Source organism: Micrasema longulum, unplaced genomic scaffold, assembly GCF_059751315.1.
Source record: "Micrasema longulum isolate JH-2025_06_02 unplaced genomic scaffold, ASM5975131v1 h1tg000013l, whole genome shotgun sequence".
In the NCBI taxonomy this organism is placed as follows: domain Eukaryota; kingdom Metazoa; phylum Arthropoda; class Insecta; order Trichoptera; family Brachycentridae; genus Micrasema; species Micrasema longulum.
In genome coordinates, this window is record NW_028277221.1 from 396,124 (window position 1) to 533,312 (window position 137,189).

Below are 137,189 nucleotides of genomic sequence, written 5' to 3' on the forward strand. Positions count from 1 at the left end.
GTATTTACACACGGCCTCTTAAATAAACAGAGCCAATATATTCATTTATCTGTCACTTTGGAGACAAAAGTCGAGCACGTCGAGTCGTTTTAAATTGTATTTTTAAAAAAATATATACGCCGGTATGACATTAAATACATAGCGTCGTCGGCGTCCGGCTAGCTTGTGTTTTGGTCCTGAAGAAAATGATGATTGGGTATCTTATAAATCAGATGTCTTACAATAAACGAAACCCATACTAAAATATACTTCTAGAAGTATGCATAATATTACAATATTTTTTATAGCCCTGTTTACTAGAAAATTCATATAAAGATATACATTAAGTAAATCGTATTACACAATAATTATTAATCACTAACTTACACATCATGTTAAATATATTTTAAAAAATATATAAGTATATACATATGTATCACACGTAATGTAGCATACCCATTATTCATAACCTAAAAACTCGAACCGCGTATTGTCACTAGACTCGTAGAGAAAATTGTATGTAATCAACATTAAATTTCATAGGCTTAACCATAAAAATCAAACTGTGTATTGTCACTAGACTCGTAGAGAAAATCGTATTTAATTAATATTAAATTAATAAAGCGTAGTAAATTTTTTAAACTTACACGGCCGTTTGGATGCACAATTTAAAATATTAATTCATCTTGAAAAGGTTCATGACTTTGTGTATTTGGGCTCAAACATCAGTAACACCGGTTGGTTGTGACAAAGAAATTAAAAGTACGAACGTTTATCTTGTCCAAACGCTGGTTTTCTCATTATTCCTATACGGAGTAGAAACGTGGACATTGGGAGAGTCAGAGAGAAAAAAGATCGACGCCTTCGGAATGTGCTGTTGGAAAAGGATACTCAGAATTCCATGGACGGCGATGCGTACAAATGTGTCCACATTGAATAAATTAAATATTGGGATTCGCTGTTACAGGCAAATCCTAAAATATTTTTAAAACATAGCCAGGAGAGAACCACACAGCCTCAAAAAGCCTGTTGCGATGGGGGGAAGAAGATCCGGAGGTCACTCACCTACCCGATGGAGCGACTTGATTAAATCTTCGCTGGGGTCTACAGTGGCGGAAGCTCTTCGCTCTGCTTAAAACAGGATAACCTGGAGGCAGACCCCAACAATAATGACCTAGTACAGCTGTCATCCTGTCATAAGAGAAAGGACGAGAGGGAGAGATGCACAATGAGTTTTTCTGGGTCATTATGCTATGTGTCGTTCACACTCTTTTCACAACGTCCGTCGTCAGAATGTTATGAATAGAGAGATGCACAATGAGTTTTTCTGGGTCATTATGCTATGTGTCGTTCACACTCTTTTCACAACGTCCGTCGTCAGAATGTTATGAATAGAACTGCTAAAATTTAAAACAGTTTTCGGCACATCTTCAAAAATCAAAAATCTTCTGAAATCATTTAGGAAACCGGAGCCTCTCAGAGCTGACTGTATTGGCAAGTGGAGTTGTAAAAAGCTGCCCTAAGGTGTAGATACACCGGGTAGACTGCCAGAAAACATCCAACGATATTACTTGAAGGCATCGAAGGATGCAGGCTGGGCTCCCGGAAAAATCTTTGGCCGGACACCACATAGAAACGGTGCATAAGTTTTCTTCCAAAAAATCTTAGGGAGACTAAAGAATAATAAACTCTTTTAGTAAAGGAGCTATCGAAATTTACGAACATCCCGACATTGTAAACAGGATGATTAAAATCATACTACGGTACTGTGTTATAAAGAAATCACATGAAAGCGTTAGCTGTAAAACAAATTAGATTTTAAAATAACAAGCTGCACATAGCAACGATTGCGACAAGATACAAATCCCAAACCCACAACGTTACATATCCATACAAATAACATAAATCCTGATGATGGACGCTGTAATTCGTTCCGAATCGTCGGAAAATAGTGTTTGGGTTATTATGTCTAATGACACAAATGTCAGAAAAACGCATCGTGCATTAGATAAGCTTCCAAGGTTCTAAGTACATAGGTACAGTAATTAATTCTCCTTTAAGTAAATAAAATACTACCTACTTCAAATTGAACTAAGTAACGAACTAATTTAATAATTGATTGTGTATGTAGATGTCAATACAATATAAGCGCATTATTATTATTGTGGTAATATTTTCTTTTTTTTTTTAAATATGCGTTTGGTATTTACCGCCGCGCTTTTCTTATAAAACTTTCAAATGAATCATTTTTCTGCCTATTGAAAAACCAAAATAATATAATAGGAAAATATCACTTTTTTTACATTTTTCAAGTAATAAAGGTTTATGAAATACTGTCCAGTAAAAACATTTTTTTTTGCTAATTATTGGTAGCATAAAAGTAGGTGCGAAGGTTTTCACGGTAACTGTTATCAATATGTTTCTTTTTTGGGTGATACCGTGTGTGTTGGATTTGTTCCGTCGTTTCGGCTACCATAGCAGGAGCCATCTTCAGGTACACATACGGTATCGCCCAAAAAAGAAACATATTGAGCATAAAAGTATTTTTAAATTTGTAATTTTGAATTCCCGTAAAAACGGTCAATCTTTTGGCCACGCCCCTAACACGTCACGATTCATCTTTATTTGTTCCTGACCATGCAAATTTGTTTAGAACATTGTCACGAATCTTGACGTCACAACTACCTAAGCCAAACATGTCGCGGTTTGCTTGCGACGTATTTTAATTATTTATTTTTTTAAATTTATGTATGAAAACATTTCTCCACAATATCCATATTGATTTTAAAAATATAATGAATTATTCTTAATCCATTTCATATTTTTTTATCGGTATTCGTAGTATGTGATATTTCCCTATAGTAAATATTTACCAAAACTCTGCACATGTCAATATTTTGCCCATTTGTCAGTAGTTCATTGAGTCTTGTTTTATAATTTTACTCCACTGGCAATTTACACGTCTTTTTTACTCGATTTAAAAACAAAATAATATACTTATTTAGGTATGAAAATAATCGTGTTTATGTTAAGTATTCGAGTTGTTGCGGAGCAAAAATACTTCTCTCTTGAAATACCATAGTGTTGATATTTGGCCAGACCTTTTAACAAATCAGTTGAAGTTATTTAAAAAACGCAAAAAAAAAACATAACCGTGACTATAGAGCGATAGTAGCGAGACGATACAAACAATTCAGCCGGAACAGGACGTCGGAGTATGTTACCAAGAATAACTGTTAATAAGTAAGGTAAAAGGCATCACTTACTTGCTCTGCTTGCTCATTCACAGAATCGAAGTAATGTCAGCTTGTCTTATAACTTGCTGTTTTTTTATTAGTGCAAAATGGCCGTAGAGAATTATTACGAAATACCCACAAATTATAAAATTGATTGGTGCGGCGACGTGGGATCTGAATGTAATTATTGTAAGCAGACCTAACAACAGTTTGAACGTATTTAACTATTTATCTCGGATTATTTGTAGCAATCTTTTTATTTCCAGCGGTGGAATCGGCATAACTTTGAATAAACATTTATCCCAAAAATATTTTAGATTTACTAGTACTTTTTTATGTATAAAACTTATATTAAAGCTTACATTAACAGTATATTAACTAATCACATACAACTATTAATATTATTTTCCAGTCACACGTTCTCATATTTTCAATACCGCAGAACCGTAGATTATTCGAGAGATTCAATGACGCTTGAACTATTAGCTTTAGCGTTATAATAATTATATAAATATATTTTTATTTGATTTATTTTTCATGCTTTTTACAATAAATATTACAAATACAAAATAATCTATCACATAAACTAAAATATCCCACAAAGGCCTTGCTTGTGCGTGTATCAGTGACCTTTCACCATTTCACCATTACTTAAAAGGACGACATCTCTCGTTATTTGTGAATATGCCTGGGCATTGTCTACGAAGTCTTTCTTCTCCGATTTATACTGATAACCGTGGGGGGATCCATTCGCGGTTTCAGTATTGTTATTAGTTATCTTCTTTTCTTTGTTGTACGCACTTTTGTAGAAGCCACTGAAGAGGTACAGGAACACCGTTGCGTTTCCGATGAAGAAATATGATATGGCAGGGGAATGGCCGCAGTCAGATACCACGAGGAGGGAGAGGTATGCAATCATCATACAAAACTGGATCTAAAAAAATACAATAAACTTAACATATTGGTGTTTATTTAACAGAGTAAATAATAATTTTGTCACTGAATTATCTGCATACCGGATCCGACACACTAAAGTTCCGAAAATATTCAGGATATGAATTTATAGAAATCAACGTTAATTTGTCTTCTAAAGCAAATAAACAAATAAATCTTGCAACAAAGTAAAAGAATATTTTTTTTGTTACAAAACTTTCTCAAAATTAATCTAGGTCTCGGTATAAGTACAACATAGAAACAAAGGTCATCGTGAATGGATTTTTTGTGAAATACTTCATAAGCAGACGTATGTATTCTTACAGCAACTATTTAAACGTATTATAATAAAAAGAAAATACACAGTAAATGTATTGTCTTTAATTCAAACGAACAATATGAATTTTCGCAATTTTACGTAAATATTTATAAAATTTAAATGAATAAAATAATACGAGAAAAGGAGAGATTTTTTTGTTCGTTTTTGATAATAACTCACCAGTTGAATGACGGTCATGTACTTCTTCCACCAAAGATATTTCTGGTAAGCTGGTCCCATGGCCGATATCATGTAGTAGGTGTACATGAACACGTGAACCACCGAGTTCAGCAGCCCGACCATGGCTCCCTGCTCGCCCGGAGCGAACTTAAGGAAACACCAGGAAAAGATGACGGTCACGGAGTGATGGTACACGTGAAGAAACGTGATCTGGCGGTTTCTTTTCCTCAGAACGAAGAAGACGGTATCCAGCAACTCGGTCACCTTAGCGAAGAAGTACCACCAGGATCCTTGGAGAAGCTAAAAAGAAGAACGTATTTACTACCTATATTTTTCCCTCGCCGGCCAGTTACAATTACTCACTGATTTTGAACTCTTACTAATGACCCTAAAACCAAGACTGAAAGTAACCAATAGTGTGAATTCAAAGAAAGAATTACTGTATATTTAAAAATATCCCAGAAAAAAAAACTTTTTCAAATGGTTACCAGTTCTGAAATTTGAAAAACGCAAGTATTTGGACCATTAAGGATGGAAAAAAATTATGTCCCCGTGGCGAAGTTAGTTAGACGGCCAACTGTAAACTGGAATCACGGATTCGATTCCCGCCAGTAGCAAGAAAAAAATCCAAGAAAGATTTTTTTCTCAATTGGTCTGGGTGTTGTGGTATATTTTTCGTTACCTCCTTCCATATTCCATCTATCCCACCTGCTGACAAGCCTCAAAATAGGTTAAGCGGGATATTCCATTTTAAAAAAATTAAAAATATATCGTTTATCGCGAAACATATATTTTAGATACACATTCAGTGATTTTTGCAGAATATGAATAATATTTCAATAGAGATACAGTGGTATTCGATGATTTGTTCAGATGGAACTACATTTAAAAGTAAAAGCGCATTAGTATTTAGATAATATGAATCGTATCAAAGAATTACTTTTTCATAGGAATTTCATACTAACTAAAGGTTTACCTCTGACACTTTTAATATTTGCCAGAGCTCCTCCTAAAACACGGCTTCTTACAGCACGGTTGTGTATGTAACACATGTCTGTAAATATATGAAATAAAACAGGGGATGTTGTCAGCTGAAGCAGAAAATGACCGCAAATCATCAGAAAATTAAATTATAAACATATTTAAACTTGCAAATCGATTAGAGCCTATCAAAATCACCAATTTCCGAAAGATGGCAGACACCGCAAATGATAAAAAGATACAGAGTTAAGATGATTATCATTCAACCAAAAATCGATAATGTTCATTTGTGTCGAGCAGCGTTAATATCATTAAATCAACATTAAAGTTGAAAACTTTACTTGTTGCTGTTATCGTTTTACTGTTAGACACATACATATGATTTTTTGTAAATGACATTTTCAAAAAACACTGTTTTATCATTTTTTTAACATAACCCTCCTTTCTGTACTGGCTCTGGTCTCATTTAACACGGTTTCATATAACCCGTCATTTTATAGGAGCCTATCTACCGTGTTTGTTGTAGGAGGGTTACCTGTATTTATAGAAACCTATCTACCGTGTTGTAGGAGGGTTATTTGTATTTTTTATGATTGCCTTGACCTAATAAGTAAGTAAATACAATGCAATTAAAACAATACTAACAAACGCACATGCATCACAAAACTAGGGAATTATAATATTTCTAAACACTTTATTGTATTTCAAAGCTAATAGGATTTAGTACGATGACCTATTAATTAATTTACTATTAAAGTCAGTTTAAATCCATCAAGAAAATATTTGAATGATAACATTGTCTAGATAATACAGTTACAATTTGTCGTTTTATCAATATTCATTCAAAACCCATACTTCACGAAAATGCCGCAGTAGAGTTTAGCTCTTTTATTTTTCGACACCATTTTGAGTTTTTCCAAGTTTTGGTAGACAAGATCTGGATTCTACCCCCTAGGGTGTTATTACGATAAATATATTACAACAGAAAGGAAAAATTCCAGGAATTAACAGGGTTTATTACCTGTCATTGGTTGGTTTGAGTGGCCACTTTATTAATTGCGTAATATTATATGGATGCTCAAACATAGACAGAATGGTGAATATTACATTAAATAACTAGATAAAGCAGCCGATGACAGGTCATAAGCCCTGTAAATGACTAGACTTCTATACACCCTTCTGTAAAATGTTTCTTATGTCTGTTGTGACATATTTGTATTTTATTTTTGTTTTCTTTTTGGGCAAATTAAAAAAAAGACTCGTGATTAAAATAATTTATTAAAATACTCACGTGATTTTTCATTCTTGGATTTATATTCGTTTTCTGGAAACATGCCGAACTAAATAATGTATTAAAAGGAAGCTCCACACGCAAACACTAAAAAAAACAATTAATTAGAACTTAATGTTTTAAGATTAAGATTTAAATTGGTTGTAATTTTTTTTAAATAAAGGGATTGACAGATTATTTTAAAATAATTAAATGCTTTTGTAATTAATGTTGTTAACATTAGAATATTTACCATCCAAACCAATAAAACAGAAGACACCACTTGGATTCCATTATAAAAAATCATTGTTTTCCTAAGTTCTAAAGGCGCCCTATTTTTCATGATTGCCGGGCCTATTTTAAGCACAAAAGCCAAATATACAAAAACAATCGCTAATATTGTTGCCGGATCATCCATTAACAGCCATTTATCTACTTCTGCATCTGAAAAGAAGAAAAAAAATATCAGTGGAATATTTATTTGTTCTACTAATTAAAATGTATATTAACATGCTTGTATATTATATCAATTTTAAACTGCCAATGTATTTCATAAATGTGACAGTAATGTTTATATATTCTGAGATATAAGACATCTATTCATTTATTCCTTCAAGTTTTTCATTATATTAATTTAATTTAATTTATTCGCAAACAATTAAATAAAACGTTTTTACAATGTTTCAAAACCTTGACTGATGTCGATTTATTATTTTTAATGCCTTCACACAAATATTGCGCAGACGACATCAAAGTCTAATCTTTACATCGAATTTTTTAATACATTTTTTTAATCAATTTGTTTTTAAATCGTATCGTAAACAAACAAAGTCAATGTTTTACATTCCGACGAGTTACTGAATCTCAATTAGGGACCAACGTTTTTCAGTTTATATTTCGAACAAAAAACAATGAAAGTTTAACATTTTTTAATAAATAAATATGTCACTACAAAATATAAACCAAACAATTTGAACAGTTTCTTTCAAAAAAAGAGATGAAAATTAAGGAAGTGGCAAATCTAGGACTAAGGGAGATAAGATCGTTGACGTCACATACTACGCAGACGATGCAACCATATTGGCAGAATCAGAAGATGTATCACAATGCATGTTACACAAGTTTATCTGGCATCACAATAATTTAACACGAACATTTATTTCAGTTAGTAAAACAAAAAGTTTAACAATATCTAAGCACGCTAAGACATATGCAAACTGGTGATAGACGATAGTACATTGGAATAGGTCATGTCTTTTTAATATTTACGTGTTAAAATCTCAAGCCATGGCGACCAATACTCCAAAGTGAGGAAACAAACGAGTAAAGCCTTGGCAGCATCTGGATGTCTGAAAAATATCGTATGGCATAATCAACACACGCGGAATCGAAAGCAAGATTCGGATATACAAAACGTGCAACAAACCAATTATGGTATATGCAGTACAGACAAGGGTGGATACGGTAAGAATAAAAACAAACTAAAAAACTGTACTAGGAAGAATCGCAGGGAAAACTCTAAGGGACCGAATGCGGTGTCGAGAAATTAGGCGGACTCCGATACCCGGGGCAAAGTACGTTGGAGCAGAACAAGAAGAAGATTCTGGAGAGACTACGTCAACAGAATGGACAGCTTCAGAATTTCCCTACACAGTAGCCCACGAAATCCCAGTTAGTCGTCGTCTCCCCGGAAGACCAACAAGGATATGGAAGGACAGCTGGAACTACAATTTATTAACCTATTTATTTATTTATTTATTTATTTAGTTCTATGTATTTACATAGTCTAATATATATTTACAACACAATATTTACATCTATACTTATTCTAACATTATTTATCACTATTATACACTTAAAATCCTAATTTATAATATTCACTGTTTCATATGTACATTTTCATTAATTATATTCACTATTTACACTATTTACTACCTAATATTTTTCACATATATACTTTTTACATTTAATTTTAAATATATTTACATAAATTTCATTTTTTATGCTTTCTGGCATTTCTTCAAACAGTTTTATTCCCTTGTACATAAGGCAGTTCTGGGACATTGCTTTTGATTTTTTTTCCAGTCTTATATTTTTAGATCCTCTTGTTGCATAGTTATGAAAGAACTCATTATTTTTTAGTTTATCTTGAAAATATCTCGGAACTATTCCTTTAATAATTTTGTTTATTTCATTGGCAACATTGAATTTGATTCTTTGATCAATGGTCATGATATCTAGAAGTTGAATCATTTTCTTAACATTTGTTCGTCTTCCACATCTTAATATTATCCTCATCGCTTTGTTTTGTATTATTTGGAGTCTTTTTAGATCTCCTTCATTACTTAAATATAAAATACTGGAGCAATAATCAATGTGGGGAACGATAATACTTTTAAATATCAGCAGAGAGGTTTTAATGTCTAATTTATTCCTTATCCTTCCTAACAGGGATACCTTCTTTGCGATTTTCTTACTCGTATAGTCTGCATTTTTTGAAAAAGATAATTTAGAGTCAATCCAAACTCCTAGATATTTTATGCTTTCAACATTCTCAAGAACTTCTCCATCTAATTCAACACTGTGATCACTGTTAAAACAGCGTTTCTTACCCATTATCATACATTTTGTTTTTCCTACATTTAGTTTTAGCTTATTTGCTTTAAGCCATTTGGAGACTGTTTTTAATTCTGCATTTATTTTCCTTATTGCTGAATCATATTCGTTATCAGCTACATAAATTAAGGTATCATCTGCAAAAAGTCGAACTTGGCAGTCAGACAATGTTAAAGTCATATCATTTATGTACAAAATAAACAATAGTGGTCCCAGAACAGATCCTTGTGGAACTCCCAAATCATTTTTTTGTTGATCTGACGTTTCATTATTAACCTTTGTCATTTGCATGCGATTGTTGAGGTAATTTTCAAACCATTTTATTTCCGTGTTTTTAATACCAATATTTTTTAATTTTTTAATGATTATATTTCGGTCAATAGTTTCGAACGCTCTTTTAAAATCTAAAAACACTGCAACTACATATTTATTTTTATCGATGTTCTCTTTCCAGTCATCTATAACAATATTAAGGGCCATTTCACATGAATTTTTAAACCTAAATCCCGATTGTTGATCACATAAAATATTATTTACATCTAAAAATTTTGTAAGCTGCATCTTTACTACTTTTTCCAGAACTTGTTCATATTTTGGTAGAGTATTTATAGGTCTAAAATCATCACATTTTTTTTGGTTGTTTTATTTTTGGTATGGGAACTACTGTAGATATCTTCCACTTCTCCGGAAAAACTCCTGTTTTAAGTGATTCATTAATTATTTCTACAAAAGTTTTTCCAATTACAGCAAAAGCATCACACATCAAATTTATGGTTATTCCATCGGGACTTGCCTTGGATGTCATAGATTTTAGAATAGCGAGTAATTTTTGTTCACATATTTCTTCAAAAGCAAAGTCATTATATAAATGCACATTATTATTTTGTTCTGCTTCTTCCACCGGAATACTCTCATTTATTTCAATTATGCTTTTTATATAGTAGGTGTTAAAACGATTTGCCAAGCTTCTGTCGTCTCCCAAGTCCTTTGGAAATTCTATATTTTCATCAATATTGGTAATTGGTTCACTTTTGATCATACCTTTAATATTTTTCCACAATCCTTTTGAGTTATTTTTGCTTTTTTCGATTTTACAAACATAATAATTATTTTTGTTTTCTTTTAGTGCTTTGACATATTTGTTTCTACTTTTTTTATAGTTTTCCCAGTCTATGTGGCTTCCCGTGAGCTTTGTTAATTTATAGTACTTATCTCTTTCCATTCGCATTATTTTTAAGTCTTTAGAGTACCATTTGTTGTACGGTTTGTTTATTATTTTCATTTCTGGTATAACTGTATTGACAGTTTTTTCAATGAACTGTATCATTTTATCAACTTTTTCTTCGAATGAAAGTTCGCTCAAGTTTGACCATTGATTTTCTTCTAATTTTTTCAGAAAAGATACTTTATCATAACATTTGAAGTTTTTTATGTATTTACATCCATGAATATTATCTTGTTTAAAGCCTTCTAATCCTATTTCAATTGTATTGTGGTCCGTGATCTTATAATCGTCAACTATTTTTACATTCAGATTAAAATCATTACTTATAACATAGTCAATTAAAGTTGAGGATGTCTCTGTAACTCTTGTATCATTTGTTACTAGTTGTTTCATACCGTTTTGTCGTATTATTTTCAGTACCTTTTTGGTATAGGTATCATTACTTTGATTTAGATTTATGTTGAAGTCACCTGCAATCACATTAATATTTTTTTCTATCAGCACATTTTGGCACCATTCATCAAAATATTCTAGGAATTTTTTAGCACTTGAATTTGGTGATCTGTAAATTACACAGTAATATCCCTTTCTCGGTCCTTTTCTAATCTTTATTCCTAATATCCAGTACTCTCTCTCATACGATTCATTAGTCACTTCATCAAATATGATTCCTTGTTTGATAATTATTATTACCCCCCCTGTATGTCTGCTATTTGAGTCACACCTTACTGTAGTATACCCTTTATAATTTATTTCAAAATCTTGTATGTCTTCCGTAACATGGGTTTCACTTAACATTAACATCAGCGGTTTAGATTTTTCCAGTAATATTTGTACTTCTTCGTGGTGCGAAATAAGACTTTCTATGTTCATGTATAGTATTATTTCACTTTGGTATTTTTTTATAAAAAAGAATATTTATTTTTTTCGTTTTCAATCTTTTTCTTATAAACTGCGCAGTCGTAACTCCATGCTGCATGGTTTGTGTCTATATTAAGTTTTAGTAAATTTTTTGCCGTAGTGCAATTGATGCATTTTTCATTTCCTGCGGGTTCTTTACACTCCCTACTTTTGTGGTCACCCATACATTTCGGGCACGTCGGATGCTCATGATTGCATTCACTTTCCTTATGATTGAATCTGTAGCATTTAAAACACCTTCTTACTTCAACAGCATCGTATACTCGACACCTTTCCCACCCGATGTTTACTTTTTTATTTTCAATAAATCTTTTGTGTGTCGCTCCATCCACCTCAAGATATACGGTAAAATTATCGAATTCTTTTTTCGGTGAAGAATATATGTTAACGACATTTATTAATTTAGGTTTATATTCCTCCATGAAGTCATTTTGGTTTAATATATTATGTAATATTTCATCCTCAGAATATTTTTGAGATATATTTATTATTTTTAATCTTGGTAATCTTTCTTTTGGTATTTTAAATTTATATTTATCTCCTATTTGAGTTTGAATAGTTTCTATTTTTTTATTGTTTTTACATTCCAGAATGACTTTTCCGTTCCGAGCATTTTTTATTCCCGTAATGCCAGTTATTACTGGGTCAATCTTTTTTTTTATTTCTTCAATGGTTTTTTTTGTTGTTTGCTGTTCTTTTGGCTCGATTATTATAATTTCCGCCTTGTGCGTTATCTTTTCTTTGCTTTGAATATTTATTGATTTGAAAACATTGTTTTCCCCACTTATTTCGGCCATTTTAGCCGCCATTATGCTTATAACTCCTAGTATTTCAGTGCTTTTAGGAATTAATTTATTGATTTGGTCCTTAGTCAACTTTGTTGATGCATCTGTTATACACTCTTGTAGTGCTTTAACAGCATTTTTGGCATCTGCAATATACAATTCCATATTTACTGCCCTCTATTGGTAGGAACCCGAACAGAATGTGCACTGTGTGTAATGGTTTATATTTTCACTGTTTTGCCCTCTGTTGCTATTTACCGAAACTACTTTGTAATTTGCAACAATATGTAAATCATTATAACTCAAATCAAAAATATTTCTAATATTAGGGTTTACGACCTTTTCCACTCGTTTTTCAGTCTTCCCTACACCGTCACGGTAAATCTTAAAGTTATTTTACTATAAACTTCCTTCTTTATTTTTATTTCACTTCTTTTAACGTTAGAATTTAAATAGATCTTACACTGACATATTATCACCTGTCACTTTGATCACAATCCAATACTACCTGTTGAAACTTTTGCGTTTATACGCACCATTATTGGCCATCTACTAAACGTGTTCGGAAATTCCACATGGCCCTAATCTGGGTTTTCTTTTATTGTGTTTGGTTATAGGCATATTGACTTTTATTAAAAAAAAAAAACACTAATTTAACTTTTTTTTTTGAAAATGGTTTTATTTTGTTCATTTTATTATTACACAGTTTCCCTGTAATAATAATTTTAATAATATTTCGTAGCTCGTTCGTTCCATCTTTGTGATATTTACTTAATTTTAAAAATTAAATTATACAATATTTGAAACATTTAAGTTTGTAAGTGAAAATTCTTGATGGAAGTTCATTGTAATTTATTATATAAATAAAACACGAGTGATACTTTAATCCACAAATTTGGAATATCCAGTGACCGGTTTCATCGCTTTCGTGACATCTTCGAGACTGGTATCTTTATTAAAGAGTTAAATGTATTTATACAAAACAGAGGTAAGGATAGATAATTCAAAGTTATATGTAAATCAATTAAATAAAGTTATTTTTATCTTAAGGATAATTATCAAAAAATTTTCTTTGGGTTAACTAATGAGTTGATATAATGCTATTTTAATGAGTTTAAGTATTTGATTTTATTTTTAGCGTCCCATCCTTCGTGAGTGTGGTTTTGTAAATAATGATTTCTGAACAACAAAGGGTAAAAAGTCAAAAAATTAGTACAATTATATTACAATGGGTAAAGTAATGGAGAATGCACATGTGTTATCTGTTCATTAAGTAATTCTACGTCGGGTTTATTTTTTAATCTATTAATTTCGAGAATTTCTAATTTGTCAAGTTTATGGCCTTTAGGTGCAATATGAATTATTTTTACATTATTTTTTTCTCCTTTGAAATGACTTGAAATAGCATTATATCAACTCATTAGTCAACCCAAAGATTTTTTTTTATAATAATCCTTAAGATAAAAATAACTTTGTTTAATTTACTTACATATAACTTTGAATTATTTATCCTTACCTCTGTTTTGTATAAATACATTTAACTCTTTAATAAAGATACCAGTCTCGAAGATGTCGCGAAAGCGATGAAACCGGTCACTGGATATTCCAAATTTGTGTATTTAAGTATCACTCGTGTTTTATTCCTATAATAAATTACAATATTTGAGTTTGTCCAAATGTTCGCAGACAAAAGACTGGATTTCACTCCCATATTCCCTTATTTAAGGTATTCTCCATCCCTGTTGTAATTTGTTAATTAAATTATACCTCTTTGTTCTCATCTGATTTCCTCATCAGAAACCCGTCATACAACGATTTACCGCACATTCGTCTCATCTAAATCGCATTCACTCTGCTTTTATTTTTCCAGTTTTATTCTAGTAAGAGTAACTTACTTAGTGTTTTGATAAAAGTTCTGTTGTGCACTGCCATTTTAGCTTCGGAAATTTAATAAACAAATATTAATTTATTTAGAGATTCGTCAACACTGATGGAGAAACTCTTTTAAAAAGAAAGTCTATTGACAACAAAGAAATAGGCATACTAAAAATATTGTATTTATTAAAAGTAAAATATTTATCGTAAAATAAATATTTTTCAGTTTTAAGGCTACCTTCTTTTTAACATTGCTACTTTTAAGTTCTTATTAATGTTTCTGTTTACCTATCTTAAAACCTCGCATATTTCCTGGACTTTGGATAGTAGAAAACGTGACGTAAATTAATGAATCTGATTTTAAAAAAACGAACTAATAATTTATTTAAAAAAATAGTGAAATCGTTTTTTCCAATACATATTTACATACGTACAAAATAAGTCCAGAGTTCGCTTGAAATAAGAGTTGGTGAAATAAAAATAATCAAATATTTTAATGCCATTTTTATAGGTTTTTATTATAAATGCAACGACTTCTATACCACTTTGTCACTTATCTGTCAATTCGACTTTTATAGCCATCTTTTCGCATCGCATATTTCTTTGTGGCATAGCCCCATAGGCTATAAAATATAATTACCCAACGTATTGTTATCATTATTAAAGTATCAACGTGTTTATATATTTGTCATTAATATGAAAATTTCCACAAGCTAATAAGTGTGTTTAATATTCTTTGTTTATCTATTTATATAAAATTGAATCTCGCAAAAACTAGAAAATGGCTTGACAGATTCACGTGTGATTTCGTGAATCAAAAAAGTTTGTATTTTAACGTTTACAAACAAAAATGATTCTTATTGGATACTAAATTAACTAATTTCCTTACAATTTCTTCATTTTTTCATATTAATTAATTTTTACTGGAATCCTAGCAATGCTTAAATAATTTTAACAGACATTTGATACATTTTTGAAAAACGAATTCTTACATTAAATGTACCACTGTTGGTAGGTAGAGCAGAGTTTGACATTTGCAAGAATAATTATATATTTTAAAAGGATGCAGAAATAGAGGAAGACCGAGAAAGACATGGCATGACCAAATCCAACAAATACTTGAAGATGGACATGTCAAATGTCGGAATAATCGGTGCGCGTGCACGAGAAGATGTATGAATGTAGAGGAAGCGAGATCTGTATGCAAAGATAGAGTGTTGTGGCGTTCTATCATCTCTGCCTACCCTTACGGGGAAACGGCGTGATGGTTTGTTGTTGTTGTTGTTGAAAATGAATTATTTACAGTTTTGGAATATTAACAAGAACCTAGGTATCTACTTAAATTCAATATTTGAAAATGAATTATTTTAACTTTTGGAATTCAATCATAAACAAGTACCTAGGTACCTTAGTCTTATTCTTGGTTGGGGTCAGTGCTATGCTAGCTCCTGACGTCACTGCAATCTGTAAAGGTCTATTGTGACGAGCCCCCGTGAATAGTTCTCGCCCTCCAAGCTCAGGTCAATAAAAATCCTGGCTACTGTGTGGAAGGCGAGAGTTTACATTTTGCTAAATCTCTTCGTCCTGGCCCAAATCCGTAAAGTATCTGGCTTTAAGTCAGGGAGAGAGCTCTTTAACATCCTCAGGTTTAACCAGTAGTCCCCCGAGGATTAGGCTCCTTTTATGATGTAAAAAATCACATTCAATGTGTTTAGGTGTTTCCCCATCTGCACTGCAGAACCTACATCGAGAAGTTTCAGAAAGGTTCATTCTAGCAAGGTGTTTGTTCAACCTGCAGTGCCCAGTAAGGGCTGTAGTAATATGATACAATATACTATAATTTTTCAATCAGTTATTTAAGCTAATTCGTATGAATATTTCAATGACGTATAATAAATAGACATGTTACTCCTACACTAGCCAGATACTAGCTTCATCTAAAATATAGAAAATATTGTGTTGCCATCGAAGATTTGAAAAAAAGGACTAGTATATCACGATACGCAATATGGAATCATTCATCTAAGAAAAAAATACATATCTACATATTTTTTTAGTTCACATTATTTTAGTGTATCTCGTTACTATAGATACGACACTAGTTGATAACTGTAAATTTTTTGAAAAATGTACGCAAAATTACACCTAACAAATCATTTACTTATTCCATTATTTAATGTATTGTAATTTATGAACATATCTATTTTATTTTCCACCGTTCCAGTGCAATCAAAATATTTCTCAGTATTTTGACTTGGCATCGCCTCTGATCATGATGATAGTCCGTTAAGAGGATATGCGGATGCAGAGCAGTTTGATGTATAGGTATTTGAACATGGTTTTTCTGTCAATTTCTCGCAGATGCTTCCTTTTACTGTGCGAAAAAGACTGATTGAGATCTCCTATTTCCGTTTTCCGCACCCCAAAATTGAACCGATTTTGTCGCTTTTCTAAAGAAAAAGTATCATAATGATATTTTCTGTATTTTGTATTTTGCGTTTTTTAAAAATGTTTATCAAATTTGTGTACCGTATATCCGAAGACGGCAGATAAAACTAAATGCTTTTAAATGTTTTTGGATGGTCCTAGCTACCATAAGAAACAATTTATCAACAACAAAAAACGACAGGGACACGCCAATGATAAATATCTATAGTGTAAAAAAATCTCTAGTGCTATAATCCAAGGAGAAAATACGGGAGTACGTTGGTAATAAGAAAAGACGGACCGCGTTTCGCCTTAAAGAATGAAGGCACGGATGGCAAATTTATTACCCACGAATTTCAATGCCATTTACTCCAAGCTAGAACGAATTTAAATGCCAATTACTTCGAGCTAGTACGAATTTAACTGTCATTTGCTTCGAGCTAGTACGAATTTAAATTCCAATTACTTCGAGCTAGTGATGATATTTGCTTCGAGCTGGTACGAATTTATATGCCATTTACTTCAAGCTAGTAACGTGTATATTTTGTTATGCGCCATTGTTATGTTTAAATTTAAACCAATAATAATGTTTTTAATTGAATCGGCATTCACTTCGTAACACTTCATTATAAATTATTATGAAAATAACACTTTGTTATCAGTGTTACACAATTTTATTATTTTACAATTTTTTACGGGTTTTATATCACCCGTCGATGGGAGGAGTGCTCTCCCGAAACTATAGTTGTGTTCTTGTAAAATAATAAAATTGTGTAACACTGATAACAAAGTTTTATTTTCATAATAATTTATAATAAATAATAATGTATTCTCAATTAATCGTTTTTTATTAAAATGTATTCCTAACTTCATGTTATAATCTGACGTTGGTAATACCATCTGAAATCAAATTTCGATATCATATGTTAATGAGTACAAATAAATTACTTACGTTTTCCTACTCGCCAGTCTCTGTTAAGATCCCTAATTGAATATATTATGGACGCCATTTTGAATCTTCGGTTCACTGTAAAAAAAAGAAAAAACATTGAATTATTTCATTAAGTATTGGCGTATTTTGTGAAAGCCTAAGCATTATAATATTATCGTATTTTGTTAAAGCCGATTGGCATTATCCGCCTTCAGTCCGCCTCGTGGTGTAATAGTCAGCGCGTTTGACTACCATGCAAGGGGTCTCGGGTTCGATTCGCGACATGGTTGACATGAAATACTTATTTGAAACGATGTTTTTACACTAGAATATTTAATAGTCCCTGGACTGGCACCTGAAGCGTAAGACTGATCAACCGTACTTTCTAGTAACAAATAACCGATATACGCAGAATTTAGTGTAACAATGCAGAATATTCACCGTCACTTGCGGATAACGATTTGACGATGATGATGATCATAACTTAGGTCCAGTAAAATATAAAAAATAAACTCTTATGCAAAGCGCGCAGAGAAAAAATAAGCACAAATAAATGTTTTCTGTGTTCTTAATCATTCTTATTGCTGAATAATTTCATTGTTTTAATTTATCATCTCCACAATGACGCGTAAAAATACATTTCTTCTACAATAGAACGTGCCGTTTTTTTCACAATAAAATTTAAATGAACAAAGTATGAACAATAGATCTTACACTAGGGTAAAGTAGGCAATGATTGCCCGCTCGGAAATTTCGGTTTTTAATGGCTGTAGGTTTGACCATACTCATCCAATAACAATAGAATAGTTAAATATGAAATCTATATCTATTTACCTCTTATGTTTTGTTTATTTGTATTATTTGTCAAAAGTTCACTGGAATATACATATACAATATGGAATCCGCAATATAAAACTACATAGATAGAAAATACGACACATTCGAGACAAGTTTGTGAAATACCTTTACTTCAAATACAGCAAAAATAACACGTGTCACCTACATTCGACTTAAAAAAATGACGTCTCACTAGACTCCGACGTCTTACTAGACTCCGCGACATATTTTAAAAATAATATTCCCCACTTTCGTTACATTTTTTGTGATACTCTCTCTCTCTCACACACACGCACACCCTCACACATCTTCCCATTCTCTTTTTTTTTTCACACTCACACCCTGTTTTGACACACCTAGAAGCAAATTTAGGCTGTAATTGAAGTAGAACTAATATGACATTTTGTACCTAAGAATTATTATTTCTAATTTTTGTTGTGTTGTATTCTGTTGCCTTTATAAAATTTACAAATTAAAATAAATGAAATGTATTTTTTTTCCGTTCATTTGACCTTTTTTTTTACATTAAAAAAATTTCTTAAAATCACAGTGATTGCTCACTTCTTTATAGTGATGGTCCAACATACATATCTGTGAAAAACAATTATCAAACAACTATGTAATGCACAAAACTTTTTTGTTTACTATCTAAACTAAAAAGAACATGACCATGTTTTTAAAAAGATTTTATATAATGACAGTCTTTTATTGTTTTGACACATTTCATAAACGGACGCTGATTTGCCTTCTTTCACCATCTTTTATGTCATCAAATTGAATTAAATCATCGGAATATGTTTTTTAAAAACACACACCAAAATAATTCTATGTCCATGTTTTCTGGGATGTGCTTCCTTGAAAATTCGCATGGAAATTCTTCTTCCATAATATGTGCTGAAATTCGGTACATCTTTTTTTTCATTCCTCTTCCTTCCTATTTTTTATTATAATAAATAACTGTAAAGTTAGTGCTTCAAATATTCATTTAACACTAAAGAAATGTATTTATCTGTTAAAAATTAATCGAAGTACCTCCTGTTACTATTTATCTACCAGTAAAAACATGCCGATATCACAAATAAAACCACAGTTAAGAAACAAAAAATATATTAAAAAATGTAAAACGATAACGAATTTCGTAAGAAATACCTGATAAATTGAAAGAAAGATGTCGAGCTTTACAAAATCTTTTTTAATATTCCAGCAACTTCACGTTTTTTGTCAGTAAAACAGTTTTTAGTTTGTGTTGCAATAATAGAGACATCCTTAATATTTTAGTGAATTGTATATATGCGTTTTGGAAAAAAGAACAATCAAAGTGATAGCGGGCAAACACTACAAGGTGGGCAATCATTACCCATTTTACCCTACAACAGTTTTCAATATATTTTTTACCAGCAGAAAGCAGTCGGCTGTCGTCGACTTTTGAATGCCAAAAATACGGGCCTCATATGATCGGCCTTCCGGGCCTCGTTTCATCTTTCCTGAGGGAATGAGATGTTTTTTCAGCATAAAAAGTAGCGTGGAACACTTGTAAGCTTTTCGGCTATAGCTATGCAAAAAATCACATCGATCGATGGCTCCATTGCATTGTGACGTGAAAGAAACACAAATACACTGACAAACCCGTAAAGTAATGCGGATTACAATTGTGAAATAAAAAATGCAAAACCTCACTCCAGCAGGGCGATTACAATGGTAAGATAAAGAAGGCGTACTAGCATCATATAAAAGTCTCCAGAGCGATTATGAAGCATATTGCACAGCTCCAAATGAGCGCATGCGGTGTAACTTCCTCGAGTGTTTTTTATCATAACTCAGTGTCAAATTAAATTTTAGTAATTTCTCTTTAGTATGTCAAACGGATTTCTTTGACCTTCTGCGATTAAGTGTTCGCTTGAACATGATTTTTGTTACTTCCAGTGCGCAGATATGTGTACCCTGGGGTACGGGTGCCCTCGATATGATGTATCGATATACTAACGCCAAAACTCGATGATGCAGGGCAGATAGTGTCTTTGTAATCGCTCTGGAGAATTCATCTTAAACTATACCGCTATATCGTTATTATCTCGTCTACTTTCTTAATATATATGTTATGGATAAATTCCGCAACAGAATCCCTTGTTCTTCTTATCTTATCCTAATCCTAATCTTTGCTTATCCTTTACATTCCTCCTAACGCCTTGACAACCTATTTTTTACTGCGTTAGGAGACTGACTCATACATTACTATAATTTATAGTTTTATTCCACTTTTATTTATAATTTTTTATAAATTTTTACCAGTGACCGGGTTTCGTCATGACCGACATCGTCAGACTGGTGTGACTAGTATGAATAATAAAGTATTAAAAAGTATTAAATATAAAAGTATTTTTATTATTATAATTAAAATGCAGTTCCACCAAGAAATGTCAGTAGAAAAACTCAATAAATTACTGTAATTACGTGAATTGTTTATAAATATATATCGCCCTTGAGGTGATTTTGAAATTTAAATAAATATAAATAATGTTGTTTTTCCAAATAAATAAATAATTAATCAAGATAAAAGGTTTTTTTCCGTATCTTCCAAATGTAATCGCCCCCAGAAATATTCGATAGATAACAATGTATTTTGTTAAATCCTTCTTGCTTTTCTCAAGATTATCATATACTTAAAAGTGTAGTATGTTTGCTTAAAATTTGATTTGACCTAATTGTATTACACTTAATTTTTTTGTTTGTTTTGCTAACATAAAAAATTGTATTATTTACTATAATATGCACCGATTTTGAAACGGACCAATATTTTTTTTGTAGAATTCTACATTATTCAACATTTGTGTTTTTAGTCTTCTGTCAATTTTGTATTTTGTGACATAAGTATTGCTTTTTATACTTTAATAATCAAAACAAATATATTGCGTGTTAACATAAATTGTGTCAATTTTTTTCCAAATTAAGAGAAAATAACAAAAAAAAAAACAACAAATTACTCAATAATGTATTCTCCTTCATCGTCCTACGTCAAATTAGTCAATAATAAATGGCATCTTCACCGTACACTGCGAAAATATCGCGAGCATTTTTATTGGTATTAAAAGTGCTTTATCATACCAAAGCCCCGATTACAATGGGAAGTTAACAGAGTTATCTTTTACTGTCTATAAAGAAAAAGCGATATTTGTATATGAAAATGAATATATTTGCGTTAACATTTAAAGAAACTTCGTCGATAACCCATAATCGAACATGTTTATTTTATTTTATTCAGAAAACTTACAGTCGTACATAATAAGTATTATGAGCAACAATTTTTTAACATAAGACCAATTAAGTTTTCATAAATTATGCAAAAGATATAAACATTAAATGTGACAAAAAATAAATAAATAAATAAATAAGAATTTCAAGTAAGAAAAGAATAATTGTTAACATTTGCGTTTTCCATGTGGGTAATAAATAAAAATACCGAATGCGCACTCCGAGCCATCCACGCACACACACATGAACACGCGTATAAAACATACACAAACATATACATCACATGCGGCACATATACATAGCATAAACCACTCAAGATGCACATTCAGCAACTATCCCAAATAATCGACCGCATGAAATTTTTTTCTGTATAAATGCAACGTGCAGTCAATACCGAGTCCATTATAATTTCTTCAGGAACGTCTAATGAATGAATTCGAGGTTTAATTGTTTTTACAAGTTGGTACATAAAAATGGGAATTTAATCTGATATAGCGAAGAGTACAACGGAATCCAATATTTTGTAAAATATACGGAGAATCAACCATATTATTTAGAATTTTGAAGAGAAAAATTAAATCACATGTAAGGCGCCTTTTTTGTAGATGGAAAAATTGTATGCATATTCTGCTTTTCATTCAGAAAACTTAATTTTACTTTGTAGAGAAAATTGAAGATAAAAGTCAACTTCCCATTGTAATCGGGGCCGGAATTGAAATGTTCCAACTCCAATATCATTCTAGCTTTGTTCCTCAGAATCTGCTAGTCTTGAGATTTAATAGATATTTATTTATTTATTTTGTTCATTGACGCCTAAGGGTCATTTGCAAAAAAGAATAAAATACATGCTAACATGCTTAAAAATAAAATACAAAAAATATGTGAAATTAGTTAGAAAAGTTATAAATGTAATAATGTGATTTGATTTGATTTGAAATGTTATTAGGTATGTTGCAAGAGGTTTCGGGTTCGATTACCGACATGTTTGATATAAAATACTTATTTAAAAGGGTGTTTTCACTCCAGAATAATTCATATTCCCTGGACTGGTACCTGAAGCGGAAGACTGATCATTTTATCTTCATGTAACAAAAAAATGATCAAGATACGCTGCGATTGGTGAACCAATGCAGTGCTCTGTGCACCATTAGGTGCGGAAAGGAAAAAAATATGAAAATGATGTTGTATTATTGTAATTGACGAAATCGCAAGTTATATTACAACAGAGATGGAAACGGAAATATGGAAGTCTATGCATTTATTAACAGGGCTTATGACCTGTCATTGGCATCCGGCCTTTGTCTACAACCATTTGGACAGACTTAAAATATTATCCACAAATTATGTCGAATAGGCTAAAAGTACTGAAACATTACTATACAAAGTGTATGAAAAAAAATTGTCTTGTCTACACCGCCAATTAAAGCAGCCAAGCAGTAAAAAGTGTCTGTGTTCCTCCACTCAGTTGAGCTATATCTAAAAGATAGTCCAATTTATGTTGCCACTTATCTTCTTTTCTTTGTAGTCCTTCTAAACGTTCGGTTGTGTTTTCCTTAACTTCTGCCACTCTAAAAATAAACTGTAAAGTTTTTTGACTTTGACCTTTTTTTAATTTTAGACCTCGGAATATGATACAACGTACTTTTAAGTCGGAGAAAAAAGTATCTTCGTAGGGTAATATACTGATCAGTACCTTAGTGTTTGTTTGAAAAACAACACAAATCCAGGGCCTTGATAATGATAGAAGATATAAACGTCATACCTTCACCTTGACGGTATAGTTGAAGATAAATTCTCTCTGGCAATTACGAAGATACACTACCTACCTTCAAGTTTTGGGTAGGAACATCGATATGAATCAATGGGAAGCGTACGTCACGGTACACATATCTAGGCACTAAAATGACATAGCTTCAGTATGACGTTATAGTTGAAAATAAAATTCTCCCAACCGACTACGAAGATACACTACCGATTCCCCTACCATCAAGTTTTGATGCGAGTACATCGGTTTGTACCAACGGGTATAGAACCCTTCGATACGTTTATCTACGCATTAAAAGTGACAAAAATGATGTTCCACCGAGAAATTTTTCTTTTAATTACGATTTGTTTGAACTTTTTATCGTTCTAAGGTTGGCATTTTTTTTCTTAAAAGCTAATTAAAAATATGAGAGAGAAATGAGTAAATGATGACATAACTGTCAGTTTTGAAAGCGAGCGGCTTGATAAAAAAAATAATGTTACTAGATTCTGACCTATTAACATATAAGAGTATCTAGGCGTATAAAAGTTGTCACTATAAAAAAATAAAAAGTTATTATATTTTTTCCATCTGTTTTACTATCTCTCTGAGTATGCGTATCGAGAGTCAGCCTTATAATCGCTCAGTAGATAAATACAAACGACCGTTCAGTATACCGTCTTGGTAATTATCAAAAGTCATATAAAAATCATGATCAAACGAACTGTTTTTGCTTGAATTGGAATTTATTGAAGTTCATATTAGCTTTGAAGTGGGCACTGTTTATCATAGAAGCGTATTTAAAATATAAATGAGAACTATTTTAAATATTAATAAAGTAAGTAACGCGGACTAATTTTTGCGGTCATTCGTTGGTTCGATTCGATCATATGATGTCGAGATGCCAAGTAGGTAGAACATACCGAGGTAGATACAGATAGTACAGAAGTTAAGTATACCGTCTCGATATGTTCAGATGAAGATAGCGTTCATAATTGAGACCCTGGCTGTTTCTCAAATAAACTGCATTTTCAACCAGCTATAACTTTAGAATATAGGAAAAGTGGTGTTTGTGGCATTTGGAACTAAGATTGCAGATAAGTGAGGTTTATCAAATAATTTAATCAATTTCACTCGGAGATGATTTTTTATTTGACGTAAGCACGATTCTCCGGGGGTATGACATTGAAAGCCATTAGTGCAGTGACGTACAACGATGCATCCAAAACTGATTGTTTTTAAATTCAAGTCTGACAAGCATTTTAATAGATCTGTATAACTAATTACGAAAAGTATTCATTAAACATACTCGTCAATGTGATCAGACCCGTCTAATAGTACAAGGAATCATGTCAAACAGGATATACATTCAACATTTGGTAACGAAAACTAAACACTCAAACTAATAAATTAATTTATTTTATCACGTACTTTAAAAAACTTAAATTAGTGACGTTGGTGCCACTACTTTACTTCAACACCAAATCGATAAAATTTACATATCGAATATTAAATTATCATATTTCTCGTCATTAATTTAATGGTAATCATTCATCGGGAAAAATATGAATTATGAAATAATAATTATTAAAATTTTGGTGTTTTCAGTGTTGAAGTTTGTAATTTTTTATTTTTACTAATTATGTATTTCAATATATTAGTCTGACTACAAAAAATTACGTAAACAAATTTAATCGGAGTTTAATTTCCTTAAAAGTGAGTGTAAAAGTATATGTTTATCTATTTACTTATGCATAGCAAAGTTAGACACGTTTCATAAAATAATAACGTATCCCAAACCATAGACGCCAAAAGCCATGTGTTGAATTGGAATACAACAAAATGGTAGCGCTCATATTATTTAAATATACGAAAATAAAATTATAACATTTATGATTATGATAAAATTATAAATAAACTTATTAATGAAATTTCTTCGTTTAGTTTTACTTTTTATTATTTTGACCAACGAGCGCTTTCGCTCAAGTAGGCATCTTTAAGACTGGTGAATTGTTTACAACATTTACAGTATTTTGCCATGTGTTCTTTTTCCACCTTTTAAATAATAAAAGGTTAATCCCAATTTCGGTCCAAAAACTCCCAAATATGAACTGTTTAGCAAACTAGTTGTAAATATTTATGTTTCAGTCCCCTGTTAAAATACTTATTTGATCTTACCTACAAAATATGTTAAGAATAGTATAAAAACTGTAAATGTTGTAAACAATTCACCAGTCTTGAAGATGCCTACTTAGACGAAAGCGCTCGTTGGATCAAGAAGTTTCATTGATAAGTTTATTTATAATTTTATCATAATCATTAACTATGGAGTTTTATCAAGAAATATCAACAAAAAAGAACAACATTATAACATTTATACCAATTTTATATCACCATCCGGACAATACCCAGCACCACATATGCACCATTTTATTATGAATAGTAGATAAAATCACGCAATGTCCTGTAACAGTCTCTTGCAATGGTCTCTTTTCTTACACGAAATCCAATATTTAATATTTCTTCTAAAGATAACTTTTGTTTTGGGGAACTTAATATGTTCATCGTGAATATTGAACACTCTCGGGGCCACAAAAGATAAATATATTTTGGCAAAAGCCGTACGTGTTTTTGGTATTAAGTCATTCAAATTATAGGAAAACCTTGAACGAGCATTTTACTGAATCTCTTCTTATAACCGCATAACCAAAAATGAGACAATGACTCTTTTATGAAAATGTGTCTAATGTCCAGTACTTTTATGAATCGAAACAAAGTCTCAGGTGGCCAAGTTGGCAACTTCCCTCTTTCAAGCAAGAAGGAAAGCGCCCAGTATTCTCCGCTCTTATTGATTTATAATATGAGCTAGTGGTATTATAATAAACGATTTCAATTGTTTAATGATTTGGGTAGTTATTCTATCTTTTCTCATACAACTGGTGTATTTTATAGAAGAGATATCTATCTAATATTTTAATATTACTCAAAAAACGACTGAATTTCACCCCCTCGAAAATTATTAAAATATGCATATTGCAACAAAGATGGAGACCATTCTGGAGATGGAAATATAAATGTCTAGGCGTTGACAGGATACTTTGCCATTTGCCGGCTAAAGTGGCAACTTGACACACTGAGCAACATTTTACTTTCTGCTTTTGTTTGAACATCAATATTTCTTAAAAACAATGGTCTCTATTCTTTATGTAATGTGTTCATTTAAATACTTATTACTAGACTGATCTGGAATCAAGATAACACCATGTAAATATTATTAGGATCTTAATTTATGGAATAGAATTCACGTCTCAAGAGGATGCGTGGTCTGATTTTTCTTCACAAAACCTTATTCCCGTATTTTTTCTGAATTCTCCGAAATGTTCCATTTTCAATTCAGTGCAATTTGTTATTTCAGAAAAAACTATCTCTTGTGCAATAATTAATTAACCTTAAGTGATATTCTTTGCACAATTCATCAAAATAAGAAGATTACAATGGTTGGGCCATGTGCACAGAATGAATGATAACCGTACCCCAAAAAATATTTTTTATACCACTTCGGAAGCCAGACGAAGCAGAGGTAGACCAAAATTAAGGTGGCTGGATAATGTGGAAAGTGACATTAGCGATCTGGAGAAGAGCCGCGTGGGGTGCAGGGTCGAATGGACACAAATTCTGGAGGAGGCCAGGGCCCACAACCGGCTGTAGCGCCACTGATGATGATGAACGATATTCTGAACAATTTTTTTTATCGATGTCATAAACGTGTTTGGTGTGTATAATTTGATTCATTTGTTTTTCTCGCTTGTATTTTTTCGTTCTTAAACCAAACATACTTATAGTTTTTATCTTTATATACTAACTTTGTTTTCCATAAAAGTTTGTTGTCATATTTAGTTTTATCTTCATTCATGAAAAGTTTGATGTCATCTGCACTAATCTCTTTTAAGATTTGTAGATTGGTTTTGGAGTTCATAATCTTATTTTGCTTTTCTTAATTTTCGGTTTGGGGGTAATTAAACTGTCTTCTGAATCTCGCTGTATTCTAAAAGAGTTGATAACTATTTTAGGGGCTTCTAGAGTAGTTCCATTGTTTAATATTTTAATCCTCCATATTTCAACTGTTTTTTTTTAAGCGCATATCGTTCAGTCTCTGCGAGTTGAATTTCCTCTTCTATTTTGTAAAACGTGTCTTATTAAAGTTCATTGAACTTTTTGTCAATGTCTTTAGAGTCTATGGTTTCTAGTAAATGAATCAAATCAGTTTATGCAAAAACTGTGTAACAATAATTTTCGGCCTCGTGGTGTAATGGTCAGCTTGTTTGCCTACCATGCGAGAAGTCTCGTGTTTGACTCTCGACATGGTTGATATGAAATATTTATTTTAAAGGGTGTTTTCATACCGCAATACTTCATAGTACATGGACCGGTACCTGAAGCGTAAGACGAATTATCTTACCTTAATGTAACAACAATGATCAAGATACGCTGCGATTGGTGTATTAATGCAGTTACATATGCACCATTAGGTGCGAAAAGGAAATGATGAATAATTATGATAATATCAAATTCTATATTAATTTTTCAGTTTTTCACTCATAATCACTACAATTTTTAAAACAAACTATTTTGGCTTGGAGAGTACTCTTTTGTGAGTAACACGGTATGCCGCTTTGCAATGTTATCAGCTTTTGACACTACTTTATCAATTCTGACAGCTACCGCTTTTGAAAACACATCTGAATATCGTTTTGCAATATTAGTCGGTTGGCTCTGAATACAGATCCAGACGAATGGAATGAAATGATTACGATGATGATGACTTTAGGTCGGTCAGTAATCGAATAATAAGCAAAAAGTTGGTGCAAATAACTTTTTTCTGCAACTTCGATAAAACATATTTGATGATTAATGTTTATCTTGAAAAGTCCTTGTTGGAAGAAAAAACTTTTTTCACGATTTTTCAGGAAATTTAATTTTTTAGACTTTTCTTAATTTTATTGAAAAATCTACAAGGACGTAATTATACAGCAAAAACTGATTTTCAAGCACCATTTTTTCAAAATCGTGGTATGGGCGGTGGGCCTTCAAGGTCACACAATTAGAGTTTTATTGAGAGCCCTATGTCCAAGGATCCTGATTTAGATAAATTCTCACCGATTATGTAATAGTTTCCCAATTATTTTATAAAATCAAACCAGAAAATTTTTGGAGCAGACATTGATTTACCCTTTTTAAATTCATATTTGTGTGCCAATATTTTTTTACTTTATTTTTTTAGTTAGTTCTCATAACGGTTAGTATAGAAACTAATATTCACACTTACTTAAATTAAACACATATTTATATAATCTTACAGTAAACAAGATATATTTTTATATTATCTTACAGTAAGCGTCTTGTCCGTGCGCGATGGTGGGGTTAATCATCGACCCGCAGATACAGCCTGTCTATCTATCTCGGTGACAATGTCTCGGAACAATGTTTTGTCCGAAAAAATACTGTTTACACGTGGATAATGGTCGAGTCCTGGACAAAACAATAAAACATTCTCCAAGTGTTAACGGTCTTTAAAAATAAACAATGAGGGTACATTTTTTCTTGCATCTCAACTTTTATACCATATAACGGTGGCGCTTTATAAGGTATGCATAATTATTTGTATTTTTGTTGTTTTTTTTTATTGCAACGTGTCAGGAGTCACAAAAACAGTGTTGAATCACAGCGCATAATAGGATAATAGGCCCAGGCTTGAGAAAAAAATATTTTATTTTTCGTGTTCTCACCCAGGATCGAACCCGGATTCGTGCGTGAGTAGTATAGGATAATAGGCCCAGGCTTGAGAAAAAAATATTTTATTTTTCGTGTTCTCACCCAGGATCGAACCCGGATTCGTGCTTGAGTAGTACGTCTTAGCGATTACACCACGGAGGCCGCCTGTCGCGTATATTCTTTGAAATGATCGGATTTAATGTTTTGATTTATGTAAAGTTTTTCTTGGTCTTTCTTATTTTGCATTTTTTTCACTCCCATCATCCATTCGTTCCATACACCCAAAGCATTTTAGCGACTAATTAAAAAATATTTTTCATCACCTGTACCAGATTTCTATTTTAATTCGGATTTTACTATTCGTAACCTTGCTATAAGTCTATTTCTGTTCCTCGAATATCGATCGACAGTTCAGACATCTCAAAATTATTATTACAAGTTGAGTTAACTTATTAATGACGAAAGAAATATTTGAACATGTAGTCATTTAAAATCTAATACATTTTAATATTTGTACCTAAATTTTTATTTTATTAACGGTTTAGCGAGTAATAGTGCAAAATCAGGAGTAAAAATTTAAATTTTTATTAGACTATTTATTTTTTTATACAATAATTTTTTACTTTTTTTAAAAGGAATAACCCGCTAAGCCTCTATTTTGAGGCTTGTCAGCAGGTGAGATAGAGGGAATATAGTAGGAAGTAATTAAAAATACACCACAACACCTTGACCAATTGAGAAAAAATATTTCTTTGATTTTTTTCTGGCAACTGGCGGGAATCGAACCCGCGACGCCAGTTTCACAGTTGGCCGTCTAACTAACTGCGCCACGGCGCCTGTCTATTCCTTTTCAAAAAACTGTTTGTGGCATTACAACTGAGTCATTGGAGTCAACCGGTTGTTTGGTTATCAATCATTAGTAAAAGTCGAAAATCAGAATAAAAAATAACAATATTTTTTATATAAAACAGGGACTAGGGTAAGTGCTCCTTAAATCAGCCACCCCAACCAAGAAACTAAGTGGCTGACCACTGAGAAACTGTCTAAGTAAAAATATTTTTAATTTAAAACCAGTATAATATGTTTCTGTAACCAATTAATGGTTTCATAAATTATCCATGAAATTTGACTTCAAATAAAACTATTTCTTAAGTGGCAGACTACTAGAACTTTCATCCTATTTATTAGAAAAAAACTTTTTTTTATATTACTAACAAACAAACGTCTGGACATTAGGAAAGTTTTTTTTAATGGGTAAGCAATATCATGATTTAAATGTTTTTTTTTTTGCTATTCTAATTATTTTAATAGATTGAGTTTTTCTATTTCCATTTCATTTTAGAATTGCATTTTTATTATAAAAATAAAAACACGTTCACAGTTTTATTCCACTTTGAGAGATATTTTTACCAGTGGAACAAAACTATGTACGTATTTACTAAAGAGAATTGTTTTAGTCGTATTTCGATATTATTTTAGCAGCAAATCAGATAAGGATTCTCACAAATCCCCTCGCAACAAAACAATGTCACCCCTTCGTTACGTCAAAAAGTAAGTATTTAATAAAATTTACCTAGACATTTAAAGTGAAACTCTAGTAATCTTTGGGGTTGTTCGTGTTACGAACTGGAAAATAAATAATATTGCATTACTAAATACTCATCAATCAGCCGTATCGCGTGTTAACATATCGCTTCCTAAAATATTTCATGCAAATAATATTTTTATACACAGTAAAAATAACAAATTCTATTTTACTCTAAGTAATCGTAGAAATAATTTTAATCTTGTAAACTATAACGTGTTTTAATGATAGTACATATTTTCGCCTATTTTCGGTACATTTATTTGCAGAAACGAGAGCTCTTTATGGATTCTGTGTGATATGAGAGCTTTACAATTTTTAAACAAAAAACATAACAAATAAATTCAAAACTCCTACGTAGAAGTTATGCAGGTAAAAAAAGATTAAAAATTCAGTTAAATTAGGTTTTGCCGTAAAATAGCATAATCCTCGTTTATGAAGGTGTTATTTCATTTAAATAAATATATAGTTATGTTTAATAAATCGATAGTCATATTTCGATGCTTTATTAGTAGTTGATGTTTTCGAACAAAGAATATAAAATAACGCATATCCATATGCACATATTATAATTTTACAAGTCAAGATAAAAAAATCACTGCACAAATTCATGATTGGATTTAACTTGATGTGTATTGAGTTAATTAGATTCAGAAATTCTCTAGACTATTCTCGAACTACTGGATAGATGTAATTCAACTTGGTTTTATTCGTTGAACAACTTTGTTGTGGAATATACAAGTCTAGGCATTTAAAGGGCTTTTGACATGTCATTGGCTGGTTTAAGTGGCCACTTTACCCACTGTGTAACATTTACCATTTTTCCTATGTTTAAGCATCCTTTTTTTAAAATTCTTCCATTCGTTGATTTTAATGAAGTTAAAGAGCTAAAACCTTTACTTTTATTCTCCATTCCTGTTGTAATTTTAATGACCCCCGAGGGGGTGAAATCCAGTCTATTTATTGCCTACAAACATTTAATTAAACTCAAATATTGTAACTTGACTGTGCATAACAGCTTTCAACTATTTTTCTTTTTTTTTCTGCCACACGAAACATCAAAAAGATTTCAATCATATGTATATCACAACTCTTGATAAATTATTTATAGTTCACACGGTACACTATTTATAAAATAAATTCCATTAAACAAATTTATAAAGAAGAAAAATGAATAAGTCATTCAGATACCAAAATAATATTAAAATCCCTAAATTCCACACAAATCATTGTCGAAATAGCTTTGTCTTCAAAAGTACCAAAAATTACAATAATCTCACTAATGAACTAACAACTATTAAAACTAATGTATCAATAAATAAATTCAAAGTAAATTTAAATAAATTTTTGAAACCGTGTTGAAACTGCATTCTATTTTAATTAGTATTATTATTTTCTGTTTTTTATATCCTATGAGATTTTTTTCTCATGTACTCGTTTATTCAAAATTATATCAATTCTAATAAATAAATAACGATAACTGTGTAAGTCACTCTCCAAGAACAAGAGTTAGTCTCTTTTTTTGGAGAGGTACAGTTGGACGAGTAACATTTACTAGATGTATAAAAGTAGATTTTTATTAGAATAAAACAACATGTACCATTTATAAAAATATATTGATTGAAATAAATAAAAAAAGAATAATCCCCATGGCAAACTTTTCTTAAAAATCCTAAAAATTAAAACTTTATATTATGAAAAAAAAATATTATCGCAATTTGAAAACGAAGAAAATCCTTTGAGTCCGACTAGCATCCCTTTTCCAAAAGAGAAAATAAACAAAATTCATACAATTATTAGTTCAAACGATGTTCCAAATGTTTAGAAAAATCCAACGCCACGAAGAGGAAAAAAGGGGGCGAGCGTTGTTCCGTCATGCCGCATCAATATTGTCACGCAAAACGCATTGTAAAGTAAAAAGGAATAATTGCTTATGCCGCTTTACAATGAGTTCAAATTTGTATGACGCGCCTTTTTGCACTGCTTCATATTTACTTAGCGCATACAAAAAAAACACTTGCGGACCAAGACCCAGGGTTGTTGCTAGTTACAAATCACTTTTTTATTAAGATATTAATTTTTGAATAATGTAAATTATTTGGGATTTTTATATTTTTTTACAATTAATGAAATTCAAATGTTTGGTTTAGGAAATAATTCATTCTGTATAAATAGCTTTTTAAATGGGTATACTTACCTTTTATTTAATAAAAAATATTTATTGACCAATGATAAATGAAAATGTTTTTTAAAATTATTTTACGGTTCATACTAATAACATAATTGCATCGTATGAAAAATACAATAAAACACAGAAACATCAAAATGTTTGAAAGTTGGCATATTTGGTTTTTGACGTTTTAATATCTCGTTGCCCTAGTTTTTGTATGTTCAATAGACTGACCATTTTGCAAATTTTACAAGAGACATTTTTTTTGTTTTTAAAGTAAAATAATCAAAAATCAGTAAATGGAGATTGGCACTAAAAAAACGCTGAAAATACTATTTAGTAACGGAAAAAATAATAATTCTTTAGCTACATGGACGCGTAATAAGAAAATAATCAGATTGGCATTTATAACTCAATTTTGCTAAAAATGGCCTATTGAACATACAAGAATAAACGAACATCGATCTGTCTCCACCAGTAGGTATAAGGAAATCAGCCATTGCGAAAATAAATTTTCGTGGAACCAAATAATTTTGTACAATGCATGAAGGGAGTGACATAAAATTTAAAGCTATATTATGGAATAAAATTGTATTGTTTATTTCAGTAAAATTAATGGTTTCTCTTTCTCTAACCGCATATAAAAATTAGGTTTGTTTCGCGGGTAAAGACAGATTACACGTTTAGGTTAGCGTACCTATCAGTAGTTTGTGGCGGATTGTTGAGATATTATTTTCAACCGAAAAAGATTTTTGTATTTTGACTATCGATATCTGGGTCGTGGTCGGATATTAACTTAATACGATGCTCAATAATGCCACAGCTGCGCTGATGTTTTATTTCGCTCCCGACAATTTCTAGAATGTTAAATGGAATATACCAGCAAAAGAAAAATAAAATGAAGCATCCATTATTTTTATTCACGAAATACTAAAAATTTCTTTTCAAAAATTTAATTTAATTTAAAATTTATACATACATAATTTGAAATCAGATCTTGAAGTGTATTAACCCTGTTTTAGAACGCCGTACACGCAAAAAAATGACTTTGTAAAATGTCACGTTAACGGATTGAAATTAATTGTTAATTTTATTTTAAAACTAAATAAAGACTCATTCACTGGAAAAAATGTTATTCCGACAGCTTTCTAAATATTTGTGAATGAATTTTTGCATTAAGGCTGAAGTCTAGTAAATCGCACAAAAAACGGGGAAATCATACAATTTTGCCATTTTTGAAAAATCTGGGAATAAAAAAACATGCATTAGATAAAAACAATATATTTTTTAAGGTATTTCCGTCAAAAATATACTTCTAGGTTTTATAAAATGAAAATTAATTAATTTGTTGTATAAATAATTACTTGTATATTGCTGTAATAAATATGTAAAATAATTTTTGACCGGCAGATTACGCCATTGTTAATTTATACCAAACTTTGGTACTTCAATTCTCATATAAAGACTAAGTATTGAACCAAATTTCCTTTAAATGATTGAAAGAAAATAGATTAAGCACTAAAAAAGCGGCAGCAAAATCTTATTTTTTTGTTTTCGAAAAGAAGTACAAACATTTTAAATGATATTTTTTTTTGCTACGTAAAGTTATACCTTTGGTAATACTTTAAACAATTTTAAATTATTGAAATAGTTTAGTTTAAACCTTTTTATATAAAACTGTATTTTTTTAAGAAGATAATTTTAGTTGTAAATATTAATTTTTGAACAATATTTGATTTCATTTATTTATTCATGCAAATATGTACGTACGAAAAATAATTAATAACGTATCCCTATGTCTATGAGGCGATGAGCCTAATCTTATTTAGATTTTTATAATTTTCATACCGACCCTTCGACAACGGACGTGGATTTTGTGCTTTGCATTTTAATGCGTTTTTTAAAACAAAATTTTGATCGTAACAGATTCGGTTAATGTTTTTTATTACACAATTCAATCAAAAATCAATATCATGTTGTTTTTTCAATGAACAGTTTATTCGAGAACGTTAAATAAATTTAAAATGTCATTTTATGACATATTTAAATAACCATTATCAACGTCATTTTATTCGTACACAAAAACTAACAAATTGCATATATATCTAGTACCTACCGGTACTCACTACAAAAAATGTACTTAACAGCCATTAATTGATTATGACAAAGAAACAATCGGCAATCAGCAATCAGCATCTAACATCACTGCTTCACGGTTATATCCGTTTGACGTTTCGCATAATAAGTTATAAGTTATTAGCGTTATAAAATAAATCAAGAAAATTAATAAACAACGAATAATTAGCTCTTTTTATCGTTTAAGTCCACTTGGAAGATTGTGTGTTGGTAAGTACATTTTACATTTTGTATTTTTATAAACGGAATATTCGTCAAATTAATATTAAAATCTCTTTAATTATTTATTGCGAACCAGAGGCAAATATGAATTATTTTTACGGTAATACAATAATTCGTACTGACTAGAATTGATTTAAAAACGTGTCGGTACTGAGCACCTATGTTTTGTTTTCATAATACTATTTGATACTTCCCATAATGTCATTGTTCCATTTTGAGGTGATTAATTTGTAAGTAATGAATATTTTATTATTTTGGCAAATATTCGCATCCAGTAAGTCATTTGATTATAGAAATACAGTTTCATTTATATAAATCTATTGTTTTTATTTAAGACTATTTACAAAAACAAGATTGCTTACAACTTAAATGGAGGTGAGAGACATTGATGCCAAAATAGAATGATAAATATAAAATCTTTGGACGAAAATTGCGTTCGCATGTGCCTTCACCCTTTACGACTTTTCCACAGGATATGGAGTTCAACTGGTCGATTCTAACTCTGCCTCTGATATTTTATCGTGGCAACTGTGGAAACAATTGACAACATTCGGCTAATAGGCCAACTTTAATATTAAGTTCCTCCAGTATAGAGACATTCGTTCTTTTGGCTGCCTTACATATTCTTAGTTCTTTTTTTTAGAATGTGTTTTTCATAATATTAACAACAATTCAAATATAATTTCTATATTTCTACACAAATGTATTGAACCTATTTGTACATTTAACATACATTTTTTCAAATAAATAAAATGATGAGAATCGACTTGTTTTAACTTACAATTCAAGCGGTCTCAGGTTTAATTCCCGGTTTTTACACTGTCACCATCGTTGGTTTAGTTGGCACGAATGGACATCCAAAAAACAAAATAACACTAAAACTCCATTGTTAGTAATTTATCATATTTATGTTTTCTCAATACATAAGGCGGGATGTCAAAAATAATTCATTTAAAATCAATTTTTTTGAAAAATTGACTTATCTATTGTATTGTTCACTAAGTACAAATGTTCAAATATTGAACCAGTCTTTTGTCACTCCTTTGTTAATTGTCTTTTGTCACATTACAATTTATACTGACTGATCACCTTACCTGCATGTAACAAAAATGATCAAGATACGCTGCGATTGGTCAACCAATGCAGTGCCCTATGCACCATAAGGTGTGGAAAGGGAATAATGACGATGATGATAATGATGATGATAATTTATGCAAGATTGGTCTTTCAAACACGTTTAATTATTATTAAGTCTAGCTCCTTATTAACAATTGGATTATTTGATTTGCTTTTCATTTTGGTTATATAGTAGGATTTTGGATTAGTAGTAGTGATTCGCAATTTATTTTTCCGAATAATGACTTGCAAACGAAAATCCAATATTACAAATGAATATTTTAATTATGAGTTATTGTTTAATTACTCGAGGTTAGGGATGTGCCAATTTAAGCTGTTAGTGTGGAACGAAAGCACAATGGCTCGCACAAAAGCAATAGAGGCCCTAAACCGAACTCTACAGGATATACGTAGCAGCACTGGTGGATTTTTTAAATCTGGCGCGTTCGCAATTCTTACACAAACGCATTGTGTAGTATTTGTAAATAAGCTAATGATATGACATCGCACGGCATACGCATTATCCACGGCTTTATCCCACTGAGTTCCTCCGGGGTATGCTTGGTTACAGCAGTTTGAAGACTAGAAGACATGTGTATTTAACAACGCACTTCTTTCGATTGTTACGCGGTATTATTGACAACCCTGAAATTATGCAGAGCATTAGCTTTTATGTTCCGGATATGACCTTAGACAGTGTCAGCATAGACTGTTTCACATTCCAATATACAGGACCAACCTGCCAATGGTTATGCCTGTTGGAAGGGCTATCTTTATGTTGAACAATATCACTTTGGACATTGACATTTTTCACGTCTCTGGGAGAGTTTTTCGTTACAAGATTCTCTTACTTTTTCAACATATTATTATTGGGATAAAATGTATACTAATGTGTTTTATATATTCCTAATTTTACCTAATTATTTTAATTATTTCTATATTCATGAATTAAGACATTCCATTTTGTAATGTAAATATAAATGAATAAATAAATAAAATTGAAAATTGAAAATGAAAAAAATATTTGTCTCTCTCGCGCTCAGACGCGCTTATGAGCGTGAGATAGACAACTATTGCTTTGCTAGCTGCTAATGATATGGTAATAAAACATACACAGAATGCATCTTCGGTCGTCTGAATTTCGCTGCGATAGTTAATAGTAAAAATATAATAGTATGTATTCGATATATATGTATTAAGTAAAACAACACTGGTTATATATGTATTAAATATAAATCACTGGTTTTTAAATATATGTTTTCAGTTAGGTTATCAAATCATGTATTGGTCGATTATCTAGTGCTGGCGCATTCGCAAAACTTACAAAAAAAACATTTTGTATGTACAGAATATTGATTTTTAAATTCTTGAATTAGAGTGAAAAAAATTCTTGAATCACTTAAGAAAATGTCATGTATTTATTTATTTTAAAACAATCATATTTTGTGTTCATTATAATAATAATTAATGCAGTGTAATTAAAATAGACAGTACAAATTTTGACAGAGAAAATGTGCATACAATCTTATTGATAAACAATTAAAATGACACATTTGGTTAAAATTGAATAAAACCTTTTTATTAATCAACATCCTGTAGATTTTAAATAGGTTTGTGTAAGTTTTGCGAACGCGCCAGCTTTAGTTAAATAACCAGTACGAATATTATGGGAGGGATAGTTGTGTTACTGGCAGCTGATTTTCGACCAACTTTACCAGTGATTCAAAAAGGCACACCTACTGATAAAATTAAAGCCTGTCTCAAGTCGTCAAGTCTATGGGTAAATGTAAGGAAATTCAGCTTTTGAACAAATATGATAGTGCACCTTTACAATGATGTAGATAGAAGCCATTATGCTGATAGTCGATTTAAAATAGGAGATGGACGGTTGGAAGAAGACGCCGAGGACAATGTGTCATTAAAAGAGGATTTTACTTAATATTTAAATAGAATAACGTTGCCACGTCGCCATAGACTTACGAATCGTCATTTTTTTGTTTGTTTCATAAGTAAAATATCGTATAATAAAAATGCGTTTTTCCGTAGGACTTTTTCAGTGTACAATACAAAATTTAAAGACATAGACTACACAAACATCACTCTGTCAGATTTAAAATTTACACTAAAAATGCATTATGTAACTTAGTAGACATTATAGAAATAAATATTTTCATCTCCCATCCCCTCCTTATCCTCTCTTCATGCATCCTTGTCATAATCCCGCCCAATTTACAATAACTTACCGTTCTTTAAAAAAAACATTTTCTTTTATTATTAAAAAATAATATTTTTATATGTATAAACTTATTTGTATTTATATAATGTGTAATATATTTTCTTTACTAACTTTGTATACTTTGTGGAAATCTGTTATTGGTTCTGAGTTTATACGCTATATCTGTTTGTTTAAATATGTGTGTAGAACTGTTGGTTCCCTAAATAAAATAAAATATTAAATGATAATAATAATAATAATAATAGCGATAGTTGGACGATTGACAATTGATCAGGCTACTCCTTATTTAAAAAAAGCATATTGTTTCAACGGGAAAATTCTTATTTTTCCTCTCCCCGATGGGGGTTGGAAATCATCGCAGCAATTCTTACTTTGTGAGCAGCTGCTCTGAACAAGGACTGAGTGCTGCACTGGAACCAGTCACGCAAGTTCTTTAGCCAGGAGATGCGCCTTCTACCTGCTCTGCGTCTTCCTTCAATACTTCCCTGAAGGTGACTTGTAAAATGTTATATTTTTCCCCTAATTAATTAATTTTCTCCCTTATACCATGCGAGCGAAGCCGCTAGGAGGTAAAAACTAGCATAAAATACAGGTTGGCCAGAGAAGGGACGTCCAAAGGAAAAATGTAGATGCCTCATATTGATGGGTATCTGAATCATCCCCATGTATGTTTCGCGATTCTGCGTAGTTATGATTTTTCAAATTGGTTTTTGAAAATTTTCGACCGGATCCGTTTTTATTTTTTTTTTTCAAATTTTTAGATCTTTTTTGTATCTCACATCTTTAAAATTTAATTTTCAACCATAAAATAATCAGCTTCGTAACATTAATAGAAACTACAAAAGTTTTGACATAAAATTAAGAATTTAAGTTCGAGTCAGTCAGACTTGAATTTTCAACTTAAAATTAAAAGTCTAAAAAGAAAATTCCTATGTTCTTACGCTCTCTGCTACTCTAGACTCTAAGCTTTTGTAATAATACAAAAAACTAATACTTAATACGCTATTACTTGCCGAAATCAGCTTTCAAAGATACTGAGTTGGAAAAGGTGATTCGAATACCTACCCCTCAATATGAGGCACCTTTATTTTACCTTTGGACGTCACTTCACCGCCCACCTGTTTATTATAAAAGGCAATTAATTTTATATTTTACGTTTAGGAAGAAACAAGGTTCATAAACTGCTCAACTGCGTGAACTCTGGAATTCATTTTAGATATTTGTAAATATTGTGATACAAACCAATTAAAAAATGTTTTGAGTATGTCCAAATGTTTGTAGACAGGCTGGTCTCTCTAGGAAGTTATTAAGACCTTAAGATTTAAGAAGAAATATTACTGCAGTAGGGATATAAAACATTTTTGAGAACGGAACACGGTCTGTCGTTGGCTGATTTAAGTGGTTACTTTACACACTGTGTAACATTCACAATTCTACCTATGATTAAACATTGACATTTTTTTAACTTTTCCATCTGTTGACTTTTGTGTTGTTCATTTCCGTAAAAGGGAAGAGGGTTTATCTACTAACACACTAACGAGCAGGGCTGGGAGGCGTGTGTCGGTCAGGGGTCGGGCTGGGCTGCTCCTTGGCCGCCGTGGTGTGTTGTTAAGGTCGTTGTCCTCGTGTGCAGGATTGGGTTTTCATACCGCGTGCTTAATAAGTTGGTAGTTCTTGACTAGGGTGAAGCCAGGTTTTAAATAGGTTGATGCTAGGTTTTTGTCTTGAACTGAGTAATTTTGGAAGCATAGTGAATTTATGGTGAAAATAATATGAATTATTTTATTTTGGGCTTGAGAGGTTCGTATTTTTTTTTGTTGGTAGATGTCTGAATCAGACGGAAGAGTTACGTAAATGTGGATGTATAAACATTGGCAGAATTGTGAATGCTACACAACGTGTAAAATGGCGGCCTCCGTGGTGTAATGGCTAAGTCGCTCGACTCACACACGGAAGGTTCCGGGTTCGATTCCCGGTGAGAAAAAAAAATATAGAAATGTGATTTCTCTCAAGCCCAGGGTAATTCACCACAGTAATTGGACCTCATAGCCTATTGTGTTGCAAAAAAGTCCAAAAAAGTGGCTTCACCAACCAACAAAAGCCCTGAAAAATGCCTATACAACCATATTCCCTTCTCTAAAATGTTTTTTGTCTCTGTTGTAATAATACGAGTATGTTTATCCGAAAAAAAATACTTCAACGTAGAATAAAAAGGGGGAAAGATCACCCTTGTGGATTAATACCGAGTCGGGACTAGTAAACAGCCAAGGTGAAATAATAGAGCGAGATCGCGTGTATCAGACTGCAAAGGGTCAAATAATTTACTTGTAAACTAGTTTCGTGGTAACTTTGACTTGATTATTCCAGACTATAAAAATCAATAATTTCTCTGCATTGTAATCGGTTTGTTCACACATAACCTGTGTACATAATATTATCTGTAATTTTTTTATTGTTAGTTCTGCTGAGTTTTGTATTGTCATTGTATCGATTATTTCAGTCTTTGATTTACCTTAAGGTCAGATGGGGAACAGAACAAAAAAAAGTTTTATTTTATTTTAGAAAATTCTGTATTTCTTCAAAACAATAGTTTATTCTTAAGCTTGACGCTACTAAAGAGCAATAAAAGAAAACGAATTTTTACATTATATTACAAGTGATTTTCCAAAGTCACTTAATAGTTGGACTGTATCCCACATCTAAGGGCCCTCAGAGACTATTAAAATCGTTTACTTTCAATTTATAGAAGATAGATTAGAATAAACGGCAAACTTATTTGATTTATTAAACGGCTTACGAACCAATGGCTTAGTTAGGAAATACATGTGCTTACCATATGTTTGACTCTATAAAAAAAGAAACGAAATAATATTTTTTAATCACTTCAAACTAACGAAAACAGTATTTTGCAGTTACTACAAAAATCACGAATACCGATATTAAATTAGCTCGTTATTAAGATAGCGGATATTTTATTCTTATTGGTTGTAGAAAAAACGGTATTGCAATCAAGAAAAATAAATAAAATACTTATTCACTTATTTGTTTATAAATTTGTATAAACCACTTAATTTTTTTAATTATTAATTACACTTCGACCGGTTTCGAGGTTACTACCTCATCGTCAGGAATTTAACTAACTTATAATTACACGCGTTGCTATTTATATAATAAAATATTGTATGAAAGAGACAGAAAATAGAAACGTGTGTAGAAATTTTGCATGTCAATAAAAATAGTTTTCGTTTAGATAATTTAGAACGATTAGAAATTAGTAAAGCCATTAATCAAAAACTTCAAATAATAAATAATCAATTAAATTTAACTTCGAGTCCTCTTTTAAAACTATTCCCGTTATGATTTATTTTATCTTCTTTCTCTCTCTTTCTTTAAATTTTCTGTCTCTTTCATACAATATTTTATTATGTAAATAGCAACGCGTGTAATTATAAGTTAGTTAAATTCCTGACGATGAGGTAGTAACCTCGAAACCGGTCGAAGTGTAATAATTTTTTTTATTTAATAAGTGGTTTATACAAATTTACAAACAAATAAGTGTAAAATGTCATACCACAAAGTAAAAAATGTTTTTGATAACAATAATAAAATACTTATTCATTTAATAAACGCCTAGAAAGCTCTTTCAATTTTTGGTAAAGAAGTACATAAATTATTATGGTAATTGGCACAAAATAAAATCAGAATTATTTCACTAATATGTTTATTGTAAAAAAGGAAATAAGTAAGTATGAAAAGAAATCAAAAAGAGGAGAATTGAAGTCATGGCCATTCAGTGGAAAGGACAGCTAGCTAATTTAATAGCAGCAGAAGTGGTGTGAGCTCAGCATAATTATTAGCTGTTCTGTGGATGCTCACTAGGGCAGGGGAGAATGGTGGGTAAAGTGCGTCCTATTGTACTCTCACTGGAACACGTGCTGGAGTCCGGTGGTCCTCGTGGGTGTACACGAAAATTTATCAGGGACAGCAGTTTTGGGCAATATATCATGGTGCATATCACTTTGTGCAGACCTCACTCTGTCTGCAATTGTCCTTCTGGTGGAGAGCAATGGTAACCTCAACTCAGAAATCAAAGTTTGATAGCAAATCTCATTTACTATTATTGTTATAGTATTACAATGTTCCCTACCCGACCCTACGCTATTCATCATTCCCATGTACGAGCGTGTACCTTCAATTAATTCTCCGCATATATTTTTGTTTTGAATCTTGAAAGAGAACACACCAAAAAAATATTTTTTGTGCTCTAATAATAATATTGTACTAGCGTTTAATTCATAACTCACAATTACAATGCCTACGACGAATAAAATCAATTTTCTATCTTTGTTTTTTTATTCGTGAGTACTTGGGTACCCGATTGAGCTTTGCTTGCGCAGTTGGATCGATGAGGCCTAACTGCTTGTTAGTTTACCTCGGGGAAGGAGAGTGAAGGAGCTTATCGCATTCCAAATACCGATACAATTTTTATCATTTTACGTGGAGTAGTAACTTTCTCATTAAACGAATGAAAACTTATAATTTGTAAACTTTTGCAATAAATACATTTTTTGACAGATATTTTTTTTAATATTATTATTTTTTAACATAATATACAAATATAACTGAAACATTGTTATATATCCCCAGAATCCTGAACTTCTAGAGTTATTACTTATTTTTTTTCTCAAATATACTTTTTAATACCTTTTTCTTTTCTTGGTTCCTCTTTCTCTTTCCTTCCAAACTCATTATCTGATCCCACATACCTCATCATTTTAATACATACATATAACATAATGTGAAGATATATATTAACGTCAATATGTGCAAGCCTTATCTCCCAATTAAAAAACAGCGGTTATTCTTAATTATAATTTTATCACATGTTTGTATCTTTTGATTTATATTTATGGTTTTTTAGTATAAAATTTTTACCAATTTCTTTTTTGACCAGTCTGTTTTTTGGTTGGCTGGAAGATATTGATTTTAGAAATAAGTCCTCCAAAGTACTTACTCTTTGTACTTGAGGTTTTAAATAAATATAAATAACATTTGAGTACAAAGCCACATCTTATACTGATAACCAGCAGAGCTATTCTGGACGCTCTCTACACCTAAAGCTATGGTCTCTTAAGAGAGCGGTGCCATCTAGCGGCCGTCATGTGGCAGCGGATGACGTGATTAAAACGTTGTCTGTACAAACCAATGGCGCTGGTTTCCTAGAGAGCGTTGATTGTGATCAAAACATCAAACATCGGCGCCGCCATTCGCAGGACGGCCGTTATAGCGGTGCCCACAACCTTCAAACAGTTTTTCTCGTGTAGCGGTGAACATTGTTGCCCATCAAAGCTGTCAAAATGAGTGCAAACGTAATGTGGACTAGTGAAATTGAAGAAATGTTCATTAGCTTTGTAAAAAATCATGAAGTTTTATAAAATTTGAACAGTAAAGACTATAAAAAAGCTTAGTTTAAACAAAATTTGTGCAGAAATATCGGGACAACAATTATTGAAATACCTATATTCACGTTCTATAATTTAAATAACAAATAAATTATATTAATAATAAAAAAATATTTGTTTGCTACAAGACATAGTAAAGTATTATAGCGGCCTCTGTGGTGTGGTGGTAAAGATCCTAGACTCACACATGAAAAGTTCCGGGTTCGATTCCCGGTGACAACACAAAAATCAAAAACGTGATTTTTCTAAAGCCTGGGTGTTATGTGCAATAATCACCAATGTAGTTGGGCCTCTTGACATGTTAAGGTGTAAAAAAAATATGCAAATATAAATAATACTGTATTTACTGTATTTACCAACACACGTATTGTGCGTGTATTTAATGTATTTCTGTGGATATCTGTCATTGGTTTTATTCTCTGTATATTTTATTTGTTGTATTTTTGTTACACGTATTACTGTTGATATCCCTAATAAATAAAATAAAATAAAATTTCTATTTCAAAAGATTTCTTATAATAATTTTATTTCTACGTAATTGATTTCTAACAGAGCAAATTTTTGACAAATGGAATTTAATTTACTAACCATTCTGCTTATTCCCTCAAAGACAAAAATTTCGCAAGTATCGGTCACTGTATTATAAGGTACTCCCGAGAATCTCCCATTTCTTTCGCTTTCCCAGGAAACCATAGTTTTAAAAAGCATTCAGAATCGCTCTGGAGAAACAGTTTATGTACATTTATGATCAATATAAAACAATGTCTTACAGTTATCAATATGTTTCTTTTTATGGTGATACCGTGCGTGTCTTTTACAGTTAACTCGAATGCACGCATTCAATACAGTTTTTTGAAATCGGAATATCAGCCCTTCAGCCCTACGGGAAATTGAATAAAAAAATGTTTTCTGACGCGCGGTAAAAATTAGAGCATTCAATTATACGGCAAAGTTTCTTGATAATGTACCAAAAAAAAAATTAATTTAAACTGACTCGGTCAGTTCTAATGCAGAGATTAGTCCGCAGAGATTAGTCCGCATTAGAACTGACCGAGAAAAAGCAGAATAGAACTTGAGACGTCACACGCGGAGTAATTTCAGAAATACAAAACTTTATAAAATCATAGCGCTGATAATACGATAGATAAAAATGTTTTGTTTTTGGTTTAGTATAAAATTTCAAAACCCCTGAACTTCCTCATTAGTTTAAAAAGCACCTATCTCCATTCTGGGTAAAACTCGAATTTCTAATTTGGTCTAGTAAATATGATATTCGAATGAAAAACAGTTACATGGTAAAATATTGATAAACCGGTGACGACGTTACGAGACCTTTTAAGTGTGTGGTCGATTTTAACGATAACGATATATTTTGATTACCAGTCTAGATTGATTAGTCACGAGTTTCTCGGTCATATTTGCAGTTATCGACAGTGTAAATTAAAGTGATTACACCACAAGAAACCATAATGATATTATGAATGCCCGTCCGTCCTGTGCAGAGTTGTTGGTTGTTAACATTTGACACTGTGTACTACGCCAAATGCATCATATATTGATAAACTTTCAACGTAGGGTGATCAGTCTTGCGCTTCAGTAGCAGTGACGGGAACAATGAAATAGTTTTAACAACACCTCTCCTAACGCCTTGAGAACGTAATTATTATTTTGTAACTCGTGCATATTTTTTTGTTCAATAGTATTTTTACAAAAGGTGTTGCGTAGTTGATAAATACTACAATCGGACTACTACATTACTATCATTATGTAATTGTTGTTTTTCCAAATAAGTTGAATGAAATAAAACATTTCTTTCTATATATTTGAAGCACTAACTTTGTGGTTACTCGTTAAAATAAAATAAATAAAAAACTCTGTTTTTAACCACGAAGACAAAGTCCATAAATATAATAAATCTGGCATTCGCCAATTTATTTGATTCAATCTACATTAGAAAAATTAAAAGAAACTTTAATATTCAAGTAAAAGAACACGTTATGTGAATAAATAATAATAATTTATCTGATTTCGCAAACCATCTGATATAAAATAATCATAATTTCAATAAAGACACTGGGTTCAAAGTACTACATGTTGAAAATAAAATATTAAAATGAAACAACTTACAAATCTTAGAAATTAAAAAAGCGATTCATAATAAGAAAAAAATAATGCATAACTAAATAAACAATATTTCTTTTAGTCCACTCCAATTGTAAGTTGTCTAGCTTCGAAAATATTAATCTCAAATTACCACCGTTTTGGGAAAAAAAGACTTGATTTATTGGCTCTACGTGTAGAATTTTGTAAACATAATAAAAAGGAAAGAATTCATTAGTTACGTAAACCTTGACGAAGAAGCTTGTTTGCTTTGAAACCGTTCGGTGTAAAAAAATAATTAGTGGTTAAAAACAAAGTTGTTCTATTTATTTTATTTAATGAAATAAAACATCATTAAAATTGATATTTCACGTCCACCCTGACAGCCTGGAATCGTACCTAGGACTTTAAGAATGGTAGACAAACGCGCCAACCGCTTCAAGGCGGAATTATCTCCACTCGATTTCCTTCTTCGGAATTCTTATCCGAGACAAGCCACCGAGGTGTAAATACTCGTATATGGTTATGGTTCTTTTTCTCACACATGACTGTTTTCTTCATTCGCTTGGATACGGAACAATAATCACATAGCAATCGTGAACATAAACGGAATAGATTAACCGTTCCGTACATTATTAGCAAGCTAAGTGGTTCTTATCTACCTGAAAAGGTTGCCAAAAATATACACAGCTGTGTGAATAGTTGATGTACCAATTAAGTACTGATAACTTGGACACTGAAAGACTTTTTGTTTAGCTGACTGATATTTTAATATTTATTTATATATATTATTTTATTTTATTTTATTAACATAAACGGCAAATCTGCCTTTTACAAAAATCTATAATACTAACATATTTAGCTTAATATAAATATATATATTTTTTAAAACATAAATTTCCTTATACCGAAGATTTATAAAAAAATTAAACCTAAAAATTTCGCTCAATAGGCATTTTTAAGGACATATTTATACATAAAAAATGATTGTAAAGAAAAGTAGAAAGACACAATGGGATATGATAGACTTTGTGGGAGTGGAAGCGGGAGTGAGGTATTTATAATTGAATTTAACTCAGTGATCGTTTGAAAGAATACAACTTCTTATCAAAGAAATCAAGACTGGTATGTTTGTTGGCAGACCTAATAATTCTGGGCATAGAGGAATGAAAACAATAGTTAGTTCTATGGTTATCGGTATGAAAGAGTATGTTTTGTCTGAGGTTTCTAGTTGGAATATTTAATTTGACATATTAACCCTACAATGCCCTTATCTCACTAAGTTTTTCTAGAGTATGCTCGGTTACAGCAGTTTGAACGTTTGAAGACTAGAAGGAATGTGTATTTAACTACGCACTTCTTTTGATTGTTGCGCGATATTATTAACAACCCTGAAATTATGCGGAGGATTAGCTTTTCTGTTCCGGATTCAGTACAGCGTCAGCATAGACTGTTTCACATTCTAATATACAGGAACAACCTGCCAATGGTTATGCCTGTTAGAAGGGCTATCTCTATGTTGAACAGTATTACTTTGGACATTGACATTTTTCACGTCTGTGGGGGAGTTTTCGTTACAAGATTCTCTTACTTTTTTAACATGTTATTCTCTGGATATTATGTATACTTATGTATTATTTTTATATATGCCAAATTTTTACTTTATTATTTTAATTATTTCTATATGTATGAATTACGATATTTCATTTTGTAATGTACATTTGTATGAATAAACAAATTTTAAATTTTAAAAATTTAAAATGCCCAATGTAGACAATCTACTACATACCGATAATCGGTGTATAAAAGTGATTTTAAACATATTTATTACTCGGCGACTTGTTTATTATATTGTATTCATAGTAGCAATTATAATTTATTTTTAAAAGCCGCCACCGACGTAATTTTTTTTTTGATAAAATTTGAAACAAAAATTCAGTCGCACATATTTTGTCAAAAGGTTCAAAGGGTGATTTCTTTATTGTTTTTTAAAGGTGTGAATTTATAATTGATTCCGCAACTGTCATTATTATTTAAAAAGAAGTTCACAAGTATCGTTATTTCTTGTTTTCCTTACATTCTTGTATTTTTAACCTTTTAATGCCCGATGTAGCACATTGTCCACATAAATTAAAATATGAAATTAAAACTGAAAAAAAAATTTTTTTTTTTCCTTGTGTGGATCAAAATATTTATATGTATTTGCATCGAAATATGTTTTTCGGTAGAATTAGAAAAAATGATCATTGAAGGGTCAAGCCTTTGTGATACTAAGTGGAACTTGTACAGCATTTTTTTGTAGATCTTTCTCAGATTCAGCTATCATACATGCGTCATTCGCATTGAATATCATATTAATTGTTTTATTTCTTGTTTTGAAACCCAATTCCGAGCCAGTCACCTCTTTTATAATTTAATTCATTATAAGATCAAACTAAAAAAGGCTCGGACTATCTCCCAATGTAATACCATTACTTGCTGGAATTTTGGCCTCGTGGTGTAGTGGTCAGCGCGTTTGCCTACCATGCAAGAAATCTCGGGTCTAATTCCCGACATAGTTGACATGCAATGTTTATTAAAAAAATGAGTTTTTACACTAAAATATTTCACAATCCCGAGACTGGTACCTGAAGCGTAAGACTGATCACCTTACTGTCAAGTAACAAAATTATTAAGATACACCGCGATTGGTGTACCTATGCAATGCCCTCATTAGGTGCGGAAAGGGAATGATGATAATGATGATGCTGGAGTTTTGCTAGTTTTTAGATAAATAAATAAAAATAAAAATACCTCGACATTGGTATTTTTCTAACACGCCATCAAATGCGAAAAATGAATTAAGAAATATGAAAATTTTATTAGAATTGTATTTTATAATGCAAAGTGATGTATACATTTAATTTTATACAATTTAAATAGGTAATGGATAAAATAACATGGTGACGCGGAACATAAAATTTGTTATTTAAATTGGAAATAAAAGAGGAGTCATACTTAAATTCACCAATTTGGCATAATCAGTGACCGATTTCATCGTTTTTGTGACATCTTCGAGACTGGTTTCTTAATTATAAATGTAAATTTATTCATACGAAAAGGGATAAAGAAATGAAAATGACGTATTAGTTGATTGAATTGAATTATTTGTGTCTGAAAGATCTTTTTTCAAAGAGTTACTGGCAAATACAAGATTTCATATGACGTTATTGAAATAATGATTATGTGACTGTTAGAATGTATTCAATAAATCTTCATTATTGTATTCATTAAAATACAAACAATGATACCTTTCGATGAGAATTGGCTTTCAGAGAATTACCCAATTACCCCGGACAGGGCACCGCTGCGCTGGTGCGCGCATCGGAAGGAGCCATCAACCAGCGGCATCTGGTAATAGCTATTACTAAGTTTAAATACGTTAGATTCAAATACCTTTTTTTATGAAACAAAATAAATTATATTTAAATCATTAACTTTGTAGTCAAACATTTTGTTAAATGTGAGTCAATTATTGCGTATAATCATAGCATGTTAGTTTAATTAGTGTCCTGATAAAGAAATGGGTACGTCTCGAAACCGTCTAAAAGCCGATAAGTGGTTGCATACAATTATTTACAAACATTTCAAAAAAATATATTATCTATCTTAGAATTCCCTTAGTTCCGCTGAATATGGTCAAAATCGGCGGAACTCTAGGACGGCGGGAGCCCGTAAGTGTAAAAAAGAGGCATCTCGGGTTCAGGTTCTTCTAAGACAAGCGCAGCACGTGCCCAAGCCAGGTCCTCCGCCACATTCTCAAAACTCTCGTTTTAGGAGGCTGCTGCGTCCGTTCTCAGACTTCAATGTTAGTTACAAAATCAAACCACATTATGCATAATATTTATCAATATGAAGCACTTACTAAAAATCCAAATTTTAATGTTTTGAGTTTTGGTAAGGTGCCAAGATTCTTATTATTTACTCAAATATTACAATTTTAGGAGCCATTTTAACGAGTTGTAAATAACTCACTATTAAAAAATGGAAACAAATCAAATTGGGTAAGAGTAGCGTTCGAACCTCGGACCTCTAACCCGCGAATACTCAACACTCGCTACGGGACCACAACCTGATTAATTTATTAACACAATAAAATACAATCGATTTGTTGTTTATTAAAAATGAACCCTTTTTTTTCTAAGGAATAACCCGCTAAGTCTCTATTTCAGAGGCTTGTCAGAAAATAAGAAAGAAAGGAAATGGATGGAAGTTATGAATTATACATTACAACACCAAGACCAATTGAGAAAAATATCTTTATGGATTTTTTGTTGCAACTGGCAAGAATCAAACCCGCAACGCCGGTTTCACAGTTGGCCGTTTGACCAACTGAGCCACGAGGCCTGTCTGGTGGAGTTCGGTAATATTTGTGTCAATCTACGTTAATATGTGGATCAATATTTTGTTGTAACGACGAGATAAAACAATTCTGTATCCGTGATCAGGCACATATGTGGTTCAACTAATTATCCAATTAAGTTCGAAGATAAAAGCTCACCCAACTTTCAAATATCTCTATGCCTCAAGATTCAGTACTCGGACCACTCCTCTATCTTCTATACGTACAATAAAGATGTGGAGAATATTATCAAAGAATTTTAATTACAGTTCGTTGTTATGCACATGATAGACAGATTGATTTTTATTGTAAATCAGGTGAGAAAACTAGACTTTGCTTTTTGACTTAATTGATAGATGAATAAAAAAAAAATAGGGAACCCGATGGCTAAAAATACACTAACAGTTAACTCATAGAAAACGGAACAAATATGAAAGGCTTCAGCCCGACGACATAATGAAATTCAGTATACGGTACTACCTGATGTAAGAGTACCGCTTTACCCACAGTTAAACAACTAGGAGTTTTTCTTAATTCTAACCTATATCTTAATGCTCAAATGAGTCGGAATAAAAATTCTTGTTTTTACTATCTGAAACATATCAAATGCATACCCAAAATTTTGCCAGTTTTTGCCACCCGTCAATTAAATAAATGCTTTTGCTACGCCTAGAGTCGATTATTTTAATGATATCTATGCAAAACTATTAATAAATAAAATAATTGACCTACAGTATGTTTTAAAACACCTATTCTCCCCTACGGATGCGAATCTTGGCACCTCACTAGGGCCAAAAACAGCAAAATACTGAATTTTGAGAATGAGTGTCTCTTGAGTGTGCGGTGGTTTGACTTTGTAAGGAATGGTAATGAATTAAGTAATAAGAGAATGGACGCAACAAACTCCGGTGACAACTACTGTCATCAAGCAGAGACGATACGGTTGGCTGGACCATATACTGCGGATGCCCTGTAAGAGCCTTAACCACGTTTGCCTACTTTATAGGGCATCAAGTTATTGAGATCTCAGAGGGACGCGAACGCGAAGTCAGAACGCGAAGTCAGAACGACGGGACGCGAACCTGACTTGGGAAGACGCACAGCAGCTAGCAACCGAAGGAGATGCATGGAAGCTCTGTGTGGACACCATTTGCTCCAACTAGGGAGCGGACATGGAATGATGACAGTCTGTATTAAACGTCGCAGCGAGGCATATTTTGGAAACTCCGTAAAAATACCCGTATGCAGAGACAAACCTTAATACTTCCCTCACCTTAAGTTTTGTCTCTGTATACGGGTATAAGTCCATCCATATCACTCGGCTACGTTTGTCGCAGAGGGTTGTAAACAAAGACTGTTGGCTTATGTGTAATTTAACAGAAAATATTTATTTATTCATTTATACATAAATGGTTCAAACAACCTTTGACAAATAATTTTTTTACAGAAATAATCACAGCAGAGAACAATGTAATGTATTATAATGTAATGTATAATAATGAAATAGTTTAAAGTGAAAAATTTTATGAAAATAAAGTACAAAAAAACCATAAAAAAGTAAAAATGAAACAACATCTCTAAATAAAAAATAACAGTTTGCATGAAAAAACCTTATCTTCTAAACATTAATATAACAAAGTAAAGTTGAGAGTAATTTTACATAATAATAAAGTGGTAAGTATACAACTAGGTAATAATAATAAAATAAATGAAAAAAACGGCAATACTTTATAAATAATATGTTTTTTAGAGCGATACGAAAACTTAAATTATCTAAATAACACCTTTACTTTATCAGTTGGTTGGAAGAAACTAAGAAGAAATGTTGGAAAGAAAATCCGCCGTGTACAATTTATATTACGTTCAACAAGCTAAAATAAAAAGATACAAATCTAAGGAAATAAAAAAAGCCGATTTCTAAAACACAATTTCAATTATAAATTATGAGTTAATTTTACGGCATGATAAATTTTAATCTAATTTGCCAAATATTATCAAATTATGAATATGTTTTAAATTAACGTAAAAGACGTACAAACATAAATACAAACTTACTTATTTTTTATTTTATATATTATTATATATGTGTAGCCGTCATAACAAAATAATAAAAATGAAAATAAATATTACAACATGAATTATGTGTTTTAAATAAGGATAATTATTCATAATTAAATATATTCATTATGGCGAAGTTTATTTGAAAAAGCTTAAAATGAACAGTATTCATAAAAAAAAAACAGTAATTGTATATATATCAATTTATTTCAAGATATACTGAACGAGGAATTAAAATAATTAAGTTAATTAGCGTATTACAGCGGAGATGGAGAACACTTTAGTAAAGGGAAAATGGATATCTAGACAGAAATTGTGAGTACTTTTTTTTTCACATAAGGATACTGATTAAGAGGATACGCGGTCTGACTTTTCTTCATACAAACGTATTCGCGTATTTTCTCCCTGGATTATGGCATTAGAGCACTATTTTTTTGCAAACTATTTATATTTACTATTGTCGTGAATTGTTTTGATTTTTTTGATAAATAATTTCTTATGGGGGACTCAAAAATCCATAAAAGCGCCCAGATATAATATATGCCATCTTTGGACGTACGGCATACAAACATGATAAATAACATTGACAAACGGAAAAGCAATCGAAACAGGAAATTTCATTCTGAGACTCTTTCTTTAAAAAAAAGGTTCGGGAAAGGGGACATCGAAACGTCGATTTTAGTTATGCATAATCAGTCCGACGTGGAGTTGTCTTTTTCGCATAATATCGGGAAGGCATTTGCAAGAGAGTAACAGAAAAACTATGTAACTATTCATCAAAATTATCTGCACCGCATATTCTCTCAACGACCATTATTGAACTCCTGGATTTAATCAACCTTACCATAACATGTAGAACAAGACAAAATGTTCTATTTTATTGTCACCTTCTATAAATCAACTACATACTATTATACTCGTTCCTCACCTATACCGCGTAAGCGAACACAAGGGAATGAATTCTAGTATTAGCAGTATTATCGTTTCTTTTTCTCGGTGAGTTCAATAATCAATCTCTGCATAAATATTTCACGCTTGTGTTCATTTAAGCTACAAAAAAAACTTAAATCTCGCAATAGCAAAGCATTGCCGGGTTCAGCTAGTATTATTATATTGGTCACTCACCTATACCGCATGTGCGGAATTCATTCCCTGGGCCTCGATTATGATGGGAAGATAAGGACGTTATACATTTACAATGACGGTATAGTTTAAGATATTTTCTCGAGTGATTACGAAGATACACTACCGACCCTCCACCTTCAAGAAGATGACCCAATGGCAATATTTCATTTCTACAGTAGGTTTTATGTACCTCCTATGTAGGTACAAGTATGTTTTTTTTTTCATGGCTTACCTGTAAATAAAATCACCATTTGCCACTGCTATAAACTGACATATAACGAGCAGATAGATAATAAAGTTCATAAATCACTGAAATTACTTGGTTTCGTTAACAGAATACCCTCTGATTTTACTAATGTCGCACTATGAAAACTCTTTATTGCTCAATTGTTCTCCCTCTTCTAGATACCTCCGTGGTCTGATCTCCATTCTATGTAAATTGCATAAATCTCATTGAATCGGTCCAACATCGCTTGCTTCAAAAAGTAGCGTGGATGCTTGGACTAGAGAGAGGTAACTATTCATAATGCTAATCTTGAGTCAATGTTAAATATTTTTAGTCTACAAAAACGTAGAACTAATATTGACTCCATATAAATGTTCGGCATAATAAATGGTATAATCGATGTACCATCATTACTGGGACAGGTAAAATTCCATACTGCGACTCGTGGGTTGAGAAACAATGAAATAATGTTCATCGATCAGCATTGAACAAACTATAGCTTTAATTCTCCAATGACTCGTCTTTGTCGTATAGTTAACTCACGACAAGATCTGGACTTTTTTGGTTTAAGTTTACAGGGATTTAAACTAGCACTAAATAAATAGTCCATATCTTGTCTTGATGTCCTTTATGTTTGTCAATGCTTCTTTCTTACTTTTTAATATTTTTAACTATTCTTACATTGTAATATTAATACCTTATAATTGGTATAAATGGATAATGTCCGCAAATAAATCAATTAATTCATCATTGCTACCAAATCGATAAAATTCCGAAAATTGCCAAATTAAAAAAACTAGCAGAAAAATTATTCGAACGGAAGTCTCAACTCAATTTTACTCTAGGAGGGTTGATTGATGTGCTCCACCCCAGACCCGCTTCGAGTCGACTAGTCGAGCTGATGTGTATGCATTATGTAACCTAATATGCATTCGTGTAAAGTGTCTAGCGACAAGTTGAAACCTATAGCGGTTCAGTTACAACAGGTCGCTGACCACTGCAAAATGCTGTTCAGTGCTAAAATACTAGACAGTGCTTCCATCACACAATGCGTTAGCGTCAATAGCTGCTATTCACGAAGCCGGGTTTGAATTGGTTGAACACACCCCATATTCACCTCATCTAGCCCCCAGTGACTACCGGCTTGCATGGAAAGGAATTTTTGGACGAAAAGGGTTCAGATGCTGTAAAGATGAGTGGTTTGCAGAAATCGGACTTATGTTCCACAAAGAAGCTATAAAAATGTTGCAGCATTGCTGGAATAAGTGCATGAAAGTTCAGAGGGACTGCGTCAAAAATTTAAGCACGCAAACTTTTTCTCGTTCATTTGAAATGAGTCGGGGGTGAAGCATATTAAACAACCCTCGTACATATCTTATAGTCGAGAAAGAATACTAGGAAATACATTAAAAATTGACACATTGTTCTGGAATTATTGTTGGTTCCAGTGATACACAGTAAAATAGCAAGTGTGCAACAATTCGACATCTGTAATTGTGTACCATTGCAGAAAAATACATCACATCTTCATCGTATTAATAGTAGGTCCATTCCTGCGCTCCTATCCTTTTCTCAAATACTTTGAATCTTATCCGAAATACGTAGGTACCTTCTGTTTTATTAACTGTGCTTTTACAGTGTTAGCAGTTTCCTGTATTTGATTTTAATTATCGCGCTTTGACTTCCCGGTACTTATTTAATTGAGCCTTTTATAAGCGATATAAGACCGAATTTGTAATTGTTTTATTTTCCTCTCTTTTATTACATTTTTTAGTTTATTGCTATAATTTTTCGCCGGTGATGTACAAAATGAATTTGGGCTAATTTATGCAGTTTTGTCTACTTAAAAATGTACTTTAGCTATAATACTACGACAAAATTAAGTCCTATCCGAAGTTGAATTTTAAAAAATTTAAAAAATTGGACAAAGCAATACGAACATTTAATTTGTACTGTCAGGAAACATCTCCAAAATGTATCTGTCGAATGCATGCTTTAGTGCTTCAACTTATTAGTTGACCAACCGTAAACCCGGAAAATAACGACATTAACCGAACGAACCCATCGTCACAAGTATGACGTTATAATTTCATTAAACTGTCACTCGTGTGATGTAACTGATCGGCATTACAAACTCTGCAAGAATTTACAAACCAAATTTTTTATAAAATCGAAAGTTTTAGTAAAGTTGTGTTTATTTGCATTAGCACATTAGCGTAGAAGTGTATAAAATAAAAACGATGTGACTCTATAATAACTTACATTGTTATGAATATATTTTCCAGATCATAATCATCATCAACATTTCCTTTCCGTACCTAATGGCGCATAGGGCACTGCATTGGTACACAAATCACAGCATACCTTGATCATAAGTTATCAATCTTTAATCTCGTGTAAGAAAACATTTTTTTTATATTCAATTTCCTGTAGCACTGAACATCATTGCTACCTCGGGTCCTAATTATGTTACGTTTTAGGGCGACAACTGATTCAAACAGCTTGGAACGGATTTTAAAAAAATATTTACAAATTTGACGAAAATATTTACCACCGTGTTTTGTAAAACATTAATTATTACAAAAAAAATAATAAGATAAAAAAAATCATCAACATAATTAATAAAAAAGAAAAATTTTACCAAAGAACCCAATGAAGTTTACATAAATACCTTAAATTGCAAAAGTCCGTAATGCTAAGTATTGTTCAAACAAATCAACCATTTTTCAATTATTTTTTAAAATACATTAAATAAAATATACTCAGTATTTAACTGTTAAAGTACGTAGAAAGAAAAAAAACATTTTAATTTAAAAAATAGAAAGTTATCTTAATTTGTTATATGGCCACTGACGTACAATTGACATTTTAGTCTTATACAATGTTTTTCTAAATTTGTAACTATACATCGTTTAAATGTCATATTGGAAAATTTCAACCTTTAAATTCAATAACATCAAATAGGATATCAAAATGACATTAACAGACTACAAAGACAACAAAATAAAATATTAAATTTAGTATATGACCTTCCCTATCTAACTGCACTAGAGAACTTTTTAAACAAACTAAGCAATTAAATATAACTGAACTCTTTCAACTAGAATCATTAAAATTTATCTATAAATTAGCCACTAAGGTAATTGTCGATGAAGAACTAAAACTTGTAAAAAATTGTAGTCAACATGGACATAATACGAGAATATCAGACAAATACCATATACAACTTTCTAAAACAAGACAAGGACAATCAAGACTAATGAACCAGGGACTGAAATTATACAATAAACTACCAGACAAAACTAAACAAAAGACTCAGACAAACTTTTCAAAAGATGTAAAAAATATTATTTTGAACAACAGAGTATGAATAAAAAATGTTTATATTTTTTTTTGTAAAATGAATGTAATAATCCGTAAGGGTTTATAAATAAATTTTCAAATAAAAAATTAAAAGATTAAAAAAATGCTTCTCGATTTAATTAATAAAAAAAAATGGCTGAGTTTTAATACTTGGGCCATTAACAAATAAAAAAAATGAACCACTGAACTTCCTCATTCTCGCCCTGCGTACCTAAGACTCGTTTACTTGCTATGAAATGTAGTTAAATTCGTGATTGATAATCATAGAATGGTTTTTGTAAAGAAATAAGAATAGTCTAGAAGAAGCGTAGAATCATATTTAAATACATCAGACTGTGTCCAAAAATGCCCCCACGATGCCCCACTTTCGCCGCGCGCATTCGTGATGTCGCCGCGTAATTTTGCACAATGAGAAAAAATATAATCACTACACAAATGTAAGGTAAAAAAAAGCAATCCGTTAATTTCTCTAAAATTTTATTGTGCACGCGGAAATATTGATTGACACAACAGAGTAGATAAGTAAAGGGTCATTTAATAAGAGTAATTGAATTAATAAACTTTGAACTTAAAATATAAAACAAATTTTATTTTACATAAAATAGATATTTTTATATCATGTTTTATAATATATGATGTTTTAAAGATAATGTCAGTCAAATGTCCACCACAGAGCTGTTTAATTCGAGGTCCAATTTTCATTAGTTCTATCATTAAATAAGCAAAGTAGGGTAAAAAAAATACTACCCTGGTAACACTAACGAAATGCCTATTTTTTTTTCTTCGACAATCTGACAGAGATAGAAAAATCATTTCATTTTTAAGTAATGTATTTGCTACTTACACATTCATTTGCAAATTACACATGAAATGTGATCCCATCCTGTTTCTTTAAGATCCAACAAGATTTAAAAAGACACAACATGGCATAGTTGAATTCAAATCAGGAGTTGCGTACTGAGCGACGTCTACAAAGAAACTAATGGGTCAAAACGTAAAACTACTTATTTATGTGTAGTTTAGTCGCCTTCTGTTTGATGCTCGTATTTGGTTTCTGGACTATTCTTAATTCTATGTTGTAAAATGGCAAAATTGTATGATTTCCCCGTTTTTCGTGCGATTTGCTAGACTACATAAATGCATAAATCGTTTGATATTTGATAACGATTTTTAATCAAAAGCATGCATCAACTAAACTGTTAGGTAACTACGGTAACCGACGCCGCCGCGGCGTTATCTCACATTTCTCCTCTGCAATGAGGCCACAACAAAAAAAAGTAATTAATTGATAAATATTTTATTCTATATGTTTATTATTATTTTAAAATATTGTCGTCATAAAAATAAAACACATAACTTCTCGATAAAATATCAATACTAAATAAAGCATTAACTTTGTGGTCAAACATTTAACTTAATATTATTAAATATGTAAATCAATAAACGTAGTACTTTATATAATTGGTACACATATTATTTATTATATATTATATATTATTATATTTGTTTTATTATATATTATACTATATTATTTATGTTTAAGTAACATGTATTCTTGGCACATATATATACTTTATATTTATATAATAATGATTTTTAATTTCTTTCATTTGATTAGCTAGGCATTTATAATTAAGTAGTTTTAGTTTTCCTTTTTTATGTTGTTGTTTTATTGGTATAGGACTACTTACGCTCTAAAGATAAAAAATCTCCATCTTAGAACAGGCTAAGCCATGTTAGATGTAGACTATCATAAACAGAGAACACTCCGTTTTCATTTTACATTAATTGGTTTTATATAGATTCCCTTTATAAATAAAAAAAATAAAAAAATTTATACATAACCACTTACCAACTATTCTATCTCTACCGGTTTCGGAACGTACCCGTCTCTTCGTCGGGACACCAATTAAACCAATATGCAAAACTCACAATACGCCTTCAACATAGTTATTGCACAAAAATATGAAACCAACACGCCATGAATTTTTTATTGTGTTCCATTGTAATTGTCATCCTATTAAACTCACATCCCCTCCCTCTACTTTTTCAACATTTTTTTCCCACAACATAAAATATTTTCATAACCTAATCAGTACATGAAAGAGTTGCCTATTAAAATGCATGGCGTGTTGGTTTTATATTTTTTGTGCAACAACTATGGTGAAGGTGTATAGTGGGTTTTGCATGTTGGTTTAATTGGTGTCCTGATGAAAAGACGGGTACGTTTTGAAACCGGTAGACATAGAAAAGTCGGTAAGTGGCTATATACAAAATTTCAAAATCATTTGGTAAATACATTCCGTTTCTACTTATTTTAAAACAGTCTTTACTTGAAAAATGACTCCTTTTTTCTAATTCAATTATTTATTTATTCCATATTTTCTTTCCCTTATGGTACATAGGGCACTGCATTGTTAACCAATTGCAGCGTATCTTGATGATTTTTGTTAAATAAAGGTAAGATGATCAGTCTTACGCTTCAAGCGCCACTTCAAGGACTATGAAATATTGTACTGTAAAAACGCCCTTTTAAATATATGTTTCATGTCAACCATGTCGGAAATCGAACCCGAGACCCCTTGCATGGTAGGCAAAAGCACTGACCACTACAGCACGAGGCCGAAAATTTATTTATTATTTATATATTCTAACATATACAGCTATTTACGTTGGTAGTATTTTGGTTGCCCAAAGTCATTACACTCGATATATGAAGGAGTATTGTTTGAAAAAAATAATTTATAGCTCTCTTGATGTCATTTCACAAAATTGGATAATATCTAATCATATCAAATAATTATAATTTATAATGATACATTAGTCTTTATACAACAAAATAAACCGGACATGTTTCAATCATACGAATATTTTTAATTTTTCTAAAATTTATCTCATATGTAAAAATACATTCTATTTTAAATGCATGAATGTAATTGAAAAATACAACACAATATAAATATATGCCATTTTAGTTCAACTCGACGATTTCACATTTTTTGCTTTTATATTGCAACAGTGTTTCAAATATCTTGTTGCTTAAGTTTAGTTCTTAATAAAACCTGATTAGAAAATCAATGTGATGGATATGGTTGATTTTGAAATTAAGTTAATTATTAATTTTTAGAAATTAAATTATTATTTTATTTTTTATTTTATGAATTATATACGTTAAGATTGTTTAGAGTAATGCCTAGTAGAAGAAGACCCGCGCTAAGGATAATATTTACGTTTATTTATATATCCATATACATACACACACACGTGTGCCCCTTTTATTTTACGTACACATGCACACATACATAAACATAAAACATACAAACACATACATACATGTATATAATATATTTATACTATAAACCCACATACACATACCCACAAACATACACACACATACATATACAACATTATATTGATTCATACATATTTATTTATTAATTTATACATACAACAACAACAACAACAAACCATCACGCCGTTTCCCCGTAGGGGTAGGCAGAGAGGATAGAACGCCATAACACTCTATCTTGGCATACAGACCTCGCTTCCTCTACATTCATACATCTTCTTATGCACGCACGCCGATTATTCCTACTTTCGACATGTCCATCTTCAAGTATTTGATGGACTTGATCGTGCCATGTCTTTCTCGGTCTTCCTCGTTTTCTGCATCCATTAACATTTGCATCGTAGATCCTTTTAGTCGTTCTTTCGCTGTCCATTCGCTCTACATGTCCAAACCAACGCAGCACCCCTTTCTTAATTCTGTCAATAATGCATGTCTCAGCCTTACACACTTCACGGATCTCGACATTTGTGCACCTATCATACATCGTTTTACCACACATTCGCCTGAGGGATCGCATTTCGACAGCATTCAACCTACTTTCATCATTATTTTTCCAATTCCATACTTCGCTCCCATACATTAGAGTTGGAACTAGAACTCCGTTGTGAACTGCTAGTTTAGCCTCCTGCGATAAACATTTGTTTGCCAAAGTAGATTTAAGTGCACCGTTCACCCTGTTCCCGGCACTCACCCTCCTTTCAATATCTTTATCGGCCTTTCCGTCCCTAGTAAACATACTTCCCAGGTACACAAATTCTTCTACCTGATTCAGAATATCTCCGTTCACGCTGATCTCACATTTAGTTATATTTTCATCCCTTTCAAAAACCATCACTTTCGATTTATCAACATTCATAAGCAAATCGTTTAAATCAAATTTATACATCCATTTCATATTTTACAAACTGACACAAAAAACACTCTGACAAATTATGCTTGTACTAGGAGGGGGCTCAGTATATAAAGGGTCGGCAAGCCAGAAATATTAGTATGCCTAATGTTGCAATCGGTTCCTATATGGGCAAATGCCTGTTCTAAGAAACCGATTTGTTGCGACAAATATGATAAAAAAATATCTTTCCCATAAATAAAAATAAAATGGAAGAAATAGAAAAACAGTTATAGCTCAGAAGATAAAAAAATATCATCATCATTTTCCGCAACTAATGATGCATAGGGCACTGCATTGGTACACCAATCAGAGCGTAGCTTGATCATTTTTGTTACACGAAGTTAAGATGGTCCGTCTTACTCTTCAGGTATCACTCCAGGGACTATGAAATATTCTGGTCTGAAAACACCATTTTAAATAAATATTTCACATCAACCATGTCGGGAATCAAACCCGAGGCCTTTCGCATGGTAGGCAAACGCGCTGACCATTACACCACGAAGCCGGCATATACATATATACAGGGTGTTCTTTAAACCCTGTCACATCCAAAACCACGATGATCAGTATAGGCAAGAAGACATGTTAGCATATTAAAAAAAATATTTAGAACGCAGAAAATTTAAAAAAAAAACGGTTGGTTACTTCTGCAGGGGAGAAGCGAGGGGAGCGCTGCCATGCGGTTGACGGTATATCAGACTCCTCCCCTCCCTCCTCGTTTCTACCCCGCAGAAGTAAGCAACCACTTGTTTTTTTTTCTAATTATATTATTTATGATTTTGTGTCGTTTTAAAAATTTATTTTACTATACCAATATGTCTTCTTGCTCATATTGATCATCGTGGTTTCAAATGTGACAGGGTTTAACTCATTTCAACCCAAATGGTCGAAAACGTCATACGTACGTATTATCCCAAACAGTCAAAAACGACCTTTCTGAATTTTGATTTATATAATATTCTAACACATACATTCTGTCAAAGTCACACACTGTTGCCGTTGTCCACACTCCAGACGAGGTAGGTAACACAAATCCCCGCTCATTTTATCAGTTTTTTATCATTCATCATGTTATCAGTATCAAATATCATGTACCTCAAAAAAAAAGTACTGGGATAAAGAGGGGTGCAAATTTTCTATAGTTCTGGGATGAAATGAGCTAAAGTATATAAATGTTATCCTTCATGTCTTTGCATATATAATTACTTACCTTTCAATGTAGTTTAATAAGCTTGCAGTTTCTTTTCTTCCTAATTTAATAAGCCACTAGGTTATTTAAATTATATTTTTTAGTACTTACAAATCAGATTGGGTGAAAAAATTACTTTAACCTTATTACAAATTCTAGGAGCCATAAAGCTTCAAGATCTCTGTCCGAAAGAAGTTCTTGTGCATGTTACAATGTGTTTCTGTGACGTCACACTACAAGTTGTACACCGTACGCACATAACACGTACATGCTCGTAAATAGACATTATAGTTCAGCGTATGTCAGTGTCAGTGTCGAGCAAAATGTAAAAGTTAATCGGCAACTCGTTTCGGTTGCGGAAAGAAGATGGTACGGCAATAAACGAATGTCAAGAAATGACGCATGGCGCATAGATGCGTGTACGAAACGGAGAATATAAGCGATTTTTTGCCAACACGCTTATTACAGAAAAGCACATACGTAGTACAATTTCGTTTCGTAAGTTCGTTCGTTCGTTCGTCACATATCCATCTCGTTCCGACGCAATCAAAACTATATTTCACTCTCGTTCCTTCTCATACGATACGAATGAATTTCCGAAACGAATAAGCTACAGCGTAAGACCACGGTACACACTCTAGCTTTCATTAATAATATTAGCGAGCGGCAGTTGGCCATTGTTAATCTGGCGTGCAGGTGTTCAAATTATTAGGTAGTGACACATAAAAAGTCTTCATATTTTTTTTTACTTACTTCCTAAAGTGAAATTCTAAGCCACTACATCATCATTCTCTTTCCGCAACTAATGGTGTATAGGGAACTGCATCGGTACACCAATCGCAGCGTGTCTTAATAATTTTAGTTACATGAAGGTAAGATGATCAGTCTTACACTCATGTATCATTCCAGGGACTGTAAAATATTATAGTGTGAAAACACCTTTTTAAACAAATATTTCATATCAAGCGTGTAGGGAATCGAACCAGAGACCTCTTTCATGGTAGGCAAACAAGCTGGCCATTACACCACGAGGCCGACAATTATTGTTAGACAGTTTTTTCACAAATTGATTTGATTCATTTACCAAAAACCGTAGTCTCTAACAATAAACCACAATCCACATACCACCAACTTGAAACAACTATACAATATCGACTAGATCTTTTTCTTCTTCAGAAAAAAAAAACCTATTTGAATACATTGATAAAAAGTTCAATGAACTTTAAAAAGACATGTTTAACAAAATGGAAGAGGAATTCATGCACATCAACAAATGAAGTTAATTTAGAAATGGAAAATATTAGGAAATAAATAAAGTATTTGAAAATATGTGGATTTAACTGAAAAGTATGAAAATATTTATTTAGCGAAGAATGAATAACTCAGCTTGAAATTCAACTCGCAGAGACTGAACTATATGCGCTTAAATATACATTTGAAATATGGGGGACAATGGAACTACTCTAGAAGCCTTCAAAAGAGTTATCAACCCTTTTGGAATACAGCGAGATTCAGAAGACAGTTTAATTACCCCCAAACTGAAAATTATGAAAAGCAAAAGAAGATTATGAACTCCGAAACCAATCTACAAATCCCAATGCATGGTAGGCAAATGCGCTGACCATTGTACTAATAGGCTGACTACGTATACGTATTATTATTATTCTTATTCTTTTAGGTGGGGGTCAGCGCTATGTAAGCTCCTGACGTCACCGCGACCTGTGAAGATCTATTGTGACGGGTCCCCGTAATAGTTGTCGCCCTCTAAGCCAAAGTTCATAAAGAGCGGAAGGCGAGAGTTGTCATTTTGCTAAATCTCCCCTTCAAACCCAGATCCGCAAAGCATCGGGCTATTAGGTAGGGGGCGAGCTTTTTAACATCCTCAGGTTTAACCAGTGGTCCCTCGAGGATGATATTCCTTTTATCATGTAAAGCATCACACTCACATATAATGTGTTTAGGTGTTTCCTCATTTGCACTGCGGAACCTCCATCGAGAAATTCCTCAAAAGTTAATTCTAGCAAGGTATTTGTTCAATCTGCAATGTCCTGTGAGGGCTCAAGTCTAATTCACTGCACATATTTCGCAAATTTGTAACAGTTTTAGGATGGAACGTTAGAAAAATATACCTTTTTAGAAAATGTGTCTGAATAATGGACGAAAGTTACCTACATATAGTTTCTATTGGGGGGGTTATATAATTGAACGTAGGTTATTGCAGAAAGCAGCCAGCCATAGAAAATTGAAACTGAGATAATAGCACCTTTGTGAGAAGAGTAAATTATCAAATTTACACAACAGTTCAAATGTTTTTGACTTTGACAAATTATTAACAATGAATATATTAGTTTTTTTTTGGTGTTACAAACCAGAATCTTATTATGTATTTGAACAGTGTAAATGAATTTTTCTAGTACCGTTAGATTTTTCTAGTCCTGTGGGTGTTTTCACCAAATTGAGAAACTCCGTTTTTGTGATCGGCACAATTTTCAGAAGGTGATTTTACAGTTTTTTTGTATGAAAGCGGTCTGGCTGTTTTTAGCATAGAATTGATCTTACTGCACCCGATAACATCAATATCTCATTTTTCCGAAATTGTTGACTGACTGCTTTCAGCATAACTACGTTCAATGCGAATCCGACCAATTATTTTTTTTCAAATCATCGTTAATTTTAATAAAATGTGTAGGTAGGTATTCAGAATTGTACTGATTTTAATTTTTGTACTTAAACATTTCGCCTTTTCAGCTAGTTTTAGAAGTAGTGAAGCAAATGGGTTACTTTTACTCACCTGAGTTTATCAGGATGTAGGTACCGCCATTACATAAGCCATCAACCTTGGCCACTAATTGCCATTCATCATGATACTATTTCATACTCGTACAACTGAATGGCGAATATTTGGACGCTGTTTGCTTAGCACTTCGTGAAATTTAGATTTCAGAACCATAACATATTTATCAAATTATCGGTAATATCATTTATATCACAGAAATCATATTTAAATACCTATTGAATTCAGGCAGTAATAATCAAAAAACTATCGAACGATTAAAACAACATTTTGGTTCAAATGAATGAGGAACTTCAGCCCTATGGGAAAATGAATACAAAACACATTTTCTTTACTACGTTTTCTTGGCTCAGGGTGCGTCTATGTGTAATAATAATAAGTCAATGGTTTTGGTTACGTAAAAGCATTATGAAACAAACTTTGTGGGTAAACTCAATAATGTTATGTTTTATCTTGAAAAGAAACGCGGTCTGACATTTATTCATACAAACGTATTCCGTATTTACACCCTGGATTATGGTGCTATAAATATTTACGATCGGCGTGTCTCAACAGTTTTGCTTTTTTAATAAATAGTTTATTATGGGAACTAAAACCAACCAAAAATGCATAAAAATGACCTGTTTTATCGGCAGTCTTCAGGCGCTCGGTATACAAATATGATAACTATTTTTGAAAAACACGAAACGTACCAATACAGGAAATTTTATTTTAATACTGTGTTTTTAAAAAAAAAACGAAATCGGTTCAGTTTAGAGGTGCGGAAAATGGGAAAACGAAACGTCGATTTTGTCTACTTTAGTCACAACTGACTTGGAGACCTCTGCAGAAAAGCGCAGAGAGGATATGCGGAGAAAGAAACTCGGCGATAGGCTCCGGATAATGCTATTTGAAAGCACAAACACCGCTCACATTTTGGACTTCCCTGTGTGAAAAGTTCTCAATAGATTAAGGATAGGGGTGTCTAGGTGCAAATACAATCAACGGAGGTGGGGTTTTCTGGAGGGAGATGACATGATTGTGCGATTGTGGAGAGGTGCAGGATGATCCTCATCTGCTGCGGTGGCCACAAATGCAGTCAACTTGTGATGATAATGATTTGAGGATGGCCACTGACAAGGCGATATCTGTCGCTGCACACTGGAGTGGCAAGGTCTAAAGTCCGGACCCGATAAGTAGGTAAGTAAGTTAGGCATAAAGTCCGAAATACATTTGTCTTTTTCGCATAGCCATCGGGGAGGCATCTTCAAGACAGTGACGGAAAAACAATGTTTAAATACCTATTTATCGAAATCCCCTGTCACCTCATATCCTCACAATTTATGTTATCCGGAACACAAAAATGATAATGTATGTGTACATATCTAATTTTAACTAAATACAATAATTGATATAAAACTTTTGATCTTGTTCATTTCAAATATATTAAATACAGGTACGCGTATGTTTTCAAATATATCAATAACTTGACCAGGTTTATAAGTAATGTCGAACTAGTTTCAGATATTTTGAAGTACACATCATCATATATAACTAACTTAAGTAAATAAATAATAATAATATATAAATATTAAAAAATATATATAAATATAAAATTTGTTTTTTCCATTAAGTTGATATTTACACCGGATGATGGGTAATTCAGAATACTACCTGAAACTAGTTGGGTCTTACTCATAAACGTGGTATAAGCTACGCCTTGGCATAGTGGCATAATGCGGATGGGAATGCCATACTTATTAAAGTGGTAGAAAAAGGATGTTATTTCCATTCTTATTCTACCACTATGCCTTCGCGTAACTTTATACCAGGTTTATAAGTAAGACCTAACGGGTCCACAAGACATTGTGTTGTAACTTAATATTAAACTCGTGTTTTGTATATAAATATATTTATACAAAGCGTTATATTTATAATAATATATTTTCTTTAATTAAGTGCTCAGATAATTTATTTGAAATGTTTTAAAATCGATAGAATTAATATTATTTGCGCGTAACATTAATACTAATAAATTGAGTTAATATTATTAAATTAATATTTTGGATATCAGCTAATTAGAGAAAAACTTTGCACAGTTGAAAATCTATTCAGATTCAAAAATTTTTAGATTAGCACCGCTATCTTTCATTTTGGATCAGAAATAGGGGTTGATATTTGGGTAGGGAGCGGAATTGTTATTTTAAATTAATTATTACCAAATAAATTATCTACTTTAAAAAAATATTTTGCATGTCCCAATTCCATTTAGCAGATCATTAAAAAGAAATATTGCGTTAAATCGAAGTAAAATCTATTACGTATACATCACAACATTATATTAATATGTTTCTTTTTTGGGAGATATCGTGTGCGATGAATTTGTTCCGAAGTTTCGGCTAATATTGCAGGAGCCATCTTCAGGGTGAACTGTGTGTTTTGTAGAAAAAAGTATGTGTTTATGTACTAGAACTTTGTACCGTGTCGCAGTCAGCAGAATCACATTTCTATTCGTTTTTGTAGTATGTAATGCAGGGAACCTTGTTTAACTTATTTTTTTTAGGAAAATTAAACTTAACATGGTTCCCAGCACTACATACTACAAAAACGAATATAAATGTGTCTACGGCCGTCTGCTACACGGTACGAATCACTAGTACATAAACACAAACTTTGTTTTGTACAAATTTTACCCTGAAGATGGCTTCGCAATGGTAGCAGAAACGTCGAAACAAATCCAATACACACGGTATCACCCAAAAAAGATACATATTGATGACCGTGAAAACCTTCGCACCAATTCAACATTGTATTATTTGGATTTCAACTGCTGAGTTAAAATTTACGTAATAAATATTTGTTATGAATTGGAATTACTCACAACAAAATAGTCTGCTTTATATTCAGTGTGTTTAAATATTTGTGCACAACATAGTTGGAGTTACAACGATTAAAATTTGTAACAACAGAGGGAAAAACATATTTAAGAAGGGAACATAGGCGGAATGGTCACCTTAACCAACCGACGACTGTTCATCAGTTCTGTTAATGCCTAGATCACCTTATTTCCATCCCCAAAAATGTTTCTCTCTCTGTTGCAAAAAAAATCAATTAAATAATCTGACTCATCAAAAAAACTGTCAATTATTGCATCCGTATATTTTGTTTATTAAAAACCGATTTATTCGGAAGCAAATAATCTGATTCCGCAAATATTACTGACTTTTGCAACAAAACAATTGAATACATGAAAGCGGTAAGAGGACATTATTAATCTCAAAGTGTGTAAAAAGCATAATGGTTATTTACCCGATTTATTTTCCAGGCGAACACAATAGTAAATGCAGCACAGAGTTCACAGATACGACGATAACGGTCTAATGAACGATTATTCATATACTGTAATGGAGAAATACCGCTAAAGCTGGAGTCAGTGCAGCGGGTGAAGCATGGTCCCAATACGGGCGGCGAATGCTAACTGATTGGATATTCTCTACCGAGTGCCGAGTGCCGAGTGCCGAGTGCCGCGCCGGACCGGCATCGGCACCTCTACACTCGACAGCTCCGTGTACAGACGACCGCGCCGGCTAATTTCAGGCACGGCGGCACAGCCTAATATTATTACAGGGGTGACATGGCGCCACGATGGCTTTTACACCTGAGGCCGTAGTTATAAACCCGGTATAAAATTAAGCCTGGGCAAGGTGGTAGAATAAGGTGGCACAGTGAAAATTCTTACTTGTAAACCTCGCATAGTTATACTCGCTGCAGAGTTGGGATAGCGACCATAGAAAATCATTCCATGTTTACACCCGGATCCGACGTGGTACAGCGCTGGAATGGGCCCGCGATCTGTCACCTGTCACATTTTACAATAGTAAATATTCGATTGTATTTATCTCGATGTTAAACAATTTAAAAAACACGAAAAGAATTACTTAAATGAATATTTAATATTTTTAATTTATTCAATTTAACCAAGTCGCGGTGAAAGGATCATTACACGGTAGAAAAGTCAACAGATTGATGAGTTAAATAAATACCAATATTCTAACATAGGCATAATGGTGAATGTTATTAAGCGTGTGAAGAAACCACTTGAACCAGCCAATGAGAGATCAGAACCCCTGTAACCTAGATATCCACAGTTCCTTTGCTAACTCCCTAGGGGGTGAAATCCAGTAATGTTTACAAAAATTTGATAACCCTCAACATATTCTAGCTACATTTTTTCAACTACCGCGTTTTATGGAACATGTCACTGCTTAAATAGAAAAGGGACACAAATAACAGAAGTTATTTTTTGTTTTGTATACTATTTTGTTAAAAGGACCTAAATTATATTGTTATTGTATTCGTTACAATCAATATAGTGTAAAGATTTTGCAAACCAAATTTTGTAAAATTTTCATTGAAAATAAACGTAAAAATAGAATTTTTTAATAAAAAATTATAAAAGAGTCATCTATGAATAATTTGTTTCATATTTTCGTTTAGAATCATCCGAAATGACCTTTAATTAAAGCGCCCAGTGATTCGGTTTTCATCTCTTTATTTGTGTCCAAACAGTGTACCCGGAGCGGTCTCTTAAAGTTAGGAAATAGTCAGAAGTCACACGGTGCTAAATCAGGCAAATACGATGGTTGTGGAACGATATGAGTTGAATTTTCGACAAAATGGTCTCGAACTACTAATGCAGTGTGAGCTGGTGCATTATCGTGGTGCAAAAACCAAGAATAATTGCCTGCCCATAATTCTGGTCTCTTTTCGCGAATAGCTACACGTAAACGTTGCATAACGCTGAAATAATATTCCTTTTGTATATAGTTTAGCCCGGCGTGGCGGAAGGAATTCGTAATGCACCACACCACGATAATTGAAGAAAACTGTTTACATGATCGCCATTTTTAAACGACTTTGGTGCGATCTTTTCGGTATTGACTCACCTTTTGCACAGTATTCGCTCGACTGGTCAGTTGTTTCCGGGTCGTATACGTAGATCGAAGTCTTATCTCTAGTTATCATATCGTGATCGTCAGAAAGCATTGTTTGAGTCTTTTTGGCACCAAACGAGATTTCACACTTTTCAGGCGCAAAATATACTTCAAAATATTATGAACTGATCCAAATTTGACGTAAACAGTATCAGTAAGGTCTCTTATTGTCAATCGATTATTTTTGAGCACCAAATCTTTGATTTCTTTGACGTGATGTTCAATGGTCGTCTAGGGCGATTTTCATCTTCAACGCTTTCTCTGGCTTTGTATTGTTTATACTATTTTCTGTGACATAACCTGGTCACCGAAGGCCTTCTGCAGCATTCTAAACGTTTCTGCAGCAGAAATTTCACTCCTCAAACAAAATTTAATGCAACTTCTTCGCTTAACAAAACAGAAATTGTAAAAATCGCTAAAATAACTTTTTGTTGTTCGCAAAACACGTGAGAAACAATTGGAAATGAATCAAATTTGAGACAGATGTCGTTGATAGTATTAACAACATAGATTTTCCAGAGTCAAAGATCCCGTGTATTTTATATGAAAAAAATTCACCTTTTTTTATATCACTGTAGTATATCATTAGATGCGTATTTTAAAACTTCTGACTACTAAAAATGGAACTTTACCGTCATTGTTACCCAAAGTTAAATAACAACTTAAACACCTATTTTACATTAAGAATATATATTTATATTTATAAAAATATATATTACCATAAAAATAAATATATACTTCTTAATGTGCCTTGACCAAAGTTTTGCTCGAATGAGAAAAACATAATACATCTCCATAAGAAAAATAATGTTTAAAATAAAGATAGGCATACCACCGAAAAAAAATCAATTTAAAACTGCTTGAAAAATTAGGCATGTCTCTTTAAACGTATGTAAAATAATAAGGTAAAATGTTTCAATAATTTTTTGCACAATATGCCTGTGATCATAAATTTACGCAACATAATAATCTATATAATTTCTCAAATGTAATTTCAAAAAAGTATATTGTTAAGTGTCCTCGGCACGGGAAACCCCAGTGAGGTCACATTATTTTTATTATTAATTATAGTTTGTAAGCGAAAAATGTGAATAAATAAATAAAATAAATACCGTTTCATAATAAATTATTGTTAAAAAAAAATTGAATCAACAAAAAATGTTTAAACAGTTTTGATTAATATTTATGTACATATTACGTAGATTGGATAAGCTCTTGAGATATTCTTCTGAATGGTGGAGTTAAAGGAGTCACCCTTATTTACACCTTAAATTAAACACCAAAAATGCACTTGAGTTTTAATTGATAATTTGCACTCATTTGTCTTAAATGCAAAATAGTTGCATTCCGAAATATGCCACATTGCTCGGTAATTTTATCAATGTTTTCTCATGTATTATTTATGCAAAACAGACGCGTTCCTAAATACGGCACTTTTGCGTAGTAAATATGTTTGTATTTACGTGTATTATTTATGTAGAACAGCCGCGTTCCAAAATATTGCATAATATGACACTGACCTTTTAAGATGCCGTCGCTTCTGTTCGTTTTTATCCAATAGACCAAAACACAAATCTGCAGAAATGGAGCTTTCAAGTTGTTTTTACGAAATCGGCATAAATAATGAAAATTCGATAAAAACCCCTTAAAACAATTTTTAGAACCAATTTTTTCAGTACAATTTTATAAATAAAGGCTATCTCAGAACTCTTAAATCAATTTCGTTAAAAATGGTCAGTTGGACAAAAACGAACTAAAGCGACGATTTGGTGCTTTACCCCAAAAGAAAAATGCATTCGCGTTGGAATTCGGGCTGCAATTGACCAAATATCGTTTCTTTTAATAAGTGAGTCATCAAAATACAACATTAAAATGCAAAAGGGGGAGTAGTGAAGTTCAGTAGTTTATAACGCAAGAAAGAGGTGTCATATTTGATTACAATTACCAGTCCACAAAACGTTTTTGAAATAAAAACTATTTTCGAATTTAACATTTTTTTTAAATGAAGAAGACAATTTAAACTATGTACCTTTTGATGACAGTAATTTTAACAGATTTATTTTATTGATTACAAAAAGTAGAAATACGTTTTTTTTTTAAAAACAATGTTTAAGTATATTTTGTTAAAACAAAGTTGTGTAATCTTAATGAGAAATCAAAAATACTTTTAAAAAGAAAAATCAGTTGCGGATATTGTCAGCCCAACGACGACATTTTACCGTACAAACGAAAGTTTTTTTGTTCACATGAAAATGGGTTCGAACCTCGAACTTTTGACCCGTGAGTCCGCAATGGAAAACGCGGTTAACACCATAATGTTATTCTACACTGAAAAAAAAAGAAATATTGTTTTTTATTAGATAAGTAACTACGTATTAACGTGCTATATGTTCAAACGTTTAAGTATAAATTTTATACCTGTCATATAAAAGCTCTAGATAATAGAAAAAAAAACAAAAAAAGTACTATACTAATTTGTTCGTCTAAACTTGTTGAATTTTCGAATACAGGTATAACAAATATGCACGTAAACATGCGAGCTCATTAATTGGACTGGTTTTATAATTCTTAGTAAATTAATTGCGTGTTTCTATATATTACCTACAGCAACGCCTAATAACTTATCTCATTTTGTGCGAGGATTTAATCGCAGCTACCCTGGAACTAAACTAATACTCGTAACATTATTGATGAAATCGTGTTATGAGCAGTTTTAGCTTAAAAAATTAAATCTATCCGACCAAAAGTGGCCTATGCATTTTTTCAGAGATATATATATATATGACACACGAATTCAGAAATAACAGCCTTCAAATATTTTTTCATACGTTTTCAAGATAATTCGCCGCCCAATATAATGCTGTAATTTTTACAGCGCGTAAGAGCGCGTATGATGTCTCGGGTTCAATTTCCGACATGATTGACAAGAAATAAATATTTTTCATCAATTCCATGTCCGCTTCCAGTTGGAGCATATGGTGCTCACAAATTATTATTTATTATAAATGTTTTTTTATTATTTTATTATTGTATTTGTTTAAAAGTGTATTTTTACACCATAATATTTCATAGTGCCAGGACTCGCACCTGAAGCGTAAGACTGATCATCTTACCGTCATGTAACAAAAAATGTTAAAGTTACGCTGGTTGGTTAGTTAAAGAGCCTCCATGCATTTTTTTTATTTTTTTTAAAGGAATAACCCTTTAAGTCTCTATTTTGAGGCTTGTCAGCAGGTGGGATAGAGGGAATATGGAAAAAGGTAATGAAAAATACACCACAACGCCTAGACCAATTGAGAAAAAAATCTTTCTTGGATTTTTTTCTTGCAACTGGCGGGAATCGAACCCGCGACGCCAGTTTCACAGATAGCCGTCTAACCAACTGCGCCACGGCGCCTGTCTATCGGCTGCCAACTCCTTACCGTCCTCCCAAGTCAGGTCCTGGTCCCGAAATTCTGACATAAACTGCCAACAAACAGTCAGCAGTGGACATCCCGGACGTTGAGAACCTGATGGCTTGTAAAGGAGGCAAGCGTGGGCACCCGCAGCATATGGCCTAGCCAACCGTATCGCCTCCACTTTACGATAGTTGTCACCGGAGATTTCTGCGTTCGTTCTCCTATTACTTCGTTCCTCACAAAGTCAAACCACCCACTGCACACCCAAGATTCTTCTGGGACACCTGGTCTCAAAACTCAGAATTTTGCTGTTTTGGGCCCTAGTGAGGTGCCACTATTCGCATCTATAGAGAAGAATAGGTTTTATGCAGGCTTTATATGTATAGGCGGTATTAGTTACATTAATATGTATGATTTTTATTTAGGAACTTCGAGGATCTGTAAAATAAATAAATAAATAACATATCTGTCTCGTCGTGACTTAATGACTTTTATAAATTTACGATTTGATATTTTGGTACAAAGTTGTTATTAGACTGAGGCTGGACCTGTGCAGTACCAAACGAGTGTACGCTAAAGCTGCAAATATTTTCCCTCAGCTCTGTCTGGAACATGATGCTATTTTGAAAAAACCGATTTGAAAATTTTCAGATTTTTGAAAATTTTGAAAACTTGGGAAAATTCGATTGAAGGTGACAGACAAATTGACTGTATATACTTGACTGGTTGCTCTGACGGCGATCGGGGCATTGAAAGCAGTAAATGTAAATTTAAAAAATACAAATATGCGAATCTTTTGAAAACAAAGATTTTTTTGAAAAAATCATTAAATTTACCGTTCATTACAGCTAAAAAAAATTGTCTTTGCAATGTACGGATCTGAAAAGAAGCCACAAGACCTTTAAAACTGATTCGGGTAAGTGGGTGGGGGCTTTCAATGCTAGCCGACTTCACCCTTAACTAGATGTTGATTTGAGTTTTTTTTCTGTTATGTTATTTTAGTTAGTTTCATGTGATCCATGTGTGTTTGAGTACGTATTGAAATCATTTCAACAAAATGTGGATTGAATAGTTTGCTATAATGTGATTTATTAACTACATTCACTATTTTTATACGAATTATCGTTTATATCGAATAGTCCCAAAGACTCAAGGTCTCGAAATTTCTTAACTTAGTCTCCGAGTCTTGTCTCAGTCTCGAGATTTAAACTTGTGTTAAAAATAAATAAATAAAACCGGAAGCCCAAGTGTAACTGTGAAAAACATTGGCCTTATTCTGTAACTGGTGTATTTTGTAAATTCATTTGTATCGTATGAGAGGGAATGAGAGCGAAATGCGATTTTGATTGCGTTATGGTGCGATAAATAATATGACGAACGAACGATCTTACGAAACGAAATTGTGACAGAACATTTTTTAGATCTTAATTTTAATAGGTGCTTTTAGTTTTTTTTTTTTTTTTTTTTTTCTGTTGATGTGAATTGAAATTTTCGATTTACTTGTTTAATTTTTTTATCTTGTTTTGATTACATTTATGAGCACACACTATTTAAATATGTTCAAGTAAATGGCTATTCTTTAATTTTAATTGTATTATTTTTCTCAATTTTCCTATATTTAAAAAATATATATTTTAAGTCATTTTATCTGGTTTTGTTGAGTTTTTTCTTTCCTATCTTCTTAATAATATTTTTAATTTTTCAAAACATAAAAAACAAAATAATATATCTTCATTATTTTATATGTATACATTATTATGTATGTACTTTTTTATTTGATTCCTAATTAAAACTAATGTCTGAGCACCCGATGACAAACTATTTAATATACAACAATGTTTTGAGTATGTCCAAATGCTTGCAGACTAGCTGGATTTTCTCCCTAGGGATTTGGGATGTTTAAACATAGGCAGAAAGGTGAATGTTACACAGTGTGTAAAGTGGCCACTTAAACCAGCCAATGACAGGTCATAAGCCCTGTTAATGCCTAGAATCCCATATCCCCCTCTCAAAAATGTTTTCCTGCTCTGTTGCAAAAAAATTTAATATGGTTTATCGGGACAAAATATGTTTTAATACTTTTTTCTCTTTTTATAATGTATTAATATTGTAATAATTGTGTACTTTATTAGACTCTTAAAATAAACCTGCAGTACAGTGAATTCGTAAATAGAGTCTAATTTATGGAATAAATAGATAATAACTGGTTGTAATTTTACATTATTTTTAAAAAAAAATTACAGCTGCCAGCAAGTGTCGTAACAACAGTAACAAGTTCCAAAAAAATATATCTATGAAAATACGTATTATCTCTTTCTCACATGAATAATTGCATGTACATCGTGATTTTCTGTTTCTTTTTTTCAATGATCTTTTTTGATGGCAATGCAATATTTACAATATCTTAGATGTGTCTAGTATAGGAATAACGTGTACATTTATATGGTCAGTGGTACAGTGGTTGCGGTCGCATGCAATATACAAGTAAAAAGCAGAGGGTTAGGCCCTGCACCACAGTTAAAAATATACTAAATTCAGCGAGAAGGCTGTGCCTGTTTATATTTCAACAATTGGTTAAAATTAGTTTTTTATTAAAGTCTATTTCACTTTTTTTTATATTTAATCTTAAAATAATATGAACATAATACATGAATTTCGTCATATTAACTTATATCTAAATATCATTGAAATAAATACTAATTATTAACATTTCTAAACAATATATGTACACTTGAAAGCTATAACGAAAAATATTGCGGAAAAAAAAACATTTTCAATTTCAATTTGTGGGAAGAACTAAAAGATTTGTTGACATGGGTTCATGTAAAATCACCTGCAACCTAATGACTGAACCATACACCAATCATCGCAGCAGCACATTATCCAATCAAACCACGACAAATTTGAAATTCACGATACAACCAAACAAAGCTTCAAGAATAATTCCGAGAAAAAATGCAGAATTGTTTTGTCTTGGGTTTTTTTTTATTCAATAAGGAGTTGCGTGCCTATTAAAAATAGATTGAATAATACAATTTTATATATTGGCCTGTATTAGTTTTATGTGGTATAGTAATACACATAATATACCAAACGGTCGTTGGCTCAAAAGGGTTGTCCTCGGTAAACAAGAAATGTCTACTATTTGTCCGATGTTTGGGCCATTGTGGTATGAGACCCGAGCAAGCAAGAATGAAGGTATTTGACTTCCCAAAATATGTGTGTCTTCTAGGCGAGAAGGGTCTCAACCACACATTCCTCTACTGTCTTATGCGTGATGGATTCCCACCCTTTCTCCCCGAACTATACAAACAATCCCCCCACAAACATACAAATCCAACTCAATTCTCTTCGACCTATCCTCAAATTAGAATTCCTTAAGTACACTTAGCTCGCTTGTAATCTATCAAAAATGTGACATTGGAAAAAAGCTAAATGGTGAAACGCCATACACTTAAAAAGATAGTATACTTACTTGCAATGTTAAAAACAGCATCGTCAGGGAAAACCATATTTTTCAGGGTAGTTCTTTTGTTATTACTTTGCCTGGACTACCACATTCCCTTCTCAAAAATGTTCTACGTCTTCCTCAAATCGAGTTAACTCTCTAGGAGATAAAATCCTGTATTTGTCTGCAAACATTTGGACATACTTAAAATACTGTTGATTAAACCTACTCTCTTTGTGATTAATGCAGTGCGGGATGTAAGAAGATTGGCATGGCTTAGCTAAAGGTATTGTGTAGAACATTGAATGTAGTCGGTATATCATTATTTCATAGTCCTTTTTTTGACATCCTAATTGTTTTGATTTTCTGTCTAGGCAGCTTTTATCTATAATATATGTTTCTAAATGTAATTGTTATTATAGGCTAGGCCGTCAAGATTTGATTTAACTTAATGAATTCATTCATTCAAAATTACATGACGTTTTACACATTTATGAACTCATTATAACTCTTTAGGCTGTGTTCGTGTAAAGACATAACAATTAAAATTGAAAAAGTAGTTAATTAGAAAAAATAATAACGAATTGTCAAACAATTACGGTATGAAGAATAACTGTCTAACATATAACATTAAATAATGTTAAAAAAACTAAAAATAATATATAATAAACAAAGCTACTTACATAATATAGAAAACAGAATACAAAGGAATAAAAATTAGCGACAATTGTATGAAACATCGCTACAATAAATTCATAAATAAATTAATAAGATTATTATGACGTTAGCCCTGTCAATACCAAGTTTTGTATTTTCCGTCTAAAAGATGTATTCAGTCAACGTAAAGATTGTTTTATTGGCCAAAAAAAGTGATGAAAATACGAATTACGTCACTGACGTTTAAGGGAATGTGCGGCCCATTTCAGATAATATAATGAATAGGTATACACTATTTTGCAGATACCTTCATATTGTGCAACTGCACGTCCGACTGATTATGCCTAACTAATAAAGACTAAATCGAGGTTTCGTTGTACCGTTTTCCGCACCCCAAAGCTGAACCAATTTCTTTTTTTTTTTAGAAACAGAAATAAAATTTTCTGTGTCGGTGGTTTTTCAGATTTTCAAAAATATTTGTCATATTCGTAACGAAAACCGTACGCCCAAAGACGGCAAATAAAACTGGGCGCTTTTTTGGGTTTTTGGATGATCCTAGCTCCCGTAAGAAAAACTTTTTTAAAAAAGCAAAAGATGGACATACGCTCTTGTACTTATATCCACGGAGAAAATACGGGAATACGTTTCTATGAAGAAAAGTCAGACCACTTTTCCTCTAAAATGTAGGATTACACTGTTCTCGTGTTTTGTGCTGGCGTGGCGCCTCGACACAATACACGATAGCAATGTAATTCTAGACATACTATATTCTAGAATACATACATATACCGAGGATTCTACACTATTCATTCCAGAGGCCCCAGGAAGGGCTGCTGAGTCTATACGACTTCCGTTACAATATCCATATAAGCGATACGCGCCAGGTGGCTCCCCAACACACCACTCCACAAAACACAAAAACAATGTAATCCAGCCTTAAGGATGTCATCTGATCAAAAGTAAGGAAATCGTACGATTTTGTCATTTTAAAATGCCTTTTTTTCAAAATCACGCACTTAAAAAAATGAAAAAATCTATACAGTTAAATAGGATCGATAATTTTCTTATGTAATTATGATAAAAAATATAAGTACTTAAAAGTTTTGTGTAACTAAAATATAAAAAAACTTGTCAACAAACAGATAACGCCGATTGAAATTTAGAATAATATTTCAATGAGAAAGTTCTGTGGTTTAAAAAAAACATTTTTTTGTTAATAGACTATTGAACTAACCCAAAAATATTTTTTATGTATCGTATGATCAGTGCTATGATTTTTAAAAGTTTCATATTTCTAAAATTACTCCGCGTGTGACGTCTCGAGATCTCTTCCGCTTCTTCTCGGTCAGTTCTGCCGATTCGTCCGCTGTCTTAAGCTAGGGTTTCCCAGGACAGCAGTGCCCGTATCTTAACGGCCGTAGTGAACGGTGATGCGGTGGACAGCCGTCGTAACGTCGACTAGAGAGTAGTTTCCTAGGGAAACGGTGTTAAATGGTGTTAAGAACACCATTTTACTAGGAAACCACACGCTAGTCACCGTTACGACGGCTGTCCATCGCATCACCGTTCACTACTGCCGTTAAAATACGGGCACTGCTGTCCTAGGAAACCCTAGCTTTACCGTAAACCGGAAATCTTTCAGAACGCTCTTATTATTGATTGATTCATATGAACTAGTGACGTCATGCATATGTTACCAAAAATTGATACGCATTTTTTGTACATTAAAAAGGTTTTTATTGTAACGCAACAATCAACATTCGTTTTTTGTGGATATCAATCAGATACATTCTTTAAATTTTTTTCCACCTAAAACTTCCACCTATTTATTTCTTTCACTGGATTTTGTGGAATGCAAAATTATATTTACTTACGTTTATTATATGTACATATATATTTTTTTGGTTTATTCAGATAACAAAAAAATAAGCACACAATATTACTACTAAATACATTAAAAAAACTTCAATTTTAAAAACGTATTCCTACCAGTGCATCCCTGTAACTAAAAAGAGCTTCGCAATAGGGAAATATCACATACTACAAATACCGATAAAAATAAATGAAATAGATTTAGAATAAATAATTATATTTTCAAAAAAATATGGATATTGCCGAGAAATGTTTTCATATATAAATGTAAAAAGAAATTTAATATAAATACGTTGCAAGAAAAACTCGACGTGTTTGGCCTTGGTTGTAGAGACGTCAAAATTCGTGATAATGTTCTCAACAAATTTCAATGGCCAGGAACAAATAAATATGAATCGTGACGTATTACGGTCGTGGCCAAAGAAATGACCAGTTTTGCGGAAATTCAAAATTAAAATTTCAAAAATATTTTTGATGCTACTAATATTTAAAAAAATAATATTTTTTTACCGTACAGTATTTCATAGACCTTTATTTCTTTAAAAATGTAAAAATAAAGTTGATATTTCCCTATTGCGCCGCTAGGCGTAGTTTGAACAAAAAACAATGTTTATATTTGAATATTAATTATTTTAAGCTTCGCTAATCCCTTGTGAACAAATATTTATCAATGAAAAGTTACACAATCCTTTTTATAGTGTTTATCCGAAAGGTTTTTACGCGCTTTCATAAAACAAGCCGGCATTTTGGTTACGATTCTAAACGTAACGGCTGGATGACGGTTGAAGAACGACTAAATACGCGTTGGGCTTGACTGAGCGTTTAGGCATGAGTTTGTAATATATAAAATTTTTTTAGGGCTCAGGGCATGGTTATGTATATTTATATGACAATGTGCAATACGTATTGTTTTAAAGAAGCCAGAACTGAAATAAAACTTACATGGTATTTGTGAAATACGATTCGATCAAATTATATCTGACATCCGTCTTAATAATATTCAATAATGTAGAAAACAGTGATTTAATATAAATAAACTATTTTTAGTATATAAGTCTACTTATTTATTAATTAAAATACTACGTTGATATCGGTTGACACTTGAAAGGTAACAAAACATGCATCTTATTTGAAAACAAAAAATAAAAAACAAATTCCGTTTTCGAATATTTAAAATTTGTATTTTTCGGTACTGACAAATTCAACGTAAGAACTGGTTAGGTACTTACTTTAGTCCTTCAATGAAATTATTCATTAGGTCAGTGCCTCATAGATTATGAACATAAAAACATCCAGTTTGAAAGTAAATCAATGCCATGGAAACCGGCATGCGGCACAATGATGAGTTGCGATTCATGTTATGTATAGCAACCATGTTTATGTGGGTTACCGTGACATAACATTGCATAAAATCAGATTCCCGTTCAGAAAAAAGGCGGAGTCGCAAAATTCTATTTTATACAAGGCAGTAAAAAAATATTATGAAATGGGAAAAAACATTTATGAAGAAAAAAAAATATCAAAATTCAAACAGTAGGTCAAGAAATATCTGTTAAATAACTTGTACATGAAATATATGTACATTGCTATAATTTTTATGTGTGCCCTATTTCCAGATTTAAAAATAAATATACAGATGTTCTTTGAACCCTGTCACATCTGAAACCACGATGATCAGTATGGGCAAGAAGACATTTTAGCATATTTAAAAAAATATTTAGAACGAAGAAAATTTAAAAAAATAAAATATTAAAAAAAACAAATGGTTGCTTACTTCTGCAGGGGAGAAACGAGGGGGGCGCGGACGTGTGGTTAACAGTTTATTAAGCTTCCCCCTTCTCTTTTTACCCCTACAGGAGTAAGCAACTATTTGTTTTTTATTTATCTTTTATTTTTAAAGATTTTAGTTTTTCTAAATATTTATTTTTATGTGGCAATATGTCTACTTGCTCATACTGATCATCGTGCTTTCAGATGTGACAGGGTGTAAAGAACACTCTTAGATAAATAACTATGATTTGTAAACAAAAAAAAATGACAGGCGCCGAGGCGCAGTTGGTTAAGACAGTTGGCCAACTGTGAAACTGGCGTCGTGGGTTCGATTCCCGCCAGTTGCAAGAAAAAAATCCAATAAAGATATTATCTCAGTTGGTCTGGGTGTTGTGGAGTATATTAATTACCTCCTTCCATGTCCCTTCTTTTCTACCTGCCGACAAGCCTGTAAATAGAGGCTTAGCAGGCTATTCCTTTAAAAAAAAAACTATACATACATATATAACTAGCGGACCCGACTTGTCTTGCCCGAACGTTGGCTTGCCTGCTATTAGCTGGTTGAACAAACGTTTTTTCGTAAATAAGGACACACGTTATTTGTTTTTGCCTTTTTTAAGCTGTATATATATTCGTAAAAGGGTTAGTTTTTCGTTTTATCTCCTAATGTGATTTTTTGAGAGGCCTCGTCATGCTCAAATCAAAGTCGGGCAAAAATCACCACTATCTAGTGTCATAATCCATGGAGAAAATACGGGAATACGTGTTACTGAAGAAAAGTCAGATCGCGTTTTACTATGAGCATTCTAAAATTATGACACTCAACGCGAATTTAGTCATTTTTTAACTGCAAGTCGGGTTTTGATGTGACCTTGACATTTAATTTAAAACCAAAAGAAAAGAAAAATTACTCGTAAATGTTGTAAAGGGGGCCAAAACTGTCCGGATAACTGTACGGACAAAACTAAAAATTGTTAATATTTAAATATTGAATTAAATTATGTGCCCAGGTACTTGTTTATAGTTAAATTACAAAAAAAAAAAAAAATGATTTTCAAATATACAATTCTTTTTGCAAATGTCAAACTCTGCGCTACTTACCTTATTGTTTGTGTCTATATTGTTATTCTTATGTTTATTGTAAATTAATGTAACTTGTATTTGGCCGATGTGCATTTTGTATAAGAATCCGTTTTTTGAAAATGTATCAAAAGTCAGTTAGAATTATTTAAGCATTACTAAAAATAGCTTAATACGTATAAATTAAGAAAATAAAAGGAAATTAATCAATTTAGTATCCATTAAAAATAATTGATGCATAGAGTTAAGAATATTCCAGAAGAGGCATAGAATCATATTTGAATACATCGGTCTGTGTCCAAAAATGCCCCACGATACCCCACTTTAACCGCGCGCATTCGTGATGTCACCGCGTAATGTTGCACGATGGGAAAAAATATCATCATAACAAAAATGTCACGTGACCGGTTTCGTCAGAACTGACATTGTTAGACTGTTGGAGACTAAACATACTCTGATGTCGTATTATACAAGTTAAATCAGGGTCTGTCAATCACGGTTGAATACAGTTATGAGAGTAAACGAATTCAAATAAAACTCATTTTCGAATTATGTTTTAGTAATTATTCAAATTAAATTACTGTTTGAATTTTTGTAACATAAAATAAGGAATAGTCCAGAAGGAGCGTAGAATCATATTTAAATACATCGGACTGTGTCCAATAATTCCCCCACTATGCCCTACTTTCACCGCGCGCATACGTGATGTCGCCGCGTAATATTGCTTGATTGGAAAAAAAAAGTCATGACACAAATGTAAGGTGAAAAAAAAGCAATCTATCAATTTCTCTAAAATTTTATTGTTCACGCGGAAATATTGATTGACACAACAGAGTAGATAAGTAAAGGGTCATTGAAAATGAGTAATTGAATTATTGAACTTTAATCCTAAAAAATAAAACAAATTTTATTTGACACAAAACGGATATTTTTATATCATGTTAAATAATATTATACAAATCAACAGATGAAAGAATTGAAGGTATATAGATGTTTAAATATAGGCAGAATGGTGAATGTTACACTGTGTAAAGTGGCCACTTAAACCAGCCATTGACAGGTCATAAGCCCTGTAGATGCCTAGACTTCTATATTACCTTCTCTTAAATTTTCTTCATCTCTGTTGTAATATGTTAATATAAACAGCTTCCCAGGGAGTTGAATCCAGTCCTTGTCTACAAAAATTTGGACAAACTCAAAATATTGTTGATAAATTACCTGGTCCATGAAAAAGTATAGAAATTGAAAAAATAATATTTTCAGGCGTTGCCTAGTATGTAGGTGAAATAATTCAATTAGATGAATCTCACCCGCATAAATAAAGGTTTTAGCTCTTTAACTTCACAAACAACAACAGACGAAAGAATTGAAGGTATATAGATGTTTAAATATAGGCAGAATGGTGAATGTTACACAGTGTGTAAAGAGGCCACTTAAACCAGCCATTGACAGGTCATACGCCCTGTAGATGCCTAGACTTCTATATTACCTTCTCTTAAATATTCTTCATCTCTGTTGTAATATGTTGAAGGAATATAATTTATTACGTAATAAATTTTGAAAAAATCTTTTCTATTATGATTATACTTTCAAGTTTATTTATAATACTATAAGTGAGATCTTGACTGACGTTTCAAAACGGGTTTTTTTATAAAAATGATTTCGGTGAATCGTTAAAACAAGATGAATTAAACTATGCTATAATTATAATAATTTTCAGATTAATATGCATGTGTGTCTTTTTACGTTCCCCTTATTATTTTTAGTTATTTGTATACCATAACATAAAAATAATTCAATTGACGAGTACATATGTGTACATTCGTAAAATGTATAATACATGTTATTAAATATTTATATATAAAAAATTACTGACTTTTCTATGTCAACCAGTTTCGAGACGTACTCGTCTCTTCATCATAAGTCATAATACTGATATTGAAAACCGGAAATAATAAAATAACTAGTAACTACAGACCCATGACATTGTTAAATTGCCTATCTAAAATACTAGAAAAATTGTTCAAAGTGCAGCTAACTAAATATCTAGAAAATCGTGGCATTTTCTCGGATAACTAATATGGTTTCCGTAATAACAAATGCACATCTGACGCAATTGCAGCAGTAAATAGGTGTACCAAAAAGCATATTATGTGGATGTCAATAAAAAAAGACTCGCTGTCTTCTTGGACATAAAAAAAGCATTCGACACAGTATCACATAGTATATTATTCAAAAAACTCGAATATATACTAATTAAGGACAAAGAACTTGAATAAACAGTGAGCTATATTAGATTTTGGTTTATCTGATCATACCACGTCTTCCTTGGTCGTCTTCGTTACACGTTACCGTTTATTTTCGCAATGGATACTTGTTTTACCATTGTTTCGTCGTCCATTCGTTCTACATGACCAAACCATCTCAGAGACCCTTTCTTAATCTTATCAATTATACCTGACTCAGATTTACACTCTCGCCTGATTTCATCATTCATAACTCTGTCATACATTGATTTTCCACACATTCGTCTAAAATATTGCATTTCAACCGCGTTCACTTGGCTTTCATCCTTCCTCTGCCAGTTCCATGTTTTACTTCCATACATAAGTGTTAGGACTAAAACTCCGCTGCGCACTGCCAGTTTAGCCTCGATTGACATATTGTTTATGCAATTACTAAGCTTAGTGCGCCTTTCATTTTGTTGCCCGCATTCACTCTCCTTTCACATATTTTATTTTCAATAAATTCATTTGATCTTTGTTCATTTACAACTGTTTCTAAATTTGCTAATATTTCGAAAGATGGTTAACTGGTCTGAAGTCACCAATTTTTTTAAATTTTCTATCTTCGGTGTAGGTATAAAAACTGACGTCTACAATGATTCTGCTAATATTTCCCAGATGGGAAATAAATTCAAAGTGGAACATTGCTTCCTTATGTTAGCGTATTCATTTACAAGAAATGTAGTCTAAGATTCGATTCAATTTTACAAATAAATACTCTCAGACAACTGTGTGATATTTCCTATCCATTACTTTGTCAGGATATCATCATCGGGAAGATTTTTTTTTCATAGATTCTTTATTCAATAAAATATAAACATCATTACAATATTAATACATTATAAAGAAAACAAAGTATTAAAATATATTTTGTCCTGATAAACTATTCAATAATAGTTTGTCATCGGGTGCTCTGACATTAGTTTTAATCAATAATGAAATAAAAAGAGTAGACATAATACTGTATACGTATAAAATTATCCCGATTTGATGTAGTTAATTAGCTGGGTCATAATTTAAATACAACATGCGATAAAGATCACATATATGATATTTATTTTTCACTTGAATAACAATTCTTAAAGGTGGAGGTCAGTGCCATACAAGCTCCTGACGTCACAACCCATGAAGGTATATTGTGACGGGTTCCCGTAAATAGTTCTCCCCCTGCAAGCCCAGATCCGTAGCGGGCTATTAGATAAGAAGCGAGCTCTTTTACATCCTCAGGTTTAACCAGAAGTCCCCCGACGATTATGATTATTTTATGATGTAACGCATCACATTCACATAGAATGTGTATAGGTCTTCAAAACCTACATCTAGAAGTTTCGGAAAAGTTCATTCTAGCAAGGCGTTTGTTCAGTCTACGGTGCCGTCTAAGGGCTCTTGTGATAACACAACAAGTGTTTACAATGATAAAAATAATTTGTAGTAAAAAAATTAGAGATTAAACAGCACGTCTTAGTTTGGAGACTACTATCGTAGAGAAGAGAGCGTATTCTGATAATTCGATAAAATAACGTTAGATTATTATTATTATTATTATTATTATTATTATGGATAACTTATACAGCGCCATTTTCGTCATCACTTTCAGCGCAATACCTCAAGGGCGCTTTACATGGTGATTCTATAGTTAAGTTAATTTAATTGAAGCTTTTAAATTTGTAATTTAATTAAAACAATTGATTTTGTTGTCACATGCTACGGATTTATTCAAATGATTTAGAGAACAAGTGAGTTTTAATTTTTTTCTGAAACATCACTTCACTTTCACAGCCTCGCACCTCTGCTGAAAGAGCATTCCATGACATAGGGCCTGCGACCGCAAATGCGCGTTCACTAAATTTAGTGCGCTGTTTACGTAGAGGTATAATAACTTGTATAATAACTGGTATAATAACCGGAGCAGAGTTGTGCAGTGACTTATACGTAAGCCAACAGAGCTTGTATTCGACCCTCTGTGGAAAACGTAGCCAGTGTAGTTCCCGAAGTAGTGGAGTGATATGACTGAACTTAGAGATTCCGAAAATAAGTCTCGCTGCAGCATTTAATACGGATTGTAGGCGAGTCATTTTGTTCATTAGTAGACCGGCATAGATACCATTACAATAATCGACTCTAGACAATACAAACGCATTTATTCATTGACAGGCGGCATCAACCGGCAAATTTTTGCGTATTATTTTGCATTTAATTTGTCTCAGCTGGTAGAAGATGTATGTAAGCATGAAACATTGCTATGAAAACGTATCTTTTAGATCTGATATTTGCCCACACACATACTTACTACCTCACAATGACTGCAACAGGAGCAGAATCATCATCAAACCATGAGTCACACCAGGTAGTAAATAGGGCGCCGCATCGTAAAAGCACATGCAGAGTATATCGATCATGTGTTACAGCAAGGTGATCAGTCAGACGCTTCAGGTTTCAATCCAAGACAATTGAATATTTTAAAAACCATCTTATTAATGAATAATTCATATAGAATCGAACTCCGGACCTCAAGCGTGATAGGCGAACACGCCAACCTACCAGGCGGACATTTCTCCACTCTGTTTCCCTTTTCAGGATTTTTACGGAAACATCTACAAAATGTATTACAAATAATAATAATTTTAGCAAACGATAAAGAATTTTAAGTCAAAGTACAAGTTTTGTATCACAAACACAGTAAAACTATTGATTAATACTTTACAAAGGAAACAAAAAAATCACAGCGGAGACTGGAAAATGAAACAATTCTGAATCGATTTATTTGTAAAGGCTGAATATCATTAATAATAATTAGCAATACTCGTGATTTGTTTGAAAATTGCAGGGGTCAGTGTCCAATACCTTGTATTTGAACGTAAATTCATACCTAAGTATTATTTTTTGCTTTTTTGCTGATTATTTGTAGCATTATTTAATGTTTTCATATGTATCATCATCATTTTCATCCATTTCCACACCTAATGGTGCATAGGGTACTGCATTTCGACACCAATCGCAGCATAGCTCGATCATTTATGTTACTTGAAGGTAAGATAATCAGTCTTCGCGTACCTTCAGGTACCAGTGTGAAAACACCCTTTTAAATCAATATTTCTTATCAACCATGTCAGGAATAGAACCCGACACCTCTCGCATGGTGGGCAAACGCGCTGACCATCACACCACGAGGCCGACCATTTCATATAGATTCGCAATCATGATTTTCCCTATCCGTACTATGTGGTGCATATGGCACTGCGTTGGTACACCATTTACCTTATATGAAATGAAATAAAATAATAACTATAATTTAATCTAACCGTACCTACCTAATATTTTATTTTCTTGTACACTTTAATTTTTTTTCCTCCTGTTTGAAAGAAGACAGAAGGGAGGACTGATAGCTCCGTATTAGTCCATATGGATCCGCCGGCGAAAGGATTTATAAGTCCAAGTAAACAAAAAACTTTTTTTTATTTTTTATTATTTCATTATTATTGTAATATTTTATTTATTTTTTACGTGTGGAATGATGCGGAGTGGCTATTTCAATTTCCGCTTTTTTTCTTCTTTTTTTGACATTGTATTTAATAATGTATATAAAACTATAATTGGCCTATAATTTAGTTTATTTGTAAATATTTACTTTTTTGTTGTAATGGCTGCTGTTTTCTTTTGATAAATAAAATAATAATAAATAATATGGATTCATCTAGAATCTCGAACGCGTCGAGAGCAAGGAAATCCGAGGACAAAGAAATATTGCAGAACTTGCCAGGAATCGAACGCGAAACCTCAAGCTTGGCAGTCAAACGCACCAACTACTGTACTAAAAGGGGTTCTTGTCTCCGCTCGATTTCCTTTTTCAGGATTTTTACATGAGAGCAGCCATTGAGTCTAAAACACTAGTCCTCGATTTTAATTATATTTTACACACAGAACTGTATTCTCCAATATATCTATTAACACAAAAAAATCCAAAGTTAATTGAGAATTATTTTTTTTAAATTCTAATAAGTAATAATTTGGTATCCTTACGCATTTTGAGTTATATTTGTGTTATTTTAACAACACATTGCTTCGCTATTTACATTTTTGTTTTTAAAAATCGTTTTTCCCTCTTTAATTGTCTCTCCAACGATAATTGTTCGTGAAATTATGTAAGAAAGATTTTTAGGTAAATAATGTTTGCTGGTATTTACTACAACATAAAGCACGAAGCAATTTATTAAAACGATATCTGCGTAAAAAAGATTGAATCTATTTTAAAATATTAATAAGGTATTAATCCAACTTTATTCGAACCCGGATGATGCATAAGTCGCTGATTGGTTTACCAATACAGCGTATCCCGATCATCTGTTACTGAAGGGAAGGTGATAATAAATTAAGACTCATTCTATCTGGCTGCGATCCGCTTCCACTTGCTTTTTAATTATGCACACGCTTTCACACACCTGTAGCTCAATCACGTTGGTTGTTTATCGTATTCGCGATTACAATGGAACATCCGTGAACACCTAATATTAATTCAACAATATTTTGAGTTTGTCCAAATTTTTGTAGACAAAAACTGGATTCAACTCCCTGGGGAGCCGTTTATATTAACATAAATAATTCAATTAGACAAATCTCACCCGTGTAAACAAAGGTTTCAGCTCTTAGACTTCGCAAACATCAACAGATGAAAGAATTGAAGGAATAAAGATGTTCAAAAATGGGGAGAATGGTGAATGTTACACAGTGTGTAAAGTGGCCATTTAAACCAGCTATTGACAGGTTATAAGCCCTGTAGATGCCTAGACTTCTCTATTACCTTCTCTTAAATGTTCTTCATCTCTGTTGTAATATGTTAATATTAAATGTCAAAATATTTACATTTCGCGACGTATAATCCCGCTGCGCAATCACATATTTGAATTTCACCGGTGTAAATATAAAAAAATATTCCAAAACTGCCTTTTTATACATTTATTTATTGCATCAAACCGGCGGTTGGCAAGCCAAACGTCAAATAAACAGTCACTAAAATAATTGTAATTTAATTTTCACTTTTTTGTATTAGATACTTCTTACTTTTTTGCAAATGCAATATATTGTATTATTTTTTTATAGCAAACGCCGATTTTCTCCAATGAACTGTATTTATTTACGAGGAAAACAAAAAACAAACCGACACGAGCGTTGAATTAGAGATTCCACACGCGTTGACTTAAGCATGTTCATTGTTGTTCATTGTGATCCCTCTAATGCTGAGCGTGTTTTTAAACACTTTGATATTTATTTGTAATTGAGCTACTGAACACTTACTCTCACACAAATACTCACAGACACACCTGTATAGGTATACTTACTCTCATACAAATACCCACAAACACACCCTTTTACATATTTATATACATGTGTTCTTCAAACCCTGTCACATCCGAAACCATAATGATCAGTATGGGCAAGAAGACATATTAGCATATTTTAAAAAATATTTAGAACCCAGAAAATTTTAAAAATTAAAATATTTAAAATAACTTCTACAGGGGATAAGTGGGGGGAGCGCGGCGCAGTATCAGACTCTCCCCTTCCCCCCCTTCGTTTTCCCCTGCAGAAGTAACCAACCATTTGCTATTTTTGAAATATATTTTTTTTAAATTTTATTCGTTCTAAAAATATATTTTGTGTGCCAATATGTCTTCTTGCTCATACTGATCATCGTGGTTTCGGATGTGACAGGGTTTAATGGACACCCTGTATACATACGCACGCAAACATTAAAAAATGTACCAAAACTTAATAATATGATGATAACTACTATTTAACAAAACGATTTTTTTTTAAATTTTTAATCGTATCTAATTTTTCAAATATTTGACTTTTAAAAAACTTCGCATCTAATTTTTAGTTGTTCTATGAAATCTGTGAATTTTTTCTCCCATGGTCAAAGAACGTATGATTGGCCAATTATTGTTTGAAATTTTGGCAATTTAAGTTGGTAGGTAGAGGGCAGACGACCCAATTAAAATTATTGGTGAATTACAACACGAACTCCCAAACTTTATTGCTTAATATAATTACATAATTTTTTTTTATTCTATCTACTTCTTTTTTTTTTTTTCGTTTTTTTTACCATGTACATAAGAGGTAAAACAGAGTTTTAAAAAAATAAAGGATAATTACGTAGCAATGAAATACATATTAACAGTAAAAATAATAAACAAAAAAATCCCACAAAGGTATGGCCTGTTCTTTGGTATACAAGAAATGTTTAAGAATTTTCGCTCCTATAATAAATAGACAGTTATAGTATTTTTGTGTAACATAAGAGAGAGAAAAGAAAATATTTTGTAAAAGATTATAATGTATTTTCTTTTTTTATAGTAATTGAAATTAAAACATAAAATATATCTTATCATTAAAGAGCAACAAATTATATTATAGAACAAAAGAGCTCATATCTTTAGTTTGAATCCAGGATAGTGTGTGTTTTTTATAACAAAGAATATTTTCAAAGTTTGGGATCAATGAAATATTATCACCAGTATCAAAGGAATTAAAAAAAAATGGGCCTATAAAATATGCATGTCTCAGTGCTAGCCTAGTTTTACCAAAGTAAGTAAATATTTTAATTAATGCTTTTTACTTTAATTTATATTTTTTTTAATGTTTTAGCTGGTACTTTCTAAAAAAGAAACTAACTCTTGTGCTTGGAGAGTGACTTACACTCTTATATTTATTTGGTAATTTAAGATAAACATATCAACCAATTATTTTTTTATTGAAATGAACAGCACTCAATGCATTTTACATATTAAGCGAAAAATACATTATACAATATACTTATGAGATGCACACATTACATTTATTCTATTTATTGTAATATAATATTGGATTAGTGAAATTGAAAAATATTTCAAAAAATACTATTATAACATTTTTTTCTGCTGAAAGTTTCGTTTTAAAATCGCATTTTTCCTTTGTTTTTTCTTATTTTTATTCATTTTGTTAGTACGTTTAAAGTGTCTAAAGTATCAAAATATTAATTTCATGGTTTTAGTTACTGTTAAAGAATAAATAACAATTTTATTCATAAAAACCTTTGTAACCCGTTTACATTTTTGTATCATTTTATATAAAGTATAAAATAAGTAAAAATTACAGACAAAGGCATTATACTTTTCTGGCCCCTAAGCTGTACAAATTTTTAAGCAAGGACATATTGGTAAACAAAATGAAAAACGATATTTTCCAACAGCTCAAGTCCATAAATGGATTGCTTAAAAGACTAGCAGGAAGCTGAGGAATATGTTTCATATATAAGAATATAATTTTAGTTCCTTGAAAATCCTTTTTCGTTTTATTGATGTAGGTATGTTTGAATTTTTTTTTTATTTATTTCTTTTGAATTTTTACACACAATTAATGTGAAAGTATGTACAATTGTGTTTAAAATAAATAATATTCTGACACTCCGGAACGTGCCTGTGGGTCAGTGGAGTGGCTACATCCATATGTAAAAATAAAATTATATTGAATGTACCTAGTGTATAAAATGTATTTTAAACTATGAATTTGTATTTTATATTGGATTAAATAAATAAATAAATAAACTAGACTAGCATACATAATAAAAACGAAAAATATGGTCTCGATCAAACACTTTAATTTTTATGTACTGTCAGATTTTTTTTTAATATTTTCAAAATACAATTTGGGAAACAATAAAGCTCATTAATGCGAGCCGAACTAAATAAATACAAACACAAATATTCCATCGGTGGAGTAGAATTTCAGTTTATATTACGAGTCTCAATAGGCGGAATCAAGTCCCGTTTTCACCGGTTGTTGGCATGATCGAAAGTTTCTTCGTGAGATAAAATCTGGTCTTTTTGGGGTCATTGATTGATAGCGGGCTACCAAAACTGCAGGCGCTCGTAAACATATTTCCATTCACCTACACGCTCATAGTCAAACTGGTTTCTCTGTTAGGACCAAAATACACATATTTATTGCTGACGAGCTGATACCCGTGAAAGAACTCCAATAATAATATACTAAACTATTCAATTTACTCATTCGTTTTCTAATTTAATCTTTTTAAATTACTGTTTACTCCACGAAATTATCCATTATTTTGGTGGGCTTCATCTCCATTAATCCGTCTTAAAGAGTAGCAGTTAAAAAAAGTGTTTTTTGTACGTTCAATTAGTAACCTTACAAAGTTTTAATCGAACATACACCTACTTTTTATAGTGACAATTAAGAAGATGAATATTTATATAGCCTTTCTCATTTCCTCCCAAAGAAAATTACTTTAAAAAAACCCTCGGAAGATGTTATTGTTGTTCAAAATACTAAGCAATGTAATATTTCCTACAGCTAATATTGAATGTTTTGTATCTTTCATCTGCATAAACTATGTATAAAAATATCTCGTTTGCATTCAATAGATCAGAGTTGGCTCTTATTACAAGTCACTACTGTATCTAATAGATAGTGATCCATGGACAGTATTATGACGTTTACTATGGTCATATCATGGTATTGGTAAACAATGTTGGCTAAAAGGAAATAAATTTAATATGTAAAAGCAACTATAAACACTTTTTACAATGATTTTTATAATGCATGACTTAAATTTTATTTTGAATTAAAATATAACGATGACCCTTAAGGGCCATTTATACGTAGACAATACAATAGATAAAACAATATTGTCTTGTCCCAGCTCCGTAAAGGGCCTCGACCGCGCGGGACAGAACGCTGGGACAACATTGGTCGCAGTTCACACGTGAGCGCTGCGAAAATGATTATACTACGAAGTATTTTTACGAGCGAGTTCATGAAAAATATTATTTATTTAATACCAAGATGTATCGGAATCGTTAAAGATACATCTAAAAATAAGTAAGATTTTTTTCTAAAAAATATGTGTGGAAGCGACACTAGCTCCAATATTTGTTAAAAGAGAAGTCAACTTGTCGGATATGCGGATGATATCAACATTGTCGAGAGATCAATAACAGCCATTAAAGCGGTATTTGATCCCTTGGAAACATCTGCACGAGATGTGGCACTGCAAATCAATGTTGAGAAACTCAAAATGATGACACAGAGCAGAAACCCATCGCCCAGAGCAAGAGGCTGTGTCCAATACAAAGATAACTGCTCTTTTGAAGTGGTCAAGCAATTCACCTACCTGGACTCCAGTATAACTGAGAACAACGAGGATCCAGCAGAAATCAGAAAAAGAATCACAGCAGCCAACAAAACATACTTTTCTTTGCTGCCAGTGTTCAAATCACGTAACGTCCACAGAAAACCAAAATTACCATAAAGGTACAAAACAATTATACGTACTGTATTGGCATATGGATGTGAGGCGCTAATTTGGCAGTAAAGATGGCTGAAATTCTGGAAACTTTTGGACGAAAAGTACTCAGAAGAATCTGCGGACCAGTGAGAGAGAATAATCAGTGGCGCATTCGGGATAACGAAGAACTGTACCATATATACCAGACCCTGAGCATATTGGCACAAATGAAGTTGCTTAAATTAAGATGGGCCGGACATGTAGAGCGAATGCCTGACTTACGTGTGCCTAAAAGATTAATGAGCGGACACCCGGGAGAAAAGAGATTAGTGTGTAACCCAGGCTGAGATTGGAGGTTGAAGTGAGAAAGGATGCAGCGCAGTTTCTCTAGGTGGCAAATTGGAAGACGGCGGCTGAAGACAGACAGAGTTGGAGGAAGCCAAAGCTCGATATGCGCTATAGCGCCATCGGAGAGAGAGAGGAAGCGACACGTTTACTTCGAACGAATCCCTATCGTCACGAGGTCCTGTGCGTGCGAGTTCACACGAGGACAATGAGGCCGCGTACGGTGAAGGGAAATCATTGTTCCGCGGAGATATCAGAGGCGATGTCTCAAATTGTTGTTTACACGTGGACTTTGGTCGAGTCCTGGGACAAACAATATTGTGTTGTACACGTGTAAACGGCTTTTAATAAACGAGTACATAAAATAGTGCTTTAATTAAAACATAATATTTACTATGTGTGCTTTAAAATATCTTGATAATTGACCTTAACGACAACTTCAGATGAATTTTACCTTTCACTTGATAAAAAATCATCACCCAGTCATATAAGTGTTAAAATGAATATACATATGTCATCCCGCATTATTCAAGATCGGGGTCAAACATCTACGTATAATGAAAATAATATAACGCAAAGCAATGCCAATGTCATTCATATGGTTGCCATTATGTTTTAATATACATTCACATTACCGGCACTCATAATACGAATCACGTATCTATATCTAAGTATCTTTGTATCAAAATCTTAAACATGAATAATCACACATGACGAATTTTAATGATTAACCAAATAAAATATTAAAACCTAGAATATATTACTGTTATGCTAATTATTTCCTGATACCATCGCATTGTTGCCAAAGTATTAAAAAACTAATACATTCATTTTAAGATTGCTGCTTGATGTGGAAAGTGACATAGGACGAACTGGAGAAGAGCCTTAGGGTGCTGGGAGGAATGGAGACAGATTTTGGAAGTCGCCAGGGTCCACAACGGGCTGAAGCACCACTGAGGATGAGAATTATAATTTGATATTTTTGAAGCAATTCATTCCTAAATATGACTTTATATATTTGTTATGTGCCGATGTAGTGTAGCACACAGAGAATAAATATTCAAAGTCCAACAGATCAATTGAGGAGACACGAAGATGCTGTGTATTAATTTTATTATTTAAAAGACATTACAAAAAGCCATTATACTGTTACACTTGAAAGATACGTGTATATTTAAACTAAGTATTACGTCAGAGCGACGTAGTAACCATGAGAGATCACATTTGTAATTCCTCTTCCAAAGGACTGAGTATGGAGTTATATAATACAAGCTTTGGTCATTTGGAGGGGTAGGTTTGATACAAAAAATATGTGCATTTATTATTCTGCCGCTACATCCTAAGATTTACGCAAAATAATATTTCTCACGCGTTGGAGCATACGGTTTTCAAAAGCTTTCTATAAACTACCCTTTTTCATTAAAATACATGATTTCTGCATTCCGTAAGATGTTAATATTGGTCCCAGGGGCTTAACCAGATGGTTAAGTGCCAAATGCATCAGAACTCTGGGTATATTTCATCCTGTGGAGAACGCGATTTCTACCACCAGCTTACTAAATACAATACGTACTATGTAAATACATAACATATTAACTTTATTTCATCTTTGCATCGAACGCCTAGATGCAAATATAATGTAGGTAGATTCTTGCCTATTAACATATAAGAAAATATAGCCACTATAGTCCTTAAAATATAGCTTAATTAGAATGAGAGCTGTCAAACTAATTTCATTCGTGAAGTGAAATTACTGATCACTGATTAAATCGATTTATCAGTTATTTGATGCCATCATGAAACTCTGTTTGCAAAAATTGATATAAAAAACGCAAAAACAAGCCTATTGTAGTCAGTTTAACACAATTACTCACCAAAAAATGAGACACTTTTACTTTTTTCATGAACATCATCAAATGAATAATTTTTTTATTCCATCAATTTAATTGATCAATTTGTCCATCTCTAACATTTTTGCAAAATGATGTAACCTTGTAAGAACGTCGTTAATAATTAGGTTTATTTAAGTTTTCTTTAAGTTTTAAGGCTGATTTTAAAAATTACTGTTGATTTATGTTTCAAGCATTGTATTTAAAAAAATAATTAACACGCCAGATACAAATATTTTTTTGTGTGTCAATATAAATAACTCCTTTGACGTTACTACAAAGTTATGTCGTCACTTTTTCTGACAACTGTCATTCTAATCATGTTACATTTTAAGGACTATATACATATTTTTCCATTTGTTTTACTACCTTCCATAGTGTACGTATAGTGACGTTAAAAGAAGCTGGCTTTTTAACCGCTTGGTAGATAAATACAGACGATCATTAAGCATACCGTCATGGTAATTGTGAAAAGTTGAATAAAAATCATGTTCAAGCAAATCTTTTTTTACATTTTACAACAGAGATAAAGAACATTTTAGAGAAGGTAATATAGAAGTCTAGGCATCTACAGGGCTTATGACCTGTCATTTCTTTAGTGGCCACTTTACACACTATGTAGCATTCAGCATTCTGCCCATATTTGAACATCTATATCCCTTCAAATCAAATGTTGATGTTTGTGAAGTTAAAAAGCTGAAACCTTTATTTATGCGGGTGAGATTCGTGTAATTGAATTATTTCACCTACATACTAGGCAACGCCTGAAAATTTTCTTTTTTCGTTTTCTATACTTCTTCAGATCAGGTGGATTTATCAACAATATTTTGAGTTTGTCTAAATTTTTGTAGACAAGGACTGGATTCAACTCCCTGGGGAGCTGTTAATATTTACATATTACAATAGAAATGAAGAACATTTTAGAAAAGGTAATATAGAAGTCTAAGCATCTACAGGGCTTATGACCGGTCATTGGCTGACGTGGCCACTTTACACACTGTGTAACATTTACCATTCTGCCCATATTTGAACCTTGAGATGCCTAGACTTCCATTTTACCTTCTCTAAAACGTTATTCATCTCTTTTGTAATATGTTAATATTAACAGCTCCCCGGGGAGTTGAATCCAGTCCTTGTCTACAAAAATTTGGACAAACTCATAATATTCTTGAGTATTTTTCGCTTGGATTTATTGGAGTTTAAAATCGTTTTGAAGTGGCCGATTTTTATAATAAAAGCCTATTTAAAATATAAATGAGAACTATTTTAAAATCGAATGGTTGTATTCGATCATATAACATCGAGATGACAAGTCGGTTGAACATATCGAGGTAGATAGAGATAGTACTAAAGTTAAGTATACCGTCTCGGTATGTACCGATGAAGATAGCCTTTATAATCGAGGCCCAGCTTCATAACATTAGCTCGCAAGGTAATCATAATTACGGCGAAACCTAATTTTGTGCATATGTTCCTTAAAATTAGTTTCTTAATATAAACTTTATTTTGATGACTTCAATAGACGAATCATCGTCGTGTCGTTATAATAATGTGCTGAAACTGTAGACAAAATAACGAGTGGATTATTTTAATTCGAAACACTCCCACAAAAAACCGTTAAAGTGAAAGTCAAATAATAAATCGGCGCAGAACATTCTTAGGTATGAGATTAAGTGAATGAAAATTCTTAACGATACTAGCCTCGCGATAGTGTTTATTTTATTATAATGATATTCCAGATGCGTCCTCATTTATCTACCATTTCTTTGTATGTAGATAAATAAAAATAAATACTCAAATTTAATTCTGATGAACGTTGGCTGGCTATCAACATTTCTCTATTTAATGTCATCTTTAATTTTACTACTCAAGTAGTTATTTTACTAAGTTGAGTTAACGTTTAAAAAATATTTTTAAAAAGATTTTTTTTTCAATCTTTCGGCTCGGGTTGTCGTCTCGTGGTAATGTTGCGGACTTATGGATCAAAGGTCCGACATTTAAGCCACGCTATAACATAACTCGATTCCTATTTTCAAACAAAGTTATTTACGAGAAGTTGAAAATGAACATTGAATTGAAATGTTTGTTTAAACTTTAAACCCTAAAAACGCAAAATACTGTTTTTATTATAAATGCATTCGATATTTTTATCCATGCAAATCGATTAACAATTATTCGGTTATTAAATTCATTCGAGTAATAATTTCATCCTTACATGTGATTTTCAGCTTCTTTTCGAATATGGCCACTTTATGAGTACTTCGGTGTATTCAGTCAAAAAGAGAAAAATATGAAATAAGTAAGGCCACGTTAATATGTTGAGAACCAATTTTTTGCAAATGGAGAAAGATTTAAGGACTCAAGTCTGGCAAGAAGCAGGTCAAAATCAACAGAGTTTCTACTCTAATGCTTTTACTAAAATCAAGTAAGGCCAAACCATTTATCGCTTGTCTAATATCTTCAGTTATTATTACTAAGACGGTAGTAGCGCTGTGTCCAGCCGTAAACCAGATTGCAGTATATCAAGTTGATTATGAAGTGTCAGATAATAATAATTTGTTTTTATTTCGTACATTCAATAATTTTGGAAAAGATAGGCAAAATGGAGATGAGTCGATAATCTTTTTTGGACGCTGGGGAGCCATTTTTGAGTAGAATACAGAAAACAGATTTCTATTGGCTCGGAAAGTAATCAAATGCAAAGGAATAAATGATAATGTAATAATTATGGATTAAGTAAAAGGCAAAGTCATATGAAACATCGACAAACTTAATTCATCGCTGCCAGAGGATTTAGTTTTGATTTTCGATAGAAAGCAGAATACGCGATACTTCTGTTTCATCGACGACGGAGAACCGAAATTGAGGGACATTTGTATTTGAGTATTGTTCATATCATGCAGTAAAGGAAATTTTAAAGCTTCGTCAATCACCACCAGAGAAGAAGAAAAATGTAAGTTGAGTTAGTTAAGGTTCAGCGAATTACTTTTATCCATGGTGGAAATAGATTTGCCCACGCCGAGTGAATGTAGGAAGTTCCAAGAACGTGCGGAAAACAGATTATCAAGTGATAAGTTAATGTGTCTTCTTTTAGTGTTCCTACATAGTTGATTGTAACCGCGAACAGAATTGATTGATTTGAGTTTGGAAATAGATTTGTCACGTTTTGCCATCAATTTTAAAATGTCATTGGTAAGTCAAAGAGCTGAGGGATATTTCAGTTTCACTTGTCGTAATAAGAGCGTGGGTATTAAATAGGCCGATGATCGTACTGCTCAAAGAGTCGTTTCGTATATCTCTTTCTATGTTAGAGACGTCATCCTCAAATTGTTCTGTGTCAATATTGCGAACATTTCTCAGAAGTAATGTCTTTTTGTGATGTCGTGGACAGTTTATTTTATAGCTCAAATATATGAGGTTATGATTTGAAAATCCGGAAGCAGTCAACTGGCCCTAATTATTAATTTTATGAGGAAGGGTGGTAAAAATACGATTGAGAAGTGTATGAGTTGATACAGTGTGATGTGTTGGTTTAAAATGAAGGATAGAAAGGTTAACTGATGTTACCATTTCCTCAAGCTGTTTGCTTTCATAGTCGCCCTAGAGAAGACAAGTGTTAAGTCACCCTTAATTATGGTATTCCATTCTGACTTCCTAACATAATAAACTTAAGTACAGAGCGTTCAAATGTTTGATAATCCTTTGTTTTGTGTTGGTGCCTGTCGGTAAACAGAGTAAACATAAATTTAGTTTTTGTTAGTAGGTTCACATTCACAGAATATTTGATTTAAAAACGTTCAATAGACACACATAAACAAAGTTTATTAAAGATTTAAATGGTACGTACTCATTGTGCGTACATTAACTATACAGGGTGTTCTTTAAACCCTGTCACATCCGAAACCACGATGATCAGTATGGGCAAAAAGACATATTGGCATATTTAAAAAAATATTTAGAACGAAGAAAATTTGTAAAAATAAAAATAACAAATCGTTGTTTACATCTGCAGGGGAGAAGCGAGGGGGGCGCGGCAAAATGGTGAATGTTACACAGTGTGTAAAGTGACCACTTAAACCAGTCAATGACAGGTCATAAGCCCTGTAAATGCCTTGACATACATATTCCCTTATTTAAGGTATTTTACATCCCTGTTGTAATTTGTTAATCTGAATGAAAAAGATAATAAATTTCCTCGTCAATGTTACTACAAGGCCTTGTCTTATGTTCACATAGAATAAGTAACATCTTTTTACAGCAAATGCACAAAAATGCAAATATGGAAATTGTATGGCCTCTGTGAAATTCGGGTTTAATTTTTTTATTGGAGATTATGACAACAACCACATTTTAAAAGATGCTAAATTTCGAGTAGAAACATAATAGATTAAAATAATATATTATTAATATTTAAAGCATTAACTTTGTGGTCAAACATTTTACTAAATGTTATTAAATATTTGTAAATAACCACTTACCGACGTTTCTATGTCTACCGGTTTCGAGACGTACCCGTCTCTTCGTCAGGACACCAATTAAAACAACGTGCAAACCAACATGCAAAACCCACTATACACCTTCGCCATAGTTGTTGCACAAAAATATAAAACCAACACGACATGCATTTTAATTAGCACATGCACTGATTAGAAAAAACATGCACTGATTAAATTATGAAAATATTTTGTTGTTTGAGAATTAATTAAAAAAGTAGAGGGGTTGGAGGGAGGGGGTAAGCTTAATAGGTTTAATAGGGTGACCATTACAGTGGAACATCATATAAAGGACTATATTGGAAGTTTGTTTGATTATTGATCAAAGGAACATTATTTTTTTTAAACTTTCCTAATGTGAAATATTTTTATTATTGTATGTAAGATTTTAACTGGTGTATTTTTATTAAAGTCATAATTCTAATTGATTAGGTGATTTGCGAATTCAGAGAAATTATTATTGCGAAGACACCTCATATGTTCTTTAACACGAATATCAAAATTTCTTGATGTTCTTCCAACGTAAACTGAAGGACACGAATTGCATTTTAATTGGCAAACACCTGAATTATTAAATAAACTAGTTTTATCTTAGTTATTACCCCCTCCCTCCATCCCCTCTACTGTTTTCATTAGCTCTCAAAAAACCTAATATATTCGTAATTTAATCAGTGCATGTTTGTCCTAATCAGTGCATGTGCTTATTAAAATGCATGTCGTGTTGGTTTTATATTTTTGTGCAACAACTATGGTGAAGGTGTATAGTGGGTTTTGCATGTTGGTTTAATTGGTGTCCTGACGAAGAGACGGGTACGTCTCGAAACCGGTAGACATAGAAAAGTCTGTGAGTGGTTATATACAAATATTTAATAGCATTTAAATTAAAATAATATTATACAATTACGGATTTAGCATAGCAGAAAAGAAAATTTTGGCTAAGATGCCTGATGAATTCCAATTATACCAAAAGTTTCCACAGATTAAGTTGCAGACCGAGATATGAGCCGGGATTTTTATCTGAAAATTTGTACTAATAAACTAATCTCGAAAGCAATGGCTAGTCATCAAGGCTATCGATCGATCATCGAACAAGAGAACTCTTTGCTTGACACGTCATCATAACTAATTGATTTTTCACAGACTCTGACTGTTCAAGCTGCGATTTACAACAAAACTTAAGCGATGCACCTTTAAACGTATTTTCAAGAAACGTCGGAAGCTTCCTCAGAGCTCTAACCACTTTTCAGTCATCCCTACTTCCGTTTCCTTCCCTTCTGACTTTCCTATCGTATAATATATAGTCACTGTTCTCCCCAAAATCTCTTTACTGCGCTCGTTTTTCACCCTTCCTCTCCCTTTTTGATGTGATTTTTTCAAATAAATAAATAAGTATATGAATTTTACTAGTTATTTTTTTCAAAATTTATTTATTCATATTTTTTGCAACAATTTTTTGCACAAACTATAATTATTAATAAAAATAATGTGACCGCACTGGGGTTTCTCGTGCCGAGGACACTTAACAATATATTTTTTTTAATTACATTTGAGAATGAACAAAGAAGACTAACTTAAAAAAACGAAGATAATTAACAAATATTCAGACAGTTTTAAAAACAAGGTATTTATAGTTATGTATTATTTGTTAGTGTTGACTAAATATTTTCTTAATTATTGACATTTTTTCTACTTAGAATGAAATGAATTTTATTTTTACAGATAATTAAATTATTGTTTTCATATTATTAAGATTACTTTGTTCATCATCATCATTCCCTCTCCCCACCTTATAGTGCATAGGGCACTGCATCGGTAAACCAATCGCAGCGTATTTCAATTTTTTTTTGTTTCATGAAGGTAAGATGATCAGTCTTACGCTTCAGGTGCCAGTCCAGGGACTATGAAATATTCTAGTGTAAAAACGCCTTTTAAAAAAAATATATATTTCATGTCAACCATGTCAGGAATCGAACCCGAGATCTCTTGCATGGTAGACAAATGCGCTGACCACTACACCACGAGGCTGACATTTATTACTTTGTTACTTTTTATTAATTTTACCTTTAAGTTTAAATAACGTTAACATTATTATGGATCTCTTATTGACTAGTTCCTAAGTTTTTTCTAGCGAGTCAGGTTAAATCATGGGCACATAACTTGTACTATTTTCACTCTTTATTATGGTCGGTAAAAATTGATAGGCAGGTAGGTAGGTACTAACCAATTTCATCGTCTAATAACGCAAGTAAGCCTTGTTTGCGGCTTCAGATAATCTAGATTTTCATAAACCTTATTATAAGTATTCCAGTCTCAATAAAGCTTTATCTCTATTGAAATACTGATCGGTTTTAGCTTTTCAAAAGTTTGAGTAGTTATTTTTTATACTGTTTTTATGAAAATAATGTTTTTTCATCTTTGTCGAGTTCAAAACTTTTCTAGCTAAATAATTACATATATGTACATCGATATAAGTACTCCATTTTTTTTTTCTTTCTTTAATTGCGAATTAGCGGGTGTTTTATAATTTATGCATAAGATTTTTAACCTCAATATCTAAAAATCATGTTTTGCACACTCGTGACTTTGGCATTGACCCTACATACAATATAAATATCTACCTATCGAAATGTTTCTGCACAAAAGTGTAAATACATTATGTGTACATAGGTACTTATAGATATCTGAAACTACTAAGAGTATTCATTATACTCATTGTTCGAAGTTGTTCACAATTGTAAAAAAATACTTAAACCTAAGCAACCGCGAAATTACGGCGAAATGCTACACTGAAAAGACTCGTATTTCCAAAAACTTTACTCATCACGACCATTACTCATTTCTTTGTTTCGATTCGTAAAATCAATACAATGTGTTTTTGGAAAGCGTTGCGGTCAATATACGAAAACAACTTCAAATAGGATACCTAGATACTAGAACATAAAATACGAGTAGTTACATTAAATATTATTTCCATTGTTTTCGAATGTAAAGAGGACAACACCGCACACGTTTTCACGTAGATGTAATGTAGATGCTGCATGTTAAATTCATAACTTGAGTCAAGTAGTACAAATTCACACGACACGAGAGAATTATGGAGGATTCATTTGTAATACATTATTTTTATTTACTTAGCAGATGCGTACTCTAAAAAAAATAAATTAAAAATCAAGTGGATATTAATCAGCCACATGGCCACGTGGCTAGCGTTTGCCAGTCTTTAAATAAATTCATTAAAAATACTGCAGTAAAAATCAATCTACCCTAGGTAATTTTACTGTGTCATGTGAATCTGTACGATCCATCTGAAATGGGTAGATTGTACGTTTAAAACTCAGAGTAATAATGCGTAACCTAGAGAAAAGCCCTAACACTTTGTTTCATAGAACGCAAGCGATTTTGGTCTGTTGGCTAGCAACCAATCAGTGGCCATTTTGTTTTATTTGACAACATAAACATAACGGTTCGATCGGATGCTTTTGCAGCTGTGCTTTGTTTGTAAATAACTTGGATATTTACGTTATAATAAATAAAAATCGACTATGGTGAATTGCAATATGTTTGGTTGCAGCAGTAGCATCGAATATTTTCCCATGAATTACATTGATTTTTTGCATTTACTGTCCCGACACGTATATTAAGTTGCTTAAAAACTTTCCTTATATCAACATATTTACTTCAGATACTATTTTTTCTCAATTTAGGGGATAAATTTGTGAATTAAAGTATGTTTACTGTTAATAATGACAGTTGATTATGGGAAATGTGTCAGGGCCACACTAGGCATTCATACAAAGTTTGAGTTTTTATCGAGTAGAGGTCGATTAAAATTTTCATCGAAAATAGCAACGTTAACCTTGAAATCGCATCTAAAATGACGTGTCCAAATTTCAGGCCGCTACGACTCGCCATTTCGGAGATGTGACGGACAAACAAACAAACTCAACACAGGATATTGGTTTAATGGAGTAGGGATTTATGTCTCACTAAATATAACATAAATTTATTGCGAATAAAATGAATAAAAATTAAACACAAACCTGTATTTTCAGTTTTATAAAATAAATATAGGCGAATTATAGAAACATAGATTGGAATAACCCTTCAATGATAAATACACGGGTATATATTTAAAAGTAATGACAATGCAAATTAATATCCAATTGACAATTCTCGACCTGGGTACGGCCCATTGTTTTTCTGCGAACTGTAGCTAACTTAATACCCAATAGTCATAGAATGGTTTTCCTACGTTTGGGCTCCTCTCTAGGTTACGCATTATTACTCTGAGGTTTAAAACGTATGCGCAGTCGAGGCTATTCACGAAGCTTTTTATATATATATTATATCGATTTTTATTAGAGATGCCACGAATATTCATTCGACTACTATATTCAGCCTATTCGGCTACTATTTTTAGTATTTGGTATTCGGGCAAATAGCACGCAGCATTCGAATACCAAATCATGACAAAACAGCACGTATTACTCAAAAACGCATCTCTTTGAATCACAAATTATAAATTTAACACTTTGAATCTATCAGTGGTAAGTTGTGATGAATAAAAATATTTTTTGAGCATTTGTTGGTAGCAAACGATTGCGCTTTTCCTCATAAATTATACCATGCGAGATCTTGTTGTTACACAACAAGCACACAGCCAGTGTATTATCTTCACTACAAATCTCATAATATTCAGTTCAACTACAGTGAACAATAATTAATAATTACTAATAAGTAATATTCGAATTCGATCTAGTCGAAAATGAAACAGATACGCTCGCCCCGTCAGCCCCGCGCGCACCGCAACAAGACAGGTCCTGTCACGCGCAAAATGCATACACGTTTTGCCGAACATTCGGCTGCCGAATAGTCGAGAGCGTGGACGAAAATTCGGTATTCGATTTTCTGACAAATCACTATTCGGTCTTCGGCTAAATCACTATTCGTCGCACCTCTAATGTTTGTACAAAACGAAGATGGCTCCAGCAATGGTAGCCAAAACGTTGAAGTATTTTATTCATCATAATTTTATATCGTTGAATGAGATACTTTTGAAATACGTATTTGGTATTTTATTGGTAATACTTTATGACTCAATACTTTATAAGTGAATCAATCAATTCATACATTTGACTATTTTCGCCATTTTCTAAATGCCTTGGGAACAAAAAATAAACTGTAAACTCGAATTAAACCGTTTTTTGCCTATGATTTCTTTGAAATTTCTTTGATTTATTACAAACTAGCTCAACTCGGAAATACTTTGCTATTGCAGTATTTAAGTATTATGTATTTTCATTTCATTTTTATTATATTTTATTTATTTGACAAATTGAAGTCTGCATTACTTCACGGGCTGATTAATCCATTACGTGATGCAGGCCGTAAATATAAGTTAGAAGTCAATCAATAGAAAACTGCCAATATTTATGAAAACTGCCAATATTTATAGAAAAATATACCCATATTATCCGCAGAAGCCGCATTCAGCAAGCAAACTTCCCTATTAATGGGTGAAATCTGACTTGCATTTGTACGGCTTCAGGATGTGTAACACAGTGCATGAGATCTCGCTCTAGTTTAATTATTGGGAACATACAAATTGATCTCTTTCAAGTATATTTGGATAACACTCGTAAATACTTCCAGAAATGCCGTGTTACGTAGAACTGTGTTCCATGAAACTCAGAGCCAGTACATTAAGGGGGGTAATGTTCCAAAAAAGTTAAAAACAGTTTGGGCTTTACTCATAAACTTGGGATAAAGTTACGCCTAGGTATAATGGTAGAATACGGATGGGAATACAATCCTTATTTTAGAGGTAGAATAAGGATAGTATCTCTATCCTTATTTTGCCACTATGCCTAGGAGTAACTTTATATCAGGTTTAAAAGAAAGGCCCAAAATTTGTTATAAAAATAAATTCAATAATTTTCTTCCTCATCGCTGCTCTGTACAACTAAAAGTAAAAGTTTTTTGGTAGAATGATAATATCATTTGTCGGCCTCGTGATGTAGTTGTCAGCGTGAAGTTCAGGTACCAGCCCAGGGATTATGAAATGTTTTAGTGTAAAAACACCTTTATAAATAAATATTCCATGTCAACCATGTCGGGAAACGAATCCCAGACCTCTTCCATGGTAGACTGATCATCTTTCCGTCATGTAACAAAATGATCAAGATACACTGCGATTGGTTTACCAATCCAGTGCCCTGTGTACCATTAGCAGAAAAGGAATGATGATAATATTATTATCTTTAGACTTTGAATATATTTTTCATCATTTCTGTTTAAAAAATGTGTAATTTTCATTTGCTTGGTGTTCTTTGAAACGTCGTCGTAGATTTTCTGCTAAATAACGGGTAATTTTCCAGCTCCCCTTTGAATTTTCGGTTTCTTTCAGAAAATCATCCTTCATTTCAAAATTATATTCTTTTTTTTGGCTAGGCTAAGGCCTTTTTGTAAATAAAGTCAATTATTTTATTTCACAATCTTAATCTGTTCTTCCTTGAAATCTATTTGAACATCTGAACTCATTTCCGGCAAACCTGCTTCGTCAATTTTATCTTCCGTTAATAAATCATAAACATCCTGAATAGCCTGTCTAAACTAATATTGAAGGTTAAGAAATTTACTAAATACAAAAAAACTCCGTATTACTTAATTCCACAAAATTGCATGTAAACCAGAATGTAAATCAATTCAATAATTGTCTAACCGCATCTATTGAATTTAATTAAAACCTCTTGACGTAGGCATAGAAACAGGATAGATTGTTTGATTTCTTTCGATTTTTAACTATTACTTACGATCAAACAACCGGGCTTTAAATATTAATTAAGCCCCCTAACTTTTTTTGATCTAATCAGATCGAAGCTATAAACCTTTCTAAGAAAATGCTGACCATACTGCGCGTAAATCGGTCGAGTAGTTTTTTAGTTTACTTTTTAGTTTCTTAGTTAACATACTGTGCATTGCTGTCAGTGTTCAAATCACGTAACGTCCACAGATTACAGAAAAAAAAATATCCACAGAAAATAACCATATACAAAAGTATACGTACTGTATTGGTAAATGGGTGTGAGGCGCTTACACTGACAGGAAAGATGGCTATAATGCTGGACACTTTTGAACGAAAAGTACTCCAAAAAATCAGCGGACGAGTGAGAGAGAATAATCAGTGGCGCATTCAGGATAACGAAGAACTGTACAATATATACCAGACCCCGAGAATATCGGCACATATGAAGTTGTTTAAATTAAGATGGGCCGGACATGTATAGCGAATGCCTGACTTACGTGTGCCTAAAAGATTAATGAGCGGACACTCGGGAGGAAAGAGATTAGTGGGTAACCCAGGCTGAGATTGGAGGTTGAAGTGAGAAAGGATGCAGCGCAGTTTTTCCAGGTGGCAAATCGGAATACGGCGGCTGAGGACAGACAGAGCTGGAGGCGAAAGTTGCAGGAGGCCAAAGCTCGATGTGGGCTGAAGCGCCATCGAACAAAGAGTTTTTTAGTTAATCGCGGACAAACAAACATTATTTTTTTTATATTAGTAATTTTTTTGCACCACAACAGGCCAGGAGGCCCAATTACAGTGGTGAATTACATCACAGAACACTCAGGCTTGAGAACAATCACTTTTTTTTTTGTGTTCTCACCGGGAATCGAGCCCAGAACCTTCCGACTGTGAGTCAAGCATCTTGACCACTACACCACGGAGGCCGCCGTACATAGATAAGAAATATAAGTAGCTTTGTAATTGTTTTAAATAATAGTAGTGAGATATAATATTTGTACAGTTGATCAACATAATAACGCCTTTGGAGTCCAATGTATCTCTTTTGATAGGTAAAAATTGTTCTAGACAAATGTTCGATAGTAAATTACAATATCTATTCAATCCTCGATAGGAACTTCATTACTGCGCATTTTTCCGAGTTCAAAGTTATCATTCTGCTAACTCTAATTGTATTTTAATTACAAATTCGATAATTTAAATTTCGATAGGTTAGTTGCTTTAAGAGGAATGCATGGAATTCGGTTTAAATGTCGCAACATCGATGACCATTATCAAATTTAATAATACACATTGGTATTAGTCGCAGTTACAATTTATTACCTGCTTCCAAACTCACCTTCATGGTTGAGGTGGATAGTATAATCAGTTTACATTAGCAGATTCTCAACTATTGGTGCGCGTACCGTAACAAAAACTATTTGGAATACCTTATGAATATAGTTGTCTGGATACAGGCGGCCGTGGTGCAGCTGGTTAAACGGCTAACTGTAAAACTGGCGTCGCGTGTTTGATTCTCGCTAGTTGCACGAAGGAAATCTATTTTTTTTTTCAGGTGTATTTTTCATAACTTTCCTCCATATCATCACTTTTCCACCAGCAGCTACTGTAGAGGTTCTTCGGCAGACAAAGCTCTAATATGGGCTTAGCGCGTTATTCCTTTAAAAAAAGATATTACCTTTTTTTATAACTTTTTCGTGAAAAGAATATTACTTCCACATAAAATTCAACGTTTTTTTTTCGATTATTTTCATTTATCCAAGTTTTTTCGACCAAATACGGATAGCTCTATTCTGTATCCGAAATGGGCAAATTAAAATTTTCGCCACTAAAATGGATTTGATTGCTTTTGAAAATATTATCCCCGACAGTCGAAACACGTTTTCATACATTTAGAAAATTTTTAAAAGCACTTTTTTCATTCCAAATTAGATATCTCCAAAACATGCATTTCGAATACATGAACCGGTTGCTGGTCACTTGCTTCTTCTTCTGTTATTTTCCAAAAGTCTTCAGGCGAACAAATGATTGTGTACCAATCGAAAATAAATCCTTTGTTTTTGTTTTTAAAACCTGGCGAACATGTGTTTCGAAGTGCTTCTTAGGCGAACAACTTTTGTTGGGTTCGGCTCATCTTGAAAGACCCTGTCGACTGCTGTTTACTATCGAGCTTATTAGCATAGATCCAAGATTCATTATATGTGTAAAGGTTTTTGATCAGCAACGACTATTTTTTTTATCGTTTTATTGCACCAATCGACGCGAACCTTTTTTGACAGATTATCAAACTATACCCAATCCACTTCCAACCTATCTTTTTCAGGGCTAAATTTTCATGTTAAATATTTTTTATAAAAATGATTTTCTTCACTCCGTCGCTACACTGAAAGAAACGTCTTGTCAGCATAGAGGCCCTGCCATTGATGGCTCTTTTCTGTCTCTCTATGTTCTGATCATCTTTACAATCATCAGTCAGTACAGTATGTGCTACTTGACTTTTGCAGTTACCGTTAAACTGTTGTTGTCCAGGAATACACGTGGTGATGGTGATTTTTGGAGAAAAAACATTGCATATCTATTGTGTCATTTGCCAAACTCCTACGTTTATTAGAGGCTTAATAGCCGGAAGCAGAGAAAGCTGCCCTTATAGCTTCGCGGTTAAGATTTTAGGGCATAAAATGTCAAATTAAATACTTCCCCAAGCAGCCCTTAAGTCATATAGAGTTATTTCTTTTTTAAAATAGATTCTGTCAAAGTGATGGTAAATTGTGATGGACAGCTTGTATTTGAAGTAGATGACAGAATAAGCTCTAACTCCTGTCAAATAACATAATATTTTTTTAGTATGTGCATTCTCGCCAAATTCAGCCCTCTAGGTTGATGAATCAAACATTTAAGCCCCTAAGGTTTTTTTCACCATGAACTTAGCTACAAATAACAGCAATACAATAGGTCGTAGTTTGCCTTAAAAATTGCGAGCGCCAACCTAAACCATCCATTACACGTTTGTCGTTAAACTAAAAACCAAACTAAAACCAAACCAAAAATGTAGAACGCTGCAATAGAACTTAAGGGCTTCTCTAGAGAATCATTACTCTGATGGTCGACTAGTTATTTAGTCTTTCGAGGACACACATACGAATACTGCCTTTCATATATTTATATTTATATAACACCCAGATGAAAACAACTCACTAGAAATCGTATCAGAACTAATTAACTATACGAAATAATTATAATATTGGGGAAAAGTGTACAAAATGATCCCTCGTGGTAAAACGATCCCTTGAGATTTTAGCAAAACTACTAATGTCATATATTGCTTAATTCTATAAACATATACATAACAAAGTTTTATACATTTGACAGTAATGGCGGAGAGACGCGTGCAGCGAGAACGAGTGTGCGTAAACAAATACAATTTTCACCTGTCTGTTCTAAGGTAAGTCATTTAAAAAAATCGTATGATGTAAAGTTGTAATACAGCACATTCTTTATACTGCACAAACAATATTATAAAATAATACCTATCTCCTTCATTATTAATTTGTCAGTTTATTAATATTTTTGTTGTTTTATTAGTAACAATAACTCCTGAATGATCTTGTGAAATGATCCTCAGGGGATCATTTTGTACACGTGGTAAGGCAAAATGATCTTTAGGTAGGGTTTTGCTTAAACCGATATAGAAGTAACATGTTGAATAATAACACAATTTGATGAGCTGTGGTAGATAGAAAAGTGATTACACTTTCAAAACTGGTCAAATTATCAAAAAGTTCACATTTTTTCATATTATTTATTATTATTACCATTTTTTTTTTTGAGGGATTATTTTGGACACGTTTCCCCTACGTTTTTCTTTGTTAAATCTTGTGCTGATTAACAACCGCTGGGTAAACAGTTAGTAGTAGATAGTCTACCTGTCCTCTCGCGAGTATTGGAGAATACATATACAAGGTGGTGCAAAACTTGTCACCCTATGTTCTTTGACAGTACTTTTTTTTATAAATGATTTTTTTTTATTCTGCTTTAGGATTATGTTCATTTGATATCTTAACTTTTTTTCCATTTAGTCGAAAAAATTATATCGGCCAAGGGGCTGCCGCTAGAATTGATGACTATTCGGCATTTTCCTTCACTCTTTTGAGAACTTACGGCGCTAGGTTCTCGCATTTTTGACGGATATTCTCTTTGAGGACTTTAAGAGTCTGAAACTTGTTAACATGGACTCTCGAATTCAAGAAACTGTACAAAAAAGTCAGGAACGGTTAAATCGGGTGATCTTGCCGGCCAGTGCAAACGAGAGATAAAGCGACCCGGAAATACAGCTCACAGAATATTGGTTATGGCTCGTGCAGTATGCGCCGTTGATCCATCCTGTTGGAACCACAAGTTCTCCAATCCCAAAATTTTCTGTATAGACCGCCGATAAATGCCCAATAACGTGGCACGTCGTCTGGTCGATACTCCGGTATCCCCTGCGACATCTTCAGCCACAGCTGGGATATTCTCAGCAGAACGGCTTCTCCGTGGCCGGCCAGACCTGGCCGCATCTCATGTTGTTCCATACACCTCTAGGCGAGCGGCTAAACGCCGTAGTGCTTATCCAGTTGGTGTCGGACGACCGGAAAATCAGCGCCAAAATTCACGCTGCGCCAATACCACCTACGAATTATTCCGCAAAAAAATCAAAACAATCTTTCCGCCTTCTTAGAAGAGTATAGCGATTCATGTCTTGTTGACGTGTATTTTGTATATGTTTACTTCACAAATGTCAAAGCATATCATATAATCACTAGATCCTCAACACATAGACAACTTAAACAAATACAAACTAATACCACTTTCGGACGAAAAGATTTTGAGTATTATTCAATTAAAATCTATAACCTACTTCCACTATCTATTAAAACAATTAGTAACAAGAAAATGTTTAAAATGCTATAAAAAAATGGATAGTGGAGCTAGGTAGAAGTAAAATGGATTGTTTCATTCGCCCATACCAATACTGAATCAACTGATCCACAAGTATATAGCTTATGTTAGGTCTTTGTTATTTTCATTGTGTGTTTTGTAATATAAATAATATAGATGTACATAAATACCTTGTTTTTAAAACTGTCTAAATATTTGTTAATTATCTTCGTTTTTTTTAAGTTAGTCTTCTTTGTTTATTCTCAAATGTAATTTTAAAAAAGTATATTGTTAAGTGTTCTTGGCACGGGAAACTCCAGTTAGGTCACATTATTTATTAAGCAAAAAAATTGAATAAATAAAATAAAATAAAATATTTGCCTTCATTTGCAAAAGTTATGGCATCTTCCGATAGGGTGATGATTTTTGCGTCACCGTATATATATCTAACTCGGTATGTATTTTTGGGTCCATAGGCCTTTAAATTTAATGTTGTAACACTAATATGTTGCAACCGACTACACACGTTCACGTTGTGGGCATGTCTGCACCTGACGCGTAGGTGCTCTTTTATATCGATCTTCCGCGGTATCCGGTTCCGAGATCCGAGATAACGGTCCAGAATAGAAGCCTTAATTATGAATAGACGAGAAAAAAAATATCACTTACTAACCGATCCAATACATTGAAATTTTCAAAAGAAATCAACATTATTTTCTGTTTTTTGTTTTTATGTATTTGTTTTATTTTTTTTTGTTTTTTACAATAAACATAATAATAAAACATAGTATTAGGAAAATGAAGCATAATTACATATCAATGAAATACATTTTAATAGAAAAATAGTAAACAAAAAATCCCACTAACGCATGGCCTGTTCGTGGGTATACACAAGAAAATGTTGATGAATTTTTGCTCCTATAATAAATAATGGACAGTTATAATATTTTTGTATAACATAAAAACCTTTTTTTAAAAAAATGTTATTACTATTTTATTTTATTTTTACATCTGAGCATGTTTTTCATTCTTTATTTCCATTCTTAATTCTTAATTACTCTTACAAATTTTCTTCATTTTTAATATTATTTCCATTTGTAAATACTCACTACAAACATTAAAATAAATAATGAATAATTTTAATTTTTAAACAACTTTCATTTATGTTTTCTTTTTCCTTCTCTTTTTTATACTTTCATAATTAACCTTACATTTAATTGCTTTTTAATATGGAAACTTCACTGGTCCATTAGAATTAAGTCCAATTGTGTAAAATATTAAACTTTGTAACTGTACTGTATGTTTCCTGAATAAAAGAAAATAAAAAAAAATAAAAAATAAGAAAGAAAAAATAAAATATTCTGTAAAAGATAATATGTTTTTTTTTATAGTACCTAATTAAAAAAGGAAATGAAAAACATTAAAAAAAAACACAAAAATATTCCTTATTATTAAAGGGCAACAAAATAAATCATAGAAAAAAAGAGTTCATATCATCTTTAGTTTGAATCCAGGATAGTGCATGTTTTTTCATCTCAACTTTGTCCTGAATGAAATCAGTACTAAATTAATCAATGTTTTCGTGATCGAAATTCAAGATTCCTTATATTGGAATCTGAAAATTCAATGAAACACGATCCTTTTGCCTGAAGCGTTATTGCTTGCCTTAAAATTGACAATCTCAGTGAGTCAAATACAACTGTGTATTTACATTAAAATAATTTTACTGTCATGCGTTTTTCCTGGCAATCTATATAAAAAGGGTTTTTATTAAATTAGCTCCGCCAACATTCTTAAACGTGATTTTATTTTATTTATTCGTCTATACCATAGTAATAATATTTATTGTAATCATTTACATTTATTTATTTATTTTGAAAGCCTATCGATGTTTTACACGCTTAATACAAAATATGTATTATGTAAAACATACATCTAAAAAAATCCAAAATATTGAGATCCGTACATTATGTAAGGCTTGAAATATTTCCGGCCGGGAATCTTTTTCGAGTTCCTTTAGGAGAGTTGAGAAATTAATCAGTGAATTACAATAATTAATGGAAGTTTGTTTACTTTTTGTGTAATTTGTGTGATACTAATTGCTGTAATGAAGTGATCGGCTATTGTGTTGTGTATAACAAATGTGGTTGCATTGTTTACGTTTCTGGTGCTGACATGGTCAAAACAAGAGGGGGTTTATTGTACTCTAGATGGAGTATTAATATTACATATATAGTTTTGTACCGCCATGAGGTACAGGAAGTCATCAGACTGTCTATGCTTCTCACCTAGAGTATTAACATTATTGTAATATCTCCTACCAATACACCCTGCATACTTCTGCTGATGCAAAGAATCCGAAAATGGTTCTAATTTATTGTAGAATGGGAATCTAAGTATATATTGCGAAGATACAAAGAGTATCGTCACTCAATATTTCTTTCCCATTCGCGCTTCCCGAATGTAAAATAACACATAATTAAGGGTTTCCAAAACAATATTTTTTCAGGTACAATTCCATCTAATTCACCGTATAATATTAAAGTCATTTTAAAATGTACGGATATTTTGTTTATTTAAAGGAAAATAACACCACAGGTGCGGTGCATATATGCTCTTAATGACAAAGTATTATATTTTTTCTTTTTTATGTCTCTAGAGATTATTTGGAATAAATTAATTTGGGAGAAATTCGGAGCTGTTACCTTTCTTATTGCGGCATACTTGTGATTGTTTGAAAACAACAAGAACTACAACAACAAACCATCACACTTTTTTTCCAATAATGGTAGGCAGAGAGGATAGAACGCCACTTGTTCACGGATTCAACTACCTGGGAAGCTGTTAATATTATGAATCCAGTCCATGAAAATTGGACAAACTAAAAATAATGATGATAAATCCCCCTGGTCCATGAAGAAGTATTGAATTGAAAAAATATAAAAAATTGCAGGCGTTGCCTAGTATGTAGGAGAAATAATTTAATTGGATGAATCTCACCTGCATAAATAAAAATTTCAGCTCTTTAACTTCACAAACATCAACAGATGAATGAAATGAAGGAACATAGATGTTTAAATATGGGCAGAATGTTGAACGTTACACGGTGTGTATAGAAGCCACTTAAACTAGCCAATGACAGGTAGTTACATACCATTTCCATATACATTTTTACTTGTTCATTGATAACAAACTTTTTTTTGTTTGATAAACATACCGAATTTAGTAAACTAATATAATATTATATACTCGTAGATTCTACATGTTCTTTCTCAAATTCAGTAAATTAAATATACATACATACATTATACATTTGACAGGTTCCTTGACGAAAACAGTAGATTAAATTTCATAAATATACAAAATTAAAATTCACTTAATAGGTAGGTACTATATACCAGTAGCAAATGATGATTTTATTTACAGGTAAGCTATAAAAAAATATCATATATTTGTACCTACATAGAAGGTACATTATAAAATGTAAGTAGTACATACTCTGAATTGATATTTTTCTGTGGTTCTGTGTGATACAACAACTTTCATCCATGAAATCAACTTAAGCGACGTAACTTCTTGATATATTATTCATTCCTTTAATACAAAACTGATTTAAAAATAAATAAAAAATAGCACTATGAATTCAGTAGATATAAGGTATTCAATTGACACAGTGTGTAAAGTGTCCACTTAAACCAGCCAGTGACAAGTCATAAGCCCTGTAGATGCCTAGACTTCTGTATTACCTTCTCTAAAATGTTTTTCATCTCTGTTGTAATATGTAAATAATAACAGTCATAAAGATAGTTATAATTATAATAATAATGAAGATAAATAAATGACAATTCAGATTATAATCAACGATGAGCAGAGATCGAGGGATGTCCTGACAAGGAGTCATAGCTTATATATTAGATTATCCGAATCTACTAGTGTAGGGCGTGAATTATTATCTTTTTTTATAAATATTAAGTCGTCTTTAGTCCAAACATACATATAGCTGCGCCAGACTGCCAGCGCTAAGTGCTAACTACACATAGATCGGTACTTTTACGCCTGCCAAAGTGGCAAACCCATTATGCTTGTTGCTGCCGAAATACAGCAATAGTCAAATTGGGCAGATCACATAAAATTTATAATTAATTTCCCTTTCAAATGACAATTATTTCTGAATAATTTACTCTAGCTATCCGAAGAAATTTTGGAAAAGTGTGCATTTGTGCCTTGCACGTTTTTTGTGGAGACCATAAACCTTCTTTGCGATTGTCCCCAGATCACCATGCCCTCCGGTAGTTAGGGTTGAAGGTCTTAAGTCGGGATGTACTGGGAAGATATAGCTGGTTTTTTCTTTCGTATGTTTATACGTGGATATATCCTTTTGCGCAAACAGACAATACCTACGTTCTCAGATGTAATCTTAGGCGGGAATTAGGTTAAATATGATTTGACAAAGCGGACCAATCACAGAACAGCATTCTTGTTTTGGGTAAAGTGTACTGTTTTGAAAGGATTTTTTATTCCGATACGAAGAAAGATGTCATAATATTCTATAAACCACTAATAAAGTAATTTTACCCATTTTTTTTTTACATGACAATGTCTTCCCTGAATGTTTTTGAGTATATGTAATTGTTTTTAACATTTTCCCATAATTTATTTATTTAAGTACTAGAGTCCGGTAGACTTGTGAATTTTAGTAACTTTTTTAATGTGTAGTTTATTATACATGTTTGTAAAGAACTGAAATATATGAAAGACTTATCAATAATTATCATAGGTATTGCATAATTGTATTAGAATTAGGATGAATTAATATGTAATATTAATAATTTAATAAAACGACAGTATGTTTTGAAAACTGAGGCGTCCAGATAAAATAACCGTAAGGGTCAATGTTTGTGATATAAGGGTAGGTATTCGCAAGAAAGAGAGAGTTCCTACCGATTGGCCGCTAGAGAGAGACGAGCGCCACGATGAGACCCCCCGCTGGAACGCTGCACAGTTCCAAATAAGCAGCAGCAATAAAGAGACGAACGGAGATCGATAAAAGAAGAAATTCGAGACACATACAGTGTTTAAATGAAAGTTCGCCGGTTGTTTGATTAGAGGAGTGAAGGCGGCTTCCTCATCTGAAAACTCTGTCCGTGCTGGCTGCTTCTCGCGTACCACTATTGGTTTGAGCGTGAACAATGCTTGTATTGAGCCTATCTACAGCACTTTCACATAAATTATTACGATTCCTTTAGTCCATCAGGATATTTTGGGGTCCTCGGGGAAGCGTTCTTCCGACTGATGTGAGTCTTCTTATGTGTTATTATGCATGTGGCCTCTACATCCTTTACATTCAGGCTTGATTTAGTTGCATTGCGGGTGTTTGATACAATGTTTGTCAGTTCTTGTCCTGTTTCACCATTCAATTCCGGAATGTCCCGGAACCATATTTTTCTCTCTTTGTATTCGAATTTACGTTCCAGTTCGATAATTCTATATTCAAATTTCTCAATATTATCCCGGATGCTCTGGAGACTATCGGGAAATCCTTCAAATAGCAGTTTACTACCTTTTATCTTATTCAGCTCCAGTTTGATTTTGTGCATATTGCTAAAATATTTCTTGAGTTGTTCGATAGCATTTGGCAAACTAGTTTTTTTAGTTTTTTTTTTTTTCAATAACTCTTATGTGGCTGTGATGTCACACTAACGTGTCGACATAGGATACAAGACTTGATATATCTCTCTTAATTGTTTAAATGATGAATTTGTATTTTTTGTATCGTATCTTCAAATGAAAATTTTTACACCAGATTTGTAAAGTAAAATTTGTATAACTATGCTAAATGTTAATTCAAAAAATATTTATCTTTCCCACACGAAGAATTAATGTCCGCTAAATCAGCAACGCGCCCATACAGATACCTTATACAAGAGAGATCACGAAGATAGACGTCATAACAAGGAAGACAGAGACGATGTTTTGCGGCGGGCGTTGGCTGAAACAGATTCAGTCTGCAGACGGTTAATGATAGTGATGGGGGATGCATACGTGTAATATGAGCGGTGTAATTGTGGTTTTTATTTTATTTTGCTATAACAGAGATAAATTATATGTTAGTTCGCATAAATTATGGAAAACGAATTATTAAACAGTATGTCTCCATGTTTTTTTTTTTTCAATGTCTGAACTTTAAAATATTCCGTCTTTTACTAGTGGTAACGGGTAACACGATGTTACATCACCGCTCATAAAGGGTGTTTTTTTTCAGTATACTTAAAATACCATTTTTAAATTCTGCACATTGATTTTATCAATGATTGTATTGAAAGATGCATCCTTTTTGCATTAAGGCACCGCTCCTGAATTGGTATTCTGATCGGTATTGCGCGCGAAGAGATCGCTTTGTTAGCGTGTATTTAGTACGTAAGTACGCGTTACAAATTCGTTTCCTACGCCCGCTTTTGCTTTCAGAATACCACCCCAGTAGCTCAATCACAAATAACTATCGACGTGCTTAAAAATATCTTAAGCATTTGAGCGATCACAGTGTACAATAATGAACATTCTTAAGTTATCGGGTCATAAGTCAACGCGTGTGTAATCTCTAAGTCAACGCTCGTATCGGTTTTTTTTTTGTTTTCCTCGTAAAAAAATACAGTTTACTGGTGAAAAATCGGCGTTTACGAGTACTATAAAAATTAATACAATCAATTGCATTTGCAAAATAGTAAGGAGTATCTATTACAAAAAAGGGGAAAATTAAATTACAATTACTATGGCAACTGCAACTGCCGCCTAAATGCAATAAATAGCGTTATAAATAAATAAATAAAAATAGCTATTTTTGAATATTTTTTATATTTACACTGGTGAAATTCAAATATGTGATTGCGCAGCAGGATTATAAGCGCAAAACGAAAATGTTTTGACATTTAATATTAGGTGTTCACGGATGTTCCATTGTGATCGCGAATACAATAAACAACTTTGGTGAGAAATCGTTATTGCGTCTTGAGTACGTATTCTGATGGGAAGATAAAATTTATCTTCAATTTTATCTACAAAGTAAAATTAAGTTTTCAGTATGCAAAATAGAAATGTTTACAATTTTTTTTCCAAACATGTTTAATCACCGGTTTCCGACGAAGATATTTTGAATTTTCATACAAAAATACACACTTTTGTACATAAATATAGATAATAGTTTTACCTTATTAGTATATACCAATGAAGATAGCCGTTTATAATCGCGGCCCGGGAAACCGATTACAATGGGAAGTTAACAGAGTTATATTTGACTGTCTATGAAGAAAAACCGATATTGTGTACGAAAATGAGTATATTTGCATAAACATTTCAAGTATCTTCGTCGGTAACTTAACCTCGAACATGTTTATAAGAAAAAAATGTATGCATATTCTGCTTTTTATACAGAAAACTTAATTTTACTTTGTAGATAAAATAGAAGATCGGGGATCCCATTGTAATCGGGACCCCGGCCCAGCCTTTTGTAAGTCGCCTCATTTGTTCTGCTGAAATCGCCGCGCTTTTGTGAGTAAGTACGTCAACTTGGAAATAAATTAAAAAATACATGACCAAATGTGTTGGCTTAATTTACTGGTGGTGTTTCGGACTAAGTGAATATATCTTTCTCCTCCTTCTTTACGTCCCATATTACATTTATTTCTAAAGGCGTGAAACAGGGATGTGTAATGTCACCATGTCTGTTTAATCTATACATGGACAACAGTATGAAAGAGATAGAATATATAATCGGGTAAAATATACATCGGGTAAAATATAGATCGGGTTGTGGTCCTGTGGCTAGTGTCTCGGACTCACGGACCAAAGGTCTGTGGTTCGAATCCCACTCTACCCCAACTTGATTCCATTTTCTAATAGTGAGTCATTTACAACTCGTTGAAAATGGCCCTCAAAATTAAATATTTGGGTAAATCATAAGAACGCAAATATTTCTTTTTTTAAAAAAAAAAAAAAAAGTATTGGAGCAAAAATTGATAATTTTTCAGTAAGATGCTTGTTGTATGCTGATGATACAGTTCTGTTGCAAGCAGCAAGGATGATCTGCAACAAATAGTCTCTAGAATGTATGATGTATGCCTGGAGAGCGAATCGGCGATGAACGAAAGTAAGTCAAAAGTGATGGTATTTGAAAGGGATAGTGAGGTTACTGACTGCATAATAAATGTAAACAACAAATGTTTCGAACAAGTAGAAGAATTTTTGTATCAGGGAAGCATGTTTTTAAGAGATGGTAGAGTAGAAACAGATGTTGAAAGGAGAGTGAATGCGGGCAACAAAATGAACGGAGCACTAAGCACAGTAATTGCTAATAAGAATATGTTGATCGAAGCTAAGCTGGCAGTGCACAACGGAGTTTTAGTTCCAACACTTATTTAAGCGGAGGTTAACCGGTCGAAATGCGATCTGTTGCGTGAGAAATTAATGTAAAGCAGGGTTATAAATGACGAAATAAGACGAAAGGGCAAATCTGAGATGTAAGATTAGGAAAGGGTCTCTGAGATGGTTTGGTCATGTAGAACAAATGGATGACGAAAGAATAGTAAAACAGGTACATATGGGAGAATGAACGGTAACTTGGGACGAAGACGACCAAGGAAGACGTGGCATGATCAGATAAACCATATTGATATTTACCGCGGCTGATATTTTTTGTGACAATGTATGCAAATTTAGGTCAAAAATTATAGAAATTTTGAGAGAAGCAGATATTTAACTTTATTATTTTTATTATATACATATTTTTTCACTTCGTTTCTTTTACATTTATTATATTGAACATAATTTAAATTATTGTATTAAATGTAAACAATTTTTGGTTGGTGTCTGCATGAGTTTCTTGCACTAATATACAAAGAAATTGGCAATATGTGTGTACATACTGTTTGTTTACCTAATAAAATAAATAAATAAAAACCAAAATCTTAAGTCTGGTCATGTCAAAAGCAGACCGAACCAAAGGGCATGTATGACAAGATGTATGAATGTGGATGAAGCTAGGAATATATGCCAGGATAGACGTGTGTGGCGGTCCATTCTCTATGTCTACCCCTATTGGGAAATGGCGTGATGGTAGTAGTAGTGGTAGTATACATTATTTAATCAAAATGGCAAGAACTTAGGCAGTTAATAAATTTTACACACGCTTGATATCTTAATAAATATGAGTATACATCTAAACAGTCATAAAAATCCTAGAACCATAGATGATACATTTAAAAAATTCAAGTTTTTTGGAAAAAATATTGCATGAACATTTCTGTTTGCAACTAGAAACTCCAAAAATAACAAAATATACATAGCTACATTAAATAGCGGTTTATTGTGAATTATCATAAGAATGTTATTCATTATTATTTAATTAACAACAAACAGTTCTATCTTTAAAGTAACGGTTTAGTGCCCGAAAACTAAGCATCAAGCGTTACAAAATTTATCACGTCATATATGCGTATGAATGTTACAATTATTTTAATTTAACATATTCGAGTACAAGCTCTAGTTAATATATGAAACAGAGTATAAAGAATTTGAGCCAAGTCATCAATTATAATTTTATGATGGCCATCAAGATGCCAGCAAATAAAAATTATATTATAAAATAAATATTACGTAAAGGATGTCACTGTTTTATTTCGATTTCATGCTAGTATCTCGTGCAGAGAGAACATTAAAAAACAATTTGTTAATACACTGGTACCTCATTTAACCAAGGTTTTTACACGATGTCGAAACAACACGGTTCAAAAGTTAAGTAAAATAAAATTTAAAAATTAATTTAACAATTGGTAATACGGTTCGTTTTGGAATGCCCTACCTCGCTCGTTAGATTACTTGGCGTATAATATAATATTATGATTGTGATAGTCAATAATCTTTGTTACGGTTTTATAAGTATCGTGTTACTTTTATAAAAAAAATAATTGGAAACAATTTAATTTCTTGTAATGACGTAATAACTTATATTTACAATTAGCGTTTTCACCCTCTAATGGTCAAAATAAATAAATTGAAGTGTACCAAGTATTTTTTAAATTAATAACTTATATGTAAATATAAGTTATTACATCATTACAATGGAATTCCATCAAGAATTGTCAATAAATAATTTAAATGAAATAATTTGAATTCTTTTAAAGCCCTTAATGATTTTTATGCGAGGAAAACTATCCAGCTTTTTTTGTATCTCCCGTATAAAAAAAGGACTCTGTGTACTTGTATTGATCAATTTATTATGTTTTTAATAAGATAATATTTGTGTTATTATAATTTTCCAACTTGTCACTCCTCTACAGCAACTTGTCGACACGGTAAATAATGCGGGGTAAGGAATTTGGACTCAAAATTAGCGCTCTTAAAACCTAAGCTATTGTGGCCAGCAAACGGAGAGGCATTTAACATCCATCTCACTATAGATGGTAGTGAAATAGAACAGGTAACTCGTTTAAATTATTTAGGATGCTAGCTAAACGATGAGTGGAATCCGGAATCTGAAATAAAGACCGGAATTGAAATTACTAGATCAATATTTTATGAAATTCTGAAACTCCTGGGCAACCGAGATCTGAAAATAAGCACAACATCTTGTGCTTATTTTCTCCATCGAGAGCAACAAAATTATATGTATTGCCAGTGTTGCTGTATGGAGTGGAGGGTTGGACTCTTAAAGTTTCAACGACGAAAAAAATTGAAGCTTTCGAACTTTGGTTGTGCTGAAGAATGCTTCGAATCTCATGAACTGATCGTGTCTCCATTGAAGCAATTTTAAACATTGCACAAAGAGGGGGAGTTACTAACCACTGTCAAAAGAAAAAAAGACTCATACTTTGGTCACATATTTCGCAGTAAAAAGTATGCCCTTCTTTAACTTATTATGGAAGGAAAGATAGAGGGCAGGTGGGGTATGGGACGGAAAAGAGCATCATGGCTCAGAAATCTCAGACCGTAGTTCGGTGTGCCGGATGCAGCAGCGCTGATTAGACTGACCCAGGATCGGGATGAATTCAGATCGATGGTCGCCAACCTCCGGTAGGAGCGGCAAAAGAAGAAAAAGAAGAATTTACCCAAATGTTTTGATCGTTGGGGGCATTTTCATCGAGTTGTAAATAACTCATTATTAGTAAATGGGAATCGAGTTGAGGTAGGGTGGGTTTGAACCTCGGACATCTGATTCGCGAGACCGCGACGCTAGCCACGGGACCACAACCCGATATACTCGTTCTAACAACAGTAATGTTTCGAAAAATGTTTAATAATTTAGCCGACGTATCCTTGATTATCGTTTGGAAAAATACTCACGCACTATGTTTAATTCGCTGAACACTTTCCGTCTTCCGCGCGTGTCGTGTCAGATACTAAAGCAAAGTAATTTATAATCAAAATAATGTCTAGTACATCATCTATCACGGTTACACGAATTTCTATGACAATTCATGAATCGCAATGATTTGAAACAGAATATTGCGATTCATTTAAAATAGTATTTTTTTATGGGCTTTCAGTTTTCAATATTTTGAGACAGGTTATTGTCCTGTGGTAGTATCGTAGACTAATGGACCAGAGGATCAAGATTCGAACCCAGCAGTACCACAACTAGTTTTTTTTTTCAAACACATTTACTTACAACTAACAGTAAAGGGCCCCAATATTTTACAGATATTTTTTTCCATGTCGTCACGAACTTTTTTTGAAAATAAATCTTTGCTTTTGATTGCATTTTACAATCCAAATCAGCGTTGTATTTCGTACCCCTTTTGAATATTTATTTGTTTTTTATTATTTTTCTATCCAGATTAAAAGTTCTATTACATTGGTTTTGATTACAAATTGTTGGCTGAATAAGAAAAAGCCTTTTTAAAAAATAATAAATAATAACAAGAAGTACAGTCAATGAGTTAGTTCTCTTTGTGCTCAATCAAATGAATAATTCAGATTTAACAGTAGGTACAATGTTGGTACTTGCTGTATATTTCTGACATTGTAACGTACAGTATTGGTTAGGAAGACAATGATGTTACATGCTAGGAACGTGACGTGAACGAACCATCTTCATCCATTCATGCCAAAAACGGATGTCGACATTGAATAGATTCATTACGTCTACAATTTGTATTTTTCAATGTTAATTAGATTACATTGCGACAAAATTAAACCATTCAGGTAGTTAGATCATAATGAATAAAATATATTTAAACCTGATTCGGTTAAGCAATCTTAACCGGACATTAAAACATAATACTCTTGCGTATACAAATTATGCAGACAGTTCGATAGATGGTATGTACAATGTACATCATAGCATATTTATCATAATTTTAGTAGCAATTTAAAATAAAATACCGTACACCTATCTGTTTACCAGCACATAATTCTTTAAAATTTCTATGATTTTATAAAATATTTTTAAAACATGGGTTGAATTTTTAAAATAGGTTTTATTTTTACAATTTTTCTTTGTATCGTATTTGCCAATAATAGCTAAATAATATTTCGACTGAAATATGTAAGAAATATTCGGATTGTAGAGTAGATCTTGGATTTTTTTTTATAACTCTCAAGACAATATAAATACCACTTACTCTACTTATTGAACGGGTAAATTATGGTCATAATTTAAACCTGATTCACCATTACGAAATACTGTCGAGTAAAATAAAAATGAACTACTTATGAGTAGAATAAAAATATTTGAAAATTTTCCTTTTTAATTCCCGCAAAAACGATCATTGCATTTTTATTTTGAACTTTGTTTTTGACCGTTTAAATTTAAACAGAACATCGTCACGAAGATTGACGTCACAATTTTTCATACGGGACTTATTTTTTTTATAATCAAAGTTAAGTGTGAAAACATTTCTCCACAACATCCAAATTTATTTAAAAAAAACAATTTATTTTTCTAAATCGTTTTTATATATCAAAAGTAATTTCTTATTTCACGCCCTTTTTTTAACTAAGTGTATCTCGTTTATTATTGGTCACATTGGATCATACGTGCGGCGTTGTACAGGCGTGAGTGTATACTACGAACTCTTCTTTGGCAGTATTGCGCTTCGTCGGTTCAGTCGTGAACTATCGTGCGTCGAGTATGGAGGTTTCAAAGGAAGAAATTCGCCATATTTTACATTTTTACTACCTGAAAGGGAAAAAAGCGTCAAAAGCGACCAAAAAAATTTGCTATGTATACGGGGCTGATACTTTTTCGGTTCGTGCGGTTCGTCAACAGTGGTTCGAGCGGTTTCGTTCTGGCGTATTGGGGGTGAATGATGCACCACGCTCTAGCAGGCCTGTCGTCGAAAATGTCGAAAAAATCATGAAAAAAATCATGAAAAAATCGAGATAGACCATCATGTTAGCAGTTGTAGCATCGCCCAGGAGCTGAATATCGATCATAAAACCGTTTTAAACTATTTGCAGAAGGCTGGATTTAAAAAAAAGCTCGATGTTTACGTGCCACGCAAGCTGACGCAAAAAAACCTCATGGACCGAATTCCCGTCTGCGAATTGCAGCTGAATAGCAACAAAATCGACCCGTTTCAGAAGCTAATGGTGACTGGTAATGAAAAATGGGTCACTTATGATAATGTCAAGCGACAGAGATCGTAGTCGAAAGCCAACGAAGCGGCCCAGACCGTGGCCAAGCCAGGACTGACAGCCAGGAAGGTGTTGCTGTGTGTTTGGAGGGATTGGCAGGGAATACTCTATTATGAGCTGCTCCCTTATGACCAAACGCTCAATTCTGCCTTCTACTGTGAATAATTTGATCGTTTTAAGCTGGCAATCGACCTGAAGCGGCCAGCATTGGTGAATAGGGGAGGAATCGTGTTTCATCTGGACAACGCCAGGCTGCACACATCTTTGATGACGCGCCAGAAGCTTTGAGAGCTTGGATAGGAAGTTTTTATGCATCCGCCTTATAGTCCAGACCTGGCACCAACTGACTACTACTTGTTCCTGTCTATGGCCAATGCGTTTAGGGGTGCCTCAAAAAATGTCTTTGAAAATTGGTTGTCCTAGTTTTTTGCCAATAGGAACAAGGACTTCTACGAAAAAAGCTGTTGAATTTTTGTTGAAAACAAGTTATTAAACAGAACTGCGCATATTTGACTTAAATCAGATGATTGTAACACTTTTAAAAAAGCATTGAAATAAAGCGAAAAATACGAAATTACTTTTTCCCCGACATAATATTTTAATCGGTGTTCGCAGTGTGTGATATTTCCCTTTTGTATCTTTTGTTTCTCTTTAACATATTTTATTATTTATCGCTCGTATATCAAACGTTTGTGTTTATGCATGCATATTATTTGTACTTGTTGACACTGAATATTTTTAATTGTATAAATTTTTTGCATAACAATTTTTTCAGATAAAACTTATAATTTAATATGCAGCACATAATATGTACATATTTATTTGAAAAGTGTAAACTCACTACTCGTAATAAAATGTAATAAAAAATGAAAAAAACTATAAAAATATAAGTCTGCATTTCTTAATGAATCAATAAAAGTTTTTCGGGTATATTAAACCCAAAGTGACGTTATAATAAAATATTACGACCATTTTTTTACTCCGTTTCTAAAATAAACAGGCTGTTTTATTTATTGATTTGACAGAGAAATTGTTGAAAGTGTGACACAGATTCGATGCTACAGTGGGTTTTGTTAGTAAAATCTATGGAAGAACGTAAAATAAATGCTTATATTGGTGATAATTTTTATAAAACTATTAAAAATACTAATTTAATACGACGATAAGCGAAAAGTAAAATACTCTAACTTCCAATAATTTATTTTTACGGCATAATGTACCTTCATAAATTTTAACAAGTTTGGCGTGAAAGAAAAAATAAAATGTAAAACGAAACATCTTCAATATGTTCATTAGAAAAAAAGTTAGGAGCGAATATGTGTTTTTCATCGATCTTCCAGGGTTGCATTCATTCGTTGCAAAACGCATATTACAAAAATCCGAAAATGTTGTTTTTTGTATCTCAAAAAAAGTTTTTATTAAATATATTGATTTTTAACGTTTTAACGTGTCAACGTTTTAACGTGTCAACGTTTTAACGTTTTAACGTTGACAAAATCAATTATTTTTAATGGATACTTAATTGATTAATTTCTTTACATTTTTTCCTTACAATTTCTTAATTTCTACATATTAACTTATTTAAATGGATTTTTTGTAAGGCTTAAATAATTTTAAATGATATTTGTTACACTTTTGAAAAACGGATTCTTACACAAAATGCTCCACTGTTGGTAAGTAGCGCAGAGTTTGAAATTAGCAAAAAAAATTCTATATTTGAAAATTAATTATTGTATGTTTTGGAGTTCAACCATAAACAAGTACCTAGGTATCTAATTAAACGTAATATTTAAATACAAAAATTTTTAGTTTTGAAATTTAATCATAAACAAGTACTTAGGTATCAACTTATCAATGAAGAGTCTTTTTCCATTTATCCTAACAGTTTTTGCACGCTTTCATGACACAATCAGGCATTTTTCATTTCATTTATTTTGGTTTTGAATTAATGGCCTAGCACACGTCAAAACGTGACTGTCGGTTAAGGAATGATTAAATTCGGGTTGGGCTGAGTGTCATAATTTTAGAAGGCTCAGGGTAAAACGCAGACTTACTTTTTATCGCTAACACGTATTCCCGTATTTTTTCCCTGGATTGTATTACTGGAGCATTGATTTTTGCCCAATTTTGATTATAGCACGATGAGGACTCTTAGCCAATCACACTAGAAGATAAAACGAAATACTAACCCTGAATTCAAATATACAAATAGCACAAAAAAGTCCAAAATAAATAACGTGTGTCCTTATTAATAAAAAAACATTTGTTCATCCAGCTAATAGCCGGCAAGCCAATTTATTTATTTATTTTATCATCAATTTTTAAAATATAAATACATATTATTATTTTATGGTTTAAGTTTCTACCTCTCTAATGGAGTAAGATGCTCGTGTTTAGAAAAGGATAAATTAATAATTTTGATTTGTTTTGATTTACACTATCACTACACTACAAGGTGAACTTATCTTCACTCGATTTCCTTTTTCAGGATTTTTACCTGAAAGTAGCCATTGAGTCAAAAACACCCGTCCAGAATTATGGTTCTATTTTGCAGACATAACTGTATTCTTCACCCAACAGGACACAAAAAATATAAATGTATAATGTATTATTATTTAAGTAATTTATTTACTTAAGACAAAAACACTTTTTTAACTGGCGAATCATAGACAGTCCCAGTCAGCTCTGATCCCAACTAAAATCTCACTTCTTTAGTTTATCATACCCTCAATTTTAAATCAGAAAATATACTTAATAGTTTAGCTTAGTTATAATGTAAGTTTCATTGAACAATTGTAAAGCGCCCTTGAGGTGATTTTTCACAAAAATAGCGCTTTATAAATCAGCCAATTATTATTATTATTCTTAAAGAATGTTTCAAGTTTTTTATTTTATTTTATTTGGGAAAAAAACAGTTCTACATACATATTTTTAGTAAAAAAACAGATATAGTGTATAAACTCAGAACTAATAACAGATTTCCACATTTCATCGGGTTGTGGTCCCGTGGCTAGTGTCTCGGACTCACGGACCAAAGGTCCGTCGTTCGAATCCCACTTTACCACAACTTGATTCCATTTTCTAATAGTGAGTTATTTACAACTCGTTGAGAATGGCCCTCAAAATTAAATATTTGGGTAAATCATAAGAACGCAAATATTTCTTTTTTTAAAAAAAAAAACAAAAAAAAAAAAACACATAGTATACAAAAAAATATATTACATATCAAATAAATACATACAATTTATACATGTAAAAATGTTATTTTCGTGTACTCAATAGTCAAAGATTTTTTAAATGTTTATTTTAAGAACATAAAGTTGCTATAAATTGGGCGGGATAGGGACAAAAATGCTTAAAGAGAGGATAAGGAGGGGAGGGGAAATGTACATATTTATTATTATAATGTCTACTAAGTTACATAATACATTTTAGTGTAAATTTTAAATCTGACAGAGTGATGTTTGTGTAATCTATATTTTTTAATTTTGTATTGTACATTGAAAAAGTCCTACGAAAAAAAGCATTTTTAACATACGATGTTTTACTTATTGGTACATGAAACAGGTGGTACCGTCTACAAATCCTGGCTGGCACATGTATTGTTATTAAACCAAGCAGCTTTGTACAGTCAACCATTCCTGTCATAATTTTTATTATTATTATTAAAGAATGTTTCAAACCAGTTTTTTATGGGGAAATACAAACAATTAAATTTATGTATGTTATAATAAAATCGGACTATCAGTGTAATAGTCAGCACGTTTGTCTACCATGTAAGTTTCGGGTTCGATTCCTGACATTGTTGATATGAAATATTTATTAAAAAGGGTGTTTTTACTTTTACACTACAATATTTCATAGTGCCTGGACGGTACCTGAAGCGTTAGACTTCGTGTAACAAAAATGATTAAGATACGCTGTAATTGGTGTACCAATATAGTGATTTATGCACCATTAGGTGCGGATAAGTAAACGATGAAAATGATGATATGAAAATGAAATAAACAGACCTCCAAAAACACAATGCTTTGCTTCTTAGCTGTTATTATAATCTCAGGCGTAAACGTAGTCGGTCAATGGCCGTTAAATGCGTTATTTACCGAAAATATCGCAATCTTCACCTAGTTAGATACATGCGTTAACCAAAGAATGAGGAAGGTAATTTTTTTATTGTTATTTGTTTAAAGACTATTAAACTAACTTTAAAAAAAATATATTTGTATGTATCGTACTATCAGCGCTATGATTTTTTGACGTTTTATATTTCTGAAATTACTCCGCGGTGACGTCTCAAGTTCTCTTCCGCTTCTTTTCGGTCAGTTAGGCCGATTGGTCCATTGGCGGTAAGTAAACCGAAAAACTTCGACAACTCTCTTATCATTTTTTATGCATATGAACTAGTGAAGTCGTTTAAAGTAGTTCATTTAATAAAAAATAAAAAAATCCTTTATTTTCAAGAAATTTCGTCGTATAATTAGATGCTCTAATTTTCACATTAAAACATTTTTCTACCCAATTTCCCGTTGGGCTGACGTTCCTCACTATCCACTGTCCATTGATATACTAAGATTGACTTCATAGACCTTAACGCAAGTGGCCGTTTTCTGCCATTGCCCAAAAAGAGTTAATATCCAGTAAATGGTGTTAGTGTAAACAAAAGAATAAAGATTATTGCAAGTGGAACTGTTTTTCCTTGGTAACTCAAATAAGGTTAAATTGTTAGTTTTAGCCTTGTTATTTCAATTGGTCGAAATGCTAATCACGACAAAATAAAAATAGATGTGTAGGATTTATTAAGACATTTTTGAGGTTAACTGGCCTATTGCATGGCGCATGGCCGCCTCCGTGCTGTCCAAGATTAGTCAAAATTAATTATGTACATTTTCCATTCTTAGACAATTTCACAAAAATGAGAGTTTTCATATTTAACCACTAGTGCTCTTTTATCTTAAGGTCTGGGATGAATTATTATGCCTTCAGTAATATATTTATAAAATAAAACAAGTACTCGGAATTCGAAGGGGAAGTCTGTTATGATTTTTGTGACTCAATGTTTTTTGATGCCACGGATTACAGAGATATTTCTTAGATTTGACAAAATGCAAACTTCGTCCCTTCCAATGATGAGAAGATTGACAAGGGAAACAGTTTATTTAGTTTTGCAAAATTAAACTATGTCTGAGTTTGTTTTTTATTTTTTATTTTGCAAACCATCCTCAAGATGTAGAAAGAAGCGTCAAGCTTGAGACATAGTCTGCAAATAAAGTTTTTTTTAAAGTAATCGGACGAAAAAATAAAGATCAATGATGCCGAAATTTGACAACAAATCTGATTTTAAGGCAACGTCCATACCAAAATAATACGTTATAATATACGAGTACAATGTGTCCCGGACTCAAGTGACCGGCCGTTGTCATATAAAAATATGTAAAAAAAATATCCAAAAGAAACTGGGGGGAGAAAGAGGGGTCGATCTCTTATAATTAAAAAGTTGTAAATAAAAACTGAATTATTTTATCAATTTTATCAATCAACACATTTTTGAGAAATCTTTAGATTTTAGAAAATAGTGATCGTTTTTGAAGAGTCGACGAGGTGTGAAGAATACCTCGTCCTAGGAGGAGGAAAATTTAATAAGTGGACTGTATTGTTAGGAAGGAAGGTTGCGCAACTCCACTAACCCGCTGATAAAGAGGCGTGATGAGTGCTGGAACCTGGATGGTGAAGCTGGCGGTCGTGAGACGCTGGCATAGCGTGTATGGAGCTGGCGGTCTAAATGGACGCTGGCACACCTCACTTGATGTTAGATTTTTATGAAAGAAAAAGCACTTCCCTCGTAGAATGTTTTTTGTGTACTGATAATGTAATGTTTTTTCCGGCACTCACACGTAGAATTAATGTTACATGGAGCGCGCTAGGAATGGGAAGGACGGGTAGGTAGATATAGATAAGATTAAGCGTTGGTCCCAACAATAGTAAAAAAAATCTAGTTTAATTATGTACTTTAAAAGATAAACTACGGTAGTCACATTGAACGAAATTGTTTTTTTATTTTTTTTTTTATTTGTAATTTCATAAAAGGTACATGTTTTTTTAAAACTATACAGATCTACTTTTATACATCTAGTAAATGTTATCACTGTAACTCTCCAAAAAAAGAGACTAACTCTTGTGCTTGGAGAGTGACTTACACTGTTGTAGTTGTTTATTTATAAGAGTTTATATAATTTTAAATATACGAGTACATGAGAAAAAAACAAAAACATAGAATGTATAAAGAAAAAAACATAACACAATAATACATTCATACTAATTACAATTTAATGTAGTTTTTACACATGTTTAAAAAAATTCTTTAAATTTATTTATTGAAATATTATTTTTAATAGTTTTTAGTTCATTGCGGAGATTATTATAAATTTTTTACACCTATGAAGACAAAGCTATTTTGACCATGACTTATGTGGAATTTAGGAATTTCAATATTATGTTGGTATCTAAAAGACTTATTAATCTCAAATTCTTTTATTTTTTCTTCTTTATAGATTTGTATAATTGAATTTATTTTATAAAGAGTGTTTACTGTATGAACCTCAAATATTTTATATAGACTTTCCGTATTGAATGTTGAGGGTTTCTTTAAAGTTACTTTAATAATTAATCTTTGTACTATTTAAAGAGGGTTTAATATATTGGCATATGCACTACCCCATCCTACAATACCATATTGAAACAAAAATTGTACAATTGAGTAATAAGCTGTTTTTAAATCATTAATTTTTAATATATTCCTTAATCTAATAAATATGTATTTACATTTTCTAATTCGTTTAACTAGTTCACTAATATGGTCTTTCCATTTTAAGTTTTGTTTTGTTTAATTAAATGTTCAAGAATTGTTTGATTTCCGAAACATGATAACTTTTGAACCAAATGAGATAATTTCAATATATATAGAAGTTTCAATGCAAAATAATAATTATTATTTTGATAATAATAGTGCATATAAAAATAGCAAATCTGGGACTACTTATGTGTTTTTGCATTTAAACAAAGTGGACTTTAGATTTTTATTTCAACTTAAAAAAGCATTATTATGATGAAAGTGGACTTCAGTGTTTTTTTTTTCAAAATACTCTATTTTCGCTCTTTTATTTATTTATTTATTATATATATACGGCCTAAGCCAATTACAACAGTTACATGAAGAAACATAAATGCAAGAAACTGAACAAAAAGAACATAAAACTATTTAGCAAAGACAAACAAGGGCAAAACAATAATAGTACCCAATATATTAAAAAAACAAAAGACCAAAAATGAATTGACTAATCTACACGTTCTGGACATTGGGGCATAAAAAACAAAGTTGCTCTTAGAAGATTTTATAAATAGCAGATTTTGACTTCTGGTGACACGGTTAGGAACATGAAAAGAAATTGATTGCAACAGAGATGGGACATCACTTAAAGCATTAAGTATTTTGAAAATGCATATAAGGTCCATCTCAGTTCTACGTCTCTCCAATGAAGAAAGATTAAGAGATTGCTCTATTTCAAAATAAAAATAATTACCCCTTTGTAATCCGAGCAACCATGCCACTTTTCTTAAAAAACGGTGTTGGACAGACTCGATATGGTCAATATGAGTCCTGTAGAATGGAGACCAAATAGGAGAAGCGTATTCTTGATGGGGTCGAACTAGTGAGCAATAAGGAGTTTTGATGGTATTAATATTTTTGAAGTCCGCCGTCACTCTATTGTTAAAAATATCATACATCTCTTTTCGATAATTTCTGCATTTTTAACTCGAAAACGGCAAAAAGTGAACTCCTGTGTTTTATCCTCTAAGGTACAGAATTGTTATTGGATTGTTTTGACTATAAAAAGCAAAAACAACCTTAAATAAAATAGATTTAAAAAAAAAATATTGAATCAAAATTTTTACGTCCTGTTTTAGTGAAAATTACGTAAATATAATTTATTTGAAAACACGTTCCACTAAGTACATGTTATTATTATATATAATTATTTACTAAAGACACTTAACTATACACTATTAAAGGTTTTTTTTAAATTACTTTCCGTTAGTAAGGATGCGCCCTGTTTGAATTTGATAATCGAAAATCTCCGTTTTCGACCCGGTCTGTCGTATTGGTCAATCACTCACCGCCACTGCTGTTTCACGATGATGCCCGGCCTCGCACATCGCGGCGGACAGTTTCTGAGCTGCAAGAGCTGAAGATGGAGACTCTCCTTCACCCACCATACTGACCAGACCTTGCTCCAACCGATTACTATTTTTGTCCGAAATTCAACGAAAGTCAATTCCCATCCACCTTTACAGGAAAGGCATTCATTATTCACGTTCATTAAAATGACGAAAAAAACTGTATAGATGCCATGGGACAGTGTTTTTATTATTTTCGTACAAAAAAGTATTTTGCTTTTTCTATCCGAATCGGCATTTTTTTAGTAAAGCACGTTGTAATATTTTCTACGTAGAAAGTGTTTTATAGTGAGGTCAAATTGGAACATTAGAATAATTGCTTGCTTGACACACTGCCCTGTGTTTTAACAAAAACTTGTTTTTTTTTTCTAAGTAACCGAGAACTAATTTTTTAATTTTATTTTTTTACCGGAATTAATTTTTTTATTTTATTTGTCATATAATTCGATAAAATATGAATGTGAGGAGGAACAGGAAAAGATTGATTTATTTTTAAGCGCAACAGTATTTTGGGTGTGTTCAAATGTTCGTAGAAAAAGACTGGATTTCACCGCGTAGGGATTTATTAAGATTAACATATTACAATAGCAATGTAGAAAATTTTGGCATTTTAAAGTGTAAAGTCTACGCTCTGCGTACCATTCACCATTTTATAAATCTCTCTTTTTTGCGTGTGTAATAACAAAGCTCAGGGCCGGAAAGCGCGTTTTTTTAGCACAATAAAAGAAGGGTGTAATTGAATGTTGTATTTACCATTTTTTTTATTATGATATGGAGATGCTTCAAAAACAAACTATTTTTTTAAATATACTGTAAATAGCTATAGTACCCACATTAATGAATATTCTATTTAATATTCTTCAAAAGAGTCCGAATAAAATAAATCAATTATTGTATAGGTATATTGTACATTGGAATATTTTGTACAAGTATAGTTATATTACAAATACATTAAATTGCATAATTTATATTTGATTCGCATTTTTGTTACCTATTACCGTGATCATATTACAGTGCGTGCTTTGTATCATAGATTGATTGAATTTAAATAAATTTATAATAAAATTAATTTATGATGCGTACGTTGCTGGTTATAAAAAAAATGTGATTGATGATGTTAGTGGTCTTAAAAATGAAAATAATGAACGTGCATGCCGGAGAAGACATTTACTGACTGCTTCTTGTAACGATTTCAACAAGAAAGTTTCAATAGTTGATGCCAATAGTTGATGCAATAGTTGATGCCTACGACAAAGAGTTTACCAACGTGATTTGTTTTTTTTTAGCATAATTAAAAAAAATCATTAAGCCAAAGCTATAATTAAGTTAATTTTATCGTTATCTCTCTATCTATCTATATATTTACAAGGCAATGTTTGTATGTGTATCTTCGATAGACTGAATAACTACAGGAACGATTTACGTGCGGTGTTCAGCAAAATTAAGATCTTAGCCCCGAGCGTATTTATAGCTCTTAAAATTTTCAAATTATTTAGTAGAAAAAAAATTAGGTGCGAAATTGTTTTTTCATCGTTAACCAGGGCTGCATTCACCGAGAATGCATATGTTAAAAAAATAGAAAGATGTTTTTTTTTTGTGTATAAAAAATTGTTTTAAATGTTTAACTAGCAACATTTATTGTTTATGGATCACAATCAGATTATTCCTTTAAATTCCTTATAATGTCTACCTATTTATTTCTTTTTATCGGATTTTTAGTAATACTAAAATAATATTGACTGACATTCAATACATATTTGAACATCTCATTCCTAAATAAATTGCACCCATGTTGGTGAGAAGAGCAAAGTTTGACATTCGCAAAAAGAATTCTATATTTGATATTCAATTATTTAAAATTTTGGAATTCAACCATAAACAAGTACTTTGGTGCCTAATTAAATTCAATATTTAAAAAGTAATTACTTTACGTCCTAGAATTCAACCACTTTAACATTACATTTACATTACTGTTTTTTGCACCACAACAGGCCAGGAGTGCCAATTACAGTTGTGAATTACAGCACAGAACACCCAGGCTTGAGAAAAATCACATATTTTTTTAGTGTGCTCACGGGAATCGAACCCAAAACCTTCCGTTTGTGAGTCTAGCGTCTTGACTACTACACCACGGAGGCCGCCATAATAAACAAGTACCTAATTATACACTTACCAATAAAAAGTTACACCATCTTTTTTGCTTTTATCCGAACGGTTTTTACACGCTTTCACAACACAACCAAGAATAACGGTTTTGATATAAATGTCAAGTGCACGTCAAAACCCGGCTGGCGGTTAAAGAACGACTAAATAGACGTAGGGCAGCAGGACCGAGCGTTTGGATATGAGCTGAGTGTCATAATCTTAGAGGGTTCCGGATGCGTATATGTGTATTAATATGTCGATGGTTTTATTTAAGAACACCTAAC

The 137,189-nt window shown here is 32.2% G+C and overlaps 1 protein-coding gene across 4 annotated transcripts; it reads right to left on the reverse strand.

Annotated features, from left to right (window-relative positions):
- Nucleotides 1-2,152: 2,152 nt before the first annotated feature.
- On the reverse strand, nt 2,153-81,133 carry LOC148285690 (very long chain fatty acid elongase 7-like). 4 transcript variants are annotated; one of them, XM_088238480.1, is made up of 8 exons: nt 80,975-81,133; nt 77,531-77,687; nt 69,403-69,522; nt 17,700-17,774; nt 7,152-7,342; nt 6,920-7,006; nt 4,648-4,947; nt 2,153-4,149 (listed from the first exon to the last, which is right to left on the reverse strand). In XM_088238480.1, coding segments are annotated over exons 3-8 (966 nt in total). In that variant the 5' UTR covers nt 69,404-69,522; nt 77,531-77,687; nt 80,975-81,133; the 3' UTR covers nt 2,153-3,837. The 4 variants fall into 4 exon arrangements, with proteins under 4 accessions (XP_088094606.1, XP_088094536.1, XP_088094470.1 ...); XM_088238410.1 differs by lacking the exon at nt 69,403-69,522 and having other exon boundaries at nt 7,152-7,336; XM_088238344.1 differs by lacking the exon at nt 69,403-69,522.
- Nucleotides 81,134-137,189: the final 56,056 nt, after the last annotated feature.

Coding starts and splice junctions, on each gene's coding strand:
- LOC148285690 (XM_088238344.1), bottom strand. CDS start 77,567: ATGGTTTTCCCTGACGATGCTGTTTTTAACATTGCAA. Junction 17,775..77,530: donor TGCTGTTTTTAACATTGCAA/GTAAGTATACTA, acceptor TTTTTTTTACAG/TGAACCGAAGATTCAAAATG. Junction 4,948..6,919: donor ATCCAAGAATGAAAAATCAC/GTGAGTATTTTA, acceptor TCTTCTTTTTAG/CTTCTCCAAGGATCCTGGTG.